At 41.1% G+C, this 144,179-nt stretch overlaps 1 protein-coding gene across 1 annotated transcript; it reads left to right on the top strand.

The window, feature by feature from the left end:
• The first annotated feature begins 80,671 nt into the window (after window positions 1-80,671).
• Window positions 80,672-142,355, top strand: TRPC6 (transient receptor potential cation channel subfamily C member 6). Its single transcript, XM_077805629.1, has 11 exons — window positions 80,672-81,373; window positions 89,023-89,208; window positions 92,786-92,950; window positions 105,789-106,017; window positions 113,518-113,751; window positions 115,128-115,392; window positions 117,090-117,285; window positions 119,750-119,953; window positions 135,015-135,098; window positions 137,304-137,379; window positions 141,371-142,355. Exons 1-11 carry the CDS (start codon window positions 80,687-80,689, stop codon window positions 141,520-141,522), a joined length of 2,478 nt encoding a protein of 825 aa, XP_077661755.1. The 5' UTR covers window positions 80,672-80,686; the 3' UTR covers window positions 141,523-142,355.
• Window positions 142,356-144,179: the final 1,824 nt, after the last annotated feature.

Genomic DNA, 144,179 nt, shown 5'->3' with positions numbered 1-144,179 from the left:
TCAGGCGGCTCCCGGAAGTAGCAGCATGTCCTTTCCTCTGGCTCCTGCCACATGGAGATATGGCCAGGCTCTGCCCAAGGGGAGCTGCAGGGGCAGCGTGTGGAGCCTCCTGGGTGCCTAGAAGCCAGGGGGGGACATGCTGCTGCTTCCAGGAGCAGCGCAGAGCCATAACTTAGCCCCACAGTGCCGCCAACTGGACTTTTAACAGCCAGGTCAGTGGTGCTGACGAGAGCTGCCTGGGTCCCTTTTCGACTGGGCATTCCAGTCAAAAACCAGATGCCTGGCAATCCTACACATATAATATGCAAACTGGCACAGAAATGTTCCAACAGAAAAATAACAGTCATTAGAAACAGTTTGCTTCCTCGTATGTGGTATATTGTGGCGAAGGCCTCAATTCAGCAAAGCACTTAGGCACATGCATAACTTAAAGCACATGATTACATCCCATTGAAATCAATAAGATTTAATTGCATGCCTAAGTACTTTTCTAAATAGGAATGTGTTTAACTTTAAGCATATACTTACATGTTTTGCATTTGTTATGGTCTTTTCACCCTCTTTTCTTTGTATGAAGTTGACTGGAGGGAGGGTCTATAAAACCATGTGACTTAGGCATGGGTAACGTACTTCATCAAAACAAAATGTACTAGTCAGTGGTTTATAATATTTTAATATATATTTTCTGTATGTGCGTGTTGGTGTCTTCCTGTCTTTATGCACTTTAAACAATATATGAGAACTCTTAAACACTGTCCTACGAGAGAACTATTATTAGTCCAGATTGTGCCTCTTAGATCCACACTAAAAGGAGGCCTCTGTATGCAAGTCCCCTCTGCACATACAGGAGCTCAGTTGCCTCCATGGCATTGTCTCCTGCCCCTGTTCATGCACATGCTTCCTTTCCAGACACCAGGGAGGCCAATTGTGCCAGAGTCCATATCTAAGAGGATGTGGAAACTGGACAGGCCAGATGGATAGAGGGATGGGTCTGAGGCTATATGATCCTTTTCATGGAGTGCTCTCCATGAATCCTTGGGCATGTGTGGCCAGGGGTCTACCTGTTGCTAGGAAGATGGGGGCGGGGGGGAGTTTGCTGAGGCCTAGAGCCAATGTAGAGATGAAGGGCTTACATATAGATGTCAACCAGGGGATGCTGTAGGGTGATCCCCACAAAGGATGCATGTATGGAGGACAGGTTATTTAGGAGTGGAAGATCTGGGATATCCTGTATTTTCATTTAATGCCTGTATTCCAGCCTCCCCTAGGTCTTACATGTGACAATAGCAGATAAAATCCTTTTTAGACAGCTCTGTGATTTTTAAGTTGACAGTGTCCCTTTAACCCTTATTTCTCATAGAAATATATTCTGCCTTTAGTTTACCTAAACTGTTTTCTTGTGCAAAATTTAGTTATAGCTTTAAGTGAAACTTTACTACTGTCTTAGAAGTTTGTTATTTTGCCAGTTAGCATTCAGTCAATCCTTGAGGTTGTTTTTTAAATAATTTCTGTAGGTAATGCAGGTGGCAACATCCAATCTGCTCCATCTATTAATGATACTAGTACATAATAAACAGTGTGATGCTATATGGAATTTGGGGTACACTTTAGGATATTACGAATTATGCAATATTATAAAATTGCAGTGAGTTATGCCAGATATGCCAAAAAAAAAAAGGAGTACTTGTGGCACCTTAGAGACTAACCAATTTATTTGAGCATGAGCTTTCGTGAGCTACAGCTCACTTCATCAGATGCATACCGTGGAAACTGCAGCAGACTTTATATATACACAGAGAATATGAAACAATACCTCCTCCCACCCCACTGTCCTGCTGGTAATAGCTTATCTAAAGTAATTTTCAGGTTAGGCCATTTCCAGCACAAATCCAGGTTTTCTCACCCTCCACCCCCCACACAAATTCACTCTCCTGCTGGTGATAGCCCATCCAAAGTGGCTATCACCAGCAGGAGAGTGAATTTGTGTGGGGGGTGGAGGGTGAGAAAACCTGGATTTGTGCTGGAAATGGCCTAACCTGAAGATTACTTTAGATAAGCTATTACCAGCAGGACAGTGGGGTGGGAGGAGGTATTGTTTCATATTCTCTGTGTATATATAAAGTCTGCTGCAGTTTCCACGGTATGCATCTGATGAAGTGAGCTGTAGCTCACGAAAGCTCATGCTCAAATAAATTGGTTAGTCTCTAAGGTGCCACAAGTACTCCTTTTCTTTTTGCGAATACAGACTAACACGGCTGTTACTCTGAAGCCAGATATGCCGTGTAAGATATCTTAAAAAATGTTATAATTTGCCAGGTATGATGATCTCAGTTATGTGTTTGTATCACCTTTGTATCATAAGTTATATGTATGGTATGTCTGTAGTTCCAAACTTCTGTTGTGCATCTGGGTGACACACTCAGACAGATTGGCATTAGAACCGCCTAATCAAATGACATCAGCTATACAATTGACCCATTGAGAGAAGGCAAGAGATACACCTTATGACTCAGCAAGGCATGCAGGACAGAACTCTGTACCTATGAACATAACTCTAAGGCTTCCAGGCCTTGTTCTGGGCAGCTTGAGTTTGGAACAAAGGAAATCAAGCTGCATGGCAAAAGACTATAAAAGACAGCTGCATCTTCTCCATTTTGTCTTCAGTCCCACTTCTTACCTTTATTCCTGCTTCTTATCTTTGGAGTAACCTTTCTACAAATATAATGAGGAGTCTGGTGGCACCTTCAGAGTCCTGATGCATCTGAAGAAGTCTTTTTTTTTACCCACGAAAGCTTATGCCCAAATAATCTGTTAGTCTTTAAAGTGCACCGGACTCCTCATTGTTTTTGTGGATACAGACTAACACGGCTACCCTTCTGATACTTTCTACAAATGAAGCTCTGACCAAAGGACTGAATGACCCATCCAACCTGTGGATGTGTTCCAGAGAGACTTTCAAGCCAGCAAACCCACCAATATTGCTGGATTTTGGTGGATTTTGAAGTCTTTGCACGTATGTGACTGTTTTACCATTTAACATCTATCTTCTTGTTCTTTCTTTTTTCTTTGTAATAAACCTTTAGTTTTAGATACTAAAGGATTGGCTGGCAGCGTGGTATTTTGGGTAAGATCCAAATCTATACTGCCAGATATATAAATTCCACAGTTGCTGTATTTGATACTACTGAATAATAAATATATGAATTCTTCATTTTGGGGGTATTATGGCCTTATTCAACTAACCTTGATTCTAGACTGAGATTTTATCAACTGCATTAAAGTTCTATAAAGCATTTTTTTTCAGCTTTGCAACCTAAAAAATGGCTGCACTTATCTGCATTATATAGACCTCCTAATATTTCACCATACTTCAGCAGTAACCACAGAACTCACAGTTTGCTGTTGGCACTGAGTATCTCATGCTGCTGGATTGAAGAGTTTAGAATCATAGAATCCTAGAAGATCATCTAATCCAGTCCCCATCTAATCCTGCACTCCTGGCAGGACTAAGTATTATCTAGAAAATGCCATAATTCAAGAAAAAATAAGTTAATGCAGGAGTTTGTATTAAATTTATGACTTGGTCATCAAACAAGTAGCATAAAAAATCCATGGTTGTCTTTGGAGCAAACCAGTAGTATTTTAAACTACTGATCAATTCATTATAGGAGTGAAATGCCCAAGAGAAAGAACCTTGCTGTGTAAATTCTTTTAAGAATTTTAAAGATATCTTTTAGAATGGTAATAGGCATTTTACGCTGCTGTTTTATAGACAAAAAGGCATATCCAATAATAGATTTATCATCAGAGGACAATATGAAGAATCAGTCTTAACCTGCACATTCCAGAAACAGCATCTCATAGTTTCACTGGGATTACAGTCTTCAAAGGATCAGAAATAAAAGTAACACATGTCATGAAAAACAAAAATCAGAAATTAATCATATTTATACATTAGTTGTAAGAAATATAAGTTGCACTTACATTGTCACACCCCTTTGCTGCATAAAGTCAATGATGCTTTAAATAACAAAGATATGAGCACAAGAACACAGTTTAATTTATGTGGTGGGGAACGACCCTCATTGCATTGTTGAGAGTGGAAATTAGCCCTCCAAACTTTGTGAGGGAATGTGACCTTTGGTTAAAGTGATGAACAGGGATTTGGGAAACCTGGCTTTGTCATGAGTTTCCTATATTAGTCTGGGCACCATATCTTACTATATGCATGAACAGCACACAACCCAGTGGGGACTCTAGGCATATGGTAATACAAACAATAATGACAAAGATCATACTGTAATGCCCCAAACCTGAATCTGCCATCTAATACAAATAGTTTGGGCAATTATTAATAGGAATTTTCCCCCCACTTAGCTCTTTTTGCTGTTAGACCCTGTGTTTCATGAGTGTTCTATTTACAATGAATACTAAAATAAATGATGCATGTATGGTTCAGCTTTATGATGTTTGTAAAAGATTTACCTCCATTTTCCTCCAAATCAGAGAGCTGGAAGTAAAGTAGTGCTGGGGGGGAGGGGGGGTCCTAGCATGACTTTCTAACATAGCAATGTATTATTAACTCTGTTGGATTTGTCTTCAGTTTTGATACATTTACTAATCTTCACTGACCATATATTAACCTGTTGTCAGAAAATGGTTTCCCCTCCTATAACAGTAAAAATAAGTACAAATGATCATTATTGATTGTATGGACAGAAGAGACCAGTTGGGTCTCCCATTGTGGGCCCCTGCATTTTCAGAAGTACTGCCGACATTATTCCCATTAGCTTTTCTTTAACCAGCTCTTGAATATTTGTGCTGATTGTGCCTGAGTCACTTCTCCTCTTAATCTATTCTTTCACTGCCCAGTTGCAAGAACTTTTGCATGATGTTTTGCCTAAACTTTTCTTCCCCCAGTTTCTGGCTATTGCTGCGTCCTTTTCTACCCTCTTCAAAGGTTGTGAATTATTGCTGCCTTTCATTTATGCTTTTACATTGAATGTATTTAAGGACTGTAATCATGTGTCTCCCCTGAATCTTCTGTTTTCTAGATTAACATAAATGTACTTCTCCTGGTCACTATGCCTCTCTTATCCTCTGATCCATGCATCACTTTTGTAGCCCTCTTTTGTATTTTTTCTAGGTTTTCAATAAACATCTTAAATATATGGGCATGAACTTCATGCAATATTGCACCTGCTGTTCCATCCGAGTAATGTACAGAAGCACTTTTACCTTTACAATTTTACATCTGATCCCCCATATATGCATCTAAACAGCATTGTCCTTGCACAGAACTACATCACACTTTGAGCCCATATTTAATTTGTAATCTATCATCCCTAGTATCTTTCTCAGATTCTTTCCTTCGAGATAGCTGTCACTCACTTTGTGCCTGCACACCCTAGTGATAAAACTTTATGAGACAAATTTGCAGCTCTCGCCTCCACTTTTCCACTCAGAGAAATATCTGAACGAGTACCTGTGCTGCCTAGATGTCATTGTGATGAGGGATTTAGGAATACCTAGTCAGCTGAATAGAAAATTGCTTGAATAATTATGTGAGTGCTGATACTAATGTGTACACTTGTGCAACACAGAACTGTAAGAAGATAGTTGGACCTTACCTTAATGATAAGGGTTCACAACACCTAATGTTTTAAAGACAGAGGTTTCTATGAAATAGAATGTGCTAGAATAATAATTCTTTCAAGATGCTGGTGGCTTTCTTTTGTTTAACTAGGAAGCTACAGACATATCACCTCAGAAAGGGCTGGTTTTGACTCACACCAGGGCTGGTTTTGCCTGGGTGTGTGCGGAGAGGTCCTGAATGGCAGCTCAGATGCTCTTCATTACCATGGATCGAGGATCAGAAGCAATAACTGAGAAGCCCTTTAGAAAATCTGGCCATTTAATTTAGGTGCCTAAATGGGAGCTGTTGATGCTGAAAATCTGTCCTGAAACATACCTGAGGTGGGTAAAATCCTATAGCAGTTGGTAAGGAAGTTCGGCTGATGATTTCAACACCAGACCTGTTTTCTTGCATCCTGAAATTTGTGTTTTACTTCCGTGAAGACTAAACTGAAGTTTGCTTTTGCTATCTAACATCTCTGTTCTTGAGTCTACTTACTGCAAATCAATGAGGCAAAGGTGCAATACCCTGTGCTTATCTCACACCATTTCTGTTCCAGCTATAAATCCATTGTGTGTTTCTATAATTGAAGACACTTTTTCCAGAGATTTAAATCTCACCTTCTTTATTATATCCTTGGATAATTTAAGTAGATATCAGATTAATTGGACAATCATTTCCTGATCCTTACTTAAGGGGAAGTACCACAGTAAGTCAGAAACCTTTTGTGACTTCTATGTTTTCTTGTAGAAATGACTAATTTTGTGTGTTAGTGTTTAATACGTATCTGGGTTGCATGCGAAATCACAAACCAGTACTTTACTTTCACCCAATTACCTTTAATACCTTTCACCTTTAATACAGATTGTATAGTTGTCCCTGAAGCCACTATAAATTTTCAGGAACAGTTCCCCCAGGACAAAGAAATAGCAAATATACTCAATATAACTGAGACAGAGGACAGTGTTGATAGGTGTAATATGAAGGGGATTCTGTGGTAATAGATTAGGGCAGACCCTCAGCTTGTGTATATTGTCATAGCAGCATGGAAGTCAATGGACTTGTTATGGCATTAAGTGGGAAGAATAAAAATCTGTGGTTGGATTAGCCATAAACAGCATTTAAAATGAAGTTTCATTTTCTTATTTTTCATAGTTTCTGGGGTAGAAACATAACACACTTTCCATGGAAGTAAATGTATATACACACACACACATTTTTTGGTTAAAATTTTTGAGAGACTGTTTCTTCATTTACTTGCAGGCATCCATTTTGCAACATCACACTAACTGTGGGAAAATATTCTTAGTGGTCATGATAAGGCGCTCATGTTTATTTTTGTCTGATGCAAATTGATTTATGAGGAACTTTTCAAATTTGAATTAACCGTATAAAAAACATCTCAGTAACTGAGAACAAAATTAAACAAAAACTCTCTGATCCTTCAGATGGAGTAAGACAATGGGAGATTCTAGATTTTGAGCTCCCATCATGTCAACACACAGATGCCATTTTCTTTGCCCTAGATATATGGTACAATTGCAAGCTGTGAGCTCCCCATGAGGATTTTTATACCAGGAAGTTTTAGGAGGTGGTCCTACCCACACTTTTAGGGTAGCTGGGGCAGGCTTTGAGTTTGCTTTCCCCCCACACCCAAGTTCTGACTCTGGCTGAAATTTTCATCTCAGTTAGACGTGAGTGTGGTTGCTTTGGCGATCTAGATTGCGATCTCTCTGGAGCAGCAACTGTGTCTGTATGTGTTTGTTTGTTTATTTTTGAACACTGCCTGTTATTATAAGGCTCTGATCCATGTTTGGGGTCCTTAAGCATTACCTCAGTAGAAACAATAAATAAAATAATAGACTAGAGAACTATATCCTGTGCAAAACCATCTTCCCATATTTGAACTTGTTCAAAATGTAGACTCTACCGGACAGCACAGGTTAGAAGCTTGGGTAGTTCCTAAGGAAGATGGCCCCTGATCCTCAACAGCCCACAAAAGAATTTTAGGCTATTTCACTATTATCCACTTGGAGACTAATTCTGATCCTTTTATTCATGTTGTGTAGCATCCATTGAATCTAGCCCTTGGGGAAGAGCTCAGTTGTACCTCAGTCAAGATAGTAGGACTGATCAGATACCTACTCCAGTCAAGTCCCCTGATATCATCAGAAACCAGATGCCATTCAGGCTTGATGAGGTTGGCAATGTGACTTTGGAAGGGCAGGAGATGGTCATATTGGACTGAATGAACCTGATCTTAGAAGCTAAATAGTCCCAAGCCTGACTAGTACTTGGATGAGATATTTCCTGGGATACTGGATGCTGTAGGCAGCATTTCTTTTTTTTTTTCTTAAGCTTGGAAGCAGAACAGAATTTCCAATGTTCTCTACTAACCAGGTCAGTGGGAGAATCAGGATTGATATTTGGATGTGATGTATGGATATTTGTTAGCCCTTTATCATTCCCAAAATGAAGGAACAGCCACGAGTAGGATGAAAGAGAAAATCAACTACACCTGGCAGAAGTTGGCAACATCACTTAATGAACTACTGGAAGGCACTCCGATATTGCAGTAATGAGGGCCATCCAAGAATCTATATGGAATAGAATAGATTAGACCAATAAACTACCACAAGGATACAGTGGTCAGAACACCAGATACCTGTGGATGACTGTGTGGGAATGATTGGTAAACCGTAATTATTTTATGACTTCTCTACATCTTACTTTGAAGATCACTTCCATGTTTGTTCTTCTCTAATTTTGCCTATGTCATAAATTAATCAAATTCTCAAAAATAGAGCCTACAATAAATTGTGCCTGCCAAATATGCTACAGCTCACACAGACAGGTCACTGTAACTGCAAATACACATTTGTATGTGCTATTGACAGTTCACATGTGTTACACACTGTGATGCTCTATACGTCTGGGGTACACCCTACACTCCCATATTCATCTTCATAAAAAGATTGCGTGGTATCCAGTGCAAAGTTTGTCATATTGGGGATCTTTGGAAGGCTCACGATGCACTGAGCATGGTTGTTATAGTGATGTTATAGAAATTGTTACAGTAATGTTATAGGTTATAATTTAATGTACATAGTAATGAGGCTGAAAATGTATCCTTATGGCTTAAAGTAAGCTCAGGCAAAAACTCTCCAAGAACAGAGAGGCAGTTCACACCTCATCAGGGCAGGCATGGGACAAACTCAGCCCAACCTCACAGGAACAAAAGACGCTGGCCTAGGCAGCAACAAGAGAATCTGTTAGACTCTCAAGGGAGTCACCCCACCCCCCTTCATTTGGTAAGTTTGGAACTGCGATGAGGTAATGCTCACCTGGCTGTGAAGGGGGGGGTGGGGCAAAGCCAAGAGGAAGGAAAGGACATGATAAAAGGGAGAGACATTTGCCATGCTCTTCCTCTCTTTTCCACCTACATCTACAGACACTGCACCACGCGACTGAAGTGCTGATCAAAGGGGAGAGCCTGGCTGAAGAGCAACCAGCCAACCTTTGGTGAGAAGCATCTACATTTGTAAGGGCATCGAAAGTGTTAAGATCAGCTTAGAATATGTTTTGCTTTTATTTCATTTGACCAAATCTGACTTGTTATGCTTTGATTTACTTCAAAGATAAATTTTTAGTTAATAAATCTGTTTGTTTATTCTACCTGAAGCAGTGCATTTGGTTTGAAGCGTGTCAGAGATTCCCCTGGGATAACAAGTCTGGTACATATTAATTTCTTTGTTAAATTGACAAACTCATATAAGCCTGCAGCGTTCAGTGGGCATAAGTGGACACTGCAAGATGGAGGTTCCTAGGGTTGTGTTTGGGACTGGAGATATTGGCTAGTGTCATTTGATTGCAAGTAGCTGGGAGCAGCTTACATGCCAGAGGCTGTGCTTACATGCCCAGGAGTGGGGGTTCTCACAGCAGAGCAGGGTAAGGCTGGCTCCCAGAGTCAAGGATTGGAGTGATGTAGCAGATCACTGGTCCAGATAACACCAGAGGGGAACGTCACACACATATTCTGTGGGTGTTATTTAGGTGGCCATTTAAAAAAAAACAATCTCTGTAGTAGGTGTAATGCTCAAGGGAGATATTTCAATCATACGTATATATTCGTCTTTCAGGTATAGGGAGTGGGATGTCTGAATCTCCATAATTACTCCCTGTTCACATAAGAAAGCATCTGTCACACCTTTCCAGTCAGAGTTGGGTATGTCAGAAAGGATAATGTAGCATATTGAACTAAGGAGCATTAAGTTGGGGAGGCAGTGTGACATAGTGGACAGGGCACTAGGCTGGGAAACAAGACATTCTGTTCCTTAACTCTGCCATTCATGGTGGGTAAATCATGTCACTCTACCTCACTGTGCCTCTGTTTTCCCTAACTCCCTTTTGTCTGCATTCTCTATGTACACTGTAAGCTCTTCAGGACAGGGATTCTCTCACTATGTGTTTGTAAGATGTAGCACAATGGGACCCCAATCTTAGTTGGAGCCTTTAGCACTACATCAATCAAATAATAAGGTACAATATTGCATGCCTTGTTAGCACATCCAGAACCTAGAGTACCACATTTCAAAATTCATGTGGCTCACCAGGTGCAGAGTGCCCCATCACATCTACTCTTCCCATAATGCCACAAGTTATAGGAATCAATGGGGCTGCGATTCCATAACTGGATTTGGGACCAGTGAAGTCTGTGAGGGTTTTTGGGTTGTTGTTTTTTTAGCTGAATAAGTTTGAGGTTAGTTTCCCTAGACATGTAGAGCCTGGAAGATGCTCTGTCACTTGTCATCAGCTTCCTGGAATATGTTTCTCTCATTTTCCTCCTTGTATATTGCCATACTACTTCTTTCCTCTTATGCAGGTTAATTGCCAACAGGATGGTATTTTGAAAACAGATCATACTCCAGAAAAATATAGATTGAACATTTCATCTGAAAGTATTTTAAACTGCTTTCCTATTCATTTGTTTTCAATTACTTGGAAGCAGAAAAGCAGAATCCTGAATAAGCTGCATTATGAAATGCCAGCTGCAAAGATGAGCTATATTTCAATTAAATATAAGCACAACACAGAAATGATTAAAATGGCTCTTTTAATTAAATTTGACATAGTTACAGTTAATTCAAAAATATATCATTATAAAAGAAATGGGGACAAATATCGCAAGTCATTTTATTCAAGGTTATTGGAAGCCTTAAATTCCAAGTAGCAATTTTTGTTTTGCCACTTCAATTTAGGTTTAATTTTTCCCCTTGGGTAGATGGATATGTAGTGTGCTCTTGCAGGTACTGTAATGTGTACACCAGATAGTGAAATAAAACTGTGAAATGTACTGTGCCATGTAGGGCTTTTATAAATAATGGAACTTGACAGATTTATCTTTTTAAGAGAGAATAATTTGAAGGCAAAAAACATAGGTATTGCAAATGCACTGTTGCTGCTTTTTGCTTAAGAAATTTATCTAGCTTTCCTAATGTTAAGTCAACTGGTTTTATTTCCTTAATCTGAGTTTAATATTAAAGATATAGGATTGCAAATATAGTTTGTGTGTTGTTGAATGAAGTGTTAAGAGCTTTTAAATGTTTTTTTTAAAGATGGTTGTACCATTTAGCTTTAACAATTTATTCCAATTGCTATTATGGTTGAGTGAGAGAGAGAGGGAAGGAGAGAGAAAATAATAGTGAATTTAAGTGAAAACCTAAAGGCCAAATCTACTCTAACAAAAATTTTCAGAGCAGAGCACAACCAATGTGACTGTTGAACCTTGGCTTTGGGGCCTGATCAAATGCCCACTAAAATCACTGGAAAGACTCCCGTGATTTTAATAGAAGCTTGATCAGGCTCATTCAGTTAAATGCAACTCTACATGATTTGAAAATGTAAATACTGGATTGCAGAAGATGAAATTCATTTCTGTGCAGACTCACAGTCTCAAAATAAGACCACTTTGGGACTTAGGTGGTGGTTAGGTCTCGTACTGCCACTCTGAATTGGGGTGAATTTCACCCACAGTAGAAAAAACTAGGAGTACTTGTGCACCTTAGAAACTAACAAATTTATTTGGGCACACGTTTTTTAGTCTCTAAGATGCCACAAGTACTCCTCGTTTTTTTTGCTGATACAGACTAACACGGCTACCACTCTGAAACCCACAGTAGAGAGTTTCTCAGAGTACATGTGATGTATCTGATGTCTGTGCTTTGAAAACTGTTCCTTAAGAGAATTTTTGCATGTTGGAACTCCACACACAAACTACCAGTTGACTGTTGTCAGTGGTGTTAGGATTTTTTCCTCTTGATAAAACCCCAGATAAAATTGAAAAGGATTCTGAAAGGAGATGCAAAGGCAGGTCATAGCCAGAGACTGCAAATGATGACAGAAACAAGGCATGCCTGTCTAAAGTTTAATTGACCCCTGGAGATATAAAAGCTTGGTAGAGTTGCTGAAGAGTAAGGTTGTCAGAATACCTTCTTCAGCCTTCCTGGAACCCCAAATTAAACCAATTAAAACACAACGTTTATCAAAATTATTTCACATAGCATGCAGAGTGCCCATATCTATTGTCCTAATCAGAAACTAACTGCAGAAACCAAAGCAATGAGCTGCCTGCGTCACTGTCACAGATAAGATTCACACAGCCAACAGAGCCCATTAAAAGAGAAGGAAGAAATATGTAGGTTGAATTCAAGCTCTTGTGGAAGAAATGTGGAATGGCAACTTGAAGATAAGAAAAGAAATACAGAAAAGGAGTACTTGTGGCACCTTAGGGACTAACAAATTTATTTGAGCATAAACTTTCGTGAGCTAAAGTTCATTTCATCAGATGCATGCAGTGGAAAATACAGCGAGGAGATTTTATATACACAGAGAACATGAAACAATGGGTGTTACCATAAACACTGTAACGAGAGTGATCGTAAGGTGAGCTATTACCAGAATGAGAAGCAGAAGCAGAGAGGGAGTGTGTGGGGGGGAAACCTTTTGTAGTGATAATCAAGGTGGACCATTTCCAGCAGTTGACAAGAACGTGTGAGGAACACGGGCTGGTGGTGGGGGAGAATAAACATGGGGAAACAGTTTTACTTTGTGTAATGACACATCCACTCCCAGTCTTTATTCAAGCCTAAGTTAATTGTATCCAGTTTGCAAATAAATTCCAATTCAGCCGTCTCTCATTGGAGTCTGTTTTTGAAGTTTTTTGGTGGATCCTGGGAACTACAGGCCAGTCAGCCTCACCTCAGTCCCTGGAAAAATCATGGAGCAGGTCCTCAAGGAATCCATTCGGAAGCACTTAGAGGAGAGGAAAGTGATCAGGAACAGTCAGCATGGATTCACCAAGGGCAAGTCATGCCTAATCTATTTGTCTTCTATGACAAGATAACTGGCTCTGTGGATGACAGGAAAGCAGTGGATGTGTTGTTTCTTGACTTCAGCAAAGCTTTTGTCATGGTCTCCCACAGTATTCTTGCCAGCAAGTTAAAGAAGTATGGGCTGGATGAATGGGCTATAAGGTGGATAGAAAGCTGGCTAGATTGTCGGGCTCAACGGGTAGTGATCAATGGCTCCATGTCTAGTTGGCAGCCAGTATCAAGTGGAGTGCTCCAAGGGTCGGTCCTCGGGCCAGTTTTGTTCAATATCTTCATTAATGATCTGGAGGATGGCGTGGATTGCACCCTCAGCAAGTTTGCAGGTGACACTAAACTGGGAGGAGAGGTAGATACGCTGGAGGGTAGGGATAAGATACAGAGGGACCTAGACAAATTAGAGGACTGGACCAAAAGAAATCTGATGAGGTTCAACAAGGACAAGTGCAGAGTCCTGCACTTAGGACGGAAGAATCCCATGGATCACTACAGACTAGGGACCGAATGGCTAGGCAGCAGGTCTGCAGAGAAGGACCTAGAGACAAGTGGACAAGAAGCTGGATATGAGTCAACAGTGTGCCCTTGTTGCCAAGAAGGCCAATGGCATTTTGGGATGTATAAGTAGGGGCATTGCCAGCAGATCCAGGGACGTGATTGTTCCCCTCTATTCGACATTGGTGAGGCCTCATCTGGAGTACTGTGTCCAGTTTTGGGCCCCACACTACAAGAAGGATGTGGAAAAATTGGAAAGAGTCCAGCGGAGGGCAACAAAAATGATTAGGGGTCTGGAACACATGACTTATGAGGAGAGGCTGAGGGAACTGGGATTGTTTAGTCTGCGGAAGAGAAGAATAAGGGGGGATTTGATAGCTGCTTTCAACTACCTGAAAGGGGGTTCCAAAGAGGATGGCTCTAGACTGTTCTCAGTGGTAGCAGATGACAGAACAAGGAGTAATGGTCTCAAGTTGCAGTGGGGGAGATTTAGGTTGGATATTAGGAAAAACATTTTCACTAGGAGAATGGTGAAACACTGGAATGCATTACCTAGGGAGGTGGTGGAATCTCCTTCCTTAGAAGTTTTTAAGGTCAGGCTTGACAAAGCCCTGGCTTGGATGATTTAGTTGGGGATTGGTCCTGCTTTGAGCAGGGGGTTGGACTAGATGACCATCTGAGGTCCCTTTGAATGCTGATATTCTATGATTCTATGAAGAATTGTCACTTTTAGGTCTGTAATCGAGTGACCAAAGAGATTGAAGTGTTCTCCAACTGGTTTTTGAATGTTATAATTCTTGACATCTGATTTGTGTCCATTTATTCTTTTACATAGAGACTGTCCAGTTTGGACAATGTACATGGCAGAGGAGCATTGCTGGCACATGATGGCGTATATTACATTGGTAGATGTGCAGGTGAATGAGTCTCTGATAGTGTGGCTGATGTGATTAGGCCCTATGATGGTGTCCCCGAATAGATATGTGGGCACAGTTGGCAACGGGCTTTGTTGCAAGGATAGGTTCCTGGGTTAGTGGTTCTGTTGTGTGGTTGCTGGTGAGTATTTGCTTCAGGTTGGAGGGCTGTCTGTAAGCAAGGACTGGCCTGTCTCCCAAGATCTGTGAGAGTGATGGGTCGTCCTTCAGGATAGGTTGTAGATCCTTGATGATGCGTTGAAGAGGTTTTAGTTGGGGGCTGAAGGTGATGGCTAGTGGCGTTCTGTTATTTTCTTTGTTGGGCCTGTCCTGTAGTAGGTAACTTCTGGGAACTCTTCTGGCTCTGTCAATCTGTTTTTTCACTTCAGCAGGTGGTATTGTAGTTTTCAGAATGCTTGATAGAGATCTTGGAGGTGTTTGCCTCTGTCTGAGGGGTTGGAGCAAATGTGGTTGTATCGTAGAGCTTGGCTGTAGACAATGGATCTTGTGGTGTGGTCTGGATGAAATCTGGAGGCATGTAGGTAAGCATAGCAGTCAGTAGGTTTCCGATATAGGGTGGTGTTTATGTGACCATTGCTTATTAGCACCGTAGTGTCCAGGAAGTGGATCTCTTGTGTGGACTGGTCCAGGCTGAGGTTGATGGTGGGATGGAAATTGTTGAAATCATGGTGGAATTCCTCAAAGGCTTCTTTTCCATGGGTCCAAATGATGAAGATGTCATCAATATAACGTAAGTATAGTAGGGGCATTAGGGGATGAGAGCTGAGGAAGCGTTGTTCTAAGTCAGCCATAAAAATGTTGGCATACTGTGGGGCCATGCGGGTACCCATAGCAGTGCTGCTGATTTGAAGGTATACATTGTCCCCAAATGTGAAATAGTTATGGATGAGGACAAAGTCACAAAGTTGAGCCACCAAGTTTGCCGTGACATTATCAGGGATACTGTTCCTGACAGCTTTAGTCCATCTTTGTGTGGAATGTTGGTGTAGAGGGCTTCTACATCCATAGTGGCTAAGATGGTGTTTTCAGGAAGATCATCAGTGGATTGTAGTTTCCTTAGGAAGTCAGTGGTGTCTCTGTCATAAATATAAAGGGAAGGGAAAACCCCTTTTAAATCCCTCCTAGCCAGAGGAAAAATCCTCTCACCTGTAAAGGGTTAAGAAGCTAAAGGTAACCTCGCTGGCACCTGACCAAAATGACCAATGAGGAGACAAGATACTTTCAAAAGCTGGGAGGAGGGAGAAAAACAAAAGGTCTGTGTCTGTCTGTATGATGCTTTTGCTGAGGACAGAACAGGAATGGAGTCTTAGAACTTAGTAAGTATTCTAGCTAGGAATGTGTTAGATTATGATTTCTTTAAATGGCTGAGAAAATAGCTGTGCTGAATAGAATGAATATTCCTGTCTGTGTGTCTTTTTTGTAATTTAAGGTTTTGCCAGAGGGATTCTCTATGTTTTAAATCTAATTACCCTGTGAGGTATTCACCATCCTGATTTTATAGAGATGATTCTTTTTTTACTTCTATTAAAAGTCTTCTTGCAAGGAAACTGAATGCTTTTTCATTGTTCTAAGATCCAAGGGTTTGGGTCTGTGGTCACCAATGCAAATTGGTGAGGATTTTTACCAAACATTCCCCAGGAAGTGGAGTGCAAGGGTTGGGAGGATTTTGGGGGGAAAGACGTTTCCAAACTACATTTTTTATACCTGGTCGGTGTTCTAGGGGTGTGTCTGTGCGGATTTGTTCTTGTGCTTTTTCAGGGAGTTTCTTGAGCAGATGGTGTAGTTCACATCCGATGAAGTGAGCTGTAGCTCACGAAATCTTATGCTCAAATAAATTTGTTAGTCTCTTAGGTGCCACAAGTACTCCTTTTCTTGTTATGGATACAGACTAACGCGGCTGCTACTCTGAAACCTGTCAAAAGAAATACAGTTATCTAATAAGCTGAACTGCAAATAAGCAGTTTTAAATATACAAATTAAAAAGATAGAGAGATGTCACTGCGTTAGAGGACTGTGATGTAATAACTGAGGGAAATTTTCAACTGATACAGAAGAAGGATGTATGCAGTGTAGTTGTATCTGTGTCAGTCCCAGGATATTTGAGACCAAGGGTCGGTGAGGTGAAGTAATATCTTTTATTAAATCAACTTCTGTCAGTGAGAGAGACAAGTTTTCAAGCCACACACAGCTTTTCCTTAGGTCTGGGAAAGGAACTCTCAGCCTCACAGCAAAGTGCAACGTGGAACAGATTGTTTAGCATGAGTACTTAGCACATATTCTAAGGCAGTGGTTCTCAACTCTGGTCATAGAATCATAGAATATCAGGGTTGGAAGGGACCTCAGGAGGTCATCTAGTCCAACTCCCTGCTCAAAGTAGGACCGATCCCCAATTAAATCATCCCAGCCAGGGCTTTGTCAAGCCTGATCTTAAAAACGTCTAAGGAAGGAGATTCCACCACCTCCCTAGGTAACGCATTCCAGTGTTTCACCACCCTCCTAGTGAAAAAGTTTTTCCTAATATCCAACTTAAATCTCCCCCACTGCAACTTGAGACCATTACTCCTTGTTCTGTCATCTGCTACCACTGAGAACAGTCTAGAGCCATCCTCTTTGGAACCCCCTTTCAGGTAGTTGAAAGCAGCTATCAAATCCCCCCTTATTCTTCTCTTCCGTAGACTAAACATCTCCAGTTCCCTCAGCCTCTCCTCATAAGCATTTTTGTTGCCCTCCGCTGGACTCTTTCCAATTTTTCCACATCCTTCTTGTAGTGTGGGGCCCAAAATTGGACACAGTACTCCAGATGAGGCCTCACCAATGTCGAATAGAGGGGAACGATCACGTCCCTGGATCTGCTGGCAATGCCCCTACTTATACATCCCAAAATGCCATTGGCCTTCTTGGCAACAAGGGCACACTGTTGACTCATATCCAGCTTCTTGTCCACTTGTCTCTAGGTCCTTCTCTGCAGACCTGCTGCCTAGCCATTCGGTCCCTAGTCTGTAGTGGTCCATGGGATTCTTCCGTCCTAAGTGCAGGACTCTGCACTTGTCCTTGTTGAACCTCATCAGATTTCTTTTGGCCCAATCCTCTAATTTGTCTAGGTCCCTCTGTATCTTATCCCTATCCTCCAGTGTACCTACCTCTCCTCCCAGTTTAGTGTCATCTGCAAACTTGCTGAGGGTGCAATCCACGCCATCCTCCAGATCATTTATGAAAATATTGAACAAAACCGGCCCCAGGACTGACCTTTGGGGCACTCCGCTTGATACTGGCTGCCAACTAGACATGGAGCCATTGAGCACTACCCATTGAGCCCGACAATCTAACCAGCTTTCTATCCACCTTATAGTCCATTCATCCAGCCCATACTTTAACTTGCTGGCAAGAATACTGTGGGAGACTGTGTCAAAAGCTTTGCTAAAGTCAAGGAACAACACATCCACTGCTTTCCCTTCATCCACAGAGCCAGTTATCTCATCATAGAAGACAATTAGATTAGTCAGGCATGACTTGCCCTTGGTGAATCCATGCTGACTGTTCCTGATCACTTTCCTCTCCTCTAAGTGCTTCCGAATGGATTCCTTGAGGACCTGCTCCATGATTTTTCCAGGGACTGAGGTGAGGCTGACTGGCCTGTAGTTCCCAGGATCCTCTTTCTTCCCTTTTTGAAAGATGGGCACAACATTAGCCTTTTTCCAGTCGTCCGGGACCTCCCCCAATTGGCATGAGTTTTCAAAGATAACGGCCAATGGCTCTGCAATCAGATCCGCCAACTCCTTTTGCACTCTTGGATGCAACGCATCCGGCCCCATGGACTTATGCTCATCCAGCTTTTCTAAATAGTCCCGAACCACTTCTTTCTCCACAGAGGGCTGTCACCTCCTCCCCATGCTGTCCTGCCCATTGCAGTAGTCTGGGAGCTGACCTTGTTCATGAAGACAGAGGCAAAAAAAGCATTGCGTACATTAGCTTTTTCCACATCCTCTGTCACTAGGTTGCCTCCCTCACTCAGTAAGGGGCCCACACTTTCCTTGACTTTCTTCTTGTTACTAACATACCTGAAGAAACCCTTCTTGTTACTCTTAACATCTCTTGCTAGCTGCAACTCCAGGTGTGATTTGGCCTTCCTGATTTCACTCCTGCCTGCCTGAGCAATATTTTTATACTCATCCCTGGTCATTTGTCCAATCTTCCACTTCTTGTAAGCTTCTTTTTTGTATTTAAGATCAGCAAGGATTTCACTGTTAAGCCAAGCTGGTCACCTGCCATATTCACTATTCTTTCTACACATCGGGATGGTTTGTCCTTGTAACCGCAATAAGGATTCTTTAAAATACAGCCAGCTCTCCTGGACTCCTTTCCCCCTCATGTTATTCTCCCAGGAGATTTTGCCCATCAGTTCCCTGAGGGAGTCAAAGTCTGCTTTTTGAAGTCCAGGGTCTGTATTCTGCTGCTTTCCTTTCTTCCTTGTGTCAGGATCCTGAACTCGCACATCTCATGGTCACTGCCTCCCAGGTTCCCATCCACTTTTGCTTCCCCTACTAATTCTTCCTGGTTTGTGAGCAGCAGGTCAAGAAGAGCTCTGCCCCTGGTTGGTTCCTCCAGCATTTGCACCAGGAAATTGTCCCCTACATTTTCCAAAAACTTCCTGGATTGTCTGTGCACCGCTGTACTGTTCTCCCAGCAGATATCAGGGTGATTGAAGTCTCCCATAAGAACCAGGGCCTGCGATCTAGTAACTTATGCGAGTTGCTGGAAGAAAGCCTCGTCCACCTCATCCCCCTGGTCTGGTGGTCTATAGTAGACTCCCACCACGACATCACCCTTGTTGCTCACACTTCTAAACTTAATCTAGAGTTTCTGCAGTTTCATACTTGAGCTCTGAGCAGTCATACTGCTCTCTTACATACAGTGCAACTCCCCCACCTTTTCTGCCCTGCCTGTCCTTCCTGAACAGCTTATATCCATCCATGACAGTACTCCAGTGATGTGAGTTATCCCACCAAGTCTCTGTTATTCCAATCACATCATAATTCCTTGACTGTGCCAGGACTTCCAGTTCTCCCTGCTTGTTTCCCAGGCTTCATGCATTTGTGTATAGGCACTTGAGATAACCCGCTGATTGCCCCTCTTTCTCAGTATGAGGCAGGAGCCCTCCCCTCTCACACGCTCCTGCTTCCTCCTGGTGTCCCACTTCCCCACTTATCTCAGGGCTTTGGTCTCCTTCCCCCGGTGAACCTAATTTAAAGCCCTCCTCAATAGGTTAGCCAGCCTGCTTGCAAAGATGCTCTTTTCTCTCTTCGTTAGGTGGAGCCCGTCTCTGCCTACCACTCCTCCTTCTTGGAACACCATCCCATGGTCCACCGCTTGTCCCCCCTTCTCTGCAGCCCAGACTTAGGCCTGGTCTACACTAAACAGGTCGATGTAAGCCAGCTTCTGCTGATCTAATTATGTCAGTGTACCCACTACAGCCTTGTCCCGCTGATGTAAATGCTGTGAAATTGACAAGAAAGCCCAGCTCCCCATCTGAGCTGCTGCTTGGCCTCCGCTCCAAGCTGGGCTGCCACCCAGGCTCCTGACTTGGGCTGCTGCCCGGGCTCCCCACCCCCGGGAGCACAGCAGCCAACCAAACTCCAGGCACGGATCTCCCTGCCAGAGGCAAGGATCCCTGGGTGGCTTCTACCCCGTTCCCGGCTGGGGAACCGAGAGCAACTATCTCACTCCGTTCATTTTGTAGGAAGTTGAGGGCTTAATTCAGGCTTTGTGAATGCCAATGATTTTCTAGGCACCTAAAGTTGGGCATGGTGACTCTTAGCTTTGCCATGCCTAAGTTCCTTTGTGAATCTAGCCTGTAGCACCTGCCTTAGTAATTGACCAAGAGCCTGTCGTGTCAGACTCTGTTTGAATACAGAACAAAAATACCGTAGTCTTTGATCAACCTGCTCATAGTAATGATTTTCAAAAGTACAAATAGCAATTTAGGTGCCTAACTCCCATTGACTCCTACTAGGGCACCTAACTGCTGTTTGTCCCTTTGAAAATCTCCCTGGATATTCTTAAGTACCCGCCAGAAGTTGCACTGGATACAGGGCCTGCAAGTAAAATGCTGAGAGGGAGAGTGCCTGAGTGTAACCCTACAAAGGCTTCTGTGTTTCCAAAACAAATAGTAAACCCTTCAATTTGCCAGGAAACATGGCAAGCTGAATGATAAGAATTCTTTTTCCATACATTCCCAGACACAAGCTTTGTAACCAAACAAGGAAGAGGAAAGACTTTTGTGATGTTATTAATGTAGAGGGAGCATTAATTCTCCCAAGCATTAATTATTCCAGCTAAACTGAGTGTCTAATGTTACCAAAACTGTGAAATAGCCACTGCCCGCTATGCAGAAGAAGCAGAAGTCTACCTTGCTCCATTAAGCAAGGCCTATTACTATTATTACTTATCAGGTCAGGGCTCCACAGTACAAATATATACAGTAAATGACAGTCCCTGACACAAAGGATTAAACTCTACAATGTACTTTGTGTAGTAAAATGTAAATAAGTATTATAGGAGGGTGAAATAGATCAGGATAAAGCTTTTTAAAAACTAAATCTGTTGTGTAATATCAGTCATTTTGAAACATTAATGGCTTGGTACGGAAAGGGCAAAAGAAAAATATAACCAGAAGAGGCCCTGATCCAGTAAAGCATTCAAGCATGTGATTATCCAGAGAATATGAGTAATCCCATTGACTTCAATAGGACCACTCACATGCTTAAAGTCAAGCACCTGCTTAAATGATTTGCTGGATCAGGCCATCATGTGTTAACATTTTTAAAGTTTCTGGAATAAAGCAACATTTTTTGATGATTTAAACTGTTTGGTCCAAATTCTGCTCTGAGTTAGACCTATGTAAATCTGGAGGGACTCCTTTTAAATTAACTGAGTGGCTCCAGATTTACATTGAACAGGTCCTTCATTTTTCTGTATATGCTGTTTGCAACATAAAACATTAAAGATGTATATATGTTACATTTAAAATTTAAAAGATGGTTGTCAAGTGAAAGCTGGGAGGAGGGCTTCACTAAAGGACAAGTGAAACATTATCTCTACATATTGCAAGGGAGATCAGGATGAGAGAAGAATAGAAAATAAACCAGACAATAGTGACCACCAAACCCAGTATTGTTAAATGCTTGATTAAAAATATACTGTAGAATAGGAAGCAGAAAGGAAGCATGTATGATCCAGAAAGAAAACTGCAGAGTTATATCTAATCCTCAAGGTCCAGTCCTGTGAGGTGCTGAGCACCCTCAACTCCCATTGAAGACCACCTTTCCATTCTGCTCAAACTTCTTGTGTTAGCAGTTAGATTTATTTTACAGCTGTCATAGTTATTTTCTACAGGAATTGAGGAAGCTTAGCACATCAAAGGATTGGCCCCTAGTGGAAAATGTAAGGAGTGACTGAAACAAACGAAGAGCTTCAAAATGAATCAGGATACCAAAAAAAAAAAAAAAAAAAAAGAGGAAAGGAATATTTGTTAAAAATGGTAATCACTATATAGAATAAGAGAAATTCCTCACATGTTTGTTAAAGTGAATTTCTAGCACTTGTAAAATATATTCTATTGGAAAATCTCTATGGAGAAGGAGACTAGATACATTGGACACCTTCATCAGACAGCCACACCAAGGTGCCTCAAACCTGATGTAGAGAGATTCTCTGTCGAGATGAAAAGCCACCCAAACTCTGCCTATTAAATCTTCTTTCCTCTGTGGATTCTGTCAACAAGGGTACCATTTAATGCTTATTGCGATGGTAACACCTATCCATGAGGAACTGACCTGAGATTGCCAACTCTTTTCTCATAGGACACCTAACAAGGGTCCATTCATAACTCATTTCAGGGGCAGATCCACTGCGTTCCATGGAGCTATGACATTTTATACCAGATGAGGATATCCCCCTCACTTGCTACAGGCTTGAGGTGGATTTGAACTGAATTGCATTAGTACCAGTCACCTGAGCCATCCCATCCTCAATGACTAGATTTGGGCAAATTATGACACCCATTTTTTTTATTTGAACCATATTTTTAAAAAGGTGAGTTCATTTGTGTTAAGGGGTGTGGAGACAATGGTACCTTAAAGGTTTCACTGGAGCTGATTCTAGTTTTTCATTGCAGGTAAAATTCACCCCAGTGCAGAGGGACTGGCAAATATCAATCCAATTAAAATCCAGCTGAAGTGCTACTGGGTCACTTTAAACGATACGGTGAGCCTTGCACGTGGTCTCAGACTGGGGTGAATTTCATCCTCAATATATACAGGCTGAATCCAGAATCTAAGCTCTGGTCCACCACAAATGCTAGTGAAAATAGGTAACTAAATAATGAGAAACTGCCATTTAGAAAACTGAAGCAAGAAATGAAAGTGAATAAATCACATTTGATTGGCCAAATAAAAAGGCTATGGTACTGTAATAGGTGGTGATGGTTTTAAGTACCCTAAAAAGATGGTTTTCCCTCATGCATTATTGTCATGTTTTCAAAAATTATATGTACTCTTGCTAAAGCTATCACAATACTTTAATTTTAATCCTTATTTCAGGAGTTCAGAATCTACCTATAGTCTGTTTTATGTATGGCTCCAGTACAAGTCAGATAAAACACATGCCAGTAAAACTAAGCAAATTGTATCTATTAAAATCACAACCCAGTTTAGTTGTGACCATTTATTTCAGAATTATAAATTTAATCCTTCTGCTTAGTGATGTTGGCAGCATCACAGGGTATCTAGAGGTTCCTCTTAACATTACAATTTAGGTCTAGTGATCACTGAATATAAATGAGGAATCTCAATGCAGTCAGATCAGCTCCGTTTTTAAACTCTGGAGCAGGAGATCAAATGGCATCTAGGACTCTTCAAATAAGCAGCAGGTAAAAACACCTGCCCCCATCCCTCTCTGACCTTCACTTGGATTTGGAATCGCTATTCCCGACTCAGCATCTGAGATTAAAATCCAGGTAACCCCCTCAATTAAGCATATTAAGCACAGTTCTGTTTACATCTGAGTCATACAATAAGGATAATATTTTATTACCCAGGTGTCCCAAACTAAAGTGAATATTAACCCAAAACTGTCAAAACCAATCACTTTGGCAAAGAAGGTCTGTCTGCTGATCACCTACCAAAGTAGATGTCTATGCAGATATGGTCTGCTTCTGAGGAATTTCACCCCAGTTCATCAGTAAAAGGCAGGGGGAAGCTCATTCAGACCCTGCTTACAGAGGTTTAGCTCAAGCATGTATCCATACCAAAACATAACATGCAAAGTTTCTCTAAGTCTACACTTAATATGAGAAATGTGCTAGGTATGATTTTATATGGTGGATGTCAAGGTTCCTTCCCCACTCTGAACTCTAGGGTACAGATGTGGGGACCTGCATGCAAACCTCCTTATTTTTACCAGATTAGGTTAAAACTTCCCCAAGGTACAAACTATTTTCCTTTTTCCCTTGGACTTTATTGCTGCCACCACCAAGCATCTAACAAATATATAACCAGGGAAGAGTGCGCTTGGAAATGTCTTTCCCCCCAAAATCCTCTCCAAATCCTACACTCCCTTTCTTGGGGAAGGCTTGATAAAAATCCTCACCAATTTACATAGGTGAATACAGACCCAAACCCTTGGATCTTAAGAACAATGAAAAAAGCAATCAGGTTCTTAAAAGAAGAATTTTAATAGAAGTAAAGGTAAAAGAATTACCTCTGTAAAATCAGGATGGTAAATACCTTACAGGGTAATTAGATTCAAAACACAGAGAATCCCTCTAGGCAAAACCTTAAGTTACAAAAAGACACAAAAACAGGAATATGCATTCCATTCAGCACAGCTTATTTTATCAGCCATTTAAACAAACAGAATCCAACGCATATCTAGCTAGATTACTTACTAAGTTCTAAGACTCCATTCCTTTCTGTTCCTGGCAAATGCATCACACACACAGACAGAGAGAGCCTTTATTTCTCTCTCCCTCCAGCTTTTGAAAGTGTCTTGTCTCCTCATTGGTCATTTTAGTCAGGTGCCAGCGAGGTTATCCTAGTTTCTTAACCCTTTACAGGTGAAAGGGTTTTTCCTCTGGCCAGGAGGGATTTTAAAGATGTTTACCCTTCCCTTTATATTTATGACAGTGGAGCTAAGTAAATCACATCTGACGTGCTGAAATTTGTCATTTTGATCTCTTTCAAAGTCTAATAATGAAATCCTATCTCCAGTGAAGTCAATGGCAAATCTCCCATTGACTTCAGTGGAGGAAGGATTTTACTCCAAGAGTCTTTTTACATTAAAGTTCTAATACAGTATGCTAACCAAGGTAAGATAAATGTTTATTTTAATATTGATGCATCCCTTCAACCCAAATAAAATTATTTCAGGTTACTATACTGGCCAATTCAATTCCCAGTGAAGTCAATGGAAAACTAGCATTTATTCCAATAGGATCTGTATCAGGGCCTAACAGAGGTAGTGGCTTTATTTAGTTCATTCTTATGTGATACAAAATCTACCATTATGAGCAGTATGGATCCCAATTTTGTCTGACAGAATTTGTTTCATTCATACTGTAATAATGTTTTAGCCATAAGAAAATTATTACAATGAGGCCCTGGCTTCAGAATTTATTCAGACCATGATGTGGTTATTACTGGCTTTTTGCTTTGTAGCCTGCCATGAACTGAACCAGAGAGAAAGGAAGAAACAAAAGGAGCAAGCATGTACGCTTGCATGTAAAGTTCCTGCTACCAACTTTTGACCTTTGTAGCTATGGAATCTAGAACATTCTAGTGAGGCCTTACACAGAGCAAGAACCAAGTAAATGTTTGTTTTCTTTATGGGTTGGCTTTATCTGCTTCTTCTCTTTCTCTGTTAAATAAACACCATCCTGGGAAGAGATGGGCAGCACCAACTGCCATTGATTCAGCACTTCTTAGAGATTGGCCCATGATACAGATTTTACGGTAACAGGAAAATAAGTGCCAGCTGATTGCAGCATGCATGCAAAATGGGCTACAGTTGGAGTAGAAGGAAACATATGGGGCTCACTGTACCCTATCCCAGCAATCCAGGTCAGAAAAAAGGGATTTGCCTGTGGATGGTGGATGGGGATCTTAGCTGGCATATGAGACCCCGTCAGATCACCCTCAGGATGTTAGCTTATTCATTGAACGAGACAACTGGCTTACAGGCATGCATAATGTGGTTAACCTGCACCAGCTACTTTATCTATTCATAAATAGCAATTCAGTAAAAACAATGTAATAATTTGAATTTCAGAATTTTTTGCGTTTAACTGAATTTGACTAAGTGGTACCCTGCTGCATTCTGTAAAACACGAATGTCAAAATATTTGATACAATTTCTAAAGACATTCTATTATACCCTACCAATTGTTGTCTGCATTGGGCAGTCTGATTTCTGCATGGTTGACTTTTATTCACTTATAAAGGTTAAAACAAAAATAAAAAGAATAAAATTTTGGAGGGCCAGAACCCAGCTGGTTTATAAAATGATCATGTATACTATAAAAGCCTGTAGCTCTATGGATACCAGAGACTAGTCTCTCTAATTGTCTGAAGCATGCAATAGGTCTGATTCCTTTACACAAGGTACCCATTCTTCCAAGTCAGTCCTAGGTACTGGGTCAATAATTCTATGTGAGCAAACTTTTCACCATTAAAATCCATTGGAGAAAATGATTATTTCTGTTACACCAACTGATGGATATTGATTTACAGTCTTTGTAACATGTCATTGTTACATTGCTATTTGACATACATTGATTTTTTTCACCCTCTGGATTCCTTATGCAACACAAACCACTGGAGCTCTGTTTCAATCACTGAACTCTAGGATTGTTCACAACCTGAGAGGGAATACTTGACAAAAGATCTCCTTCCAGATCTCCTGAGGGGTGATAGCAGAGATATCTCTTCATTCTGGGCAACTTCAGGGAGAACTGGGAGATGCTTGTGGAAATCTGGGGTTTCTGCTCTAGTTTTTTCAGGTATATTGTAGTGTGAGAACTAAGCGTAATTAGGTTTTTAGGATGACCAGCTGGTATCCACCCAGATCTTCAAATGTTCTGGGCCCATGTTGCTTATTGAAATAAATGTGACTCAGTATCACTTTCATTAATTTTATTAAAACTATTAAACAAATAAAATCAAGAAAACATATCCCCAGAGCTAAGCTACTATTACTGATGTTAAACTAAACCAAAAATAAAGCAGTAAAACTATCAAGGTCAAATCAACAAGTTAGTCTCAATACTGGATTGTAATTAAATAATCAAGTCAGTTAAATCATCAGATTAATACAACAAATAATCAGCCCTTATAAATCCTAAGAAGGGATCTAAGGAAATAGGTCTCTGACTCTAAACCACAATAAAAGAAGCTTACCAACATTAATCAAACCTATAACTTGGAGCTGGTTAATTATTATGAGACTGAAACCATGGTATTTTTAATGCCTGAACCACAACCTCAGAACCTATTGCAAAGCTTCCTCCTTAGTTTTCAGTTCTTGGGGGTGAGTAATCCCTTTTCCCTCCGCTTCCCATACAACAGAGTGTTATAAGACAGCCTTCAACAGAATACCTTGATAAGCAGAAGTTTGAGAACTCTCATGTACCAAAACGAACCTAGGACACCTTCCCCATGTGGACTTTATGGGTGCTCATACATAGGTTCTGTGTCTGTTATGGAGTCGTGGAAGTCATGGATTTCCCTTACTTACTTACCATGACCTCTGTGACTTCTGCAGTGGCTAGTGTGGCTGACCCCAGGGCTGCCTAAGCAGCTTGCTCTGTGGCCAGCTGCTCAGGTGACCCCGGGGATAGCCACACCAGCTGCTGCTGGAGCGGCTCTGCAGCCAGCCGCTGCCCCCCAGTGGTTCCCCACCCCCTCTCCCAGTAGCACCTCCACCCCCCAATTTAGTCAGGGATATTTATAAGTCATGGACAGGTCACGGCTTCCATGAATTTTTGTTTATTGCCCATGACCTATCCATGACTTTTGCTAAAAATACCCATGACTAAATCATAGCCTTACTTATACACAAGTGCATGCACGCAACCATGTTCTTATACAGTAATAGTAGAGAATAAGAAGTCTGGAACATATTCCAGCTAATAAAAGACAAATGGGAAAATAAAGTATGCAAGATAACAGTGGGTTCATGAACTCTTCAGCTCTTGTAGTTGTGATGGGTTGGGTCACAGAAACTCCCTCAAGACTGTCACTAGATATGCTGGGATACCACTGAGAACAACCCCCCCCCTGCCAGAAAAGGCTTCCCTCCACTCCCATCTTGCTGAGCTAGACACACCAGTTGGCTCCAGCACAGACCAAGAGGTTGGGCTATGCGCCCCTGCAGTTCACAGAAACTAAGATTCACTTAGCCCAGGGGCTTCTCAGTTAACAGGGACTTTCCCAGCACCCAGTATTCAGTCTTTCTGGGAGCCCAAATCCCAAATAAATCCATTTTACTCTGTATAAAGCTTATACAGGGTAAACTTATAAATTGTCTGCCCTCTATAACACTGATAGAGAGATATGCACAGCTCTTTGCCCCCCCAGGTATTTATTACTTATTCTGGGTTAATTAATAAACAAAAGTGATTTTATTAAGTATAAAAAGTAGGAATTAAGTGGTTTCAAGTAATAGCAGACAGAACAAAGTAAGTTACCAAGCAAAATAAAACAAAAATTTGTAGTTGTTGCTACCTATCCAAGCCATATGAAAGAAGATGATGATGATTGAAAAGACCCTAACAACAGCCAGCCACTCACCATTCATCCATCAGCAAAATCAGAAATAAATGTGAACATGTTGAGCCAGATCATTCTTCTGAAATAAGACTGTTATAGTAATCTTTATACTTAGGATCTGGGCTATAAATCAAGCAGCTTGTTTTTAAAAGTTTTCATTTATATAGAGAAATATTACCTTCAAACTCTCAAATATGAAACCTATGTAAGAAATAAAAGTAATTAAAGTTTATATGAGGTTTGCATTCCCATATATGCTACTTCTCTCAGAGTAGGGCTAATGCACTTAGCCTTAGCATTAGGATGAAGTAGAGTGAAGGCATCTATATGTAGAGAACCCTCTGATGGTTCCTTGGTGGCAGTCCTAGAAGTGACTATGTACCTCTTTCCTCCTAGTTGAAGGAAGTGTTACCATGAAAGATAATTATTTATGGAGAAAGAGATCAAGATGCTACCTGACAGGGACAGTTTCTTCCTATGTGTTTGTATTGCACTGTGTGAAATAGAACTTAATCATGACTGGGGCTGTTTAGGTAAATAATAACAGGTGAGGCAAAAGTCTTCCCCATGGGAGAGATGAACAGCAGGCCTTATCCACCTATATTATTGTTAGGCACCTATCACCCTCGTACCAATGTGCCTGACACAAAGCCCATTGAAGTTAACAGGAGTCTCTCTACTGACATCACTGGACTTTGGATATTGCTCTAAATGACAGACAAGAATTTCAGTTAGCATAATCTTGCCCAAATGAGGTTCATCTCCCTTCCCTCCCACTACATTTGATGGTTGTCCATCACAAATGTAATGATAATCAGAATTTATATAATATTACAGTGAAAGAAATGGAGTGTTTAAAGTGACTGTTGCTAAGCAGAGGAGTCTCATTAGTTGTTTGCCAAGCAGCAAAACAAAGTATTTAATTGTGGGCTTTGAAACAGATGATTTATGAAAATTAGCTCATCTCTGATAGTGTTCAAGAAAAGCTCACAGAGTAACTCCACCTAGAAACAGCTGAACATACATCTGAACAGACTTTGAAATGGTTATAATTTCCCCCCAGGTAATGTTATCATTCATTCATTGGCAATCCCTCAATTCAAGGATGATTTCTACCATGGATTTACATATGGGTCCTGAGATGACTCAGGAGTCCGATCCTGGAACTGCAAATCCGCCCGCAGTAGGTACAGACATTTTGTGACAGGCCAGCTGCCTGCTGAGAGAAAGTTCTTTCTTTTTCCTTACTTCTTTCTCTCTTTTCAGCATAGAGGGCAAGGCACTTCTCTTCGAAGTGGGCCACTGCCTGATGGAGGATATGGCACCATTGGGGTTGGTTGGTGGCTTGCTCCTCCCAGCTTGTGATGTCCACATCAGTTTTCTTAAGATAGGCTTTCAGTGTGTCTTTGTAGCATATTAATTATGCCACCTACAATAGTTTTGCATTTGCAAATGAGGAACAATTTGATAATGGGCTCTTCAATCTAGCAGAGATAGGTATAACATGATTCAATGTCTGGAAGTTGAAGCTAGATAAATTCAGACTGGAAATAAGGTGTAAATTATTAACAGTGAACTAAGCTTTTTTCTTTTTTTGCCACTCCCCTATTTGGGGTAGGCAATTTTTATACGATTGTATGCCTGGCTGTCATGCAAATTGACCTCTGTAAGGTCCGCTGACATCTGATCCATTTACCAAGTCTTTGGTCTTCCCCTCAGTTGTCTTCTGCCCATGATCATTGCAAGGCTCATCCTACCAATATAACTCCCAGGTCTCTGCTCGACATATCCATTATCAGTGTAGCTTAATCTCCTTCAACTCGTCTTCAACTGGGGCAATCCACACGAGGCTCTTCACAACTTCATTTCATTTTCTACCAGAGAGTGTCCAACCACTTGCCCAGCTCAATATCCTCATTTCTGTGGTGGAGCGCATGCTGATTTCTTTTCTTGTGGCTGGCCAAGTGTCTGTTCTCTGCATTAGGATGGGTCACATGACTGTTTTATACACTCTACCTTTTAACTTTATTGGCATCCTTTTGTAACAGAAAAGTGGGGTCAACTCCCATCATTTATACCAGGCATCACTCAGGAGGGCACCATCATCAACAACTATTGTTCCTAGGCATTTCAATTCTTTCACTCTTCTAAGCTCTCAGTCTGTACCGTCCTTTATGGTAAGTCCTCCTCCTTTAGTTATAATAGCCTCAGTCTTATAGTGAAAAGAAAAGGAGTACTTGTGGCACCTTAGAGACTAACCAATTAGAGACTAAGGTGCCACAAGTACTTTTCTTTTTGCGAATACAGACTAACATGGCTGCTACTCTGAAACCAGTCTTAAAGTGAATGTTGGTAAGTCCCACCTATGCAAAACTGTGTTGCTGCTGTTCAGAGTTGGTTTGCAGAGTCTCACAATCTTCTGCACATATCACTAAGTTATCAGTGAACAGCATATTCAAGGTGGCTCCCTCTGTATATTCTCATTTATCACAGCCATGACACCTGCAAATAAAAAAGGGCTCAACACTAACCTCTGGAGCAGGCCAATGTTTACTGGAAATTCTCTGCTATAGCCCCATGGGTTTTGACTACAGTAGTCACTCCCTCATACATATCCTGGGTAAGATGGATATGTCCATCCAGCACACCTCTTTGTCGCAAATGCCACCAAACTAATTATCTTGGTACACGATTGTATGCCTTCACAGAATCACAGAATATCAGAGTTCGAAGGGACCTCAGGAGGTCATCTAGTCCAACCTCCTGCTCAAAGCAGGACCAATCCCCAATTTTTGCCCCAGATCCCTAAATGGCCCCCTCAAGGATTGAACTCACAACCTTGGGTTTAGCATGCCAATGCTCAAACCACTGAGCTATCCCTCCCCCCTGTGTCCAAGTGAGGACAATTCATGATTGAAACAATTTATCAATGGTGGTTTCTTCATCCATAGAAATTTTTAAATCAAGATTGAATGTTTTTCAGAAATATATGCTCTAGGAATTATTTTGGGGAAGTTCTATGTCCTATGTTATACAGGAGGTCAGATTAGATGATCACAATGGTTCCTTCTGGCCTTGGAATCTAAAATCTATGAATGGCACATATCTGATTGTTTGGAGATGAAGTTATGCACAGGTAATGCGTTCAGGCATGAAGGAAGCACAATACAGATTCTTGTAATTCAATTCCTGTAATAGCCATCTTGGTAAGAAGTTAACACGAGGCTTAATTTTTCCTTTTAGAATAATCTGGAAACAGGGAGAGTTCATACAGTAGTCATGGTGTTAGCCTAAGACTTAGAAGATCTGGGTTCAATTCCCTGCTCTGCTACAAACTTCCTGAGTGATGCTGGGCAAATCATTTAGTCTCTCTGTACCTCAGTTCCCCATCTGAAAAATAAGGATAACATTTCTCTATCTAACAGTATTCCTGGGGGAATTCTGCGCCAAAAAATTAAAAATTCTGCAACAAAAACTAAAAATTCTTCAAAATTTATTTGTCAAAATAACACAGTATAATCACACCAGTTTCAATTATTTTGGACATTTATTTCAAAACACCTGTCAGGAAGTATGTCTGTAACAATACAGACAACAAAAATTCAGGAAATGTTTTGTGACAAATAGATTCCTTACTAGGCATATTAATACAGAACTCTGAGTAATTCATTTAAACTACAATATAGCACCGTATTTCCCACACCCTCAGAAGCAGTGCAAAAGCTTGGGGAGTCTGGAGTAATGGAGGAGCTGAAGGAAAGGGAAGTAAATTTCTGGGAAGGAGCCTGGGTGTGAACTTTGCGGTCTGTTGGGTATGGGAGGGAAAAGTATGGAACAGGCTTTTGGGGGGTGGAGAGGGATTGTTAGGGAGCTTCTCCCATGCAGATTGTGGCTGACCCCTAGCCTCTCCCATTCAGTCAGGCACATCTGCCTCTTCCCCATGTGTTCCTGCACCCCCATGTGTCCTTGTATCCCCTGTCCACATGTGTCCCTCCACCCCAACTCAGACACCCACTCCCCCTGTCCCTATGTGTCCCTGTACCCCCTCCCCCATCACTATGTGGTCCTGTGCCTCCACTCCCATTAAGCTCCTGTCCCAGTCTGTACTCCCCCACCAGCCCTTATGAGCCCCTGTCTGATGCCCTGAGCAGCCCCATGATATCTGTCTTCCCATAGCCCCTGTCTTCTGACCTGGCTTGACAGGTGCTGTGAAGAAGGAAGGCTCTTTCTCTTCCCTAGCTGGCTGGGAGCTGCTGCTATATTCTATCACCACAGTACCCTCTGGCGGGCAAAAGGTGGAACTGCAGCAACATTTCAGCAGAAGGTTTTTTCTGCACAAAAATTAAAAAATATTCTTGGCTCATTAATTATGCACCTGAGTAGTAGTGCAGAATTCCCTCAGGAGTACCTAACAAGGGTGTTGTGAAGATAAATACATTGAAGATTTTGAGATGCTCAGAAACTTTGGTAATGAGGGCCATATACAAATCTAAAATAGTTAGATGGGACTGTTTTAATGTTCTAGGAAAATATGTCAAATAAGAAAATTTTATAGAGCTTTTTACCAGAACTGGTGCTAAAGTAAGTAATGTGCCATGATGACACTACAGAGTCTTTGGGTCTGATCCTGCACAGTGTTGATTACCTTCTGCTCTCATTGATTTCAGTGGGCTTTGAGACCACTCAGTACTTCACAGTCATCTCCATAAAGAATTCTGAACTTCTAATAGGTTCCCTCTACAAACTCCCCAAGGTTGATAGATATTTGTATCTAGTGTTTTCTATCTGGGCCTATATTTCTACCTCTTTCCTATGTCCTATTCCATTTCTACATGACACCGTTAATGAGAAGAGGATGTTAAAAAAAGATAATGGGATCCTTTATGTTTTATCTTTTCAATCAGTGATATGGTTCCTCTGTAGTATCGACTATCTGCTGTAACACAATATACAGTTTATTGAGCAACCAAAACTCCTGGTTAGCAGAAGTTCATTAACGTTCCCTGGGGTTGTACTCTTCATTGTGCTCTGGGTTATCCACACCTAAGATGCAATGAAAAGGTGCCTGCTACGTTTCCCAAAGCCAAAGGTATCAAGGAAGTTACACTCTGGATTCCTGTTGCAGAGTGAGGAGAATTCTGCAGCCCAACTTACCCAAGGCCATTTGGTTTCTAATAGTCTATACTCTGAGTTCTTTAAAGTCAGAGAACAGTAAAAAAAAAAAAAAAAAAAAAAAAAAAAAGACAAGCCACTATTGTGAACTATCTGGAAAGGAATAACAATAGTTGGAGCAGAGCTTGTTTAATGTCACCTGATCTGAAAAGCAGGTCTGCCTTGTTTTTGCTGTGCTCTGGGATTGGGGGATTGAAGGTCCAACTGATTCAGAGTCATGATTCTCTAAAATCAGGGGGAACAACAGGCTTCAAGAGGGCCCAGAGTGCAGACTTCTGAGTTGATGTATTAGCTTCCTCAGTTGTATGAAGATTTGATCATATCTCAAGACCTAATCAGGTTTGTACTGTGCTCTAAACCTGATAATTGTGACTATCTGTAAATTCCCTCTCAATATCACTTTTAGAAGACCCTTCTTAAAATTCTGAGATACTTAGATTTAGACCTTTTAAAATGGTGGTTATTTAACATTGTTCAGGATCAATCTGATTTTCATAGCGAGGTGTTAACAGGATGCATTCTACTCTGGCCTTCAGGCACCTGTTGCCTGTGAGATGAGTTGTTCATTCTGGAAGGTCACAAAATGTTATGGTTTATTTGTGTTTCTTGATATTTTAGATCGGAAGTTGGTAACCTTGGATGCTTGGTCTTTTTTGTTTGAATACATTTATTATGGAGCAGGGACCTGTTCACTTCTTGGAGTTACTTCCAATGAATTTATCATACCTAGAAGAATTCTGAAAAGATTTTTCCCTTATGCTTATAAGATTTTGTTGCACATTCTTTTGGTGATATAAATTACTTTTGTTAACAGGAATAATTGTATCAATTCTTTAATTTAATCCCCTAACATTCTGATATGTTAAAATATTGTGAGGCATTTCAGGCTTTTTTGACCAGTAAGAGGTTTTTTTTTCCTCTCATTTTTCATGATTACATAAAGTTAATCTTCCTTGCGTTAAGGAGTTGCTAGATCCCTAAGCACCTCTTCATATAACTCTTCACCTAGCTGAAGATCAGGTGATATCATGAACAGGCTGATCTGTCTCACTAACAACCACAAGGGTACATATACACTGAAATAAAAGACCCAAGGCACAATCAAGGCTGGCCTAGGTCAGCTGACTTGGACTTATGGGGCTTGGGCTGTGGAGTTGTAAAATTGCAGTGTAGATGTGCAGGCTGGAACTCAAGCTCTGGGACTCTATGAGAGAGGATGGTCCCAGAATCTGACTCCAGCCTGAGCGTGAACATCTGTGTCACAATTTTACAGCCCCACAGCCCAAGTCCATAGAGCCCAAGTCAGCTGACACAGGCCAGCAATAGGTGTTTAGTTGCAGTGTAGACATAACCTGTGTGTTTTTCAGGGGTTATCAAAGTCTCTCCATCCAAAATGGCAGTGTTCTCCCATACTGCCTAGACTGTGCCACTTCCCCAGTGGCTGGTAGGGGAACTGCAGCTCAGGAACTCTCTGATCAACAGCCAAGGCCTGCAATGTGACACCTTGATGCCATTTCCCTGAGCCTTTTCCTACTCCACCTCTCACAGGTTTTCACTCCACTACTCTTCCGGATAAACCCTTCCTTCAGGGCCTGAATCCCCAGTTTGGGTTACTCAGGAATATCTGAGGTCACATTCTGACTAGAGCTGGTCAGAAAATGTTCATCACTTATAAAGTTTGCGGATGATACCAAGCTGGGAGGGGTTGCAAGTGCTTTGGAGGTTAGGATTAAAATTCAGAATGATCTGGACAAACTGCAGAAATGGTCTGAAGTAAATAGGATGATAGGATAAATGGTCTGAAGTAAATAGGATGATAGGATAAATAAGACAAATGCAAAGTACTCTATTTAGGAAGAAACAATCAGTTTCACAAATACAAAATGGAAAATGACTGCCAAGGAAGAAGTACTGCAGAAAGGGATCTGGGGGTCTTAGTGGACCACAAGCTAAATATGAGTCAACAGTGTAATGCTGTTGCAAAAAAAGCGAAAATCATTCTGTGATGTATTAGCAGGAGTATTGTAAGCAAGACATGAGAAGTAATTCTTCTGCTCTACTCTGCACTCATCAGGCCTCAATTGGAGTATTGTGTCCAGTACTCAACTGGAGTATTGTGTCTGAACACCTCATTTCAGGAAATATGTGGAGAAATTGGCAAAAGTCCAGAGAAGAGCAACAAAAATTATTAAACATCTAGAAAACATGACCTATGATGCAAGATTGAAAAGAATGGGTTTGTTTAGTCTGGAAAAGAGAAGACTGAGGGGGACATGATAACAGTTTTCAAGTACATAAAAGGTTGTTACAAGGAGGAGGGAGAAAAAATGTTTTTCTTAACCTCTGAGGATAGGACAAGAAGCAGTGGGGCTTAAATTGCAGGAAGGGAGTTTTAGGTTGAACATTAGGAAAAACTTTGTAACTGTCAGGGTGGTTAAGTACTGGAATAAATTGCCTAGGGAGGTTGTGGAATCTCCATCACTGGAGATTTTTAAGAGCAGGTTAGACAAACACCTAATAGGAATGGTCTAGATAATACTTAGTCCTGCCATGAGTGCAAGGGACTGGACTAGATGACCTCTGAAGGTCCCTTCCAGTGCTATGAGTCTATGATTACCTTTTTTTGGTGAAAAATGCTGCTTTTGTCAAAATCAGAACATTTAGCGAAATGTATCGATTTGACAAAAATTCCTGGATGACAAAATATTTCAAAATGAACAAAAATTTGTTTCAGAAAATTTTGAAATTTCATTTCAGAATTTCACATTTCCAAATCGAAGAAATTTCCAAATCGAAGAATCTTTTTTGGAATTCCATTTTTGGGGAATTTTCAAAAATATTTGGTTTTGTTCTGATTCAGATTGAAAATAAATGAGGAAATGTCAAATTAATTAAAAATAGTCTGCTCTAAATAATTACATTATTTTGAAATGGTGCCATTTTATTCTGATTTTTGCTACTGTCACACTGCCATTATTATTGTAGCTCTACCCAGCAACACTTTCAACAGAGATATATTATACAGGGAAGGTTATGCCCAGGAACATTGAAACATTAGACCAGCGAGCGTTATGATTGAGAGTGTTGGGAAAAGAATGCAACATACTAAACCTAGTTCCTCTCAGTTACACTAGTGTAACCCCATTAACTTTCTTGGGAGAAAATAGTTTGATCCACTATATAAAGAGACTTGGTTTATTGCTTACATTGGATAAGAGAGAAAACTATTAAAAAAAAATAAAAATCCAGTATGTGCTTTGAATCTGATTTTCAGAGGTGCTTAGGACCCACAGTTCTACTGGAAGTCAATGGGAGATGCAGACGCTGAGCAGCTTTGAAAACCAGGCCTTTTACATGTCATGTTTGTAAGTAATTAACATTACTGCAGCGTTTCCAGTACTAATCACAGAGATATGTGTTTATCAGGCAAAGATAAAATCGTATGAATTTTCATGGTGACCACTATTCACACATTTTCTCATGTCTTCTATTGCCTTTATTTCTTTATTTAGTCCTTTCCTTGAATTCACTCTCAGAGTGATTTTTATTTTGCTTTTTATTTGCTCGTTTAATTTTTCTCTAAAAGGGCACTCACTCTGTTTCTGCAACCAGACTTTTACCAGCACATCTTTCATTTAAAAATGTGTTTGTCTGGTTTTCTCCCACACAGTATCTCTTTCCTCCCACGCCAGGAATCTTTGTATGTTTTCTTTTTTAAACAAATCACAGTCGGAAAAAGCTAATAGAGCCAAGAAAAGAGATCAAAGTTCATCTGTAGCATCATAACTTAAGGCTCGTTAATGCCAAGAAACTCACATCTTAAAGGGGAACACGAAAAACCTTTCAATATGCATATATAATTAGACCTTTTACAAGTCATCCACCATGAAGTTAAAGCAAGTGAAAAGTCAACCTTCTTAGTGGGTTGAGCCACCTTGAGCATAACACAGTTGATCCATATTATTACTTATATATAGTCATGTCCACAGTTATGCAAGGTGCTTTCCAAAAAAAAAAGAAGGTACAGTCCTTGCCTTGAGGAGCTCACAGTCTTGACAGATGAATAGATGGCAAAAGAAAAAGGGTACAACATATGTGAAATGTTATAAAGCAGATGATTGCCTGTGGTAGCATGTGGTTACCTCTCAAACTTTCCAGTATAAGCCATCTACTGGTATTTTTTTTCCAAAGCATGACAGCAGATAGGAAGTCTACAGGAGGGATTTGACTGTGGAGAGGGTAGAACCATAACTAATGCTGGCTTCTGATTAACTTTCAGTTGAAATTTAATAAAGCCCTGAGTGGCCTGAGACCTGGTTCTCCCCCACATTCCACTGCCATAGTAGCTGGGTTTGTAAATTTTTTGGTAGAGCCCCATAGGTCAGGGGGTGAACTCCCTTCCCCCCAGTAGGCATGAGGTGACAGAGGGGCATCTGGGCCAAATTTGAATGGCATTGTGACCCCGCATGCTAGGTCACACAGCAGTCAAATTTGGCCCAGCTGTCCTTCCATCATGTGCACCAGTTCGTAATGCAAATCAAATTTGCAGCAGCTGGGCAGGTAACCTAGGCGCCCTCCTTGGCAATATTTGTGTTGTGCCCCTGGCTCAAAAATAGGTAGGTCTGGGCCTGCTTTCCAGAACATTAATGGGGCTAAGGCCCCACGTATCCATATAACCCAGTGCTTATGTACCCTGCCACAGCTGAGATCATTTGGGGCATTTGTGTTGTCCTTAGTATTAAACTCTTGGCTATTTGCAGCCTGGAATTCTCAGTTCCTTCCCAACTGCTCCATTTAGTCTCTCAGAGCCCAGGCTTGGTGGTCTTCAGGCCAACTTGGTGTATCTTTATAGCAAGGTATACCCTGATTACTGACTGTATCATGGTGGCTGATGAAGAGGGCTAATGTTTAAAGGCTGTTTATACACTTTGCTTGGAGTGAACAGAACAAATACAGGCCCAGATTGGGCTGCTGGAGAATTGCACTAATGCCAGATGAGCTAGTCAGTTTAATGGGTTGCTAGGCCAACTTGTTGTTATCTGTCTAATCTCTTTATCTATGGTCTTTATCACTGTTGTATTTAGTACTGCTCACAACACCAGAACAAAAAGGCAATTTTCTCTCTGTTCATCTATATTATTTTGAATTTAAGCACATGCAGTTTATTCTCATCTATGGCCTGGAATGTTGCCCTGGTACAAGTTAAGGTGTGAATTTAAACCAGTATAGTTAAGCCAGTGCAAAAAGCTATGTAGACACTTATTTTGGTACAAGGGTAGTTTATTTCAGCATAAGTCTTTTAGGAACAGGTGTAACTAGGACAAAATAAGCAACTCCTTTACAGAAATAAGACTGTCAACAAAGCATTTTGCACTGATTTACCTATATTGGTTTAAATTCATGCTTTAACTTTTGCATGTGCAACTTTCTTGGGTAGACAAGGCCTGTGTTTCTTATCCATAAGAGAGTTTCTTCACTTTGAACTTTGTTCTTAGGAGGCTTGTTCCACGTATTTATGCAACATAAGTGAACATGCAGAACTTCAGACCAGTACTAAGAGCCACACCCCTCGTGGGGGTGGTTTTTTTAGAGTGCTGGGAGAGCTCTATTCCAGCACTCTGCTGCGACTACGCAAGCCACGTGGCCAGTGTAGACTAGCCCTAAACTTGTGCTCAAGAGGCAATGAAAGCCATTTTGACTTGCTTTCTCAGACGTAAGTGCACTCTGTGTGCTCTCCTTCAAGCCAGCCAGAAGAAAACTATTGATTCTGGGCTTGTGTAGGTGAACAAGTAGTGTGCAGCAAGCTGGGGTGTCTCAGAGGATGTTTCTGAGTCTCCATGCCTCCTTGGACTGTGCAGTTTATCTTATGTACATATATGGCCTCCATTACTGTAGTGTCTGAGCACCTCAGAATCTTTAATGTATTTAACCTCACAACATCCGTGTCAGGTAGGGCAGTGTTGTTATCCTCATTTCACAGATGAGTAGCTGAAGCATAGAGAGAAACTACAGAACTTGCCCAAAGTCACACAGGAAGTCTATGGCAGAGCAGGGAATTGAACCCAGGTCTCTTGAGTTCCAGGCATGCTAAATATTTGGATCATGCTTCTTTTCTTACTTTGGGCTGTGCCTAAAGTCACATCTAGCCCCAAATAAGTATTACATTATTATTAGAGCTGGTTGGAAAAAATCTGGTGATTTTTCTGTTGGAATCAAATTGTTTCCAGGAGACCATTTGATTTCAGTGAAGTTCCAATGGAACCCAGGCCAGGTTCTATCAAAAAGCTGCCTGGTTTCCTGCCAGCTCACCCACCCAGCTCTTTGGCAGGCCAGCTGGTGTGCTACCAAGTAGTCAGGAGCCTGAAAGCCCTGGGAGTCATGACTCCCAGGTTCATGGTGCCTCAACAACCTAGGCTCACGCAACTTCCAGGCTCTCCTGCTTTTGGGCAGCCCACCAGGTGGATTGCCCCAGAGCTAGAGCACCATTCCCTTTCATGGGGAATTTTGAAAATGTAGGGTTTTGTTCTGATTTGGAACTAAACCAGATTTTGACATTAGAAAAGCCTCCATGAAACATTATTGCCTTTCTTTGTCCAGCTCTCATTATTATATTTTTTCTCCAGATAAGGATCTTTTCACCAAAATAGACCAAAAATGCCATTTGAATTATTCTGGAAGATAAAGTGAACACATTCTTAATCCCTGGAGACAGATATTTGAATGTGTTGCACTAATAAACTAATGTGTTGCTAAAAAAGGACAAAGCTTGAGAGACATAGTAGCGGTCGTCTCTGTTCCCCCTGCTGTTCTGTTATCTTAGTGATCGCGATTTGTCCTGATGTAGGGGTGCTTAGATTCAAGGATTAAGTTCTGAAAGGAGGAGACTGAAATATTTTAATCTAATAGGTTATCTGCTACCTCAAAATCCTGGAATTTCCCAATAGATAGTGTAGGAGAATCCCTGAAAAAGAACAATTTGATTATTGATAGCCAACTTAAATTCAAGGGCAGGAGCTCATGCTTAGTTAATTTCCTGAAGTTCTTTTAAGATACTGTATAACTGTCATGTCAGATACGGAAAATTCATTGGATGTAGTACACTTCAATTTTCTGACATGATTCCACATCAGAGATTAACTGCTGTAGTATAGTATCACTGAACAAAAGAAGAAATAGGATACTGGACCGAAAACTGGCTGAAGCCCAGGAAACAAAGTATAGCCATAGATGGAACTTTTCATAATGAAAAAGAGCTAAGAATGGAGTAACCCAGCAGCCTGTTAATGTCAGAATGGGGATTTCATTAGGCCCAGTGTATTACTTGTCTTCTCTCAGCCTCAGAAGTAAAGGGTAATTACTGCAGCAGTCAGAGGACTGGGAGGAGATTCAGACAATCTGTTATCCCCCAAAGCCTCTTGGGTTTATCTGCAGTGCACTGTAAGCTACAGGTTAGTGGGACTCAAGTCAACTGACGCATGTTAGAGAACCCTGGGCTTGAGCATCTACACTGTTTTTTTAACCCTACGTTAAGACTTTTCTAACCCGTGCTCGAACCTGGGGTTCTCGTGTCTACAAGTGCACACAAGTCAAAGCGCATGCAAGTCAAAGTAACCAAATCCCAGAGTCCCTAGCATGCCCCTGAAATGTGGCCACTGTAGCCCTAGGACAGTGGTGCAATGGTAGAAAAGTTTGAACAGCCGCTAATACTCCCTGCCAAGCAGTCATTTTGGTCTGTGTGGTCCCAGCTACCGGTGCCAGCAACAGGGAGGTGGCACCTTTTGATGAACTTCTCTTGCTTGCACTTTCACTCCTGTGTCAGGAAACTGGGAGAGCATCTGTGAGATGCTGGTGGACATTTTGGCAACATTTTCTTGGCAGTGGGCAGTGGGCTGTTCCTTTGTGGGGAGGGGGAATCAAACAGCCCTTCCAAGCAGAGACCAAGAATTTGCTGTTGATCCTAATCCACAGTCTGCTCTGGGACTGGCTTCATTAAAATAGTCACTTCATGATCCTCATTGGGAACCTGCTGCTGGCTCCCATCAGTCCCCATGCTGGATTCAGGGCACCATTCCGGCTGACCAGGTCACCATGAAGCATGGTTGGCTCTGTGCTGGGAGCAGTGCCCAGAACCCGATCAAAGTAATCACACAATGCACATGTTGTTGGCGAATTGCCCAAGATGTGATTCTTGTCCCTGGTCTTCCAGTACTTGCTCTTCAGCCTCTTAATATGCTCCCTGTACCAATCACCTGTCTGGAAAATCTGCAGTGCTGCCATCTTGTTAGCTATCTGCTGGTATGTGTGGTCATTTCTGGTGCTTTTGCTGAAGTCCACAGTTTTACTGGCCTTGCACCAGAGATTCACCAAAATTTGGCTGTGCTCCTGTGACCATGATGCAGCTCACTTTGCAAAAGGCTTGATTGATTCATTCTCCATTGCAAATCCAAGAGGCTCTCGATAGTGTGCTTTGACCTCAGTGATCAGAAGAGAGTGGGCTAACGCTGACCTGAGCTGCTGCCGTTCACCAAAGGGTGGGGAGTGGCTCCCATTTTCAGCAGAGTGGATTGGAGATTGTTGGTATACAGAAGACTAAGGAAATTGTCCTATGGAATTGTGGGATACTTCTGGCAGACTACTGGGACACGAGTCAATCAGGGCTTCATCTACAATGCAAAGCAGTAGGGCTTGAACTCTGGGTCCTGACTTGTGCTCAGACCCTTCCACCCCGTGGGGCTGAGCTCTGGGTTAGTGCAATTGTAGTGTAGATGCAAGGGGAGTTAGGCTTTAGCCCATGATCAAGCATGGGCTTATGTTGCAGTGTAGATATACCCATACGGACATACCCTCAAAAGAGCAGAGGTTGGAACGGTCAGCAAGCTTCCTGCTGAACATCCAGGCAGCAGGGGACAACTGGCCAGTTATAAAGTGGTCAGACCACAAGATCTTGATCCCTAGAAGATAACTAAAAGGTCAGGGAGGGTAAATCAGGACATTTGAGTAGACAGTGCATGTAGGGGAAGGAAGGGGCAATCATCTGGCCTACCCCAGTCCAAAGTTTGTGCAAATTTCCCACAATTTTATTCTTATAATAAAACTCCAAAGCATGTGGATTTTACATACTGCAGTATGTTGGTACATTATTTTACTGTTGGGCTTGGCAGGATTCTGTTTTAATCAGTAAATGACAGCAAACATCAATTTCAGCGGACTCACAGAAATCAATGGGAAAAAAAGTATACATCAGTAACATTCGGCATGCCTGCAGGGATCAGGGATCACTGGCCTGCACCTGTGCTCCCTGCACTGCCTCAAGAGACTTGACAGCAGCTGCAGAAGGTTTCTGCATGGCCAGTAAGCTGGTGATGCTCAGGTGTGGCGGAAGGCTGCTGTCCTGGCCTGGTGGAGCAGAGACTCCCGTCCAGGACTGCAAGGAGGAGACATGCCTGGCTTTGGAGGATGCCACCCCATTTCTGAATTGCTCCATCTCCAGGCAGGAGCCATTCATCAGCAGAGTGACCTCTGAGGGACTCATCCTCATTGCAGCCCTGGCTGGGGGTCTCTGCTCTGCCCTGCCAGGACCCCAGCCTTCCCCGCGCCTTGTGCCTGCAGGGATCTAGTGTCACCAGCCCAATGGCTATGCAGGGAGCCCTCTGCAGCTCTGCTGTCAAGTCTCTGCTTACTCATTCACCAGCCAGGAGGGTGGCAGCTGTCCCCTGGCGGGAACTGTTCAGCAGCTGCATGACCTCCCCACTGCTGTGGCTCATCTTCCTCCTTACAGTCCTGGTCAGGGGATCTCTGCTCTGTCTGGCCAGGATGACTGCAACCTCCTCAACATGTTGTGCCCTGGGGTCTTGGGCCTCTCTGCCGCACAGGGAGCCCCCTGCTGCCCCACTCTCGGCACTGCCCTAACCTTAACCCCAACCCTGCTCTCCCCAGCCCCAACTGTAAAAATACAAATAGAAGAAAGTCTTAAAATAAAAATCATTGAGATTAGAAAAAATAAAAATCAAATTCTGACCAGCCTAGTTATTATTTATTAATAGCTTTAAAACTCTGACAGTGTAAAGTGTGTGGTGAATTGGAACTGGTCTGTAACACTTTCAACAGTTTGCAAGCCCTCTAGTAGGCCGCACTGTCTTCCAACAGTGGGGGAATTAATAGGGAACTATGGGGGGCATTGCCTCCTCAGTGGTCTCTAGGTATATGTGTGGCACCTTTTCAAGCACATTATGCAATTGACAAAAGGAGGTGAGCATCGTGAATTTTCATGAGGCTGAAGAGTGAGCCCACCCTGCACTCACCCAGCAGGAGTGGCTCCTGTCCTGCAGGGCTGGACCCACTCTCCATTCCAAGTGTTGTGTCTTGGAGCACGGGGTCGTGTGGTGCTGTGACCCTGTGCACCATGTCGCAACGCCACTATCAAATTTGGCCTTACTGCCTTTCCGCCATGACAGAGGGGCAGACCTGATGGTGCTGTGACCCCTGTGTACCAGGTTGCAATGACTGGAGTGGGAAGCCAGGTCTAACTCCATGGGACAGGAGCTGCTGCTGCCAGGTGAGTATGGAGTGGCTTGCTCTCCAGTCTCTGCTTCCTTCTCGGGGGGCCTCCCCTCCTCACTAGGATTGCAGAGTTGGAGGGAAGGGTGCTGCTGCAGAGAGGAGGAGGAGCGGCGATGGAGGAGAATGAATGGACTTGTTGAATAGGGAGGCACCGCTAATGACCATTGCCCCCTGTTTGCAAAATCTGCTGCTGGCCACAGCAGCAGCATATGTATGTAGCTTGGCCTTGCATGCTGTATGTTATTTATAAAACTGGTTATTTGGACCTCCCTGTGACCGTCTGGTTGCTTTCTGTTGCGTCTGTTCTCTAAAGAGCAAAAGAGATGACACAATGCCTGCTCCCCGCATTGTTCCACAGAGCTAGGCAGCAGAGAGCCTACTTCAGAGTCTAGCTTGCAGCCATGGAGAGTGTAGAATAAGAAGTGAAGGCTAGTATGTTGGGCAGCCTGGAGAACAGCGCAGCAGCTGAGGTCTGGGTAGCCAGAAAGAATGACCCTCAGAAGCTGCTACTAGCTATTGCCTTCCCAATTACGTGTGAGGGGAAGGAGGGCTTCAGCTGGGCCACTTGGACAATACCAGAAGAGGTGAGGCTCAGGGTGTAGAATCACCTGGAGAGCACAGTAAAAAGCATTCCTCAGAAATAATACTCTGAAAATAATCATCAGTTCATCTTTCGTCAGTGAGTATTTTCCAGCTGTGGCTCATAGTTCTGTGTGTGTTTGTGAGGAGGCCCTGGGGCTGATGGAAATAGGGTAACCAGACAGCAAGTGTGAAAAATTGGGACGGGGGTGAGGGGTAATAGGAGTCTATATAAGACAAAGCCCCAAATATCGGGACTGTCCCTATAAAATCAGGACACCTGGTCACCCTAGATGGAAATGGCAGTGAGAGAGTAAATTAATGTTGCCACAGAATTTAGCAGTAGTTGCTGCAGAATTCAGGAAAATGCTGCCCTTTAGTGGATGTGGAATTTGGTTCCATTGTCCCCCAGAGAACATTGGACTCTGCCTGTGCTTCTAGGTAGTTAATAAATAATGGCCTATCTCCCTAGCCTCTGATTTACTGAACCAGGTTGTTTATATCTTTAAAATAGTAGTGTTTAATTTCATATGTCAATTTTTATTAGACATAGGCCTGAATCAAAACCCTGTATCTGAACCCTCCAGAACTGCAGGGATCAAAATCTAGAACAACATTTTGTAACTCAGACCAGTGTCTAATCTCGACACTTAGCTGCATTAGCCTCTTTGGTGTGTTTTCTTTCTTACAGATAAAGTGATTTCATAACCATAGGTCCGTTAATTATACATATATGTTATTGTGGTATTAATTAGATTCCATGCTTCTATGAGAAGAAACCAGAAACTGAATGACTATGACTTTATTTGGAAAAGTGAACCAAATGTATTTCCTTCTCCAGTATATAGTCTGTCTGCATTGCTGTCCTGTCACCTGAGTAATGTGATCTTCATTATCAAAAGCCAGGTTTATGTTACAAATAAAGACAAAAACTTACACAGAAATGAATTTTTATTAGTTTACACTATTATGGCTTGTGCACTTCATGCCTCTTATTCAAAAATACAATAGGAGAACTATCTTTGACGTTCATTCCGGGCGCAGATGCCCAACTGTACCAGAATCCTGTTCTTCACAGATGAAGAGAGAAGGGGCAAAGGTTATTTTAAGTCCACTGATGCACTCTCCTCTTGCTGGTTTGGCCTGCCACTGTAAATTAGGTAATCTCAGGCCCCTCAGACCCATGCTGTCCCAGTATGTCCCCTACAATGGGGGTAGGTTGGGGAAGGGTCAGGAGAGGTGTCTTAGAGCCTGCTATGCTGACCCTAGAGCAATGGGTGAGTCTATCAGTGTGGGGGAATCCTCTGCCACCCATTTAGGGCTCAGTTACTGAACCTTTGTGCCACCAGAGTACAGATGGACCAGAAAGTGGGCTGGTATCTGTCCTCTGTTACATCTAGGATTCTTGATGGCCCTTGGATTCAGACACCTAATTATCCAGTTCATTGCATGCCATACAAGGGAATTAAAAAGTGTAAGTTACACCACTTCATATAAAAGTTGGCCATCATACTCCAAACCATAGGCCCTCTTGTGTTTGCTGCCCTGAAGAATGAACAGTAAGCAGCGTAACTTATCATCAGCTCTCACTCCATACACTGTTTAAAATTGTGTGGGTGTGGTCAGAATGAAAGAGGGCATGACTAAAGGAAGCAGCACATTATGAGAGTGTAACTTCAGGGTGCAAGACAGTTTTAAATACACTGCCGTCCCTCTGCCTCAACCTGTTCTCTGTAGAAGTGAGACACAGGGAAGGGGGAGGGATGTGGGGATGGCATGAAGAGGAACATGGCGGAAGGAGTGATGGCCTACTGAAAGGTGTATGGACCCTCACTCCACAGCCAGCCAATGACCATGACAGGACACCATGGTGGCAGTGCCTGCAATCAGCATGCTGAACATTACGCAGCAAGAGGGATGGCCAGAGCAACTGTATCATCCTACTGAGGACACAGTGAGAAGAAGCAGAAAGAGGGTAAATGCTTGTAATAAAGGCACAATTTGACTAGGCTCCTGGGTAGATAAGAGATATGAGAGGGATTTGGGTTGCTAGGGTCAGACATTTGTAACTTCTGCCATACCTGAGATATACAGATGTTCTCAGTTTTGACCACATTGTCAAATGTATAGTTTTTCAGCCCTTGAAGGGCAACCAGGCCCCTCAAATTGCTGTCTTCTCTGGGGATCTTATTAATGATTTGTATTACAGGAACATCTAGAGGCTGCAACCAAGATCAGGGCACAGTACAAACATACAGTGAGAGACAGCCCCTGTTTATGCTGTCCCTCATAAACTAAATAGACCAGTGAGAGCAGAAAGAGGCACAGAGTGGTGACGTGACTTGCTCAAGGTCACAGAGAAAGTCAGTGGCACAATCAAGGTCCTAGGCTCATGCCCTGTCACCCTGTCTGCGATGTGTCTGTTGCAAGGCTGAGCCCTTTAAGAGACTCCTGTGTTTTTTTTGTTTTTTTTTTTACATTTTTGTTATGAAAACACGTGTCTCTTGCTTTTATTGTTTGTTTTTAAATTGCTCTATAGTTTACTGTGCTGGGAAGGGTAAGAGCTGTATGTGTGTGCACGTGCGTGCTCAGCCTGCACTGAAGACGAGTTTGGGGTCAATGGAAGTAATCTGTGATTCTCATTTGCAAGGCGGGAGGGTTGCTTATTTCTACCCCTGCACTAAGGGAATGGCCTGTCGGTTGGGATTGGTGCTGTCTAGGGGCAGGCTTTGGGAGGCATGGGTAACGTGTGGGAATGAGAGGCCTGCAGGGTCAGTAGGCAATTTCTAGGGGGCAGGATTGTTTTATGGGAGGAAATGGAAAGGCGTGTGTGTGAGAGAGAGAGAGAGCTCACAGTTTCATAGATGCATAGATTCTAAGGCCAGAAGGGATCATTCTGGTCATCTAGTCTAGACCTTCTGTGTGACACAGGCCATAGAATTTCCCAAAATAATTCCTAGAGAATAGTTTTTAGAAAATTATCCAATCTTGATTTAAAAATTGTCAGTAATGAAGAGTCCACCATGACCCTTGGTAAATTGTTCCAATGGTTTAATTAATCTCACTGTTAATAATTTATGCCTTATTTCCAGTCTGAATTTTTCTAGCTTCAAGTTCCAGCCATTGTATCATATTATATTTTTCTCTGCTAGACTGAAGAGTCCATTATTAAATATTTGTTCCCCATTATAGACTGTAATTAAGTCAACCCTTAACCTTCTTTTTGTTAAGCTAAATAAATTGAGCTCCTTGAGTCTATCACTATAAAGCATGTTTTCTAATCCTTTAATCATTCAATCTTCTCTGAACCCTCTCCAATTTATCAACATCCTTTTTTAATTGTGGGCACCAGAACTGGACACAATATTCCAGCAGCAATTGCAGCAGTGCCAAATACAGAGGTAAAATAACCTCCCTACTCCTACTCAAGATTCCCCTATTTATGCATCCCAGGATCATATTAGCCCTTTTGGCCACAGCATCACATTGGGAGATCATGTTCAGCTGATTATCAACCACAACCCCCAAATCTTTTTCAGAGTCACTGCTTCCCACGATACAGTGCCACATTCTGTAACTATGGCCTACATTCTTTGTTCCTAGATGTCTATATATACCTTTAGCCATGTTAAAACACACATTATTTGCTTGTACCCAGTTTATCAAGCAATCCAGGTCACTCTGAATTAGTTACCTATCCTCTTCATTATTTACCACTCCCCCAATTTTTGTGTTATCTACACACTTTATCAGTGATGATTTTATTTTTTCTTCCATGTCATTCATAAAAATGTTAAATATCGTAGAGCCAAGAATCAGTCTCGGCAGGAAACAGACCTACTTAATGATGACTCCCTGTTTAGAGTTACATTTTGAGGCCTGTCATCTAGCCAATTTTTAATCCACTTCATCTGTGCCATGTTAATTTTATATTGTTACAGTTTTTTAATCAAAATGTTGTGAAAGTCAAATGCCATACTGAAGTCTATTACGTCAACACTATTACCTTTATCAACCAAATTTGTAATCTCATTTAAAAAATGTCCTTAGTTTGACAGGGTCTATTTTTCATAAACCCTTGTTGATTTGCATTAATTCCATTACTTTCTTTTAGTTATTTATTGATAGAGTCCTGTATCAGCCACTCTATTTTCTTGCCCAGAATTGATGTCAGATTGTGGTGGGTGGAAGGAGACCAAGCAGGAAAAGACTATGTGTTGGAGAAATGCCTGGCTCAAGACATTTAATATTGGTCCTATTGGTTTCACCTTATGGGTTTTTTTGTTTTGTTTTGTTACTAATAAAGTTACCACCATCCATTGTTTAAATGAGGATGATGCCCCTAGTTTTTCATGTATAACCAAGATTTGGTTGGATGAAATTGCAGGGCCTGCTTGACCAAATCCAATTATTTTATCTATTTTATCTATCTTACTTTATCTAATCTACCTAGTATGGTAGGTGTTTAGACACCATTATGATCAGCATGATATAAATATCCAGGTTGATAGCATTTTTAAATCGTTGCCTTTATTAGAGTAAAGATAAGTTTACAATGAACATTTTAAATTACTTTTCAGGCAAATACAGAGTTCTAGTGTGTACTTAAAGAGTCTCTCTCTATATATTAAACTTCTATTGACAACAGTTGTTATTGTTTATTATTTGTGTCACGGTTATGCTTAGGGTCCCCACTTATGAACAGGAGTCCCATTGTGCTAGACATTGTACAAACCCGTGACACAGAGATTGTCCCTACTCCAAGGAGTTTTACAATCTAAGTACGAGATAAGAGACAACAGGTAGATACAACAAACAGATGGGAGAGCACAAGGAAACAGTGAGACAATGTTGTTTGGTATGATATGCAGTGGTTTTAGTGCACTATCCATTGTCAGCTTCTTTGTAGGCATTTTATTACGGACATCCCACTAAACCTTCTTACTACGGAGAGAAGCTGGCAAAGACTGCTGCTTCCTATAGATTACAGGGCTATATCGAAATCCTTTTTGTTACTTGTGAATTGTAGAGATATCAATTTTATCCCTTTTGAAGCTGAAAAAGCCACATTTGCCCCTCCATCCCCCTGGGCTCAGCTATCTATGTTGAGAGATGCAGCACAGAATTTGACTCATGATTCTGTTTTGACAACATACCTTTAATAAACCAGTAGTCTCCAGAGATAGAGTATCAAGTCCAAGTTGTTTGTATATAATAGAAGTTTATTTTGTTTTAACAGGAATTAATTTTAGTACAAGAACCCAGATTTTATTTTAAGTGCTTATTTTTCTAACCAGTGGCAGGACATACTAGGGGAAATAGCATACTACTCTGAAGATAGAAGGAAGATTTTTTTGAGCTATTTTTAAGCTTCTCGATCATTTTATTTGAAATGTGTGATAAGATAATAAGGGCCATCTTGTCTGTGTTTGCAGATTTATGAGTAATTTAATAATGCTCTATTGATACCAACATGTTTGTAATATACAACCAGGCCTGTATGTGCTATGCTCATAACATGTCTTGTAATTAGTATGATTGGACAAGACTTTAGATTCATTGTAATGAAATAGGTGCCTTTAAAATTAACCTAACATGATTTTAATGTAAACCTCACCATACACAAATAAAAATGACTTAGAAAGTGGCATTAAGAAAAGTCTTGGGGATTTCAGTGTTGGGTTTGACATGAGCAAGATGGGCACTGCTGCATCAGTCCATGCCTAATGAGTAGATGAATCACAATTTATCACCTTAGATTAAACTGTCAGAGCTATGCGTCAGACCTTACATTTTCTGTTCTCTGGCTGTAGTAGTCTAGTGATCAGTCAGGTACTGAAGCTGGGCAATTGCCTTTGTGTTAAAAATTAGTTTTAAATATTAATAACTTGTGCATGGATGTAGCAGTGTGGACCCTATTTGCATGTTTTTACAGTACAGGAAAAGACAATTCTGCAGAGATGTGAAGAAATAATGGAGTCTAGCTCTTCAGATGTTGAATAGACAACTGTGGGTAAGATTCTTCTGGCATACATAACAACATCCATACAACAGCCCAGATTTTCAATAATGAGAGCCTAAACTTAGTCTCCTAAATCTGCATCTAAGCACCTAAATGAGTAGCCTGACTTTCAAAAGTATTAAGCAGTCAGCAGCTCCTACTGTGGTCACTGGGATTGAATCATGTGCTTAAGAGCTTTGCTGAATTAGGGCTCAAGTTGCAAAAAAGATGCAGTCTTAATATGTCTCTAAATCACTCTGGCTCAAAGAATAAGTAAATATACAAAGAAAAACTCTTCCCTTCTGCCTGCCTGTCTATTCTAACTTACAGCAGATTAAACAGGATGGATAAGTATCTACTTTTTTTGTGTGCAGGTGTTGAGTGCCCTAGGCTATGGCCTGGTACAGCCATTCTTGTCTCCTTTTGCTCATTGGCAAGAATCACAATCCTTTTTTTCCACTTAAAAACTTAAATCAAGCAGATTTTCCTAAACTTTATGGTACTTTTCTTTTGATCAGTTTCTTCTTTGCAGGATCCTGTAACGACTCACTTGCATGTTTTGGCTATTATCACTTTTCATACAGTCATGGAGTGATGTTGACTTGTCTGAAAGATTTCTGTAAATATCTACAGCTAGTTTGGGTCTGAGAGTCACAGGAGCAGTGCTAGACCCACTTATGTTTTAGTGTCAATTTCTCCTTTACATATAATGGGCCAAATCCCTGAAGTATCACTTTACAACAAGTTAAAAATTACTTAGACAAGTTAGATGTCTTCAAGTCACCAGAGGCTGATGAAATACACCCTAGAATACTTAAGGAACTGACTGAGTAGATATGTGAACCATTACCAATTATCTTTGAAAAGTCTTGGAAGAAGGGTAAGATTCCAGAGGACTGGCAAAGGGCAAATATAGTTCCAATCCATAAAAAGGGGAATAAGGACAACACAGGGAATTACAGACCAGTCAGCTTAACTTCAATACCCAGAAAGATAGTGGATCAAATAATTAAGCAATCAATTTGCCGATACCTAGAAGATAATAAGTGATAAGTAATAGTCAGCATGGATTTGTCAAGAACAAATTGCATCAGAACAACCTGATAGCTTTCTTTGACAGGTTAGCAAGCCTTGTGGATAGGGGGGAAGCAGCAGATTGTCTTGCATGACCTTATCATAAACAAAGTAGGGAAATACAACCTAAATGGAGCTGCTATAAGGTGGGTGCATAACTGGTTGGAAAACTGTTCCCAGAGAGAAAAGGAGTACTTGTGGCACCTTAGAGACTAACCAATTTATTTGAGCATGAGCTTTCGTGAGCTACAGCTCACTTCATCGGATGCATACTGTGGAGTGAGCTGTAGCTCACGAAAGCTCATGTTCAAATAAATTGGTTAGTCTCTAAGGTGCCACAAGTACTCCTTTTCTTTTTGCGAATACAGACTAACACGGCTGTTACTCTGAAACCTGTTCCCAGAGAGTAGTTATCAGTGGTTCACAGACAAGCTGGAAGGGCATATCAATTGAGGTCCTGCAGGGATCAGTTCTGGGTCTGGTTCTATTCAGTATCTTCATCAATGATTTAGATAATGGCACAGGGAGTACACTTATAATGTTTGCTGACAATACAAAGCTGGGAGGGGTTGCAAGTGCTTTGGAGGATAGGATTAACATTCAAAACGATCTGGACAAACTGGAGAAATGGTCTGAAGTAAATAGGATGAAATTCAATAAGGACAAATACAAAGTACTTCACTTAGGAAGGAACAATCAGTATCACACATACAAAATGGGAAATGACTGCCTAAGAAGGAGTACAGAAGAAAGGGATATGTGGGTTACAGTGGATCACAAGCTAAATATGAGTCAACACTGTTGCAAAAAAAGAAAATATCATTCTGGGATGTATTAGTAGGAGAGTTGTAACCAAGGCATGAGAAGTAGTTCTTGCGCTCTACTCCACACTGATTAGGCCTCAACTGGAGTATTGTGTCCAGTTCTGGGCTCCACATTACCGGAAAGATGTGGACAAATTGGAGAAAGTTCAGAGAAGAGCAACACAAATTATTAAACATCTAGAAAACATGACCTATGATGCAAGATTGAAAAAAATGGGTTTGTTTAGTCTGCAGAAGAGAAGACTGAGAGGGGACATGATAACAGTTTTCAAGTACATAAAAGGTTGTTACAAGGAGGAGGGAGAAAAATTGTTTTTCTTAACCCTGAGGATAGGACAAGAAGCAATGGGTTTAAATTGCAGCAAGGGTGGTTTAGGCTGGACATTAGGAAAAACTTCCTACCTATCAGGGTGGATAGCACTGGAATAAATTGCCTAGGGAGGTTGTGGAATCTCCATCATCATGGGAGATTTTTAAGAGCAGGTTAGAGAAACACCTGTCAGGGATGGTCTAGATAATACTTAGTCCTACCATGAGTGCAAGGGACTAGACTAGATGACCCCCTGGGTCCCTTCCAGTTCTATGATTATATGATTAACAAGAAGTAAAAGATAATAAGATAGCGAAGAAGCTGCTTTTCTATTAAAATTAAACTAGACAACAAGAAAAGAGAGGAATATGGACCCTGTGCCATATTCCGTTCTTAGCTACATAAGTCTACATCAAAATTAAACCCGTTGGTTTCAAGGGACCTACTCTGGATTTGTACCATTGTGACTGAGATCACAATCTGGCCCAATATTTATTAACCTATCTAATTGTCTGTATAATTTAAAATTTATTTTTCAAATATTTTAAAGTGCAGTTAGTGCTCTTGAAAGAGTCCAGATTAAGAGCACTGGCCAAAGAAGCCTTCTCTATACTTACAGTATATGTACAGCACAGGAGTAGCAGGACAAGCTTCCTCTGACCTGCATGCAGTTACTGTACCCTCCTAGTTGGAAGCCAGTTTATGCCAAATAAAATCTGAATACCTGTCCCCAGAAAGCCAGTTTGAAAGCACTACTTCACATACATCATTGTGCAGTACTTTCCGGCACTACTAACCTTGGCCAGATTAGAGTCTGTAAATAAAGTGAAAGGTTCTATAGCCCATTATTAATCTCCCAAAATACACATTCATTCTAAGAGCTAGATGATCATTCTTAGAGTCAGTAGTGTACTATGAGGCAAGTCAGGAGCTGTAGCATCTGATGGGTGGTGATGGGAGATATTGTGCCTAGGTAGGGCAGGAGCTCTGCAGTTGTGCACTTACTACATCTGGGTAGAAGGTATGCTGCAAGCCTCCCGTCAGTCCTGACCACTTGGTACTAGCTCAGGTGCACTGAGTGCTATGGTTTCACCTGGAGCCCAAACATGCCAGCTTTGTGGTTTGCAGTATTGTTTTCAGCACTCACACACACATACTCTATCTTTGCATTCAGGAAACACAGGCTTTATGATTCTTTACTGTGTGAGTGTACTTAGCCCTGGTCTACACTAGGACTTTAGGTCGAATTTAGCAGCGTTAAATCGATGTAAACCTGCACCCGTCCACACGATGAAGCCCTTTATTTCGACTTAAAGGGCTCTTAAAATCAATTTCCTTACTCCACCCCTGACAAGTGGATTAGCGCTTAAATCGGCCTTGCCGGGTCGAATTTGGGGTACTGTGGACACAATTCGACGGTATTGGCCTCAGGGAGCTATCCCAGAGTGCTCCATTGTGACTGCTCTGGACAGCACTCTCAACTCAGATGCACTGGCCAGGTAGACAGGAAAAGAACTGTGAACTTTTGAATCTCATTTCCTGTTTGGCCAGCGTGGCAAGCTGCAGGTGACCATGCAGAGCTCATCAGCAGAGTTGACCATGATGGAGTCCCAGAATTGCAAAAGAGCTCCAGCCTGGACTGAACCGGAGGTACGGGATCTGATCGCTGTATGGGGAGAGGAATCCGTGTTATCAGAACTCCTTTCCAGTTTTTGAAATGCCAAAACCTTTGTCAAAATCTCCCAGGGCATGAAGGACAGAGGCCATAACAGGGACCCAAAGCAGTGCCGCGTGAAACTTAAGGAGCTGAGGCAAGCCTACCAGAAAACCAGAGAGGCGAACGGCCATTCCGGGTCAGAGCCCCAAACATGCCGCTTCTATGATGAGCTGTATGCCATTTTAGGGGGTTCAGCCACCACTACCCCAGCCGTGTTGTTTGACTCCTTCAGTGGAGATGGAGGTAACATGGAAGCAGGTTTTGGGGGCGAAGAAGATGATGCGGAGGAGGAGGTTGTAGATAGCTCACAGCAAGCAAGCGGAGAAACTGATTTTCCCAACAGCCAGGAACTGTTTCTCACCCTGGACCTGGAGACAGTACCCCACGAACCGACCCAAGGCTGCCTCCTGGACCCGGCAGGCGGAGAAGTGACCTCCAGTAAGTGTACCTTTTAAAATACTATACATGGTTTAAAAGCAAGCATGTGAAAGGATTAATTTGCCCTGGCATTTGCGGCTCTCCTGGATGTACTCCCAAAGCCTTTGCAAAAGGTTTCTGGGGAGGGCAGCCTTATTGCATCCTCCATGGTAGGACACTTTACCACTCCAGGCCAGTAACACATACTGGGAATCATTGTACAACAACAACATTCCCAACATAACTCAGGAATCATTGTACAACAAAGCATTGCAGTGTATGTTTGCTGGCGTTCAAACAACATCCGTTCTTTATCTCTCTGTGTTATCTTCAGGAGAGTGAGATATCATTCATGGTCACCTGGTTGAAATAGGGTGCTTTTCTTCAGGGGACACTCAGAGGAGCCCATTCCTGCTGGGCTGTTTCCTATGGCTGAACAGAAATGTTCCCCGCTGTTAGCCATGGGGAGGGGAGAGGATTGAGGCGGGAGCCACGCGGTGGGGGGAGGCAAAATGCGACCTTGTAACGAAAGCATATGTGCTATGTATGTAATGTTAACAGCAAGGTTTACCCTGAAAGAGTGTAGCCACTGTTTTATAAAATGTGTCTTTTTAAATACCGCTGTCCCTTTTTTTTTCTCCACCAGCTGCATGTGTTTCAATGATCACAGGATCTTCTCCTTCCCAGAGGCTAGTGAAGATTAGAAAGAAAAAAAAATGCATTCGTGATGAAATGTTCTCTGAGCTCATGCTGTCCTCCCACACTGACAGAGCACAGACGAATGCGTGGAGGCAAATAATGTCAGAGTGCAGGAAAGCACAAAATGCCTGGGAGGAGAGGTGGCGGGCTGAAGAGAGTAAGTGGCGGGCTGAAGACAGGGCTGAAGCTCAAATGTGGCAGCAGCGTGATGAGAGGAGGCAGGATTCAATGCTGAGGCTGCTGGAGGACCAAACCAGTATGCTCCAGTGTATGGTTGAGCTGCAGCAAAGGCAGCTGGAGCACAGACTGCCACTACAGCCCCTGTGTAACCAACTGCCCTCCTCCCCAAGTTCCATAGCCTCCACACCCAGACGCCCAAGAACGCGGTGGGGGGGCCTCCGGCCAACCAGCCACTCCACCACAGAGGATTGCCCCAAAAACAGAAGGCTGGCATTCAATAAATTTTAAAGTTGTAAACTTTTAAAGTGCTGTGTGGCATTTTCCTTCCCTCCTCCACCGCCCCTCCTGGGCTACCTTGGTAGTCATCCCCCTATTTGTGTGATGAATGAATAAAGAATGCATGAATGTGAAGCAACAATGACTTTATTGCCTCTGCAAGCGGTGATTGAAGGGAGGAGGGGAGGGTGGTTAGCTTACAGGGAAGTAGAGTGAACTAAGGGGCAGGGGGTTTCATCAAGGAGAAACAAACAGAACTTTCACACCATAGCCTGGCCAGTCATGAAACTGGTTTTCAAAGCTTCTCTGATGCGTACCGCGCCCTCCTGTGCTCTTCTAACCGCCCTGGTGTCGGGCTGCGTGTAACCAGCAGCCAGGCGATTTGCCTCAACCTCCCACCCCGCCATAAACGTCTCCCCCCTTACTCTCACAGATATTGTGGAGTGCACAGCAAGCAGTAATAACAGTGGGAATATTGTTTTCGCTGAGGTCTAAGCGAGTCAGTAAACTGCACCAGCGCGCCTTTAAACGTCCAAATGCACATTCTACCACCATTCTGCACTTGCTCAGCCTGTAGTTGAACAGCTCCTGACTACTGTCCAGGCTGCCTGTGTACGGCTTCATGAGCCATGGCATTAAGGGGTAGGCTGGGTCCCCAAGGATAACTATAGGCATTTCAACATCCCCAACGGTTATTTTCTGGTCTGGGAATAAAGTCCCTTCCTGCAGCTTTTGAAACAGACCAGAGTTCCTGAAGATGCGAGCGTCATGTACCTTTCCCGGCCATCCCACGTTGATGTTGGTGAAATGTCCCTTGTGATCCACCAGAGCTTGCAGCACTATTGAAAAGTACCCCTTGTGGTTTATGTACTCGCCGGCTTGGTGCTCCAGTGCCAAGATAGGGATATGGGTTCCGTCTATGGCCCCGCCACAGTTAGGGAATCCCATTGCAGCAAAGCCATCCACTATGACCTGCACTAGAGTCATAGAGTCCCAGAGTCACTACCCTTGATATCAGCAGATCTTTGATTGCATGGGCTACTTGCATCACAGCAGCCCCCACAGTAGATTTGCCCACTCCAAATTGATTCCCAACTGACCGGTAGCTGTCTGGCGTTGCAAGCTTCCACAGGGCTATCGCCACTCGCTTCTCAACTGTGAGGGCTGCTCTCATCTCGGTATTCATGCGCTTCAGGGCAGGGGAAAGCAAGTCACAAAGTTCCATGGAAGTGCCCTTACGCATGCGAAAGTTTCGCAACCACTGGGAATCGTCCCAGACCTGTAACACTATGCAGTCCCACCAGTCTGTGCTTGTTTCCCGAGCCCAGAATTGGCGTTCCACAGCATGAACCTGCCCCATTAGCACCATGATGCATGCATTGCCAGGGCCCATGCTTTCAGAGAAATCTGTGTCCACGTACTGATCACTCACGTGACCGTGCTGATGTCGCCTCCTCGCCCGCTATCGCTCTGCTAGGTTCTGGTGCTGCATATACTGCTGGATAATGCGTGTGGTGTTTAATGTGCTCCTAATTCCCAAAGTGAGCTGAGCGGCCTCCATGCTTGCCTTGGTATGGCGTCCGCACAGAAAAAAGGTGCAGAACGATTGTCTGCCGTTGCTCTGACGGAGGGAGGGGCGACTGATGACATGGCTTACAGGGTTGGCTTCAGGGAGCTAAAATCAACAAAGGCGGTGGGTTTACATCAAGGAGTATTTCAGGCAGGACTTCACGGAGGGTTCCAATAAAAGTTATTGTTCTTATTGGAACAAGGAGGTTAGTCTGGCCTCTGATTGATACATGGCTAGATTTACCTCGCTGCACCTTCTCTGTGAGTGACTGCAGTGTGACCTAGAGGAATGAGTCCCCTAGACGGGGGAGGGGGGAATCAAATGAGTACAAAACAAATCTGGTCTATTTCTTGTTTTGATACACTCCATCTATCTCTTACATCTTTGGCTGGCAGCAGACGGTGCAGAAGGACTGCATGCCATCCATATCTCATGGCTGCTTGGCAGAAGATGGTACAATAGGACTGCTAGCCATCCTCATCTCTTGCCTGCCCGGCAGAAGATGATGCAATAGGACTGCTAGCAATCCGTATCGCCTGCCTGCTCACCATAAGATGGTTCAATAGGATTGACTACAGGACTAAAGAGAATGACTTGATCAAGTCACTCCAAATTTAGTCCCTGTGCACATGTCTGCCCAGGCGCTCCCGGCTGACGTGGCCAGGAGCACCTCGGACATGACGATGACAGCTACCAGTCCTATTGCACTGTCTGCTGCCACAAGGCAATGGGTTGCTGCTACTGTGTAGCAATGCAGTACCGCGTCTGTCAGCACCCAGGAGACATATGGTGACAGTGAGCTGAGCAGGCTCCATGCTTGCCGTGGTATGGCGTCTGCACAGATAACTCAGGAAAAAAGGCGCGAAACGATTCTCTGCCCTTGCTTTCATGGAGGGAGGGAGGGAGGGAAGGGGGGCCTGACGATATGTACCCAGAACCACTCGCGACAATGTTTTAGCCCCATCAGGCATTGGGATCTCAACCCAGAATTCCAATGGGCAGCGGAGACTGCGGAAACTGTGGGATAGCTACCCACAGTGCAATGCTCTGGAAGTCGACTCTAGCCTCGGTACTGTGGAAGCACTCCGCCGAGTTAATGCACTTAGAGCATTTTCTGTGGGGACACACACACTCGAATATATAAAACCGATTTCTAAAAAACCGACTTCTATAAATTTGACCTAATTTCGTAGTGTAGACATACCCTAAGTGAATGGGCTCTCCCTACCTCAAGCATACTCATAAAGATGGCATCATAATTTGGCCCTCTGTGTTTATATATTTTTCACATACTTAAAAGCTGGCTGACATATCCTTCTCAGATTATAAATATTTGAAGGCAGGTCAAACATCAGGCCTAACTGACTTTACCAGAGCTCCTTTAGTACAATATACAATTTAGATAAAAGTTTAGACCATAACAAATCATATCAGATGAAGTTATACGGGGAATTTTGGATCCAACTCTGAGATTGTTATTAGCTGAGAGACTTTGCTAAAAAGCTCCTGAGGCTGACACATGTAAAGGGGGATGCACAGGATCATTTCACACTCCAAATAGTGTTTGGTGCCAGATGTGCATTGCCTCTGCATTGGGAATAACAGATTCCCTAAAGAAGGAGGACGACTTGGCCCAAATGGGGTGCTTTTAGCACAGCACATTACTAAATTGGATTCTTCCATCCTGACAACAGCTGAAATAAAGGTTGACTCAGGCAAAAAAGTTATCCCAGACTTTCAGTGGAAACATTAATCCCCAGAAGATTCCTCGGATGTGGAGCCACCAGGGAAATAGCTAGAGATGTGCATTTTAACATAAATCTGGTTGCTAATGGTCCAAATGCAAACATTATCACTCAAGAATATTATATGGATTTGGCACGCCCAGACCCGGGAGTATTTTAGTTCCATAACAAGTGTAGCTGCATAACCAGGCTACTGCATACTAAACTGAAATGGTAATATCGTAACGTTAAATAAGTACATTGCCATACATTAGTTCTGCTTTCACCAAAAGCATAATGAGTTCACTCGAATGGATATCATATATTAATCACTCTTTTTTAAAGTAAAATTATTGTATGGCATGCATGGTGGCAACACAACTTTTCTAGCTAACCATATCTGGCTAGTATTTGTATCTTCTAATATCTTCTTTCACATAATCCTTGGCTCACGCGTCTTTGGCAATGTCTATACTTGTGCCAGTGTGTAGAGTACAGACGTTGCACACCAGCTAGCGTGGGTATCAATCGTGTCGATGTGAGACATGGTTTAGGTGAGTAGAGTAGAGTGTCTTACATACCTGACAACCCCCCACTCCCCCGAACTCTTTATACACCCAAGCAGTATCTCCATCATTTACACTGCTATTTTTAGCAGTATATCTTACAGCCTTCTCACTTCCAGAGCCTTTCCTTGCTGCAGTGAAAGGCTCCAGCTGAAGGGAGTTGCCAGAGCCTTTCCACACTGCCTTCCTGCTCCCATAGCCTTTCACTGTGATGTGTAGCTACATACCACAGTGGCAAGTGTAGAGGCAGCCTGCCTTTCACTGTGGTGCTTAGCTACACGTTTAATACCTGTACTCTACATGCCAGAGTAAGTGTAGCGATAGCCTTTGAATCTGTTCAAGGTTGCAGCTACTCTCGCTGCCTCATGCACTTTTCTCAAACTTATTTTTGCTCTGTCTGGGCTCAGTCCTTCAAGGTCCTCTGAAGTGTTGAGCACCCATCACTCATCCTAACTTTGGTGGGAATTGAGGATGCTCAGGACTTCAGTGGAGTGTTTGGAACCTTGCCCAACCCTATCCTATAAAAGTATCTTTCTTCTAAACTTTGTGTGTGTGTATGTACGCGCACACATGCCAGCATGTGTGTATGTGCGCTCATGCCTGGACCTTTTTTTACTTTACATTCTCCCTGCTTTTTGTTGAATCTTTCCCCCTCTTAAATAGCGTTATGACCTCCACCTTCACCATATTCCTCAGAATTCTATATGCTTCAGTCAGGTAATCCCTTAAACCTTGATTAGGCAAGGTAGTTAAGCATGTGCCGTCTTTAAACATGTGAGTAGCCCCATTGAAGACAATAGTACTATACATGTACTCAGATAATCTGCTGATTCTGGACACTAATCTCCTCTTTTCTAAAGGACTCCAATGGAAAACCCCAAATCTACTTTCCTAATCTCTCCCTCCAAGTCAAAACATTGGAGACTGTGTAATTCAAGCTGTGCTCTCCTGTACCATTTCTGATTCTTTAAACTCTCTCCTGTAATAAAGGCATCCAAAATCATGCATAATATTCCAGTTATGATCTTGCCAACTCTTTGTAATAAGCCATTATGATTGTTCTAGTTTGTGTTCACAAAAAATGAATCAATAATAAATTTCAAGGCTCATCTGGTCACTTGCATAAGGAGGTGGTTGACGGTAGGAGGGTTCTTTTGAACTGATGTTACATCAGTTAGTTATGTGTAATTTTGTGGGGTTTATATATCTTTTTACATTTACATTTAGAAGCTGTGATGGGCACATTTTGCAATATGGAATGAAAAAGCTTGTTCCAGCATTTACTATAGTGCAGAAATAATACTGTGCATACAGCTTGACTTCTTCAGAGCCCTGTACCAACATGAACAAATCTGTGGACACATTCTATTTAGTCTAATGTACTCACTAAACTAGTTTATATGCACTGTTTTCAGAAGCACTTTGTTTAAAGACAATTCTGACAAGTGTTTCATGAGTGGGAAATAACTTGCCCATAGATTTTTGGTGGCCTGGTTATTCTTACTTTCCATAACCAGCAGCTTTTGGGCTCTCCAAACACTCTAGCAATGTGAAAGAACACTGATCCGCAGCCTGGGAGAATTAGAACTTAGTTCCTGTTTGGCAGTGAATTTGCACACCATCACACCACTGAGTCAGCCTGAGGTCTAATATTGTTAGGTATCAATTAATGAGATTCAATGGGTCATGAATTTTTTGATAAGAAAGAACATTGTAATTATTGGTACTGTAAATTTAATAGTGCTTCTATTTTCGTTCCCCAGTCTTCACTGTAAGTAAAACAAATGCAAGTTAATCTAAGACCAAAGGCTTGCCACAGACATAGTCTTTCTGGCAGAGGCTATGACATGGGTGGATCTGTTTTGTTTGCTGATCAAGGATAATGTATAGATGCTTTGTTTTCAGTGTGTTGCATTATGGCCAGATCCTGTGACTCAGACTCTCACGTGGACTTCTGGCTGCTTAAAAACTGTAAAATAAGGCCCTAGATAATGTTGAGGTAAACATTTCCTACCAAGTGAATATTTATTACAGGTACTAAGTAGAAATAATCACTGTTTATTTTGTTCTGCTTCAAGTACCAGATTTAATTACAAAACCAGTTCACACTATAATTTCTGTAAATTATGGCAAATTGGTAAAATAGGGAATTTATTTCATACAGAGTAAGTATATGGGGGAGGGGAAAATCCACTGAAGTCCCCGAACCTCACCACAGCAGTATGTGCTGCCAATATTTTAATGAGGGATTCTCTCAAAACTGTTTAATCTCAGTCTGTGATAAACTCTGTCATCCAGAGGAAAAGCTAGCACAGATAGAATCTATATTTTTGATTTCCCATTTAAGGAAATCCCTTTAACCGAGGAAGGAGGAAGCACCACTGAGCAAACAAACTTATTTTAAGTGCCCATTGTTGGAAATGTTTATTCTTTGTTCTCGTAAATCATACTGAGTACATTGGTGGCATAGCAGTGAATTGATGTAACTTCAAGTAGGAAAGTGAAATGAAGAGCTTTTTGATCAACTGCAGGTTTTTTTTTTTTACTGGTGGACTTAAACTTAACCTTATCTCTGGGGCAGGGACCATGGCACTGATCCGAAATCCACTGAAGTCAATAGGATCCTTTCCCTTGTCTTCACTGGACTTTGGATCAGGCCCCATATTTGTTCAGCCCCTAGCACAATGGTGTCCAATCCTGATTCAGTGTACTAATAAATAATAATAATTTCTGTTCACCCACCAAGTAGAGAGCCATCAATCCTGCAAAAGGAAGTGGTGCATGTCAATATGAAAATATAGCCTGCGAAAGCACCAGGAATAGATAATGTACCAGCACAATTGTTAAAAGCGATTGGTGATTGCGGTATTGATCTCATATGGAAAATTTGCAGTGATGTATGGATGACTAGAAATTGGCCAGATGGTTGGACAAAGGGAATAGTTCTGCCCTCACCAAAGAAGGGAGACGTAAGAGAGAATAGTAACATTCATATTATCTTCCTGATATAGCACATGAGCAAAGTTCTGCTCCACGTAATATAGGATCACATGAAGCGAATGATAGAAGCAGAACTACCAGTACAACAAGCTGGTTTCAGAGAAAGATGAGGCACATGTGATCAAATCGCAATCATCTGTCACATCATTGAAAAATGCAGGGAATATAATCACCAACTGATTATGTGTTTCACTGACTATTCAAAAGCCTTCCATATTGTCTGTCGTGACCATCCTTGGAGTATATTGGCTGACATAAGGACTCCAAAGCATCTCACTGAACTCATTGAAAGTCTCTATCATCAACAATAGACCATCGTGTGAACAGCAACAGGTGACAGTGAGTGGTTTTGCACTGGGCAGGGTGTGAGACATGGAAGCATTCTGTACCCAAACCTTTTAACATGTATGTATAATTTATTATGAGACAAGCCCTAGAAGATTCTAAGTGGATGGAGTTGAGATTTCTGTTGGATTGGATTTCCTCTTTACCAGCCTGAGATACTCTGATGACATGACACTCTGCTACAACCACTGATGCAATGCAACGGATGTTGGAGTCTGTTAAAACAGTTTATGACTGTCCCTCAATGAGGTGAAAACAAAATGGATGCACATTGACATGATTAACACAATCAAGATGCAAATGGATATCACAATTAACAGTCAAGTTGTAGGTTAGGCAGTAGATGAATTCAGTTATCCGGTATCATATATATCCAACCAAGGAGGCTGTTCAGTAAATTTGAAAGAAGAGTAGGAATGGCTCACTCAGCCATGGCCTTCCTTACAAAGGTTTGGAAAAAATGTGGCATCTCGATATGTATGGAGGTTCAACTGGTGAAATTGTAGGAAATTAATACTCCTGACAAGAAGAAAATTAAAGACTTTGAAATGTGGTGTTGGTGAAGACTCTTGGGTATCACCTGTACTGCACAGAAAATTAATACTTATATTAGAAATATTGTTGGAAAGAAACAGACCCTGCTGTCGGAACTCAACAGGTGCAAACTTATGTCTCTTAGTCACATCAGGCATAGAGATGAAAATAACGTTGAGAAAGATATTATGGAAGGAATGGTGGCAGGCCATCATAGCAGGGGCTGACCAGTGATCAGATGGATAAATGGCATGCGACAGGTCAATTGAAGGTCAGCTGTTGAGTGCTCAAAGCTAGCAATGGCTCTAGAAAGCATCCAAAAATTCTGCTACGATGTCACCAATATTCAGATATGAAAAAATGGATTTTACTTACTTAATTACCAAGTACAAATTGTAAGAATAAGTAAATGTAATGGTTGTGGGAATGATATAATTTAAAAACATTTAAATTTATATGTAGTTTAATTACAATCTTTGGTCCCAACAAGTTTCTAGTGCCCCTGTTGATTTCATTAAGAATGGTTGCCCTTACAACAATGCATAGAATACAACTTTGTTATGTGTATCTTCTTCCATAAAACTGTGTCAAAACATTTAATTCAGCGTCACATTCTCTGATGGCGTAAATGGGCACAGATCTGAGAGGTTTGATGGGAGTTTCATTTACACCAAAAGAGAACAATAACATAAAAGAAGGATAGGCAAGGGATGTAATTAAGGTGAGATTTGGGAAGGGCCATCATGAACCTCACCAGTTTCCACTCCAAGTGTAATGCACATTTCTTTGACCTTGCTTTGGCTAATATAAAGAGTTATATTTATGTAAAAACAAAAACCTACCCAAACACTGCACTGCATACACTTCTCTCTCTGGGAAGAGGATGAGACAATAAACAACACATGAACAGATGTTAGTCATGTTGCTTAATGTTCTACCAGAAGGCCCTCAGATACTATGGTGATGAGCATGGTATAAAAACCTATATTGAATAGAGGAGGCAGAGATACAGACAGCCATTCCAGATGGCAGACAGTGCAGAGTGGAGAGTACTCACACTATCAGTAGCAACTGGGTGTGGAAGGACAGAGAGTATGCCAGTGAGAGAGAAGTGGAGGGAGCGAGGAGAGGGAGTAGAGAGAAGCTAGTTCATGACATTGGTTGGGACAAAACAATGAAGAGTTTCAAAAACAAGGACAATTTTGAACTGGAGTGTGAAGTGATTGTTGAGCTAATGCATTTTCTGAAGAGTTTGTATTAGCTAGAAGGCAGTGAACACAACCCGGAGTTTAAGGAGCTCACAATAGTCAAAATGAGAGGAGAGGAAGGGGTAGGCAAGGATTTCAGCAGAGGATTTCAGAGACTGATGGCAGTGGGAGATGCAGGCATGTGCTTGTTTTAATGATTATCTTGCCAAACCTTTCCTTTGCTAAAAGTAAGAAATGGATTAAGATCCATACATAACAGATGCTGGTCACATCGCTCAGGGCTTCACTCTGCTGTCATTGAAGTCAATTCTAAAACTCTGATTGTGTAAATGGTCACAGCTCTGTTGGCTTCACTGGAGCAGGGTCAGTCCCATAATGTGCTATTGGAAGGGGTTCATATACCACAGTGTGTTTAAGAACCTGACCAAAATATAATAGAACTTTTACTTTAATTTCATTAAATCATATTACAGAGGTTAAATTTGTGTTACTCTGGGTTAGTCCATGTTATAGCTTACTATAGCTAACACATTTTAATTGAAAGTAGTATGATTATTTTATGAACGCTAAAAAGAAATACATTTAATCTGGATATTAAACCTTTTGTTAACTTTTGTCACAATGCTTATATTTGATTCAAAACCATTTATTAAAGGGAAGCAGAGCAACATATATTCTTCGGTTGTGTAAAATAGAGTACACAATTTGTTCCTCCTAGCAACTAAATTGCATTGTTGACATTTCAAATGGGGATGGATGATTTCATTTCTTTTTACTCCAGCATGTTTCACTGTGTGGAATCAGAGCTGCACTATTTCTCCAACAGTGAAAAAAGTAGGAAACTAAGGTCGGTGAAATAAATTGTTGGTTATTTCATCTGAAAGAAATCAAAAGGATGCAGGGCACAGCTGGGGCTGCTTGTAACTATAATATACACTGAGAAGTGTATTTATTTGGCATTTTGTAGTGGAATCATTTTTCAAGTGGCTTGTATAGAAACATTTATTCTGCTGTAAAATATAATGCAAAACGATTAAATGCAGCCAGAGCAATATTATGTTTAGATGTAAATTCATTGAAAGTATGTCAGATTAGTTAGCAAAAAACCATTTAGGATAACTGAATTATTTTCTACAAAAAACAGATATTTAAAACAATTTTTTGTATTCAAAATTGCCATGGAAAATGTCCTCTTTCCTCTATGACCCTTCAGGAAATATGTTATTTTTAACAAAAAGCATTTCCTAATCTTACTACTTTTTTAAACAGTCATCCCATTTAATGCTTTTAACTTGTGCTTGCATATCTGAACTATACTCAAGGAAGGAGAAACAGGAAGGAGAGAAAATAGGTTGGAAGAAAGAATATAATTTCATAAACAAAATCTGTTTTTTTCTCATCAAAATTTTCATCACAGCCCCAGTCTCGTCAACTTTTACCTGTTTTTTTAATTATACATTTTTTTCATGGTTTTGAAATGCTGTAGCAAAAAGAAAGGGGACAGGGAAGATTAGCTTTACATCAATCCAGCAATCCAGTGCAGACAAATTTATTCCTCTAAATGTCTCTTAAAATGTGGTTGTAATTAATCATTTAATGATTTTGCATATCATTACACTTGTAAATAGACTTACAAATAGTACAGTATAGTCATTTTTCATATTTTCATATATATGTTTATACATTTATTTTCTCTCCCTGGATTGACATGAAGATTTATTACTACACTTTAGAGGCAGCTGAAGTTGCATCAATCTCAAACTCTAAAATCACAGATCACATCCAAGTAAGTTCATGAGACACGTGTACAAGATGTATAATACACCATTAGGATTACATTACAACTCTAACTCCATTAATTATAAAAAGTTTGATTTTCTCTGAGCATTAAAAAGTATTTAGATTCAAGGACACTGGATCCTCCTAAAGTGTGCAAAGTGGCAATATTTACAAATAAAGGAAGAGAAGACATTTTTCACTTGCTCCCTGAACAAAAAGAAAAGGAGTACTTGTGGCACCTTAGAGACTAACCAATTTATCTGAGCATGAGCTTTCGTGAGCTACAGCTCACTCACGAAAGCTCTTGCTCAAATAAATTGGTTAGTCCCCGAACAAAGCACCACTAAATTAATTTTGGACAAGAATATTCACAGGGACATGGGTACAGTTGGTTGAAAATATTCTTTCAAAATGTGTCTGTTCCATCTATGACCTTCCTTTGGCAGTAGAACTGTAGGGCTTAAGCCACGGAGGACTGACCAAAACCTTTCATAACAGGACTAATTTCACCCTTGGCTCTTTATTTAATTCTTCATATGAACCATGAAAAAAATTAATCTGTCTCACTAGCAATGATAAATATAATTTTTTTCAATGGTCAGTAAAGATTTAGTTTAGGAGAAAAAAACCTTAGTAAGGAACTTGATGAAGAGGTGAAGATGCAATTGTTTATTCTGGAGCCATAAAAGGCGATTGGTTTGGATATTATGTAGAAAAATAAGTAGGCAAAGGATGACAGAAACATCTTCACTTTCACAGCAGGCACATCTTTTAAAAGATGTCTTTAATTGCACAAAGTAAATATCACTGTTGATCATGTGTTTGGGAACCTGAAAAGACACACAGTATCAGGTACATCTTTTCATCCAGACAACATTTTCAAATCTTCTCTATTTAATTATTTTAAATTTGTACAATCACACACTTCAGTAAAATAGTGCATGCAGGCCTACATAATAAAATGTTTTACAGTGCAGGGCTACTGCACATATATTTTCTGTCTGTGGTAAAGCAAGGGCACCTATTCTAGGCTCCAGAGTCCTCAGCCATCGCCTCTCTTGGCCAGAGACCTGCATTTCTCTCCCTTCTAACCAGGGTATTTACAAGCTGAAAACTTTCCTGACTATACTGTGACCTCCCCAGCAAAAGACAGACTGCTAGGAAGGCCGGCTTTGCTTCTTTCCTCAGAGACGGTACACAATGTTACACAATGTAATTGCCACAGTTAAGTTGCCACACAGCACTTTCTAAGCAAGCACATTTATTCTTAAGGTGAAAGCATTACAGAGAAAACATTAAAAACAATAAAAGAACCTATGCATATGCTAATAAACTTAACAGAGATAATCCCACAACTCCAGCAAGAGTTCTGGTTGGTGCTTATTCCTTCAAACCCCCAATATAGGGGTTTTTCCTGTGGTCACCAGTTCATAACAGCTTTTATTCAGAACTAGCTCTCAAATCTTATGGAACATCTGTGGGCCAAAGACCTTCCAACCCCTTCCAAAGATTCAAGTCCCCTTGGACCAGAGGTCCTGTCCATTTGCTGGATCAGAAAGAAGACCCTGATTCAGTTTTAACTCAATCTATTTAACTACAGTTAATTTAAACTGTAGCTCCTTGGAGAATCCAGTTTGAACTAGTAAATACAAACCTCTCTCCAGCTGGTAATAGCTCTCTGGAGGTGTTACAACCTGAGTGAATTTACCAAACCACCTGCCACTATTCTTAATTCCTGGAGGGCTGTGGTCCCCGTCCCCCATAGAAATTAATACAATCCCTCAGTAGTACATACACATTTGCATTTTTAATACAATAAACTCTTAAAATATTTAAACTTAATTCAATAAGTTTTAACTTCATTCAATAAGTATCGGGGGTAGCCGTGTTAGTCTGTAACCACAAAAACAACAAGGAGTCTGGTGGCACCTTAAAGACTAACAGTTTTATTTGGGAATAAGCTTTCGTGGGTAAAACACCACTTCTTCATATGCAACACCACTGAAGAAGTGGTGTTTTACCCATGAAAGTTTATGCCCCAATAAATCTGTTAGTCTTTAAGGTGCCACCAGACTTCTTGTTGTTTTAATTCAATAAGGGTTGTCTAGGATATTACAGGGTATTTTCATATCTATCACAGTTCTGTCAATAATAATGACTAAGGGATAACTGGCTGTCATAAATATAAAGGGAAGGGTAAACCCCTTTTAAATCCCTCCTGGCCAGGGGAAAGCTCCTCTCACCTGTAAAGGGTTAAGAAGCTAAAGGTAACCTCGCTGGCACCTGACCAAAATGACCAATGAGGAGACAAGATACTTTCAAAAGCTGGGAGGAGGGAGAGAAACAAAGGGTCTGTGTCTGTCTGTATGCTGGTCTTTGCTGGGGATAGACCAGGAATGGAGTCTTAGAACTTTTAGTAAGTAATCTAGCTAGGTATGTGTTAGATTATGATTTCTTTAAATGGCTGAGAAAAGAATTGTGCTGAATAGAATAACTATTTCTGTCTGTGTATCTTTTTTGTAACTTAAGGTTTTGCCTAGAGGGGTTCTCTATGTTTTTGAATCTAATTACCCTGTAAGATATCTACCATCCTGATTTTACAGGGGGGATTTCTTTATTTCTATTTACTTCTATTTTTTATTAAAAGTCTTCTTGTAAAAAACTGAATGCTTTTTCATTGTTCTCAGATCCAAGGGTTTGGGTCTGTGGTCACCTATGCAAATTGGTGAGGCTTTTTATCCAACATTTCCCAGGAAAAGGGGGGTGCAAGTGTTGGGAGGATTATTCATTGTTCTTAAGATCCAAGGGTCTGGGTCTGTAGTCACCTAGGCAAATTGGTGAGGCTTTTTACCAAACCTTGTCCAGGAAGTGGGGTGCAAGGTTTTGGGAAGTATTTTGGGGGGAAGGACGCGTCCAAACAGCTCTTCCCCAGTAACCAGTATTAGTTTGGTGGTGGTAGCGGCCAGTCCAAGGACAACGGGTGGAATATTTTGTACCTTGGGGAAGTTTTGACCTAAGCTGGTAAAGATAAGCTTAGGAGGTTTTTCATGCAGGTCCCCACATCTGTATCCTAGAGTTCAGAGTGGGGGAGGAACCTTGACACTGGCTTAAGAACATAAGATTGGCCATACTAAGTCAGACCAAAGGTCCATCCAGCCCAGTATCCTGTCTACCAACAGTGGCCAATGCCAGGTGCACCAGAGGGAGTGAACCTAACAGGTAATGATCAAGTGATCTCTCTCCTGCCATCCATCTCCATCCTCTGACAAACAGAGGCTAGGGACACTATTCCTTGCCCATCCTGGCTAATAGCCATTAATGGACTTAACCTCCATGAATTTATCCAGTTCTCTTTTAAACCCTGTTATAGTCCTGGCCTTCACAATCTCCTCAGGCAAGGAGTTCCACAGGTTGATTGTGTGCTGAGTGAAGAACAACTTCCTTTTGTTTGTTTTAAACCTGGTACCCATTAATTTCATTTGGTGGCCCCTAGTTCATATATTATGGGAACAAGTAAATAACTTTTCCTTATTCACTTTCTCCACACCACTCATGATTTTATACACCTCTATCATATCCCCCCTCAGTCTCCTCTTTTCCAAGGTGAAAAGTCCTAGCCTCTTTAATCTTTCCTCATATGGGACCTGTTCCAAACCCCTAATCGTTTTAGTTGCCCTTTTCTGAACCTTTTCTAATGCCAATATATCTTTTTTGAGATGAGGGGTCCACATCTGTACTCAGTATTTGGGCCTACCATGGATTTATATAAGGGCAATAAGATATTCTGCGTCTTATTCTCTATCCCTTTTTTAATGATTCCTAACATCCCATTTGCTTTTTTGACTGCCGCTGCACACTGCGTGGATGTCTTCAGAGAACTGTCCATGATGACTCCAAGATCTTTCTCCTGATTAGCTGTAGCTAAATTAGCCCCCATCATATCGTATGTGTAGTTGGGGTTATTTTTTCCAATGTGCATTACTTTACATTATCCACATAAAATTTCATTTGCCATTTTGTTGCCCAATCACTTAGTTTTGTGAGTTCTTCACAGTCTGCTTTGGTCTTAAATATCTTGAGCAGTTTAGTATCTTCTGAAAACTTTGCCACCTCACTGTTTACCCCTTTCTCCAGATCATTTACGAATAAGTTGAATAGGATTGGTCCTAGGATTGACCCTTCGGGAACACCACTAGTTACCCCTCTCCATTCTGAAAATTTACCATTTATTCCTACCTGTTGTTCCCTGTGTTTTAACCAGTTCTCAATCCACGAAAGGATCTTCCCTTTTATCCCATGACAACTTAATTTATGTAAGAGCCTTTGGTGAGGGACTTTGTCAAAGGCTTTCTGGAAATCTAAGTACACTCTGTCCATTGGATTCCCCTTGTCCACATCTTTGTTGACCCCCTCAAAGAACTCTAATAGATTAGTAAGACATGATCTCTCTATTGAGAAAACATGTTGACTTTTGCGCAACAATTTATGTTCTTCTATGTGTCTGACAATTTTATTCTTTACTATTGTTTCAACTAATTTGCCCGGTACTGATGTCAGACTTACCAGTCTGTAATTGCTCTTCTTAAATATTGGCGTTTACATTAGCTATCTTCCAGTCATTGGGTACAGTAGCTGATTTAAAGGACAGGTTACAAACCATAGTTAATAGTTCCAAAATTTCACGTTTGAGTTCTTTCAGAACTCTTGGGTGAATGCCATCTGGTCCCAGTGACTTGTTACTGTTAAGTTTCTCAATTAATTCCAAAACCTCCTCGGGTGACACTTCAATCTGTGACAATTCCTCAGATTTGTCACCTACAAAAGATGGCTCAGGTTTGGGAATCTCCCTAACATCCTCAGCCAGGACGACTGAAGCAAAGAATTCATTTAGTTTCTCTGCAATGACTTATCATCTTTAAGTGCTCCTTTTGTATCTCAATCCTCCAGGGGCCCCACTGGTTGTTTAGCAGGCTTCCTGCTTCTGATGTACTTAAAAAACATTTTGAGTTTTTGGCTAGCTGTTCTTCAAACTCCTTTTTGGCTTTTCTTGTTACATTTTTACATTTAATTTGGCAGTGTTTATGCTCCTTTCTGACTTCCACTTTTTAAAAGATGCCTTTTTATCCCTCACTGATTCTTTTACATGGTGGCTCTTTTCTAGTTCTTTTACTGTATTTTTTAATTTGGGGCATACATTTAAGTTGATCCTCTATTATGGTGTCTTTGAAAAGTGTCCATGCAGCTTGCAGGGATTTCACTCTAGTCACTGTACCTTTTAATTTCTGTTTAACTAACCTCCTCATTTTTGCATAGTTCCCCTTTCTGAAATTAAATGCCACAGTGTTGGGCTGTTGAGGTGTTCTTCCCAGCACAAGAATATTAAATGTTATTATATTATGGTCACTATTTCCAAGCGGTCCTGTTATAGTTACCTGTTGGACCAGATCCTGTGCTCCACTCAGGACTAGATCAAGAGTTGCCTCTCCCCTTGTGGGTTCCTGTACGAGCTGCTCCAAGAAGCAGGCATTTAAAGTATTGAGAAATGTTGTGTCTGCATTTTATCCTGAGGTGACAAGTACCCAGTCAATATGGGGAGAATTGAAATCCCCCACTATTATTGAGCTTTTGAGTTTTTGATTTTGATACCCTCTCTAATCGCCCTTAGCATTTCATCGTATCTATCATTGTCCTGGTCAGGTGGTCGATAATAGATCCCTACTGTTATATTGTTATGAGAGCATGGAATTACTATCCATAGAGATTCTGGAACATGTGGATTCATTTAAGATTTTTATTTCGTTTGATTCTACATTTTCTTTCACATATCATGCCACTCCCCCCTTTCCTCCCCCCGCACGACCTGTTCTGTCCTTCCAATATATTTTGTACCCCAGAATGATTGTGTCCCATTGATTGTCCTCACAATCAATTACCTTGGTGGTAATACTGCTAAAAAGGATCAGTGGGATGTAGCAGATCACAAATTGAATATGAGTCAACAATATGATGCCATTGCGAAAAAGGCTACAGTGGAGTCGCATCTTATGGGGGGGTTAGATTCTAAAGTCAGCGCGTAAGGCGAAAATCGCGTATAGTCAAAATTACCCTTGAAAATCCATTAAATTGCCCATAAAGTACAGTATACTTTACCTGGTTTTATGTATACAACCCTGTACAGTAATATGTATAAATGTATAATGTATGCAGAATGTAAAGTATATAATAAAGAATACATATGCAAAATATAATTTTACAGTACTGTATTTGTAATTACATAAAGGAGAGAGAGAGAGAGAGAGATTGGCCCTGTACACACTCCGATGATTAGTCTTCCTCTTCCCCTGACAACACTATTGGGGGGTCATCAGGGCTTGATGTCGATCCAGGAGACGGAGGTGACGGAGAGCAAGTTAGATGAAGTGGTTGGCTCTGGTTCAGCTTGAGAAGTTGATTGCGCAGGCTCATCTGCTGCTGGTTGTTTTACCTTGAAAAACATTGTGATCAGCAACTATTGCTGTTGTCTCTTGAGTTGCTCAAACATTTCTTGATATGGTCTCAAATCATCCATAATACGTGTGATTTTGAGGCTTCGTTCCATAGAGGGATCGTATTCAGAAATTAAATCATTCCAGTGTTTCGCTGCTTGGAACACTTCAGCAAATTTATGAAGATTCCAACTTGCTGGTTCTTCCTGTTCATCGTCGTCGTCTTCATCTTCTGTAGACGATTTTATCAGTTCCTCTAATTCTTCGTTAGTCAGTGTTTCTCTATGGCTCTCAATCAATTCTTCAATTTCTTCCTCAAGGATGTCGACAAAGCCATCGCTACCCACTTGCCTGGCCACCTGAACAATGTGTTTCACTTCTTTGTCAATGGTCGGGAAACCCTTAAAATCATTCACACATTCTTTCCATAGGATTCACCAACATGCATTGACTGTTTCGGGCTTGATTGCATCCATTGCCTGTTTAATATAAGTGATACAATCGGCAATGTTGAAGGACTTCCAGCACTCCATCACATAAAGATTGGAGTCAGCATCCATAGCGCTACGTATCCGTGAGAATGTAAGCCTCATGTACGTGGCCTTGAAACAGCAAATCACACCTTGGTTGAGAGGTTGGCTGATGGAGGTGACATTGGGGGGGGGAGAAAGATGACTTCAACATCGTTATGCGCAAACCGGAGGGCCGCAGGGTGGCTACGAGCATTGTCTACTATCAGCAACTCCTTAAAGTCAAGTCCTTTCTCTTCAAGGTACCGCTTGACCTCCGGAATGAAACACTTGTGGAACCAATCCAGAAATAATGCTGCAGACCCAAGCTTTTTTATCTGATTGCCAGAACAGAGGCAGGAGATTTTTGTTCTTGCCTTTAAGGGCACAGGAATTTGCAGTCCTGTAGAGCAAGTCTGGCTTTATTAAATGCCCAGCCCCATTGCTACAAAACAACACAGTTACACGGTCTTTAGATGTTTTGTCTTTCTGATTTAGAAATGTAAGTGCGGTTGGGCTTTTTTTTCCAGAAGAGCCCAGTCTCGTCAGCATTAAAAACTTGTTGCGGAAGATAGCCCTTTCCTTCTATGATTTTCTTTAATTGTTCGGGGTAGGCTTTTGCTGCCTCTTCATTGGCAGATGAAGCTTCACCAGTAGTCTACACGTTTTTGAGGTTGAAGCGGTTCCTAAAACTGTTAAGCCAACCTTGGCTGGCTTTGAATTCCTTCTCATCAGAAGGCTGTCCCTCTTCAGCAGGAGGTTTGAACAGTGTGTAGAGGCTAAGAGCCTTTTCTGGCAACGTGTTGCCATCGATAGGCACACGTTTATGGTTCATGTCTTCCAGCCATAAGTTTAATGCCATTTTAGTCTTCACTAAAGTCTTATCACGCACCTGGCTCATCACCTTAGCAGTTATTGGAGTACTTGATGCCACAGCTTGATGAATTTCTCTTTCTCAAATCTTGATGGCACGGATACAAGATTCATTGCGGTTGCGTCCATATTTACTCTCCACGTTGGAGACCAACATGCTGTCTCTCAATAAGTCCAACACAGCCAGTTTTTCCTACAGCGTTGGAACAGATTGCTGTTTCTTCGGTTGAGCACCAGATGAAGTAGTTGGCTTGTGTTTAGGGGCCATGTTGTATGAAAAATACATATCTTTAAACACTAGAATCACACTCAGCGTGGCAAGATGCTCTCGCTATGAGAGGCACGTGGGAACTGAGACCGGCTGAGGGAACAGCAGATTCACGTCTCCCATCTCACGCTCACTCCAGGGTATATGCTCATTGAGTGGAATGGTGGGCGGAATCACCCACGCTATTTATCTTGTTGTTTTTCTTTTTTTTTTGCCGAGTGCGTATTGTTGAATTCGCATAAGTTAACTGCACGCATGATGCGACTCAACTGTATTATGATTCTGGGGTGTTTAAACATAAGTTTTGTATGTAAGTGTAATGGGGTGGCTGCCCCACTCCTGCAGAAAAGGGGTAAAAGCAGCCCTGGAGAGGGCTGTGGCTGGGAACAGCTAGGCTGATTGGGGAAAGCAGCCACAGCTGGGGCCACACCGCAATCAGGCCACAGCTGGCCCTTATAAGAGGGCTATGGGCCAGAAACTGGAGAAGTCTCACTCTAGCCCTGGAGTGGGAAGGGCTAGCTGCCTGAGAGCGAAGTACCTTAAGCGGAGCAGTACTGGGGAAGGGCAAAGGGAGCTGGGGAGCTCCAGCCTGGTAAAACCCCAGGATGCAGGCCTTGGTAAAGGCCCAGAAAGGTACTGGCGCTGCAGCAGGGCAACCTGGGAATAGGCAAAGGCAGCAGGTCCTATCCCCTTGCCAATGATGAGTGGCCATTACACTGCAGTTTGCCCCAGTGAGCGGGGCTAGGTGATGACTGGCAGTAGCCACTGAGGCACGGGGGGTTTAGAGGGTTGGGGGGTCCCCTGGGAGGGGAGACCCAGAGCGTGGGGGTACAGCTGGGGCAGAACCCTGAGGTAAAGGGGCATAGGGGTCCAGGAGGGACATGGGAGCCAGTGGCAGGCAAGACACCGGCCTGCAGAGGGTGCTCTGGGCTGGAAAGAGCTAATTCTCGAGACAACCAGCGGGAGGCACCGCACAAGTGAAGTGTTGTCTCGCTACAGTAAGACCCAGACTGTGATTGTCCCTCTCCAGTTGGCATTGTTGAGGCCTCAGCAGGAGTGTTGTGCCCAGTTCTGGGTGCCAGACTTTAAGAAATATATTGAAAAATTGGAGAGTCCAGAGGAAAGCAACAAAAGTGATAAAAGCTTTAGAAAACCTGACTCATGATGAAAGGGTAACAAAACTGGACATGTTTAGCCTTGAGAAAAGAAGACAGGGGAGGAACATGATAAATCTTCAAATATGTTACGGTCTGTTATAAAGAAGATGGTGATATTTTGTTCTCCAGGTCCACTGAAGGTAGGACAAGAAGTAATCTGCAGTAAGGGATATTTAAGTTAGAAACTAGAAGCAATGTTCTAACTGTAAGGATAGTTAAGTATTGGAATAAGCTTCTAAGGGAGGCTGTGGAATCCTCATCATTGGAGGTTTTTAACAGCAGGTTGGACAAACACCTGTCAGGGATGGTGTAGGTTTACTTGGTCCAGTCTCTGCATTGGGGGCTAAACTTGATGATCTCTTGAGGTCCTTTCCCGCCTTACATGTCTATAATTCTATGACTTTACAAGAATAAAATATTACTTAATCAATTATGTGTTCATAAACTCACAGTTTCAGAGAATACATTTGCAAATGAAATTGAAACTCGATGACTGGAATTTTCCTGCTCCTTAGTCTTACTATCTCCTTCATCTAAATCTGAGTAATCCTAACTACTGTCTTGCCCTACCCCTGTCATTGCCCATTTAACCAAATTATTAACAATGATTTTATTATTGGCAGAGCTGGTAGTGCCATCTGTAGTTAAAGTTTGCCCAAACTTTCCATGATAAGAACCTGTTTTCATTTACTTTTACATTTGCCAAAGTTTAACTGTTTGAGCTGAAATCTTCTATGCCAGGTGTCTGCCTCAGGCTGAATTGTTTGTTTGTTTTTTTTGAAAATTTAAGCTAAATGGGATCAGCCATTTTTGAGAATTAGTTTAAGGAAAAATGGGTTAGTTTTTAGATGTTTAAAAATATTCTTACAACCAAATCGCTAATGTTTCCATCCTTTGGAGTAGGGACTTGACATTTTGCAGTGGAATGCCCTGGAGTCAAGCATGTGCCTTTTGCTGTTACCTTGAAAATTTGCTCAAATTTTGCCAAGGTATAAATCTCTGAAAAATCTCAGTTTGCACATGCTCAGTAGAGTTATGTTAGAGTGTGGCAGCTAAATTCTTCAAATATTCCACCTGAGTTTCCACACACACTCCTTCCCTGGAGTTGCAGGGGCTGAGCCATTAGCAGTGGTGGCTGTATTGCTGGGGACAGGAACTGCAAGCAGGGAGACTGTCTCTTGTGCTCTCAGTGCTCTTGCTGCTAGGGGATGGGCAGTGTGGAGGTGGAAGAATGCAGCAAGGTGGGGAATGGGGCTGGAGGGAAAGGGAGAATAGGAGCCAAGGGGCAGATAGAGCCAAAGCCCTCCTCAGCTGTCCTCTTTTACATCTCTTTGCTCTTCCTTATCTTTAGCCTATCTTTCTCCCACTCCGGCTCTTTCTTTCCAGCCTTACAAGTATGCTTTTGTGTTCCTTATCCTGAAAAAAAAATCTTTTCAACTACCAAAGTATCTGCCTCCTCCCCTTTTGTCTCTTAAAATTCTGAAATTTGCCGTCAATTCCCTCTGTCTAGATTTTCTCCTTTCCAACCATCTCTTTGGCATTCTCTGCTCCTGTTGCTTCCAAGGTCACTAAAATACACCAAGCAAATCTAAGGCATACCTTCGAGTTTCATCTTACACCTTGCTCTCCTGGCTTCTTTTACCTTTTTCATCATTTTAAGTGGTTCCTTTCTCTGTTGTACCTTGGTATCTGAATCCTCTCAACCTTTGCCCCTTGTCTCTCTGTTCTCTCTCAAGGCAATCTCATCCATTCTTATGGTTTCAGTTACCACTCATATCTGCATCATTCACAGTTCTACCTCTCTACTCTTGACCCCTCACCCCTTTTGCTCAGGCTTGCACACCTGACCTACAGTTGTTTCTCAGAGGTCTCCTTCGATGTGCTGCTGCACATAGCATTTCTAAAATTAAACCTTTCATCTCTCTCCTTGCTCCATTTCAACATTCTCTACTGCAGTTGCCAACCCCACACAGTCCTTCGTTCCCTTAGGCTCACAGTCTCAGGTGCTACAGAAGTCAAATGTTATTTTTGTTTTTCTTATTATTATTCTTATTTCCATTGCTTCCTCTCTTCCTTCTCCACCAATATGTATGTTCTTGCCAAATACTGTAACTTCTTCCTGATGCTATGATTTCTCAAACTTCTGTCTTTTCCTCGGTGAGAATTTTTTTCCCTTGAAAAAAACCAACAAAAACAATAAATTGTTTTCACTGATTTTTTTCTTTGATTCTGTGTGTGTGTGTTGGGGGGGGATTGTTGAAGAAATGAAAAAAATGGCATCAAACCCACAACATTTTCATTGTCAAGTTGGGTGGGGGGAGAATTTGAAAACCTGAAAAAATTTAGTTAAAAATGGATGATTCTCACAAAAGTTTCCATTTAGATAAAAAAGCCATTTTCTGTCAAACAAATTTTCAACTCGCAATTGAGGTTAACCTTTTATTTAACACTAAGATGAGTAACTCTGTTTTCTCCATTGTGCCTGAATCTATTGTCCATGTTGCCCACATAGAGCCATGGGGAATTCTAACTCTCTTTTTCCCTTGTTTGAGCACATATTCATAGCCCTAAATGTCATCAATAATCTTATAATCGGACCCCTTTCTTTGTATTTTTTGGGTAATGGCCAGTGTCGTGGTCTCTAGTCATAACATATTATTAGCTACAAGTACATTACACCACTCTGCAGCTATGTTTTGGAAAACTGTTCTATCTATAGACTGGGGACATGGGCATGTTGGAAGAAAAACAATGCTGGAAGAAATTTCTTCTTCTGGACACGATTGGTCGATAGAGAAGCTTTATAGGAACCATAGCTATATAAATGGTCTGAGTCTTTTCCCTCCGCTTTTGTGATGATGTTTTAATTTCTAGTTTAAGAGGTGAGATTTATATTTGCCATGTCTTGTTTAACATCTGAGTTTATGTTCATGAGTAAGCAATATCTCAAGAATACTGTATATATTGCTTTGTTGCAATCTGCAGTATTTTATGAAAATGTGTAAGAAAGGAATAAAATATATTTTTTTAAAAGCCAGTAGAGTGCCATCAAGCTACAACTGGGGAAAAAAAGAAAAGAAAAAAGCACAAAATTGTAGTGGATGTTGGATACTAGCGATGTAATTCTAGAAGGCCAAATCAATTTGAAAATGATTTTCTGCAGGGGGTTAAAAGCTTAGTTTTTCCAGATTACCTATTATTCTCTTTTCTTGTTAATGAAAATTGGATATATTTTGTACCAAGAAATCACTGCAAAAATAGAGTTGTTCTCAACAAGTGCAGTATAGCCAACCCCAAGTTTTCAAAATGTTTCACTTCACGTTTCAGCAGTCAAGACAAGAGAGAGTGCCAAGCAGTGGACTAAGGTTTTAACAGTGGGAATAGAAGAAAAGGTACAGATTTTAGAGCAGTTAAAAAGGAAAAGGTGACAAGATTTCATGGCAGACATCAAGACTGCGAGCCAGAATAATTGAGAGGATGGTGAAGGAAGGAATTGGCAAGGTTTAATGGAGCAGGAGATTACATGTTCAGTTTCTACCAGGTTCAGGTGGAATTGGCAACTGGACATTCCAGACTAGATGTCAGAGAAACAGCTGCAGATAATAAAAATAATAATAAATACTGAGCTCTTATTTAGTGTTTTGAATCAGTAGAACTCAAAGCAAGAGTGAATGGAGGGGAAGAAATCAGAGCAAAGAGATTAGGGAATTATTCATGTAGTAGTAACTGAAGGAATGAGAGCAGATGAAGTCAATCAGCACTGAATTGAAGCAATATACTATACACATATTAACATGGGGCCTTTGCGCCCTAGCCCTGTTTAGGGTGTTAATCTCAAGCATTTCCACATACACAAGTTGTCAGTTGTGCTGACAAGGGTCCACCATCACTCCTCATGTGCTTCCTCTGGCTTCTGAATCACCACTCCTAGTCTACAGGTGGGCTGCAATCCATTTAACCAGGGATGTGAAGTCTCAGGGTGTGCAAATTATTTTGATTTTACCTACTTTGCCTGGACCAGCCATTCATACATGAGACAAATGTGGGACAAGGAATGATGAGTCTCAGTCCTGTAAAATGTTAGATGTTTGCCTGTTATCTGTAGAATTAAAACAAATAATGGAAAGTACTGGAAAGAAAGACCATGGTTCCCAAGTTGGAGTAATTACACTGTCTTTATAGTAGTTACTCCAGATTTACACTGGTGTAACTGAGAGCAAAATTTGGTTCAGTTTCTCTTTCTAAATTCAGATGTGATAACTGTGGGTGAGGTAGGGAAGCAGAGAGTAATAACGGTATCCATTCCAGACTTGTATGGCTATAATGATTAAACAGTACAACAAAGTAAGCTTTATGGTCTCACTTCTGCATTAAAAAGTGCACAGCGGATAACTGATGGGGAATTTTTTTTTAGTATTAAGATTTGTGTCCTCCCAAAGTGTAGGTTAAAAATGCACATCTTTTTGCATATGAAAGCATTAATAATATCTCTCTTTCCATTCAGTCGAGGTACTGAGAATAGGCTAGCACTTCGACGACAGACAATACTCCGGGAGAAGGGCAGAAGGGTGGCCAGTCGAGGACCAGCGTACATGTTTAATGATCATTCCACAAGCCTTTCTCTTGATGAGGAGCGTTTTTTGGATGCAGCAGAATATGGGAATATTCCCGTGATTCGTAAAATGCTGGAAGAATGTACCTCACTAAATGTGAACTGTGTGGACTACATGGGGCAGAATGCTTTGCAGCTCGCAGTTGCCAATGAGCATCTGGAGATTACAGAACTTTTACTGAAGAAGGAGAACCTCTCCCGGGTTGGGGATGCCTTGCTCTTGGCTATTAGTAAAGGTTATATTCGGATAGTGGAAGCCATCCTAAATCATCCTGCATTTGCTGAAGGCAAGAGACTTGCATTAAGTCCCAGCCAATCAGAATTCCAGCATGATGACTTTTATGCATATGATGAGGATGGAACCAGGTTCTCCCATGATGTTACCCCAATCATTCTGGCTGCTCACTGCCATGAATACGAAATTGTCCACACCCTTCTGAGAAAAGGTGCTCGCATTGAAAGGCCACATGACTATTTCTGCAAATGCAGTGAGTGCAATCAGAAGCAAAAACATGACTCTTTCAGCCATTCTAGGTCCAGAATCAATGCTTACAAAGGTCTGGCGAGTCCTGCTTACCTCTCCTTGTCCAGTGAAGACCCGGTAATGACTGCCTTAGAACTTAGCAATGAGCTGGCTGTGCTTGCAAACATTGAAAAAGAATTCAAGGTAAGTGTATGGTCAACAGATTCTGATTTGTACAGAATTAGAGAAGTCAGTTAAATGTGCTCCCCGCTGTCCCACTCCTTCTGGGGTAATATCTAGGAGAAACAATGTGGAATGCTAATGGTAAGGACGGATGATGCAGAGCATCAGAAATTGATGTGTCACTCACACTCTCTTTGGCAGTTGCCAGGTATTGAAGGAACATGGAGATTTTGGTATCTTCTCACCCGTAGAAGTGGTCATTCTGGGACAGGGCCATAATCACACACTGGCAGGGCAAAGTGAGGTAACTTGTACCTGTTTTGTGGACTGAGGTCTTCAATCCCCAGGAATCTGCTTATTGCCCTATGTGGGCTACCAATATTGTAATTCATAGCATGGGGAATGGGGTGATAGCACTGAGCTGCTACTCCCCTTCTTGCACAGGTGGGCGGGGACTGGGCAAACAAAGGAGGGGAATGGGCACATTTACCCCCACTAGGCTCTGGCCCACTGAGCCTGTGCAGGTGGGAAAACAAGCTGTTCCAGGGTTAGGAAGATGGTCGGCTGAGGCTGAGCATCCAGACAGTGTAGTGCAGCACTGTGGTATTGGCTGGCTTAAACAAAAAGTTACCTTACTTTATCCTCAAACCTAGGGGTGAGGTGGGTAGGGTCCTCTCCTGACTCCCACCAGGGTCACTGTTCCCTGGTCTGGAACCCTCCTACGGTCACTCCTGGTTCTCTGTAGCTGGCACTGGGTTGATCTCTCTCTGCTGGAGGCTGGTCTCCATGGTGCTGGATTGGCCTGGCCCAGGCAGCTAGATTTCACAGCTGTGCAAGAACTCCCTTTGGGGGCAGTGGGAGTTTGGCAGGGACTCCCTGAGCTGAGCTGCCTGGCTTCCTGCTTCCAAACCAAAAATGACACTAAGCTATCTGTGTGTTTGAGTCAAGCTGTCCCCTCATTGGGCCTCAGCAGCAGTTTCTACTTCCTTTTGTCCCATCCTGACTCCAAGCATGCTGGGAAATGAGGTCAGAGGGCTCTGATAGCCATCATATTTGTAGTTGTTCTGGTAGGGCCCCCTTAGAGACTCAGTCTGGAGCTCCAGGAGCCAGCAAACTCCAAATGTTGGGGTGGAGGGGAGAGAGGGGAGAGGGATTACATCTACATTATGTTAATTACTCCTGATTTATGCTGATAAATGAATCTCCTGAGCACCAGTTGGGATATAAGAGAGTTCGGTCTCTCTGGGCAAAAGGAAACTAGAGGCTGGGACAGAGGAGGTTCTGCAGGGAAACCTTAGGAATAGCGTAGCTGTTTGAGTTTATATGTTTTGTTGTTGTTTGAGTTAACAGTAAGGTCAAAGCCTGGGAAGTGGGTATGTGTTGATAACACATGCTAGAACTAATTCTGGTCCCAATGAAGTCAGTGAATCTCACTGTCTTCAGTGGGACCAGGATTTCACTCAGGCCATGTTTACACTACACAATTAAGTCAACCTAAGTGAGGTCAACTTAGCGCCATCACAGTAATTACTGTGGTTTTTCATGTCCACACTATCCTCCTTCTGTTGGTGGTGTGTGTCCTCTCCAGGAGCACTTGCACCATCTTAAGAGGGGCAGTGTTGGGGGCTGAGATCCCACGGAGCTCCCAACTGGGACCCAACTGCTGCCTGAACTTTCAGCTCCCTGCAGGAAGGAGCTCCATGCAGAGTGGTGATCTGAGAGCCCGAGTGGCAGCTGAGAGCTCTGCGGAGAGCCCAGAGTCCAGGCTCTCAATTCTGGGCAGCAAGGCTCCATCTCTCAGCACTGCTGGGGCTCACAGCTGGAACACCTCCCTCCATCCCCCAATTTCAAAACAGGGACCCTACCAGCAGAGAAACCACACGTGCAGTTTCAGGGCTCCAGCTGTCAATCACGCTGATAGCCAACAGGCGATGCAAGTGTCTATAGAGCAATTAGTTCAGGCTTAGTTTGAGTAGTTCTGAACTTTACAAAATCTGCTGCAAGGCATTTAAACCAGCTCTCTAGCACCTGGCTAGATATGCAACATTCCATGGGTTGGTGCTGTATAAAATCTTTTAACTTTACTGGGCTGGAGTCAACCTTTCCTTTCTTCTAAATTGTTTGCTCTACCACCAAACTATTACCTTCACAATGTTCATAGGGCTATGGATGATATCTGACAAGCATTGTCAGAAATAAGTGTACCCTGCAGTCAGGGATATCTGTGAATCAGTGGTGTTATGAAATGAACAAGATTCCTCTTTAATACCAAAGTCCTATCCAGCCAAAATAGGCAGAGTAGGATTCTGTTTTATACTTGGATGAGGTAGGAGTGGAATATTTTAAACAAATGTGGGTGTGTTACCATTTGTCACAAATAGTTAATTGCTACAGAGTGTGAAGTTTGTCTCTCACGCATCCCTAACTCACTCATTATTACACGAAGAAAACAATCACAGAGTATCAACCTTAAATCTGAATTTCTATCTTTCCTTCTTATATGACCTCCACTAGTGTAGTTACTCAGCATCTCACAACCTTTAGTGCATTTATCCTCTCACCATTCCTCAGAGGTAGGGAAATACTATTATCTCTCTCTTGCAGATGGGGAACTGTAGCACAGAGACGTTAAGTCAAACCAATTACTCAACAAGGTCAAGTTCTTTTTTGTCCACATTTTTAGAGAGATTTGTTACTTGGCTGAGTCCTTGAATGCCAGATATAACCCTAGATCAATTTACAAGGCCTAGTTATAAAAGGGCATGCAGGTATAATCTTAGATATTGCAGCATAAGCAGTTGTATTCCAATATTGAAAAGTTCATCTTAGAGTTGAAGGGTGAACACGGATTTTAGCCATCCTTCCTGACACTTCCAGGCAAGTGAAAAACACATCAATTTCAACCATACTCCTCATGGAACAAACAAATTTAAAAAGAGATATTAGTCTCAAAACAAGTTCTATCTGGAGTGCTACGATTTAGGTTTTTAATTAATATGTATATATTTCCTTCTTGAGAGACATAAAATGGGTGAATCTGCTTTCCACATCCATATTAATATACAACTCATCATGAAATTGTAAATTTTAGTGCTTGGCTTCTGGTATCTTGTTTGTGGAGAAACCACATTAATTTTCATTGCCACTTTATGACGTATTCAAGATGCCTAGACTTAGATGACATTATTTAAAAATGTGTGTGGCTCTTTTATTTTTGAACAAATATCTGATTGAAATTAAGTGTGAAACATGAATGCAGTCATTTGGCTAATCTATCCAAGTAACAAACTGATGCTATGGTGTTGCAAAGGAATACGAAGCACTGGGCCCATGGGCTAATGAAGAACAAGCATGTTGGTGTGTGTTCTCAGAGATTATCATGGGAATACAGAGAGCCCTGAATTTACCACAGAGAAAGTTAATCACCTGCCTTCCAGGGTGCTCCCAGATGGCAGCTACTAGAGTAGGAAGGATTCTAAGGGGAAGAAGTGAATAGGGGAAAAGTTGAAAGTGGGAACAACAGGAACACTTATAATGGGGAAACGGGAATAAGTCATGGTAATACATTTTACTTTCTCTGGGTATTTTTAACACAGTAAAAAGTCATGGAGTGTTATTTTATCTGGAGACAGTCCCAAGTTTATTTAATCCTTTTATGACTTAAATGTGATTAGAAAAATCATTAAAGACATCAAAGTTTATGGATGGAGGTTCTGAGTAAACATCTCAAAAGCACAAGGCCTCTACCAGGGTAGGCTGGTCTGGGAAGTGCCTGAGTGCACAGTTTAAACTTTAACTTCATCAGAGCACATCGGGATAGTGTGACAGGGGAGAAGGAAGAAAACACAGAATTAGCCTTCTGGGATGAGGAGAGTTCAAACTCATTGACAGGGATTGGACAGTTATTGGAACCCTACCACCGGAATGATGAGAGTGGAGACCCCAGGAACAGTTCAGAGGCCTGGGAGAACCTGAGACCTTGGGTGATCAGTGGGCAGGGGTTGCCAGTGGGCCCTGTCACAAAGGAAAGGGGGTGAGAGTGCGGCAAATATCCCACCATATTGCTCTTGGTGTGAATACCTGTGGGGTGAGACAGGATTAGGGGGGTGATCCTGGCCCACCAATGTAATTTTTGTGGGTGGAGAATGGTTGGACCCCATAAAGGGCTCCTGGAGAACCACCCTGGGGGTGAAGAGGACTCAAGAGAGCAGCACCTCTAATAAAATAATGAGAACCTGTGGAAGAAGAAACTTCTCCACCAGATAAAGGGGGAAGGTGTGTGACAGAGTGCTGAGAACCAGGAGCTGAACCAACACTGTAAATCCAGTTAGTTCCCCTGGAGAGGGCCTGAGGAGGGCAAAGGAACTAATTCGCCCATTAACAGCAAGAGTAGAAAAGGAGCACAGGAAGAAAGTGCAGGATAATGAGAGAGAGAGAGAGACGTGGGTCAGCAGCATCAGGGTAAATGGAGATCTCTGCATGGAGAGATTTCTTCTCTCTGGCAAAAGGGGATGATGAGTGTATGACACTGTACATAGAATTGTTGCATGGGATTGTAAGAGAGTAGTGGTGGATTGAACACAACATACACAGTGGTGGTTACAAACCGGAGGTGTCAGAGCCATTTGTGCAGGAAGACAAGAGCCGAGAGCAGCTCCCTATCACAGATAGATTATGACTTTAGGCACAACCCTGAGCCAGGTGTGGAAGATAAGCTGTGGAGTAGCCCCAGAAAGCACTGCATCCCACAGGCACCCCTGTGAGTCATGTTTGTCTCCCTACTTCCCTTTCTTTGGTGGGAGGTGGTAATGCTGTTAATCTTTGTAGCGTTATCTATAGTTATGGGTTACTTTAACCAGTTACCCACCTGAAGGTGAGGGTTGACACCTACTTTAATCTATGAGAGTTTAGCCCCCAAGATTGACAACAGTAGTGAGGTTATCAATGGAAGTGGGCTGGGGGTCTGTGATGCACAACAGAGACTACATAGTTCTCTTTCTATAATAATTACTTTTATTAGCCAACCAAACAATACACACACTGCAATCTGGTAAAGGAGAGACCAATACAGAATGCATAATATTTCCATTACTCAGAACAGGCCTTGCAGAAAAATCCAAAGTGTTAGTCCTCGTCCTCATCACCAGTGGTTGGATCCTGGTATCTCCCCTCTGCACCTGGGCACCCCGGCCAGGAAACAGCTTTTTGAATGTGTTGAGCTGACAATCCACAGGCTTCATACATATTTGTGAAGGTTTTTCCTTTTCCTTATTTGACCTTCCAGACTCCACTACTTTTGGGGAACCCCATTTTTCATAGGCTAATTTGATAATTCCCCTTACACTCAATACCAATTTTGCCACCGTATCACCATAGTAACAGGCAGTTGGTTACCTTAAGGAAGTCTCTAACGTTTCACCCCAGTGGTCATCTTGTGGTGTCTGTCTATGCATAGGCATTATTATCCAAACTCAGCAGTTATTTTCAAAACATCAGCATATCACAAACAGACAAGTTCAGCAGGTTTATTAATAATTTATTTTTGCTAATTTATTCTAAATCCTACAGCTTAATTTGGCTAAGCTAAATATCTACAGGCCTGAGGCCTGTAGGCCCTGTGTTACAACACTAATTAATACTTATATTTCACCTCTGTATCCTGATACCTTTTATCCTTGGCTTCACCTTCAAGTTATATAAATTGGAAATTGCAAAAACAGGAACAGTATTCCAAAATTCTACCCTGACCCTACCACTGGCTCACTGTGAGAGCAACTTAACTTCCATTCTTCAAGTGGGTCACACTTAAGGGATGGATGGCTATATTTTGGAAAGCATTGACTGAGGAAAGGACTAAGTAGCCTAGGTGGATAACCAACTGAACGTTAGCTCACAGTTTGATGTGGTGGCTAAGAAAGCAAATGATATCCTTGGGTGTGTACGCAGGGGGATATTGAGTAGCAATAGGGAGCTGTTGGCACAACCTCAGGGGTTCTCCTGGGGAAGGCAGATCAGCACTGCACGTTGCTAATGCTGTTGCAAGCATCACAAAGCATTTTGGGGAGGGTCAAAGGTGTGAGTGAAGAGTAAAAGATTCTTTTGCAGGCTGCAAGAGGCCAAACGGGGAAGGAGAAAGAGAGCAGAGAATGGGTTAACTCAACACAGCAGCTAGCAAGCTCAGTCCAATAATAAGATTCTGGCACTAGCCAAGACTTGGCTGACAGCCAAGAGAGACGGGGGCGTGAATGTGCTCAAGCAGCCGTGAGACAGAAAAACCCAACTGCATAGACCTGCAAGGCAGCGAAGCCAGCAAAGAAGAAAACAAGGTCTAAGAATGCAGAGATTGAAAACACCGGTGAGACGGCAAGAGAGGGAGCCGAGCCTTGCATCCCTGGAGCCGGGGTGTTTTGAGAAAACTGAAGACACAATGGAAAGCTGGTTTGGATTGGCACAGAGGGCACCAGGAGCAGAGGTCCCTGAACGAAGCACCCCCCACAAGGAGCCCTGGACTTAAAACCCTCCTGAGAGCTGGAGCAACTTGAAGATCACAGCAGGCCCAGACAACCTGTGTGCACAGGACAGAACTCCCGTCCACGCTTCCCCCCTTCTTCTTATGTTACACCCAGGCCTGGCAAGCCTCGGGTAATGCGTGTGTGAGTATGAAAGTGCGTTAGGGCTTGGGGCACTAATGCTTTCTTCCTTCCTCTGAGTGACATGGGAAGCACCCCTCACTCTCCGCTGTTATTTTATTATTTTATTAATAAAGCTTTAAAATTTAGACACTTGGTGTGTTACGTCATCTCCTCCCTTAATGAACCTGTGGCCTCAGACTGATCACCTGATGCTTCAGGCAGATTGGTAACAGCTTTCTATCACACTGTTACCACCACTGCATATAGCATTAATGCAACCATTACTGTACTGTTCAAGTTCGGGTGCTGTACTTTTAAAAGGATGTTGAAAATTGAAAAAGGTTCAGAGAAGATCTACAACAATGATTCAAGGTCTAAAAAACTGCCTTACGGTGAGAGACAAAGGAAACACAATCTTATTTAGATTTTCTCAGAGAAGGTTGAGAGGTTACTTGCTCATAGTTTGTAATTACCTCCATGGGAAGAAGATTTTTGATAGTAGAGAGCTCGTTAATCTAGCAGACAAAGGCATAACAAGATGCAATGGCTTGAAACTGAGGCAAGACCACTTCAGACTAGAAATTAGGAAGCGCTGTTTTACAGTGAGAGTAGTTAACCACTTTGTGAAATTATATGGCTTGTGTTCTGCAGGAAGTCTGCCTAGGTAGTCATAATGGCCCTCGCCTGCTGGCCTTATAATCCATGCATTGATGGGCTGAATTCTCCATGGTTAAACTAGTGCAAACTGACTGATTTAAATGGGAGAATTTGGCTCTATATATTTTTGGTTTCACATCACAAAAATGGGGAAAATAATATCTATTTCAGAGGGTCTTAATTTACAATGTTCATAAAGAACTTTGAGAACTACAAATAAAAGGAGTATATACATGCCCAGTGCTCTTTTTCTCATTCCTCTCCTGTGGCTAGTTGGTGAATAGTGTCTCAGAAAGTCAACTCGTAGCATTGAAGGAGTAAAATGGTTTCTCATGAGTTATGTGTGAACAGCTATTAATTTTCTTTTTTCCCCCTCTCCAGAATGATTACAAAAAATTGTCTGTGCAATGCAAAGATTTTGTAGTTGGACTCCTCGATTTGTGCAGAAATACTGAAGAAGTGGAAGCTATTTTGAATGGAGATGTGGAGATGAGCCATAATAGTGGAGAACATGGTCGTCCCAGCCTTAGCCGCTTAAAACTTGCCATTAAGTATGAAGTCAAAAAAGTAAGCCCTTGTATTAATAAAATAGTTGTTTAAATGAGTGGCAGTCTTATTAACATATGGTTCTTGAACTAGCTGTGTACATTATTTGCAGGTTTTGCATTTATTTATTTAACCAATGAGAGATAATTAATCCATCTTCTAAAACAAAATCATTGGATATAGTTAATTAAAATGTACAATGTAGTATATTGGCCCTATAATAATAAATACATATTTATGTCAAACTTTAATGCCGTATTCACAGAGAATTTGCCTCCTGAGAAAGCCAATTTTTATTTGCTCTAGAAAATTTGAAAGATGTATGCAAATCTAGGTAGCTTACAAAATACCAGAATTAATCAGCATAGATGATCTGGGGATCAGTCTGGAAGCCATGCATAGGCTCCAGCTTGGTTAGAGCCATGGCCACCAGTCTCCTCAATGACCCAAGCTGGAATGAATATATCATCTCCGTGCTATGGCCCCTTCATCAACTCCTGGTTCACTTCTGTTGCCAGTTTAAGGCCTTGGTCTGGATCTTGAATGCACTCAGTAAGTCAGGACCCAACTACATTAGTAGATGCTTCTCCACCTTTACTCTTTTGGATAACTATGCTTCTCCTGGACAGTGAAGCTCATAATGTCCAGGACGAAGTGTGTGTGAACCAGAGATAACATTTTTTTATTCAAGGGGATTTACCTGTTAAATTAACTTCCAAAGGAGATTAGACTAATGCAGAATCTGACCATTTTTAGAGCAAGCTGCAAGACCTATGATAAAGCTTTCCCACCATGACAAAAAGAATTACAGCTACACAGTGAAAAACAAATAAAACTCACCAACATCCAATAACCAGGAAAGGTAGAAGAGATGGAATTCTATGAAATCCAGTAGGGACCCACAGTACTCATCCAGTTTACCTGGGCAGAAATAGAGCCCTTTTATGCAGATCTAATTGATCTGTTTCTTTTGGAAAATTCTAAAATAGTTAGGTGTGTATATGTTGTGCCTGGATGGAGTTTGAACTGTTATTGAACAATGTCTCCTACATATTAAACGTTGAAGGGTTTTATTTCATCATTAGTCATTTACTCTCTCTACTTATCCCTACTATTTTTCTTTAGCAGACATTAGTTCTGATTTAGCCACTTTAATTTGGAAAATGTCCATTGTAAAACTCTGAGTTCTTGAGTAAATATTACAGGTTTGGGTTTATAGTTTATTACAGACCAGATAAAGAAAATCCCATCCATTTATACCTCAGTTTCCAGTATACCTTTTACAATGTCACAGAGCTTGGATGGAAAAGAGGGCTGTGTTTTACACTTCCTCATTTTACAGAATTTGTCTACCTGACCTAGAATGATTTGTCATAGAATGATGAAGAACAGTTAGTGACTGCCTGCACCAGTAACTGCTGTTCCTCGTTTTCAATAAAAGAACTGATATTTTTCATGTGAACATTTTGTGTATTCCTTGTTTCATGACTGAAAATTGTACATTGTCATCTACAGTACAGGACACAAAGGCAACAACTTTTAGGGCATCAGAAATGAGAGCATCAGGAATATAAATGTCAGCAGACTGTGTAGCTATTCCCAGTACAATGAACTGGGAACAGGTATATTTATATTTTTTAAAAGAGAAAGACACACACACCCCACTCCACTCCACATGCTTCTCCATCTGGGGAGAGCACAAGCAACACATGACAGATGTGTAGTCACCTTGTTTAATGCACTACAAGGAAGTGCTCAGATATCTCGGTGATGAGCATTGTATACAAACCTGAATAGAATAGATCCAGTTAGTTCCTGTGCATTATGCTCAGATTGAGGCTGATTCTTTGCTACTGAATACTATCTAAATGCCATAGTAATATCTTTAAAATAATGGTAAATGACAACCATTAATAATTAGTATTTATCATGTGTACTGCTCGATTTATGATGACTTTAATGCCTTTCATGGTCCAGATTTTCTAGAGCTAGATGGAGAATCTGTACCCATTTGAAATGCAAATGTTGAAATATCACGTATGCAATTTGTAAAATTAAAGTTAGATAAGTGTTTGGAAATTCATGTTGTGCTATACTATGTAATCCATATGCTCATACTACAGTTTAGAACATCCAGGGGAAAAAGGTGTGTCCATGTAAGTATATTATTTAAGAACAGAGGGTGACTTCTGCATGCCTAGGAGAAGTACACTGACTTTACATCTCTTTTATACTCTCCTCCAGGAGTGTTGTATGTGAGCCAGGAGGTAATTGTCCTATTCTGTACTCAGCTCCAGCTGACACCTCACCAGCGCTATCCAGTTTGGGGCACCACACTAAGAAAGATATGGACAAGTTATAGTGAGTGTAGAGGAGAGCAACAAAAATGCTAAAATGTTTAGAAACCATGACCTATGAGGAATGGTTAAAAAGACTGGGTATAAAGAGGTTGGTGATCAGTTGTTATCCATGTCCATTGAAGGTAGGACAAGAGGTAATGGGCTTCATCTACAGTGAGGGAGATTTAGGTTAGATATTAGGAAAAACTTCCTGACTATAAGGGCAGCTAAGTACTGGAATAGGCTCTAATAGAAGTTGTGGAATCCCTGTCATTGGAGATTTGTAAAAACAGCTTTTTAAGAACAGACAAACGTCATTTAGGGATGGTCTTGGTATATTTGGTCCAGCCTTAGTCCATGGGGATGGACTAGATGACCTCTCAAGTTCCCTTCCAGCCCTAGGTTGCTCTGATTCTGCATGATTCTCTTTTAATTGTATCTTGATGACAAATTTTCCTAGCATAAAGTCTTTTGTAAAAAATTGCAGTATCATAATCATTGGCACAAAGGAATTAACCATAGAAATTGTGTTTTTTTTTTTCTTAACCAGAATTATTTTGAGGGATGCAGGGATCTCACATTCCTAAAATTATTCACATTGGAACCTCTTGGCGTAGAAAGACTCCATAGTGCCCCCAGTGCCAGGCCAGATCCTGATGCTACTGAAGTCAATGGCAACATTTCCACAGGCTGTAATGGGACCAGGATTTAGATTGCTGTTTTAAAATTCATTAAACTCATCAATACTCTCACTTTGCAATAAAATAGCATTTAAACTGTGAATAGAGCAACTTGATTCAGTGTCTCATTTCTTATTTTTTTCCCATTTCACATCACTATATTGCAATGAAATAATATAACATACATAACAATAAAACATACATTTGAGATGAAGTTAAAGGCATAAGCAAAGGCATTCTATTGAAACTTGAACAGGTGAAATGAAATTTCCCCTAGTTTGAAGAATGAGTTGGTTTTTTAAAAAGTTTTAACTAGCCACACAGATTCCAGTGTGATGTTAGGACCAGTTTAGCCAAAATTCCTGCCATGAATAGCAGTGTGCCTGCATTCTAGGGAGATTATGCTTATCAAAGAGAGCAGATTGCCATTTTATACTACTGTACACTCTGATAGTGCTCTGAATGTTAACTGAGTTGTTGTTATTCCTACATTCTACATCAATTTCAGATGGCTAATATTTTATTTAGTGGTATTCTGACAATAATGTTCCTTTTTTGTGTTCCTTTTCTTTGTCATAGTTTGTAGCACATCCAAACTGCCAGCAACAACTTCTGTCAATCTGGTATGAAAATCTCTCAGGTTTACGTCAGCAGACCATGGCAGTGAAGTTTCTAGTTGTTCTTGCAGTTGCAGTAGGGCTGCCATTCCTGTCAGTGGTTTACTGGATTGCTCCATGCAGCAAGGTTAGTCTGTACAGTCTTGTAAGTGCATCTGCATGCAAGTTTCTAATTTGGCAAAGATAAAACATATATATAAATTACTGCTGCACTAAGCAAAGCTTCAGTGGCGTGTTATTTAATGCCAGATTGTAATGGAATAGCTGCAGGATTACATACTCAGACATTCACAATAAAAACTAGTAAATTCATCATGTGGAATGTAATGAATACTAAATGAAAAAAATGATCAGGGAGGGAAGGAAGTATTGCCTTGTAGAAACATTAATATAGAAACAATGAATCAAAGTACTCTTCATTTTGTTGCCGTGCTGTTAAATAAATATATTGTTGCTAGATTATTTAACAAAAACTAATTAATACATTATGGGGCTTGAGGGAAGAACATTATAAAAAATTAAATACTTGTTTAGTGAGAAATTGCCCATCAGAGTATTCAGACAGTGATAGTAAGCACTGCAATTAGCAGGTTTTCTTCCTTCTCCCTTGTGTTATCCAGGTTACCAGCTATCTACAAATGGGAATATGTTTATTATTCATAGAAGAATATGTGGCCCTGATTCTGAGAAATACTGAGTGCCCTCAGATAGAAGGGTGAACTAAGATGATGCTGTGGATAGATGCCGTTCAAATAAAATAAAGATAGGAAGCAAATCATAACTGCATGTCAGAATAACCTAACCCTCTTAAATTCACATCAAGCTAATACTACCATCATTAGAACCCATCTTTAACTAAAATTCAGAATTAAAACCACTTAGCTAGCTACCCATTTTATGATTTCACACAGGATAAAATGTCACCTTTGTTTATATTTACTGCCCACAAATCATCAATACAAATTATCCAAATATCTGCCCAACACAGATGTGCATATTCTGAAATTAATGATCTTCATGTGTTCCATTAATGTAGTGTGGTGTAAATCCACTGAAGGGAATTAAACTATTCTGGGTACACTGGTGTAACTGAACTGAATTTAGTGTGATAATTTTTGAATGGAATTGAGCGTTGTATAAGAAAGCTATGCACAATGGATGAAATCCTGGCCCCACTGGCATCAATGGGGTCAGGATTTCACCCTACAGTGTAGGCCTTCTCCACGGCTTTGACATGAAAAGATCCCTGGGATGAGCTGACGAAAGGCCTTAGAAAATTCAAACCACTTTTTAACACCAACACAATAAATTCTGTTGTTACCAAGAAAGCTGTGCTTAAATGACCATCTGATTGCATCTCTCACTGCTACAACCTGCAGGCTTGTCAAGATAATGTTAAGGCTCATTTCATTTCATGATTTTTTTCAAAGTAGCCACATGCTACAGGTCTTTTCTGCATGCATTTACAAAACACTGTTTACTTTGATTTGGCCTTTAGAGCTGAATGTCAGTTTGGATGATCCATGTTGCAGAATCTATTTCCAAAATAGATATGCCCAAACTCTCCCATCCCCTAGAATTTTGCTTTTGTTTAGAATATCTATTTTAGCTGGTCACTGATTCAAAGTTTCCACCCTGGGGTATTTTAGTTCTCCTGCTGTCATAAGAGGTAAAGGGGACACCTTAAAGTTAAAATTATACATTGTAAATAAACAAATTTATTATGATTAACAACTTAGATTTTTAAAAGTATATCCAGTTTCCTTAACTTGTTGTTTATTGATTTATTTATTTGCTTTTCTCTCAGGACAATAAACATCAATTTAGATAGTTCCATTTTTGTTTATGTTCCCAACGGTTTTTATAACTCTTTTTTCTTTAAACATGCCGTCAGATTCATACTGCTTCAGAGTTTGTGTTTCAAACATTGCAGGGAAGTGTGTATTTGTTGTTTTGGTTTTTGTTGTTGTTAAAAGGCCTTCTTTTTATTGGATTGTAAAATCATTTTGATTGGTCTTTGGTTTTAGAAAATCTGTTTCTGCATAGCTTTTTTTCTCCAGTTTCAGTTGACAGAATCCATTTAAAATTTAAACTCCTGTTCTGTTTTACAACTGTCTTCCCTCCTCTTCATAGATCTGTTTAATGATTTTGTTACATTTTATACTGTGAATGGGCAAGTTGGCCCACACTTTTCTAACTGTTACAGTTGTTGCTCTGCTTCATTTTTATTTTAGAGACATGCCTCCTAGTTTTTAATAGTTAAAATAAAAATTACCTCCTTCAAGACCAAATTGGAGTTTTCCTCTCCTAGCACGGGGTTTACCCTTGAAAAGTAAAGGTACCAGAGCAGTTCCAGGGGACTGAGAGACAGAATACTGTTCTTCTGACAAACCAATCTATGGATGGGTGGGTGAAATTTTGTAACACTTTTGTCCTCAACTATCTATGAAGTGGCCTCTAAGGCATCATCTTTTCTGGCTTTTACCTCATGGGTCACTTTGGTTTATAGATGTCCCACAACAGCTGAAGTGAGAGGGAAAATGACCACAGCACATAGGTATTTTTGAAATTCCTATGCCCTGGCTGTGAGAGAGGCAAAGGAATCGTTATTCAATCCATTGATCTATTTTGTGGGGCAGACAGTTTAGTTAATCTGAGTCACCTCCACTCAGTTGCTGAATTGAGTATCTCCTAATGTGAGGAAATTTTTTGATGTTGCTAATAAAATTGAGTGAATTTGGTCAGAATTGCCCAACTCCCTGGAAGTAAAGCAGATATTTGAGGGGGAAACATCACATTTTATTTGCTTGACTTTCAGCCAATGTCCCTTTCTGAAGTGTAGAAAGTGCTGGGAATACTTCAGCCATCAATTTGTGCTTGAGACTGATGTTGTTGGCTAGTGAAGGCCAGTGGAGAAGTACTGTTGCCTTGTATCATTTTTAGTTGAGAATATAAAAAATGTTCAAGTGAGACAGCCTTCAGTATCTGCTCATATCTGAGGCTGTGTCATAAATATAAAGGGAAGGGTAATCACCTTTTTGTATAAAGTGCTATAAAATCTCTCCTGGCCAGAGGCAAAACCCTTTCACCTGTAAAGGGTTAAGAAGCTAAGATAACCTCGCTGCCACCATGTCAAGGTCCCTTCCCCACTTTGAACTCTAGGGTACAGATGTGGGGACCTGCATGAAAGACCCCCTAAGCTTATTCTTACCAGCTTAGGTTAAAAACTTCCCCAAGGTACAAACTTTGTTTTGTCCTTGAACCATATGCTACCACCACCAAGCGTTTTAAACAAAGAACAGGGAAAGAGCCCACTTGGAGACGTCTTCCCCCAAAATATCCCCCCAAGCCCTACAGCCCCTTTCCTGGGGAAGGCTTGGTAAGAATCCTCACCAATTTGTACAAGTGAACACAGACCCAAACCCTTGGATCTTAAGAACAATGAAAAATCAATCAGGTTCTTAAAAGAAGAATTTTAATTAAAGAAAAGGTAAAAGAATCACCTCTGTAAAATCAGGATGGTAAATACCTTACAGGGTAATCAGATTCAAAACAGAGAGAATCCCTCTAGGCAAAATCTTAAGTTACAAAAAGACACAAAAACAGAAATATACATTCCATCCAGTACAGATTATTTTATCAGCCATTAAACAGGGATTTTATAGCATTGAATACAGAAAGGTGGTTACCCTTTCCTTTATATTTATGACAGGACTGATCCCTGCGGGACCCGGCTCGTTATGCTCTTCCAGCATGACTGTGAACCATTGATAACTACTCTCTGGGAATGATTTTCCAACCAGTTGTGCACCCACCTTATAGTAGCTCCATTTAGGTTGTATTTCCCTAGTTTGTTTAAGAGAAGATCATGTGAGACAGTATCAAAAGTCTTACTAAAGTCAAGATATTCCACATCTACCTCTTCCCCACCTATCCACAAGGTTTGTTACCCTGTCAAAGAAAGCTATCAATTGGTTTGACATGATTTGTTCATGACACATCCATGATGACTATTATTTATCACCTCATTATCTTCTGGGTGTTTGCAAATGGATTTCTTAATTATTTCCTCCATTATTTTTCTGGGTACAGAAGTTAAGATTACTGGTCTGTAATTCCCCGGTTTGTCCTTATTTCCCTTTTTATAGATGGACACTGTATTTGCCCTTTTCCAGTCTTCTGGAATGTCTCCTGTCTTCCATGACTTTTATGGATCTGGGTATCCCATCATTTTCACATGCACTTCCTTTGCAACATGGAAAGCTCATGTTGCAAAGGAGGACTCTATATATCTCTCATACCACTGCTTTGGAAAGTATACTCTTCCCCCAGGTACTGAGAATGTTTCCTCTGTAGAACTCTCAGCCCATGGTGACCTGGCAGTGAGGATTTTGGCTTCATATTCAGATCCCCCATTATGTTGCCACTAACTCACTGGGCTGGCTCAATTACTTAGTCTTAAAAAGCCAGATTCTGCCCTTAGTTACATCTGTGCAACTCTAATGAAGACACTAGAGTTGCTCGGATGTAATCGAGGACAGAATTTGACCCATACAAAATGTCATGAAATAATACTGTCCTATAGGATCAAATTCTGCTCTCAGTTACGCTGATGTCAATGGAGTGAATGAATTTACGTAATGAGAAAAAATATTTTAGTAAGTATGGTCTAAGGATTGAACTATGTGACTGTGTATAGAAATGGCAAGAAGATTGATGCTGTAAGAATTGGCCTTGTCGATTCTGTAGAAAATGTATTCGCCCTCTTGGTCATTACTGAATCAATGTCTCCAGATATTGTTAAGGGGCACAGTACATTGGAAGGTGCTGCCCTCTGGATAACACTTAATTCCTGATCATTTATGGCCATTACTATCCCATGGCTCTTGTTTTGTTTGGGTTGAAATGTAAATGTCAGTATATTTGCTAAACTCCAGTATAGGTAATTACATGTTTCCTACCTAAAATTCCTTCTGTAGTTTCAATGGGATATACCTGATTCTTGTTATAAACTCTATTTCAGTTTGCTGTGATTTAAACTACCTTTGCTGGTACCTTGACTATAGTTTTAAGCAGTGACTGTTTCAGCACAGAGGTGGGCTGCATTCAGTAGCACAGAGGTGAGGTGATTCCTATAACTACATATGCACTTTGTAAAGTGGGCTAAAATGGATTCTTCTGGGTGAACAGTGCTATATAAAAGTAGTGCTGTATCATCATCATTACCTCGTAGCAAACCTCATTTCCTACTCTGTCCCCAAATCTACTCTAGCGACACCATCAGAGGACCCAACCACATCACCCACACTATCAGAGGCTCATTCACCTGCACATCCACCAATGTGATATATGCCATCATGTGCCAGCAATGCCCCTCTGCCATGTACATTGGCCAAACTGTACAGTCCCTACGTAAAAGAATAAATGGGCACAAATTGGACATAAGAAATGGTAACATACAAAAGCCAGTAGGAGAACACTTCAATCTTCCTGGACATTCTATAACAGATTTAAAAGTAGCTATACTTGAACAAAAAAGCTTCAGAAACAGACTTCAAAGAGAAACAGCAGAACTAAAATTCATTTTCAGATTTAACACCATTAATTTGAGCCTGAATAGGACCTGGGAGTGGCTGGCTCATTACAAAAGCAGCTTTGCCTCTCCTGGAATTGACACCTCCTCATCTATTATTGGGAGTGGACTACATACACCCTGATTGAATTGGCCCTGTCAACACTGGTTCTCCACTTGTGAGGTAACTCCCTTCTCTTCATATAGTATAATATAATAATGTATACACTATACTAATGCCTGCATCTGTAATTTTTACTCCATGCATCTGAAGAAGTGGTTTTTTACTCACAAAAACTTATGCCCAAATAAATCTGTTAGTCTTTAAGGTGCCACCGGACTCCTTGTTGTTTTTGTGGATACAGACTAACACGGCTACCCCCTGATACTTGATTATCATTACCTGTGGCTGAGAGACATTGGAAATGAAAAGGAAGTAAGAACTGGAGTTATATACAGATCAATAATTTGGGCCATATTTATCCAATATAAACATCTATAGAAAATTGTAGTAAAGAAATTATATTTGCTTATGATATAGAACTGGCAGATGCACTTAAATGTAGTGAAATGTAAGAATACATATTTTAACAGGCAGAGAACTAGGCATATAACTTGTGTCATAGAAAGGAAAAATCAGTTGCACGCATACAAAATGGGAAATGACTGCTTAGGGAGGAGTATTGTGGAAAGGGATCTGGGGATCATAGTGGATCACAAACTAAATATGGGTTAACAGTATCAGGGGATAGCCACTCCTTGTTGTTTTTATGAGTTAACAGTGTAACGCTATTGCAAAAAAGCAATCATCATTCTGGGATGTATCAGCAGGAGTGTTGTAAGCAAGACAGGAGAAGTAATTCTGCCACTCCACTGTGCGTTGGTAAGGCCTCAGCTGGAGTATTGTGTCCAGTTCTGGGTGTCATATTTCAGGAAAGATGAGGACAAATTGAAAAAAGTTCTAGAAAACATGACCTGTGAGGAAAGAATGAAAAAAAAATGGGTTTGTTTGGTTTGGTGAAGAGAAGACTGAGAGGGGGACATAACAGTTTTCAAGTACATAAAAGTTTGGGTCTTGCCCATATGCTTAGAGTTTGACTGATCTCCATATTTGGGGTCAGGAAGGAATTTTCCTCTGGGTCAGATTGGAAGAGCCCCTGGGGAGCTTTTCACCTTCCTCTGCAGCAGTGTAAATGGTGAATTCTCTGTAACTTGAAGTCTTTCAACCATGGTTTGAGGACTTCAGTAACTCAGCCAGAGGTTAGGGGTCTATTACAGGAGTGGGTGTGTGAGGGTCTGTGGCCTGCAATGTGCAGGAGCTCAGACTAGATGATCACGATGGTCCATTCTGACCATAAGTCTATGAATCTATGCTGTTACAAGGAGCAGCATTCTCCTTAACCACTGAGGATAGGACAAGAAGCAATGGACTTAAATTGCAGCAAGGGAGGTTTAGATTGGACATTAGGAAAAAATTTCCTGTCAGGGTAGTTAGGCACTGAAACAAATGCCTAGGGAGGTTGTGGAATCTCCATCACTGGAGGTTTTTAAGAACAGGTTAGTCAGACTCCTGTCAGGAATGGTCTAGTTATTACATAGTGCTGCCTTGGGTGCCGGGAACTGTACTAGATGGCCTCTTGAGGTCCCTTCCAGTTCTACATTTATATTATATTATTATCAGAGCCAGCAACCGATGCCTATTTCACTAGTCTCTCGGATGTATACTCATTGCAACGATGATAAGGATAAAACAAAGCAAAAAGATCCTGTCCTCATAATGGCTCATGCTACCAAACACAACAGGAGAAAGATCCATATTTATGGGTGAAGAAACTTTAAAACTTTTAGCACAAATTCTAGAAGGTATACATATAAATATCCCAAACCAAAGGAAATCACTATCATCATCATGCATTTTTGTTACAATAGCACCCTCAAGTCCTAAACAAATCAAAAGGCGTTGCCCCTACCCCATAGAGCTTACAGGCTAGCTCTAATTGCTATTCTGTCCTGACATCATTTATAAGGATCAGTATTCCCAAACTTCCAGCATAAGGCCGGTGGGAACATCCATAGCTCTCAGGGGTTTTGGTAATCCAGTAAAATCAGATCATCTGAGGACAAGAAATACAGGCAGAGTAGGCACATTGAGCAAAAATATCTCCAGAACCAAAGTGAATTTTGCATGTTCTCCATTTTGAATGGAGAAAATAACACTGGAACCAGTAATATATTTAAAAGCAGAATGAACTTTTGAAGTGCCCATCATTAAGTAACTTTCTTTTTACTAAAGATGCCATAAAGTCAATAGATCACAACTTATTTATTGACTTACATTTGTACTAAGTACATAAAAGAGCACCTAACCAAAGCCTTTGACAAACTCTTGAAAATACAATTAATCCATTAACAGATTGGCATTTACTCACGGATGGCTCTACCCCAGAAACAGTGTGAACATAAACATATAACAAATTCAGCATTGGAATCTCCAACCTGCCTTATCCCTCAGATCCCTACAGCCAAGTGTGCTCTGAAGGTAGGGACTTGAACCCATATCTCCTAACTCCCAGGTTAATGCCCTAACCAATGGACCGTCCTTCCCCTCCTATACCAAAAAGCTCCTTCTTAGCTGCCTCCACTGACTGCAGCTGTGGGACTATGTCACAGGGAGAGATATCGCCTCTGAGATAGGTAGGTGCCAGAGGGTTTTATGGGAAAAAATAAGTACCTTAAAAATCAACCTGGAAACCAATAAACAGCCAATGGAGATCGGAGAGCACTAGTTTAATATACTCACAAAATGACACACCACTTAAAAGCAAGTGCCAAAACCTGCACCGGCTGCATTCTGTGGATGGATTTCAATTGTAGCCTCATGCAGAGTACGTCACTGTAATTTCAAGGTGAGAAAGGGATGAATGACAGTTACAAGGACCACAGCTGAAATAAATGGGCATAGCCTCCAGGTCATCTGGAACTGAAGGAAAGCTGACCTAGTCATAACAGCAACTGGCTCCTCTGTGAGCAGCTGGGTGTCTAACCGGACCCTCCTATTGGGAATCCAGTCCACAAATGCAGGACACATGCCCTCCTGTCACATCTTCCAATCGCGTCCCTCAGCCAACCTCCAACTTGAGGTGATTGAGTCTCAGCCAGTTTACCCTCATCCATGGCCCAATCTCACCTAGACACCGAGAAATGTAAATTACCACTCCAGCTGGATCAGTGGAGATGGAGGTATAAAGTTGTCCGTCATCTCTATACTGAAGACACCAGAGCTTATATCTTCTCACTAACCCTCTTACCAGCTTCCAGTACACATAAATCACCTTCAGACTGGAATAGCGGCCTGTCCTAAATATAAAGGGAAGGGTAACCACCTTTCTTTATACAGTGCTATAAAATCCCTCCTGGCCAGAGGCAAAACTCTTTCACCTGTAAAGGGTTAAGAAGCTAAGATAACCTTGCTGGCACCTGACCCAAAATGACCAATGAGGGGACAAGATACTTTCAAATTTGGAGCCGAGGGGTGCGGGGGGGACACAAAGGGTTTGTCGGTCTGTGTGATGATTTTGCCGGGAACAGATCAGGAATGCAGCCTTACAACTCCTGTTAAGTTAGTAGGTAATCTAGCTAGAATATGCATTAGATTTTCTTTTGTTTAATGGCTAGTAAAATAAGCTGTGCTGAATGGAATGTATATTTCTGTTTTTGTGTCTTTTTGTAACTTAAGGTTTTGTCTAGAGGGATTCTCTCTGTTTTGGATCTGATTACCCTGTAAGGTATTTACCACCCTGATTTTTACAGAGGTGATTCTTTTACCTTTTCTTTAATTGAAATTCTTCTTTTAAGAACCTGGTTGATTTTTCATTGTTCTTAAGATCCAAGGGTTTGGGTCTGTGTTCACCTGTATAAATTGGTGAGGATTCTTATCAAGCCTTCCCCAGGAAAGGGGCTGTAGGACTTGGGGGGATATTTTGGGGGAAGATGTCTCCAAGTGGGCTCTTTCCCTGTTCTTTGTTTAACACGCTTGGTGGTGGCAGCATACGGTTCAAGGACAAGACAAAGTTTGTACCTTGGGGAAGTTTTTAACCTAAGCTGGTAAGAATAAGCTTAGGGGGTCTTTCATGCAGGTCCCCACATCTGTACCCCAGAGTTCAGAGTGGGGAAGGAACCTTGACAGGTCCTGAGTCCGGTTCTGTTCAATATCTTCATCACTGATTTAGATAATGTCATAGAGAGTACACTTATAAAGTTTGTGGATGATACCAAGCTGGAAGGGGTTGCAAGTGCTTTTGGAAGATAGGATTAATATTCAAAATGATCTGGACAAAGTGGAGAAATGGTCTGAAGTAAATAGGATGAAATTCAGTAAGGACAAATGCAAAGTACTCCACTTAGGAATGAAAAATCAGTTGCACACATACAAAATGGGAAATGACTGCCTGGGAAGGAGCACTGCGGAAAGGGATCTGGGGGTCATAGCGGATCACAAGCTAAATATGAGCGAACAGTGTAACACTGTTGCAAAAAAAGAAAACATCATTCTGGGACGTATTAGCAGGAGTATTGTAAGCAAGACACAAGAAGTAATTCTTCCGCTCTACTCCGCGCTGATTAGGCCTCAACTGGAGTTTTATGTCCAATTCTGGGTGCCACATTTCAGGAAAGATGTCCACAAATTAGAGAAAGTCCAGAGAATAGCAACAAAAATGATTAAAGGTCTAGAAAACATGACCGATGAGGGAAGATTGAAAAAAATTGGGTTTTTTTAGTCTGGAGAAGAGAAGACTGAGAGGGGACATGATAACAGTTTTCAAGTACATAAAAGGTTGTTACAAGGGAGGAGGGAGAAAAATTGTTGTTCTTAACTTCAGCGGATAGGAGAAGAAGCAATGGGCTTAAATTGCAGCAAGGGCAGTTTAGGTTGGACATTAGAAAAAACTTCCTAACTGTCAGAGTGGTTAAGCACTGGAATAAATTGCCTAGGGAGGTTATGGAATCTCCCTCACTGGGGGTTTTTAAGAGCAGGCTGGGCAAACACCTGTCAGGAATGTCTGGATAATACTTAGTCCTGCCTTGAATGCAGAGGATTGGACTAGATGACCTCTTGAGATCCCTTCCAGTTCTATGATTCTATAAGAGAAGCTTGGAGGGATCACACTAAAAAGCATGTCCACTACCTTTTTGCCAGCAACTTTTTTGTTCCTTCCTCACCATTGGAAAGTGTAATTTCCCTTTTCTATATCTGTGTCATCTACCAAGATTTATGGTCCAATCTTATGTGATGCTGCATGCCCTCAACTCCTATTAAATTCAGTGCATATTCCGTGCAGTAAGCTCTAATTTCAAGCCCTATCTTTCTGTTTCCCCATTCTGTCCCTAATTAATGTTTTCTGCCCTGCATCTTCTCTACAGGTAGAGTCAAAGTCACAGAACTTCTATTCCTAGACCAGCTCTAGTCACTTCCCAAATGTAGGTGTCAAAAATAACTCCCAGACTGTCTGTAGCCTATTTTATTTCCAGTGAGTTTTTAATTACATCTAGTAAAGATTTTTTCTGTTTTTTGGTGAGTGGGGGGCTTTGTCAATCTTTTAGGTTTTTTTTCATTTCTTGATCAGCTATTCTGGCATTAACCTGATTTCCTTCAATATTTCTGCTTCTTCCCTGGGTATGTCTCTTTCTGGCATCTGTCTCCCAGTCCCATCCTCATTTGTGAACACAGGCAGATAATGCATGTAAAAGGACACTGTCAAGGTATTTTGTTTATCATTCTCAAAATCTGTTTTACTCACTGTTGTTCATAACCCCCTGAGGGGAAGTTTGAAAATAAAACCTGTAGGAAGTATCCTTTTACTTCACACTGCACACACAATAAACTGATGCTCTAGGGCAAGGGTTCTCAAACTGGGGGTCAGGACCCCTCAGGGGGTCACAAGGTTCTTACATGGAGGGTCACGAGCTGTCAGTCTCCACCCCAAACCCCACTTTGCCTCCAGCATTTATAATGGTGTTAAATATACATAAAGTGTTTTTAATTCATAAGGAGGGGTCACACTCAGAGGCTTTCTATGTGAAAGGGGTCACCAGTACAAAAGTTTGAGAAGTACTGTTCTAGGGCACCTCATGAGGCTGAGGAAATTGATTATTTTTAGGAAAAAGACAAAGTAATTTTATGGAGGTTTGGAAATACATAATGAATTGCATGGATTTGCAAAAGGATATATAGAAGAGTAGAGAGGTCAAATTTGGGGCCTACTAACCTTGACAGTGTTCCTTTAATAATATTATTTTTATACATGACTGTCTTTTTCAGTAAGTTATCTGTGTTTTATCGACTCTACTACTGTATCCTTCACTGACCTCTTATTCCTTGTTTATTTAAACTTCACTTTGATGTTGGCTGAAGTCTGACCTTTAAATAATAATTTGAAATAACTACTTATAGTAAGTAATGCTTGCGGCCTCTCCTTACCTTTTTCAGTGGCCACCAATACTAACTATTTCAGCCAATGACCCCTTGAGGCTTGCTTTGAATTCTTCACCTATTTTGGCAAATACAGTGGCTGTCATGACCCTAAATAACAGATAGGCATTTTGTGCCCAGCATGCAACTGGATTAATTCCTTAGGACTGATGAGAGGAATGGAAGAATTTACCAATCCCTTTAAAATAGATATTTTAATAGCCTAGACGGGTGTGGGCTTACATGAATTTTCAGTTTTGTTTAGTGTCACGCTAAATCAATCTAAATGTCTGTTCAAGGTTTAGTCATGTCTGTTGGTGGGTGTTTAAGGAAATTTCCATTAAGAGAATCAAGAAAGAATGTAAGAAGCTACAGAAGTGTAAACACAACCTTTTGGGGCCTATTTAAATGTTAAAAACCAAAAGGCAAAGCATGTCAGAAAAACTGCTTTTGCTATCCTGAACCTGCCCCCTAAGTTGGATACTACATCAAACCTAAACCTGGTGTGCCCATCTGTATTGTGATGATATTTCATTGTCTCTACTTAACAAACTATACAATATTTCTTCCATTTCCTTTGCTGCTTCTTAAGGATCTCAAGGATGAAAATTAAAAGAAACTTTCCAGTAACAATCAATATTTCTCTTGATGAGCAATGATAATAGGTGCAAAGACGCGCAAGGAAGAATTATAGTAATATTTTTAAACATTGCTATATAGATAAAGAAGAATACTGACATTTAATAGCAAAATTGTTCCTCTTGTTTCTAAAGATAGCCAATAAATAGACATTTTTACAAGGTAAATTTCATTATGACATCACAGTGTGTATATATTTTCATTGTCTTTATTTACTGCGCTTTTGACATAAATGTACTTTTAAAAAGTTGATAGAATTTGTTTGTGTTTTGTTTTTTGTTGCAGCTGGGGAGGATAATGCGTGGACCGTTTATGAAGTTTGTAGCACATGCAGCCTCTTTCACCATTTTTCTTGGTCTGCTAGTCATGAACGCATCTGACAGATTTGAAGGCACCAAACTCCTACCTAATGAAACTAAAACAGATAATGAAAAACAGAATGGAAACATCCTGTTCAGAATGAAAACATCCTGCTTCTCATGGATGGAGATGCTCATTATCTCTTGGGTAATAGGTAAAGATTAATTTTCAATTCGAATTCTGTCTTGCAGTGATGGCAATGGGGCTGAATTCCAGTTACACACACTGCTACCAGTCTTACATGGAAAAAGTACAAAACACAAGGGGAACACATCTGCATCTTTCATTTTCTTTGCAGTCAGTCTCTATAGGGTACGCATTATTAATTCAATATTCCATTCCCATGGCATGAGTTTACCATATTAAGGACTTCTGCCTCTGTATTGAGTAGTATCTTCTTCTGCAAATAATCCCATTGAAATGAATAGGACTTCTTGTGAAATAAGGTACTGCTCAGCCTAAGAGGAGTAGAAATCTATCCTCCTAAGTATTATGGGGCAAATTCTGCCACTGTCACATATGTTGAAAAGTACCTTGAGTTGACCCATTGAGTACAATGGAGTAAAGTACTACTCAGTCTGAGTAAGGATGCCAGGACTTATCCTTAGCAAAGTCAGTCATAACAGAAAACCCAAATCAAGCTATATAGAACCCATGATCCTGCAGTTTTTACTTAAGCAAACTCCTACTGAAATCAATGGAAGTTGGAGTTTTGCCTAAGAAAGACTATATTGAATTCATATACTGCCCTGTGTTTGCATGGGGAATTCCCTACTGATCAGGCCCTCTCAGAGGTCCAGAGAGGTCCGAGCCACTTCCAGCTTTTGAGGCTCCTAGCCATAATAAAAATAAAAAATGACAACACATACAAACAAAATAAGGCACCAAAAAAAGAGTGGGGCATAATTTGAATTTTTTTTTATTTAACAAATGCTTTTCTAGCCTTTTTCTGTGCAAACGCACTAATTATTGAGGGACAATGTAGCTTTTGTGCAGTGTAACAGTTGATATTAAGCATGGCCAGCCTATTCAAATGCTCTTATCCCAGAGTTGAACGGTGATAGTTCTTCACCAGCTTCAACATGTTGAAGGTGCGTTCACCTGAAGCCACTGATGCAGGCAAACTGACAAAAATATGCAATGCAATTGTGATATTAGGAAACACCCCAGAGAGTCCAAATTCAAGTATTTCTTGAAGCAATTCCTTTGGCTTGCAATCCAATTTAAAGTTCATGGAATATATTTGTCTGAGGAAGATGACCTCGTCACTGAGTTCTTTTGAGTTTTCTTTGTTGTACTGTTGCTGAAATTGTTCAGGTGCAGAAAGTAGATCTTCATTAGTCAGTCTGTTAAACTGCCAAAGAAACCCCAAAAGGGTATAAATTAGTCGCAGTGACTCAAATCGACATGTAAGACCTGACTGAATAGAATCAGTGATGACAGGGAAGACATTGACCCTATAATGCTGCTTGGCATCAGATTCAGTAGGTAAGTTGCGACTGGTGGAGAACTCAGATGAAATGCCAATAGTCTGTGCTACTAATTTGGACTCAGTCAGGATCGCATCCCATTGTTCATGAATTGGTTGAATGTCATTGATAAGACTTTCAATGTTATCACTCTCAACATCAAGTGTGGCATTGTGTCCTTCAATTACCAGATTAGTTTGGTGGTTCATTGTATGTAGTTTCATCCACAAAGATGACATCAGAATGCATTCAAATTTGGACATGTGCTTCTGAATAGACTGAAGTTCAGTTCGAGCCTGTGCAGTGAGATTGAGAGATTCAAGCTCATTTAAAGTCTTTCTCACTGAATTCAACTACGCAACTGATTGAACACCATCAATCCACATAGACCATCTAGTTTTGGACATCCCATGCAGTGAAACAGGAAGATATTGCTTCAGAATTTCCCATCTTTGTGGACTGCTACTGAAGAGATTGTACATTTGCTGAACAAACCCAAAGTAAGTAATTGCCTCCTGGCATGATTCAGCACAGTCAACACCTACAAGGTTAAGTGTGTGGTTTCCACAGCTGGAGAAAATACAGTTTGAATTATGCTCAGGCAGAACTGCTTGTACACTTTGTACTTCCCAAACATATTAGATCCATTGTCATAGGCTTGACCAATGCAGATTTGAAAATCTAACTTTAAACCTTCTAGAATTGCTAGTACTCAAGCAGCAATTTCTTTTCCAGTTTTTCTCGTGAAATTATCAAACAAAATAAACCTTTCTTCAACTGAAAATTTTGAGCTGTCTACAATCATAACATATCGAATAACCATAGTAGTTTGTTCCTTGTCAGAACAATCTGGAGTGGCATCAACAATGATTGAAAAATACTTGGCATTTCTAATCTCATCAAGAATTGTTGTTTGTACGAATGACCCACATAGCTCAATAAACTTATTTTGTATGCATGTGGAGAGATAATGGACTTGCATGCGCTTTTGACTCCCTTTTGATTCTCGAACATGCTCTGATAAAAGTAGATCATATTTGCTGAGGAGCTCAACTATGCCTAGAAAGTTTCTATTTGCATGATCACCAATACGTTGACTGGAACCGAAGAAAGCCAATCCTCCCTTAGAAAGAAAAAGGATGACATTCAGGATGTGCTCAAGCAGTTTTTTTCCAGTTATTAGTTTCTGTAGAGAAAATTCAGTCAAGAGTAAATTCTCAACTGAACTTTCAGCTGATGCTGCCCTGCTGGCTGATTTCCATGCAACATAGTTTTCTTTGTGTGAAGTTGAACTCTCATGTGATGGTATTCGGTTTTTCAACTTCCTCCAACCTCTGTTGATGCTCCATCCTGATTGATCAGAGAGAACTGATGCATTTGCAGCACTTTTATTCAAAATGAAGCAGGGTGCATAGTACAAAGATTGTTTTTCCGTACTCCAGCATAACCAGTCTCTTGCGCAGGTCTCACCATTTGAAAGAGTTTTTGTCAGTAGACAAGTAGGGAAAGCATGATTATCAGCATCTTGTGGAATGTTACTTGGAATTTCAAACCAACGAATTTGAAGAAAAGATTGCATTTGGGCAGCATTGCTCTTGTCAATGATTCCAGTATCAGTCACAGTCAAACCTGTAGTACTCATGAATTACTCTTGCTGCGTAAGATTTACAACTTCCTGTTGCTGTTGAGTTTTTTGATCTTACACAGGATCTTCCGCTGCATCTGTTACTGTTGGCACATCTTCTTGACTACTGTCCTCGTGTTCAGGTATTGGCATTGAAATATCATCTGTTGCAGTTGCAGAGTTTTCATTATCTGTAGCATTGTTTGTTGGGTAAGGTGTGTTTCCCAGTGGTCTGAGAAATTAAGTTATTGGCTTTGAGCTCTTAGCTGCTGCTTCATTCAGTTCACTTAGCCTAGACCAATCCACACAAGCAGTCCATTTCCTGGACACTACTGTGCTAATAAGCGATGGTCACATAAACACCACCCTATACCGGAAACCTACTGACCGCTATGCCTACTTACATACCTCCAGCTTTCACCCAGACCACACCACACGATCCATCGTCTACAGCCAAGCTCTACGATACAACCGCATTTGCTCCAACCCCTCAGATAGAGACAAACACCTACAAGATCTCTATCAAGCATTCTTACAACTACAATACCCACCTGCTGAAGTGAAGAAACAAATTGAGAGAGCCAGAAGAGTACGCAGAAGTCACCTACTACAGGACAGGCCCAACAAAGATAATAACATAATGCCACTAACCATCACCTTCAGCCCCCAACTATAACCTCTCCAAAGCATCATCAAGGATCTACAACCTATCCTGAAAGATGATCCCGCATGCTCACAGATCTTGGGAGACAGGCCAGTCCTTGCTTACAGACAGCCCCCCAGCCTGAAGCAAATACTCACCAGCAACCACACACCACACAACAAAAACACTAACCCAGGAACCTATCCTTGCAACAAAACCAGATGACAACTCTGTCCACATATTTATTCAAGTGACACCATCATAGGACCTAATCACATTAGCCATGCCAGCAGGGCCTCGTTCACCTGCACATCTACCAATGTGATATATGCCATCATGTGCCAGCAATGCCCCTCTGCCATGTACATTGGCCAAACCAGACAGTCTCTATGCAAAAGAATAAATTGACACAAATCTGACATCAGGAATCTTAACATTCAAAAACCGGTAGGTGAACACTTCAACCTCTCTGGCCACTCAGGAAAAGATTTAAGGGTGGCAATTTTGCAACAGAAAAGCTTCAAAAACAGACTCCAAGGAGAAACTGCTGAGCTTGAATTAATATGCAAACTAGATACAATTAACTTGAGTTTGAATAGAGACTGGGAGTGGCTGGGTCATTACACATATTGAATCTATTTCCTTAAGTTAAGTATCCTCACACCTTCTTGTCAACTGCCTAAATGGGCCATCTTGATTATCACTACAAAAGTTTTTACTCCTGCTGATAATAGCTCATCTTAACTAATTAGCCTCTCACAGTTTGTATGGTAACTTCCAACTTATCTGTATGTGTGTATATATCTTCTTACTATATGTTCCGTTCTATGCATCCGATGAAGTGGGCTGTAGCCACGAAAGCTTATGCTCTAATAAATTGTTAGTCTCTAAGGTGCCACAAGTACTCCTGTTCTTTTTTCAGTTGTTTTCACTGTCTCCTGCTTGCACCACTTTCAAATCTCCTCTTCATAGTGGTCTATCTGGTCAACATGTAGTCTATCCACACTTGAAATATTCTGTTGTAAATAAGTAGCTTATCTACACTTGAAATCTCGTACTGTAAACATGTACACAAATGCTGAATAGTATACAAATGCTGAAAAGATTTAAAATGAAGAAATACTAATTAAGACCACAAAATGAGACAGTCAGGTTATTATCCTTGACGTCTGATTTGTGTCCATTTATTCTTTTACATAGAGACTGTCCTGTTTGGCCAATGTACATGGAAGAGGGGCATTGCTGGCACATGATGGCATATATCACATATATCAGATGTCAAGAATTGTAACATTCAAAAACCAGTCAGAGAACACTTCAATCTCTCTGGTCACTTGATTACAGACCTAAAAGTCGCAATATTACAACAACAAAAAAACCTTCAAAAACAGACTCCAATGAGAAACTGCTGAATTGGAATTAATTTGCAAACTGGACACCATTAAATTAGGCTTGAATAAAGACTGGGAGTGGATGTGTCATTACACAAAGTAAAACTATTTCCCAATGTTTATTTTTCCCCCCTACTGTTCCTCACACATTCTTGTCAACTGCTGGAAATGGCCCACCTTGATTATCACTACAAAAAGGTTTTTGATGTTGGAGGTTTTTTTTCTTTTTTTTTCTGCTGGTAATAGCTCACCTTACCTGATCGCTCTCATTACAGTCTGTATGGTTGTTTCATGTTCTCTGTGTATATAAAATCCCCCTATTGTATTTTCCACTGTATGCATCCGATGAAGTGAGCAGTAGCTCACGAAAGCTTATGCTCAAATAAATTTGTTAGTCTCTAAGGTGCCACAAGTAATCCTTTTCTTTTTGCGGATACAGACCAACATGGCTGCTACTCTGAAACATACCATATATTGTCATTTCTATAGACCTAAAAAGCACTAATAATCTCCTTACTTTATAATATTTAACCAAATAAATGAATATAGTAGTATAGCCTGTAAATTATTTAGCACTTATATTTCATGTAGTAATAAATGAATAAATAAATTATTCAGTCTAAGAACTTTAATTGTATTAATTAAACCTATATATTGTAATCTGATTTAGGAGCAAAACTGTGTGAAATGATTGTATAATACTTCATTGTGGTGCCTAAAATATAATACAAGTAACTGTTTATCAAAAATGAGTTACTGCCATGATCTTATATGGATGTCACATATATTGTATTTTAAACAGTTACTCTGGGTGAGGTTTTAATTGACACTAACTGAAAAATAAGGAAAACGTTCTACACAAAATTTCATATAATTTGATAGATATAATATATCATTGGTAAAATGATTGTAGCTTGTGTTATCAACTCTCTCCAGAAACCTAGAAGGCTATTTCATAGCTATAACAAAGGGTATTTTCTTCTTACCTTTAAAATGATACAGTAATGAAAAAGAATGCAGTATACTGATAGATTGCATGCTATGGTACCTTAATATTATTTTATGGCTTTTGGGTAAATGAACAAATACAAACTTTCCCTTATTTTATTTCGGAAATATTAAGCCTGCTCCTTACTCATATGACTAGTCATTACTTATGCAGGCAGTCTCATGGAAGACAAGAGGTGTCCAATAGGCGGTTAATGAGAACACAGCTTCTATTCCTGGTTCTGCAACTGGCCTGCTGTTGAACCTTGGACAAAGCACTTCATTGCTCTGTGCCTCTGTTTTCTCCCTCTGTAAAATGGGGATAATGATACTATCCTTTGTACACTACTTTGGGATATACAGACAAAAATCAGTATGTAAGAATAATATTATTACATGCATGAGAAGGGGCTACTCACATTAATAAGAATTTGTTGAATTGAGCCCATATAACAACACAAATCACTTTAAGGAACACTGGATCAGGCCCATTCTGCTATTAGATCCTCACACACTAATGTGTAAAGTGGATTTGAGTGTCGCATCTGAAACACACAGTGGTTTTCCCATGACATGTTTTTATTAATAAATTTTTAATTTACCTTTCAAACAGCTAGAAAAAAGAGATTTTGCTGACATATCCTCACAGCCCTTGATAAAGATATAAAAGGCAGCATATCTTTCATTTTACTTTATCCAAGGAAAAACAGCTTCCTTCAATTACTTTTCAGATGGTCGAGCAGAGGGAATTGATAAAATGTCACATTAGCTTCATGTGCTACTGTGCTGATCTACTGTAGGTCATCTGGTATTTATAATGACCAGCAAATGTCTGTAATGCTGATGTTGCTTCTCACAGGAAGTTTATTGTTCGTACTGAGAAGAATAATGAGAAGCCAACACTAATTAGAATTTAGCATAATTGTGATCATCTTGTCTGATCTCCTGCATAACACACAACACAGTCCGTAGAACTTACCGAAATTATACTTGTCAACCATTTTTGTATGGGTTAGTGTTTTAAAGCAGCTTTGATTTACTCACATGAGAGAAAATCCATAAAGCAAGCACAAGGCCCATGCATTTCTTAAGTCCCACGTAAGCCCTCAAACTAGGTGGGGCTTATGTGTGATTTAAATGAAGCACAGGCTTTGTGCTTGTTCTCTGTACAGAGGTGAATTTCACCTGTGAGGAGTCCCATTATCAACTGAAGTCAGTGAAATACTGTGAGTAATGTAAACAGTCTTTTGTCCCTTACACTGAGGTAAATTCATAGGAAGTCAGTGGAGATACACCAATATAAAACTGTCATGAGAAAAGAATTAGCCCTCCTGTTGGAATGGGAGAGACAATTAATTTTCCTTCATTCTCTGTTGAAGAGTATGATTTGCACATCAAAAAGGAATTCAGAATCTATAAGCAGAAATGCTTTCCAGTTTGACTGCTTCCAAGATCACATCCTATTCATAATATAATATTAAAGAGGATTAATATGAAGTTAAAAATTAATGAAGTATATTCTCTCTTCTCTCTTACGCAGGCATGATATGGGCTGAATGTAAAGAAATTTGGTCTCAAGGGCCCAAGGAATATCTGTTTGAGTTATGGAATATGCTTGATTTTGGTATGTTAGCCATTTTTGCAGCATCATTCATTGCAAGATTTATGGCATTTTGGCATGCTTCCAGAGCCCAGGTCATTTTTGATGCAATTACTAATGTGAAGAACTTTACAACTGCAACATTGGATTCCAACATAAGTTACTACACATTGGGTGAGTTGAATTCACAGAATTCAGACTTAAATATAGGACAAAGAAGAATTGTTTCTATGTTAATACATTTCTAATTCTTTATGTAGTCTCTCAATCAGATTGGATTAATTTTTCACCCAACTTTATTTTTTACTCTCTTCATTACATTCGGTGTTATGTTTGTTTATACCAGTATCTCGAACACACTTCTGCTGATACATAGCAGGTTGCCTGGCTTCATTACCCAGGATGTATAAAAGCAGTATGATGAATATATGTGCTATAGAGCACTACAAATACATTTTTGAAGTATGAACATGGATTAAAAATTCCATCTGTGGGAAATTATTAAAAACAGCTAGTTAAACATGAATTCAATTATAAATTACAGCAAACTATTGCCTTTATAAACAGGGACCAGTGTCTAAGTTGCACTGGATTTCTAAGGTTGCCAAGCAAAATTCTTCTCTCTAGTCCATGCTATAGAACTGTATTAGTGGAGCTTCAATTGACATTAGTATTATAGAGGCACCGGTTGTGATTTCATAGTTAAGGTTGCATTCCATTTTGCACTTAAAGTAGGGGTCCAACCTCTTGGTTTTAGAATGCAAAATGCAATGAAATCCCCAGGGGGAGCTCAGCAATTTGCTGAACAGATATGTAATTACAAGAAATGAACTACATCTAAAAAAGGTCCTGTTCACAAGCAAATGTACATAATCTAAATGAGTCCATTCCATGTCTAAGCTCACACAGTGAGTCATTCATTTATTTGTTGTGGTGCGTAAATGTTAGCTCTCCACTGAGTTTCTGGGACAGGAACATCATTTTCTGTGTTATATATAATGATGTTTTGAAATGTTGTTGTTCAGGGGCATTAGATGTTGGGGCAACTAGCCCATTTCTGTGTTAGACTTGAGAAAGCATGTTTCTTTCTCTAGCCTTGGTTGATGGAAGGATCTTCATGCAAGGAGTTTGCTGAGCACATTAAAAATTCATTGCTGTGGACTCAGTTTGGGCACTCACATTGGCAGGTAGGGGCCCATGCTACCAAGGAGCTGAGTCGTGAGAGCGATCAGTGATTTCACTCAAAGGAAGCACTATATGTGTGTATTTTAGGTGCATAATCAGGTGCCCTCATTTCGGCACCCAAGTCTGAAAATTGGCCTCTCTCTTTGTAAGTGGCTGCATTGCATTTCATTTTCAAAATACGGTAAAAGAAAAACTAAAGAGCAAGCCAGCACCCGAGCTGCATACCTCTATTGATTTCAGTGCCAGGTTACACTAGCAAAGGATCTGGGCCACTCTTTCTTTTCTAACCAAAAGAGCATAATCCCATGAATAGCCTAAAGTATACTTCAGCCCAGTTACAAGAAACTCTCATCTTTTATTTCTAGCGAGAATAAACTGGGATCCATCTGATCCACAAATCATATCTGAAGGCCTGTACGCAATTGCGGTTGTTTTAAGTTTCTCCAGAATAGCCTACATTCTCCCAGCCAATGAAAGCTTTGGACCTCTACAGATATCACTTGGCAGAACTGTGAAAGACATCTTCAAGTTCATGGTAATATTTATCATGGTGTTTGTGGCCTTCATGATAGGAATGTTTAATCTCTATTCCTACTACCGTGGGGCCAAACAAAATGAAGCATTCACAACGTAAGTATTACTCCTGTTTAAATGTTAACAATTGCACATCATTTTGTAGAAGGAGAGCTACTTGAACTGAATGCATTAATGTACTAAGTGTCATAATGTGTGGTATAAGATTCCCATCTTTTATTAAATCTCTTGCTCTTGTAGTGAGTGGTAACTTTCTCTGTAGTCCTGGTGCCACTAAGATATAATTGAAATCAAGGATAAGATTTTTATCCCAGTTACACTGGGGCATATCTGGAGTGACTCCATTGAACATAAATTGGACTTAGATTGTATGCTTTCTGGGGCAAGGGCCATCTCTTTGTTACAAAGGGCACCTAGAACAATGATCCAAGCCTGATCCGTGATAGGGGATGGTAGATGCTACCACAATATAAATAATGATCAATACTCGGCTGAATAAAATAGACAGGGTTCAGCACAAGATGTGGCATGTTTACATCAGGTTTAAACCTGATCCCAAGAGAGCTGTGCTGGGAATGGTGCTGGTGTAAGTTAAGGTAGAGGCTACCTTTGCCATGCTAATGGTAGTTGCTATTTTTTCTACAGTTACCCTCCTACCCTTCTGCCTATAAGTCACTCTCATTTTGCAGACCCAATGAATGCCAAATCAGTGCAAGTTGTGCTGCTTTGTCATTGATACCAATTTACATACATGTTACTTATGTCACCACTGGTTTGGCCCAGAGGCTTCTCCATGAGGTGCAGCTGCTTAAACTAACATTAGAAATTTGGGCCAACACATCACATGTGCCCCAGTAGGCTGCATATGCCAGCTGTGCACCAGTTTCATTTTTTTCAAAGGAAATTTCAGCACAGAAGAGAACCATTACCCACAGCGGAGGAAGATGTAGGAACATAGCAATTGCCAGATTGGATCAGATTCAAGTTCCATTCAATCCAGTATTCTGTCCCCAGTAGTGGTCAAAACCAGCTGCTTCAGAGGGAGGTGTAAGAACTGCTCTGTAGGTAGATGTGGGATAATCTGATCCTGCCCTCCCCTCCCCAAGAGGTCTGATCCTGATGTTTAATAGTTAGAGATTTGCTTAAACCCTGAAATGTGAGGTTTAATATCCCTTCCAAAATGTTTGTTATTTAATTATAACTCTGGATATTCTTGATCTCCATATAAAACATCAATTCCATTTTTAAACTTAAATTCTTGGCCACAAAAACTTCCTGTGTCAGTGAGTTTCACAGTTTAATCAAATGTGTGTGAAAACTTATTTCTTTTTATCAGTTTTTAATTTCATTGACAGTCCCCATGTTCTTGTATTAGGAGATAGGAAAATGGAAGTTCCCAGTCTACCTTCTCTGCACCATTCATTATTTTATATACTTTTATCATGTCCCTTTGTATTAAACTCCCTTCTAAGGTAGATCCAGTGAACGAATGTCTCTCCTCCTGTGCACTGCAACCCCTGGTTCTTTGCTCTCCTCCTCTCTCCTGCCTGCTGCTAAATTAGTTGGCTTTATCGTTTATGCCTTAAAATTTAAACTTTGTTATTACGAAGCAGTTTCTAATGGGAGTGCTTATTACATTAAGTGTATGATGGATAATATCAATAAGATCAGACTTCTACAGTTTCATTCAGGAGACGTGTATATGGTAGGTAAAGAGCTGTGACTTGTTTATGAAAACAGTTTTTATAAATCTTTTTCAGGAGGATATGACCATGTTCTGTTTTTCCTTTCAGAGTTGAAGAAAGCTTTAAGACATTGTTCTGGGCTATATTCGGACTTTCAGAAGTGAAATCAGTTGTCATTAATTATAAACACAAATTTATTGAGAATATTGGTTATGTCCTTTATGGAGTCTATAATGTTACTATGGTCATTGTTTTATTGAACATGCTAATTGCAATGATCAACAGCTCTTTCCAGGAGATTGAGGTAAAACTTTATTTTATAATTATATGTGACTGGTTATAGCTCCTTGAGGTTTAGTGTATAAGAAAATGCACATTATGACAAACTCTTATTTTCTACATATAAATATCTTTTTGTTCCAGAGAAACAACCTGGAGTTATTTTTGGCTTAGATAAACACCATACATTCCTTCCAAATTGTTGGTGGTGAAACTGAAAGTAGCTGAAAGCGATGTAACTCCAATGCTTGGAGCAGTAAGAACTAGACTGGACAACGTACTAAAAAAATACTATAGAACAGTGCTAGAGAGCAATGCATTAGCTGATCTTGCAAGTCTTTTCCATCTCTAATTTGAAATTATTATTTGAGTGGTGCCCCTATTTTTTCTGTTAGAATAGAATCCTTATTCATATGCATCCAACCTATAGACAAATCCAATACATCATTTTAATTTGTCAGCAACTCTGCTTTTTTCCCTACTGAACAGAATCTTCAATGTAATAAGCTGGTAAAAATCCACACAAACTTTTGGGTGTTGTGGGAAATAAATGGCCAGATCATCTTATAAATCTTTAAGAATAACTTCTCACAATAAAGTGACTCGCACTCTTTCTTTGTCCCAATTAATATTTTAATTAAAGTGGAACAACTTCATTTGGAGAGATTGAGAGAGTCCAACATCAGAGCATCCCATAGTCCAGTAGCTAGGACACTCAGCTGAGAATTGGGGACCCCTTTTCCAATCTTTTGCCCCATCAGTCACAGAGGGGAATTGAATCAGGGTCTTCACACCCTGAGTGAGTACCCTAATGCGGGACTAAAAGTTACAAAGGAGGTAGACCTTCTCCATCCTGGCCATTTAGTGTGGAGTTAGGTGTGCTCTGATCAGGCCCCATAGGCCAGATAGACTTTCTCTGCCTATCTTCTCCTGGTTTGTGAATCACACTGAGGCTTCAGCATTAGAGGGCACCCAGGTGCCTAGAGTGCAGCTGCAGTATGCATGCCCAGAGGCAGAAACTTAGCCACATAGGGAACATTTACAATGAAAATTTAGTAAGTAATTACTGGCTCTTGCCGGTACGCCGTACCGGACCATACCAGCTTACTTTCACCTCTGGAAATATCTCTCTTTCCTTACGGGTCATATTGAAAGCGCTTGGGAGGGCCTTATGACATTCTACAGTCTCCAGCCATGCCACAAACCAAACATCAAGAATAAAACAAAAGGAAAGGATAAAGAAAATGGAGCAATTTAATTTTATCCAAAAAGTGCAGGTAGTGAGATCTTTAAACCATATCTAGTCTTAAAAATTGACCTGTGTATAAAATGATGAAGGAAGGGGCAGAGATGTATGCCTTAAAATAACTTAGCCCAGTGCCAGAGTCTTTGTGTATGATCACTGGCAATGCTCATCTGCTGCACTCAAGAGGAGAATAATATCAAATCCTTGAGTCCTTGCACAAGCAAAACACTTTGAATTCAGCGGTGTTTCTGCTGGTGTGAGTACTAAGTGGAACTGTAGGGTTTGACTTACATTATTGTTATCTAATTATGTTTTGTGTTTTACTGTTACTCTTTTACGCTAACAGTGTATGCCACCCAGAAGTGAACAAAAAAGTCTATTTCACAACTGACTTTCCTATAGTGTTTCTTATATTTAGAATATGTCACCAGTAAGAATTGACACTATACTGTGGTAAATGTTTAATTTTTAATGGCACCCAGTGTGTAACACACTTTATTCAGTGATCCCATCGCATTTTACAGATATTCACTTAGTCTTAAACCACATGCCTGCAAAATATAGTTAAGGGATACAGAGCAGCCACTTCACTGACCACTGAAATGCGCTTATCTCTGGGACAGAACTCAGCAGCTGTTTATAGGGAAAAAAGTAAGAAAGGATGCTGCATCCAACTGAAACTGCAAACAAAATTTAGACAGAATGTACCATAATGGAAGCAAATTGGAAATTAAGCAGGAAAATGTGGTTAATCTTAGAAAAAGTGCCATAGAATACTCCTACAAATGGTCAGTTTAATGTCTCATGCTCTATTTTAAGCATGTGCTTAAAGCCATCCCTATTCAATGAAGCACTTATGCATGTGTTTAAAAATCAACATCAAGCTTAAAGGTAAGCATATGCTTATGTGCTTTGCTGGCTTGAGGCCTTTCCTTTTCTCCAGTCTAATTTTGAAAAGTGTCAATGGATAGACACTTTTTACAGACTAATTGCACTCACTATGAAGGAGCTGATAGTCAAACTACATTTACCTTTTCCTAGGTCCATCCCTTTGCTTTTCTCAGATTAACAAACAATTTGCATAATTAATGTTTCATTTCTTCATATGTAAAAATAGTAATTGGATCTGCTTGGTATTCATGTCATCCATTCTTGTTCAAAACACAAATGCCATTGGCTAGGGTAATTTTAATAATGAAGACACTGTTAGCATTGTTTTGATAGTCATATTTCTGTCTTACAGGATGATGCTGATGTGGAATGGAAGTTTGCTAGGGCTAAACTCTGGTTTTCCTACTTTGAAGAGGGGAGAACTCTTCCTGTACCCTTCAACCTAGTGCCAACTCCAAAATCTTTGCTTTATCTCTTACTCAGAATAAAAAAATGGATCTCTAAAGGGTACCTATGTCATAAGAATGGTTTTCAGGAAGATGCAGAGATGAATAAGGTAACTTTCCAATGCACTATACCATATACAAATTTTAAGTGTTAATAATATTTTTACCCTTTCTCTGCTGTCGACTTGAGTAGGAGCAGTGGGTGCCTAGCATCTTTAAAAACAGACCACCTTGGGTCCAATCTTACAGCACTGAAATCAATGAGAGTTTTGCTACTGGCTTCAGGAGGAGCAGTATCAAGCTCTTCTTTAGATGCCTTAATATGGATCTGTTCTACGTCTAGGCACTAAGGGCTAGATCCACAAAGGAATTTAAGTGCCTAACTATTGCTTTAGACACCTAAGTCCAACATTTAGGTCCTCAGCTGCAGCTTAACCCTGTAGGTGTCTAAAATCCCTAAGCACCTACACATCCACTGATAAAGTCTCTTAAATGCATACATTTCTAGTAGTGGGCATGCACAAAGCCAACTAAATCTTGCTTGTTACAGTGTGCACACCTAAGCCCTAGTATTTGAAATACTTAAATAGTCATTGGGCCAGAGTGAGAGTGTGAGAATTCCTCTATAGCTTGGTGGTTAGGGGATTCACCTAGGAAGTGGGAGACTGAGGGTCCAGTCTCTGATCCAGTGACTGTTTATCTACTTCGTACGAAGTTGAACAGCTTGATTGAGGGACCCTTATCATAGACTACCCCATAGCCTAGAGATCAGGGTACTCACCCGCGAGGTAGAAGACATGGGTTCAAGTTCCTTCTTCCCATGAGGCAGAGGAGAGATTTTAACCTGGTTCTCCCACATCCTGGATGAGTGTTCTGACCACTAAGGGATAAGAGTAGGCTCCTTCTCCTCCATTTTTTGTGAGAAAGGGCTGTGAATCCTGAGCAGACATAGGCACTTCTCCCTGACTCAGACTAAGGCACCCAAGTCCCTTTTGAGTGGCAGAGTTTAGACCACACCCATCTCCTCAACATTTCTTACTGGCTAGCTTAGTCAGCTCCCGACTCAATGCTGGCTTCTGTGTGTCCCTTTTTCAGGCACCTTACTCTCCCCACGCATTGTATAGGGAGCCTGGCTGCCTGACTCTGGGCTGTAGATTCTGCTGGGTGGCAGGGCCTCTCAAATTATGCCTTGCTACACTGTGGTTCTCATTCTAGGATTATACCTCTTCCCCTATTGTTTTATGTGGCGTGTTTTTATCTGAAAAGTCTTCTGTTCTCTGATGCATTTAGACAATAGATTTCAGATGATAGGACACTATAATGCAGCAGAGCTGGCCTGCTGCTTTATCTAATAGGATTACTCAGTATGTTAATTCTTTACCTTGCCAGTATCTCAGTGTAAGCTAAACGCTCATTGCTTTATGGAAACAAATGATATAACACACTATGTTAGGCTGTATTGGAAGTGTGAAGATTGGTGTTATGACATTATTGCAACTCAAGGGGAATGTGGGGAGGGTGGCTAGAACAGCTTCCCAAACCAAATGACCAGAAAGCAGATTATCAGTACTGCCTAATGAGTAGGAAAGTGAGTTAACTGTGACATTTTAAAGGAAAAATCACAAGGTAGTCATCGTGGCAGAAGCAAATGTTATAGAAGTTTGTTTTTTTAAAGTTTACCATTGTTACACCCACCAGTGGAATTGGCAGTCTTGTGACAGGGTTAATAACTTTTGTAGGCTTGACCAAGTTCACAGTGACTGGGACTAGGAAATAAGGTTTGTGTGTCAGCATGTTATTAGACAAATGACAAGCAATTTTCCTGGAACAAATTTCAACCAGTTTGCCCTGCTGTGAGCAGACAGTAGAGGACAGCACTTCAATAGCAAAAAGAAGAGCCCATCAGAGGTGTGGGGGCAGAGAGAGCTGTTCCACCTGGGGAAAAGCTTTGCTTTTGTCTCTGCTCTGTGATTTCGCTTGACCCCCTTTCATATATCATTATGCATTGTATCTCTTCTCCTACCTGTGTAATCTCTCCTCCTCCCTCCATGTGCATTCTACTCCCCTGCTTTTTTGTCTCCTTTCTCCTCGACCGTCCTATTAAAAGATAAGATTTTCCATTAAACAGTAATGAGGAACAACTGGTCATAATCCTAGGACAAAAGGAAAGGAACTGCAGGAGCGGCATTGGGCTATGTTGTGACCTGCTTCTCAACAAATACACAATAGGTTCAAAAATGATCATGGATCGTGTCATAAATATAAAAGGAAGGGTAAACACCTTTAAAATCCCTCCTGGCCAGAGGAAAAACTCTTTCCCCTGTAAAGGGTTAAGAAGCTAGGATAACCTCGCTGGCACCTGACCAAAATGACCAATGAGGAGACAAGATACTTTCAAAGCTGGCAGGGGTGGTGGGGGGAGAAACAAAGGTTCTCTCTGTCTGTGTGATGCTTTTGCTGGGAACAGAAAAGGAATGGAGTCTTAGAACGTAATAAGTAATCTAGCTAGATATGCACTAGATTCTGTTTTGTTTAAATGGCTGATAAAATAAGCTGTGCTGAATGGAATGTATATTCCTGTTTTTGTGTCTTTTTGTAACTTAAGGTTTTGCCTAGAGGGATTCTCTATGTTTTGAATCTGATTGCCCTGTAAGGTATTTACCATCCTGATTTTACAGAGGTGATTCTTTTACTGTTTCTTCAACTAAAATTCTTTTAAGAACCTAATTGCCTTTTCATTGTTCTTAAGATCCAAGGGTTTGGGTCTGTGTTCACCTACGGAAATTGGTGAGGATTTTTATCAAGTCTTCTCCAGGAAAGGGGGTGTAGGGTTTGGGGAGTATTTTGGTGGGAAAGACGTTTCCAAGCGGGCTCTTTCCCTGTTATATATTTGTTGGATGCTTGGTGGTGGCAGCAATGAAGTCCAAGGGCAAAAGGTAAAATAGTTTGTACCTTGGGGAAGTTTTAACCTAAGCTGGTAAAAATAAGCTTAGGGGGTTTTCATGCAAGTCCCCACATCTGTACCCTAGAGTTCAGAGTGGGGAAGGAACCTTGACAGATCCCATAAGCAATATTGCCACTGAAATCAACTTGTCACAGTTAAAATCAGTTAAGAGGCATTCTGTGCATCTCTGGTAACTATCATCACTCAGATTTCATGTCATGTTACTTGTTGAAATTAAACTAAATGCATATATAATACCCACGCTAAGATGCTGAATTTTGCTTATGCATGGTTTCTAATGACCTTGGCATTTGCAAACCTCTTGTCAAGTTGCTAGATGCAAACTGATTTTACAGCTTCCTTCAGTGAGAAGGGTGTCACTGAAATGCACTGACTTGCAGGAGGTATATGTGCTACTCAAAATGGGCTGATGGCAAGAAACAAAAAAAAAAACAAAAGATTTTTGTTTTCAACTTCAGGTACAATTTTCAAGAGCATGTAAGGGACCTGGAAGCACCAATCCCAATTACCTTCAATGACTTTTAAGTCACTTCTTCCATATCTCATCCTTGCTCCCTATCTGTATTGGCCAAGGAAACTGAGTTTGGACCTTAAACTAGAACCATGATCAAACAGGTGTTTCTGGAAAGATACTATCATCATATCCTTGGACATTGTGGACAGGGCCCTAGAAACCCAGTCCTGTTTGCGTAGCTTAAAATAGCATCTTTGACAGACAGCCATGTGGAATGTAACCCGTGTTTGGAAGGTTTTTTCCAGCTTTGACCTAGCTGTTAAATTTAAAATATTAATAATGTTTTCCACTAGCTGAAGAGTGATTCTAGAATATCAAATGCTAAATAAGTGTACTTTCTCTCCTGTTAAGACAGCTATAAACATTTGATTCTCAATAAAAAAAATAAATAAAACCTCTTCCACTGAAAAGCCATAAACCTCTGAGCTCATATCCCCTGGCTATTTAGGGTTTCCACCACAGAGTCTGAAACTCCTAGCCAATCACAGTTTTGCTTTTGGAGATACCTGTGGTTTGGAGTTGGCCCTGTCTGCATCCATCACATGGCACCCCTCCGTACTTCTTAAAAAAACAACCTTTGTTTCCAAAGGCATTGTTTAGAACGACCACTACTGGTATATTATTTATCACTTTCCCTTTGTAGCCTTTATAATACATCATCTCCTCCCCCATCTAGACCAGGTGTGGATCACAGAATCATAGAATATTCCGGGTTGGAAGGGACCTCAGGAGGCCATCTAGTCCAACCCCCTGCTCAAAGCAGGACCTAATCCCCAACTAAATAATCCCAGCCAGGGATTTGTCAAGCCTGACCGTAAATATGGTATGATAATGATTCATTATCGTTGTTTTCATTTCATCCTCAGAATGGCATCCACAGTCTTCATGTCAATAAGCTTTGTAATTTGGAATAAGACCATGGGAAAGGTCCTGATCTTGCAAACTGTTAACCAGTTGAGCTGTCCATACTCACAGGAGTAGTTTCAGTGGGCTGACTGAACTGTGTAAGGGTGTGCAGGATCAGACACAAAACTCCATATGTTTTCTGCAAATAGATCCTTTCTGCTCTTGCTACAGAAGGAGTAGCAGCACTATGGCAGTAAAAAGGAAGGCCACATAGAGAGAATGTGGAAATTCTGTAGTGCCAACCCTCCTTATCTTGCATAAGATGGAGACAAAGCCAGACCTTTGGTGTTTATAAGGGAAGTCACAAAGTAGCACACCACAAACAAGTTTTTTGAGACCCACCTAACATTTCAAAATAAAGGCATGACACATGTTCTCTTCCAGCTTCCTTTCCGCTGAGTCAGTGACTCAGGAAATGGTGCCCCTAAAGGCTGTAATCCAGGGCCACAGTTCAATGCAATACATTCCCCACATTTCCCCTAATTTTTGGTGGCACTTGACTGGAGCAGCGTGACCCTTGCATTTCCTGGAGAGAGAAGAAGATCACCTTCTCCTCCGAATACTGCCAAAGGGTCTCCCTGTCTGCAGCCTGCCTCAACCTTTTGGTCCAGGGCTCCTGTGGCTTTCTTCCCTTTATGGCGACCTTTCAGGCTGGATCTGGGGTGACATTTTACAAGTGAGCTGTAGCTCACGAAAGCTTATGCTCAAATAAATTGGTTAGTCTCTAAGGTGCCACAAGTACTCCTTTTCTTTTTGCAAATACAGACTAACACGGCTGTTACTCTGAAACCTGTCATTTTACACATGAAGAACCAAAAAATAGAGAGAAGTGGATTTTTTAAAAAATTGCATCCATCCCTTTTAATTTTAGAATCAAATTTCTTTATGAAGCATAAAGTGTAGCTCCTCCACAAACTGGGTTTGAAGGCCATGAAATCTGTTCATTTTTCCAGACCAAGAGAATGATGACAGCATGTGTCCTGAGTGAGCTGTCATCTTTGAATATGGCCTTTCAGAAAAGAAATAAGGAATAACTAATAAATGTATACTTAATAGAAAATAAATTAAAATGTTGTATCATATTAGCATGTTTTTGCTGACTCTAACAATGCAAAATATCATTTTGTAATTTTTTTCTTCTACTATTATAGATTCTACTATTATATACAATGCTGTATAATGAAAAGTGCCCTCTGATTCTGATGTCCAAACTGAGCAACTGGTCATGCTTTTGAGATGTGCTGCAATTCCAAACTCCAGTTGAAGTGCATAGGAATTGCTGATGCTCAGCACCTCTGAAAATCAGGTTCAAGTTGTCCCAAGTTGGACGACAAGACACTGGCACTCAAAGTCAGCAGGCTCTTTGGAAAATGTGACTATATGACACTAATGAAGTGCAATACAACACTACTACCACAATAGGAAAGGTTTACTTAAAAAAGGTCTTAACTGATTTTGAAATGATACAAAACAATAATATATAACAATATGGACACGCAGCACTAAGGGTATGTCTATACAGCAAAGAAAAACCCACGGCTGGCCCATGCCAGCTGACTTGGGCTTGCCGTGCTCTTTCATTGCTATGTAGACTTCCGGGCTCAGGCTGGAGCCCGGGTTCTAGGACCCAGCAAGGTAGGAGGGTCCCAGAGCTCAGGCTCCAGCCTGTCCCTGAAGTCCACACAGCAATGAAACAGCCCCTGAGTCGGCTAACATGGGACTGCAGCAGGTTTTTCTTTCTTATGTAGCTAAACTATGATATTAAACTGCTCAAGATAGTTAAGACCAAAGCAGACTGTGAAGAACTTCAAAAAGATCTCACAAAACTAAGTGATTGGGCAATAAAATGGCAAATGAAATTTTATGTGGATAAATGGACATTGGAAAAAATAACCCCAACTATACGTACAATATGATAGGGGCTAATTTACCTACAACTAATCAGGAGAAAGATCTTTGAGTCATCATGGATAGTTCTCTGAAGATGTCCATGCAGTGTGCAGCGGCAGTCAAAAAAGCAAACAGGATGTTAGGAATCATTAAAAAAGGGATAGAGAATAAGACAGAGACTATCTTATTGCCCTTTTATAAATCCATGGTACGCCCACATCTTGAGTATTGTATACAGATGTGGTCCCCTCATCTCAAAAAAGATATACTGGCATTAGAAAAGGTTCAGAAAAGAGCAACTAAAATGATTAGGGGTTTGGAACGGGTCCCATATGAGGAGAGATTAAAGAGGCTAGGACTTTTCAACTTGGAAAAGAGGAGACTAAGGGGGGATATGATAGAGGTCTATAAAATCATGAGTGGTGTGGAGAAAGTGAATAAGGAAAAGTTATTTACTTGTTCCCATAATATAAGAACTAGGGGCCACCAAATGAAATTAATGGGTACCAGGTTTAAAACAAACAAAAGGAAGTTGTTCTTCACTCAGCACACAATCAACCTGTGGGACTCCTTGCCTGAGGAGGTTGTGAAGGCTAGGACTACAACAGGGTTTAAAAGAGAACTGGATAAATTCATGGAGGTTAATTCCATTAATGGTTATTAGCCAGGATGGGTAAGGAATGGTGTCCCTAGCCTCTGTTTGTCAGAGGCTGGAGATGGATGGCAGAAGAGAGATCACTTGATTGTTACCTGTTAGTTTCACTCCCTCTGGGGCACCTGGCATTGGCCACTGTCGGTAGACGGGATTCTGGGTAGACCTTTGGTCTGACCCAGTATGGCCATTCTTATGTTCTTACGTTATACCCTAAGTAACCAAAGTTCTGGACCACTCCACCTCTTCTTTTACGCAACACTTCCATAGCGATCACCTGTCACTTATGCAGCTGTTTATCATTAGATAAGAGAGACACTGTATGGCTTACAATGCCACATAAATGTGTATGGCTAAAAGTTGTAGGCCCTGATTCAGCAAAACACTCAAGCATATTTTTAAAGTTAAGGACATCTCTAAATTCTTTTGCTGAACTGAGGTGTAGTCATTTTGTCAGACGTGATAGGAATCCTTTGTACTTTTTCTAAATACTTATGTTCTGGCTGTGATTATACAGTCGATAAATCTTAGTGATTAGGTTTGTCATTTCTCTAGCAAACTTAATTTACTCTCTGAGTAATTTTCAGGAGAGAAAATTCTGCAGCCACGAAGCTCAAAAAGAGAGCTTCCAAATCTGTTATGAGAGTGAAATGCAGTTTGTGACAGGGTCAGGCCGGATGGCTACAGGAGAGTAATAGAAGGCAGATATATTAGCCCCAGGTTAAGTAGGTCCCTTTTCCCTGGGTAAGGTAACAGGGAAGGTTCCAGAACAATCAGGAACCTTCTGGAGACAATTAAGACAGACAGGCTGATTAAAACACCTGCAGCCAATCAAGAAGCTGCTAGAATCAATTAAGGCAGGCTAATCAGGGCACCTGGGTTTAAAAAGGAGCTCACTTCAGTTTGTGGTGTGGGTGTAAGGAGCTGGGAGCAAGATGAGCTAGGAGCTGACAGTGAGAACACATATTGTTGGAGGACTGAGGACAAGCATTATCAGACACCAGGAGGAAGGTCCTATGGTGAGGATAAAGAAGGTGTTGGGAGGAGGCCATGGGGAAGTAGCCCAGAGAGTTGTAGCTGTTCCAGGAGGCACTCTAGACAGCTGCATTCCACAGGGCCCTGGGCTAGAACCCAGAGTAGAGGGCGGGCCCGGGTTCCCCCCAAACCTCCCAACTCCTGATCAGACACAGGAGGAGTTGACCTGGACTGTGGGTTCACAAAAACGGCCAAACTGAGGGCTGCCATGAAGCTCCAAGGCGAGCGAATCTGCCAATAACCGCAAAACCCACCAAGGTAGAGGAAGAACTTTGTCACAAGTTGTAATCCTGGCGTTCTCTACCACCAAGTGGTCTTACACAGTTATGCAATAAATTATATATCCCATCTCTATTGCTGTTACAGGTTGATTTAACAAAGTTACACACTTTTATATATCACTTGATTTACCTGCCTAAATTAAATACATTTCATGTTTTCTGTGTTCTTTGGGCTCAGTTAAAAAGTCTGTCACATATTGTATCAATTTTTACATCTGTTGACAAAGGGGAAGATGTAGTAAAGTGTTAATAATAAGATAAAGGTAGTGAAGTATACCATTCATTTCTACTCTTCTTAATCAGGTGTTATGAACATTGTACAGGACATAGGCACCAACGCTGTGGGTGATCTGGGGCTGAAGCACCTACTTAAAAAAACTAGGGGGTGCTCAGCACCTGCAGAGCCAGATTAATCTTTTGTGGGTCCTGGCATGCAGACTCTGGCCCCGCCCCCTGCTCCACCCATACAGCACCCCGAGGCCCCACCCCTGCTCTGCCCCCAAGGCCCTGCCCCCACTCATCCTCTTCCCCCGGAGGCCATGCCCGCTGCTTGCCTGGGGTGGAGGGGGCAGAGAGAAGCACGCACCAGCAAAAACAAAATTCAGTACCTGTGGCACAGGAGTCTACAATGAAGTCCTTATGGCAAAAAATGGCAACCCATGCACAGTGGAGCCATTAAAATGCAATGATTGTCAAACAAAATGATTTTGTTTCAACAAGTACCTAAGCTTGCTTATGCTGAAGTCAGTCTCCAATCCCTTTTTGACTTCAGTGGGAACAGAATTGTACTTCTATCTTGTTCATGTTTCAAAATTGGGTACAGGAAGCAATTTTCAGAAACAGGTTCTAATACAGCTTCAGAGATACTGCGTAGTTGAATATGACTTCATTTTCTAATTTAGAATTGTCTTTAAAAGCCCTTCAAGTATTACCATAATAATACATTATGACAGTTTAAAATTATAAACAATGACAAGAGATACCAACAAAAAACAATCAATATCTTGTTGTAGCTCAAAAAAATTTTATTTAATTTCCCAACTAAATAGACCTTCAAGGGCTATTACAAAGAGATGCAGATACATAATATGAATCATATAAAACCTGTGAGTAGAAAGAAGTAGACCCAATTTCCCTGCTCTGGTCTACTTATTTGCTTCTTTCTTCATTATCATGAGTAGAACTGGGTAGGAAAATTTTCTTTCCCATCCTGTGACTTTTCAAGATTTTGAAAAATTTTCCCATTACATATTGGGACAAACCTGAGGCCTTTCAAATTATTTGCAAAACATGAGGGAAGGGAGTGCACTCAATTTAGAATTGAGTTATGCCATTGGTTATGCCACTCAGCAGGGACCTAGATACCAGTCCCTGCTCCAATGAATATTTAATTATTTATACAAAGTGGAACAGCTCCACCACCATACGTTGAGAAAGAGAGAACCCTACCTGAGAATAGCCAATGGCCTGGTAGTTAGGGCAGTCATGTACAACATAGGAAGGCCCAAGTTCAAGTTACTACACTATCTGATTTTTCTCAGTGATTTTGAATAGAAATTCCATCCTGAACCGAAGTAACCTTCCCAATGAAAGTTTGATCAAAACCAATACGTACCCAGGAGCTGTTTTGGTTCTGCTGAAAAGTCATTTAATGAATAACTTCCCAATCAGCCAAAATTATGAGTTGTTGTTCACTTGTCACCAACATTAGTACAAGGAAGAGTGGTATTGAACTATGACATTCACCATGATGGGTACTTCACACTCATAAAAACTAAGAACAAAAAACAGTTTTTTCATCATCCTGTTCAGCCAGCCAGCTCATTTTCAAGGGCTTTGTCTAGGCCAGGATCTTACCACTTCACTGGAAAAATTATTGCATAAACTAAATGAGATTACCGTTTGAACTTTTCCCTCGTGTTCACCCTAAACTTCTAGCACAGTGTTATCCAATTATGTCTACTATTTCTTCTTTAAACGATAATAACTTTGAATTTATAACAATGCTTCCTTCTTTTAGGCCTCCAACAGATATTCGTGTTATATCACCCAATAGTCATATTTTAACAAGATCATGAAATGGCTTACACAAAAAATGTTGCTGGTATAATGCACCTATTTAAAAGAAACTATCTACACACAAGTAAAGTTAGACTAAGAAATATTTTGATGCATAAAGACATACAGGAAAATCTGCTTTATTTACTCCAGGGTAAATCCAGGGTAACTCCATTATTTTAGTTGCATTATTTTGGATTTACATTGGACGTGAAAGTAAAGTTTGTTTTTGATTTTTAGAAAACAAGCCACATTAGAAAATCTCAGACAAAAGGCTAACTTCCAGTTAGGAAGTTCTGAAGGGAGTGGGGAAAATTGAGCATTTTAAGTGTTGTCCTCATTACAGATTAAGGGTTTGGTTCTGATCTCACTTGCATAAGTTTTATACCTGTATAACGCTGACTTCTCAGGTTTTACTCCTGATTTACAGTCTTATAAGTGAAATCAGAATCTAGCCCTAATAAAGCCCTCTGCTCAGACTTCATAGTCTAAGGGACCAATCTTATTTAATCTTTTTATTACTGACCTCGGCACAAAAAGTGGGAGTGTGCTAATAAAGTTTGCGGATGATACAAAGCTGGGAGGTATTGCCAATTTAGAGAAGGACAGGGATATCCTACAGGAGGATCTGGATGACCTTGTAAACTGGAGTAATAGTAATAGCATAAAATTTAATAGTGAGATGTGTAAGGTCATGCATTTAGGGATTAATAACAAGAATTTTAGTTATAAGCTGGGGACGCATCAATTAGAAGTAACGGAGAAGGAGAAGGACCTTGGAGTATTGGTTGATCATAGGATAACTATGAGCTGCCAATGTGATATGGCCGTGAAAAAAGCTAATGCGGTCTTGGGATGCATCAGGAGAGGTATTTCCAGTAGGGATAAGGAGGTTTAAGTACCGTTATACAAGACACTGGTGAGACCTCACCAGGAATACTGTGTGCAGTTCTGGTCTCCCATGTTTAAGAAGGATGAATTCAAACTGGAACAGGTACAGAGAAGGGCTACTAGGATGATCCGAGGAATGGAAAACTTGTCTTATGAAAGGAGACTCAAGGAGCTTGGCTTGTTTAGCCTAACTAAAAGAAGGTTGAGGGGAGATATGATTGCTCTCTATAAATATATCAGAGGGATAAATACCATAGAGGGAGAGGAATTATTTAAGCTCAGTACCAATGTGGACACAAGAACAAATGGATATAAACTGGCCACCAGGAAATTTAGACTAGAAATTAGACGAAGGTTTCTAACCATCAGAGGAGTGAAGTTTTGGAACAGCCTTCCAGGGGAAGCAGTAGGGGCAAAAGATCTATCTGGCTTTAAGATTAAACTCAATAAGTTTATGGAGGAGATGGTATGATGGGATAACATGGTTTTGGTAATTAAATATTCATGGTAAATAGGCCCAATGGCCTGTGATGGGATATTAGATGGGGTGGGATCTGAGTTACCCAGGAAATAATTTTCTGTATTATCTGGCTGATGAATCTTGCCCATATGCTCAGAGTTTAGCTGATTGCCGTATTTGGGGTCGGGAAGGAATTTTCCTCCAGGGCACATTGGAAGAGGCCTTGGAGGTTTTTCGCCTTCCTCTGTAGCATGGGGCATGGGTCACTTGCTGGAGGATTCTCTGCTCCTTGAAGTCTTTAAAGCACGATTTGAGGACTTCAGTAGCTCAGACATAGGTGAGAGGTTTTTTGCAGGAGTGGTGGGTGAAATTCTGTGGCCTGTGTTGTGCAGGAGGTCAGACTAGATGACCATAATGATCCCTTCTGACCTAAATATCTATGAGTCTATGAATCTAATATCAGACACAAGCTGAAAACTTACTACACACTAGTCCTTAGTTCCTCTTGCAATTTAGGCATAGCTTATTTCCTGTTATATCCCAATGTACTTTCTATCAGGTTTCAAGGCTTTCCAATTCATTTATAGCTAAGCATTCAACTGATTAAAGCACAAGAATGCCTGGTACCAAAATCCCCACTAAAAATACAACATGTACCCACAGTTCAATACACAATAGCATCTGAGATACTGTGGCTGTGTCCCTATATTTTGAAGAGGAAATATTTTTTGTATGTCAGGTACAACTGTAAAAGATTTTGACTTTGTAATGCCGATCTCTTTAGGTCCTCATCCAGGTCAATCATCATTTATATTTCAGATTCCTTATTTCTTGCATTACTGTTCAGAGAGCTGGTTGATTTGTCTCAATCAATAGTAATACATGAATTGTTTTCTTCTGACAGTTCCTAAATCATCCTTATTACAATCTAATCATTCAGCTACACTATTGAATTAATCATTTCATAACAATATTGTGTTTTGGTCTTTCTCAAAGACATTAACCAATAATGCATCCTAAATAACTGCAGCCCTGGATTATCTGCCAGTAATTTGTTCTCCAGTTTTGAATAATGTCCATTCACTCCAGTGTTTAACAAAAATGCTGTTCAGAAATATACTGTGAAATCAGAACCTCCATGGGCTTCTGACTTGCATTGCTTAATCATCTTACACTAAGACATTAATGAAAGTGAGGGGAGCAACAAGCCAAGGGAACCAAATTCTTCACTGTCTTACACCTTTACACTTTACATCCTCACTGTAACCTTTACACCTGTACAAAGTGGCTGCAAAACACAAACTAATGGTATATGAGGCCTGACATCAGTGGAGTTACACAAATATAAAACTGCAGTATTTAAGAGGAGAATCAGGCTCTTGAACTCCATTACATACCTAACCTGCATGAGGGTGTAAAGTTTCCCAGAACTTAAGAGAATCTATTCCATTCTGCAATTCTCTTTGGTGTTCCTTTTTGTTGAGGTTGGGTGTCTTTTTGGGGCTTTGCTAGTTTGGTTTGTTACCTACTCTTTGGTACCTTGGTTCAGGAAAGCACTTTGATCACATCCACTAAGGGACTTTGGTGCCTAAATTCCAGGTTTAGGTATTACTATGGTCCACCAAACCCCTGCTTATCTGCTGTCTAGCCCTGTAGGCAGCTAAACTCACCTGGTGCCTAAATTTCTGATGTAAAAGTCTATCTCACACCTAAGCCCAAATATGATCCTCAAACCAGGTAGACATAGGTGTTGTCCTGCCTATCTTGCCTGCGGGTCCCAATCTGGCAGATGTGCACTGAGAATGCTTAACTCCATACAAAACAGCCAGGCTCCTTTATAACCTTTAGCCCAGTGGTCAGTGTACTCTCCTGGGATGAGGAAGACCCTAGTTCAATTTCCCTCCTCCCGCATCTGATGAGGAGACAGGATTTGAACAGGGTTTGCTTACCTCCCAGTTGAGTGCCCTCATCACTGGACTACAGAGTCATTCTCACTCTTTTATGGACTGAATTAATTTCAATTATTTTAATACAAAGTGCCTAAAAATGGGATCCACAAAAGCCAGCACACCTGGCAGCTCCCTGTCTAAACTAGCCAATAGCAGATGCTGATGCAACGGGTGTGTCCTTCAAGAAGAGAGATTGAGAGAGCCCCTCATCAAAATATCCCAGAGTCCAGTGGTTAAGACATAGTGGGGACTTAAACCGGGATCTCCCACATACTGGGTGAGTACCCTAACCACTGGATTAAAGGTTATAAGGGAGGTCCTCCTCCTCTTCTCCCACCCTCCCCAGGAATTTTGTGTACGGTTAGCCAGGTGTGTAAGGAGAGAGACTCCAAGTTGTGGTTCCCAAGCAGAGATAGACATCTAACTCCGTGAGAAGGCTGAGGCTTAGGACACACACATTTCATCAGCATCTGCTATTGACTAGCGTAGACAGGGAGCTGTCAGGTGCGCTGGCTTTTGTGGATCCCATTCTCAGGCACATCTCTCTCCCCCTGCATTGTATAGGGAGCCTGGGCTCCGAACTCAGCCGTTGTGGATTCCAGTTTTCAAGGTGCCTAAAAGTTTAGCATTATGATGCTGAGGGTCACAAGGTTTGGCCAATGTACATGGCAGAGGGGCATTGCTGGCACATCATGGCATATATCACATTATTGCTGGCCATCAAGTGCCAGCAATGCCCCTCTGCCATGTACATTGGCCAAACCAGACAGTCTCTTTGTAAAAGAATAAATGGACACAAATCAGACATCAGGAGTGGTAACATACAAAGGCCAGTAGGAGGACACTTCAATCTCCTTGGACATTCAATAACAGATTTAAAAGTAGCCATTCTGCAATAAAAAAACTTCAAAAACAGACTTCAAAGAGAAACTGCAGAGCTACAATTCATTCTCAAACTTAACACCATTAATTTGGGCTTGAATAGGGACTGGGAGTGGATGGCTCACTACAAAAGCAATTATCCCTCTCTTGGTATTGACACCTCCTCATCAATTATTAGGAGTAGACCACATCCACCTGGCTGAATTGGCCAGCTTGTCAGCACTGGTTCTCCACTTGTGAGGTAACTCCCTTCTCTTCATGTGCCAGTATATTTATGCCTGTATCTGTAATTTTCACTCCATACATCTGAAGAAGAGGGGTTTTATACCCACAAAAGCTTATACCAAAATACATCTGTTAGTCTTTAAGGTACTACCAGATTCCTCGTTGTTTTTACATTCAGTTGAAGCATATACTTAAGTGCTTTTCTAAATAAAGTAATTTTCCTGAAGTGGGGACTGGAAGAGTTAAAGTGAACTAGTGTGGTGAAATGCTGTCTCCATTGAACATAACGGGAGTGTTGTCATTGACATCAATAGAGCCAGGATTTCACTCCTGAAATTTAACCCTTACCCCTACCATTACATCTAAAAGTTAATGTTCTGCTGCAGAATTCTTGTACAAAAGAAAGTATAACTAAATAACCCTTACATTTATTGCTGATACTGATCAAATGTTTTTTTTTCAGCTTGGGCAAAGTAAGCAATCAAGTATAAGAAGCACAGATGATCTCCATTTAAATAGCTTAAGTAATCCTCCACGACAATACCAGGTAAAAGGCAATTTAATACAACTTGCATTGAAAAAGGATTAAGACTCGTCAGATTAAAGATTTAAAGACAAATTCTGATATTAGTAATAGTGTGAATCCGAAGTAAATCTACTGGATGTAAATCTAGAATAATTGCATTGGCTGTATGATTATGGTAGAATGCTTCCTAAATGCTACATTTCTGAGTGGAATACTGTAAAAGGCCAACATGAAGAACAATTTTAGTCAAAGGGAAAGACTCAGTTACACAGTGCACATCAGGAGCAACTCTTCTTTTTGGAAAAAAATCCAGGTCAAAAGCTAATGCAAATTACCTTTCTGTATTATATTTCCTCTTTCTTGTCCCTCAAGAATTACAAATCACTGTAAGCTTGGTTCCTGCAGTTCCATATTATTATGGTACATTCTATGTATTCTTTGCTATGCATGGGGCCCCAGTCTGCCTTTGAGAGTGCACAGCGGGGAGGAAGCATGTAAGGAGTGTTAGCCAGAAGCTCCAGAAATCACTGCAGCTCCTGCACTTGGAGAAGCATAGAGACAGCTCCCTTCAGATAGTGCAACAAAGGGGTGAGAAAGGGACAAGAAGAACTGGCTGGCCATGTGAGCAGAGGTCTGTCTACACTGCACACTTCTTGTGGCAACATTTAGAATACATACCTGCACCCCCCTCCCCCAACACAGGTATAAATAGCAGTGTACTTGGTGAGGCCTGCCTTAGGTGAGTAAAGACATTTCTGAAAGATGTGGGTATATATGCAAGTATGCTCTCTACTCACGCAAGCTGTGCCTCCCTGTCTACACTGCTATTTTAGAAGTGTAGTGTCCCGCTGCTTCCTGCTGAGGGAGTCTTTTCCTGTACAGGGGAAAGGCTCCAGCAATGGGGAAAGGGTATGGCAGTGGGGAGGCAGCAGGGAAAGGATTGGGCACGTCCCTGCTATGGGACCTTTCCATGAGGTGTGGAAAGGCTCCAGTAGTGGGGAAAGGCTCCTGCAGGGAGGAAAGGCTCAGCCTTTCTCAGCTGCCTTCCCCCTGCCAGAGCCTTTCACTGACATGTGTAGCTCTACATAGCTACACACCAGTCCACTCAGAGTGGACGCAGCTTGCTTTTCACTGTAGCATGTAGCTACACGTTCCACTACACGATGACACCAGTGGTGTGTGGCGTAGACATAGCCGAGGCATAGCTGCATCCCACAAAAGGGTATAGTAGTAAGTATGGAGATCGACTACTCAGGATCTCTTTCATCTCTGAGACAGGAAGCCTGCTGCTGCTCCCCTTGGAGCAGTGTGGCATCACCCCTGACTGTAGGTTGTATCTAATGATACAATCAAGCCCAGAATGCCTTGGCTTTTGGCATGGCCAATCAAGTTATGATGGGCTGATAGCTATTATGATTAAGACGTTACTTCAAAAGCATTAGCCTGGGTGGCTTTGTATTTGGAATTTTTTTGGATTATTAAAATATACCATAGTGTCATCCACATTGCAAATGTGATTATGTAATGATGCCGCTGAGCCAATCATCTGTGGGGATTGAATCTGGGCTTCTGGATTTAAAACATGAGCCCCTACTTCCTGAGCTAAACACCAGGTGTGTTTAGAATTGAAGCAACAGCAGACTCATAAACCAGTATACACAGTCTAGCTACTAGAGGAAGACAAAAGTCATATTGGATTAGCATGGGACACAGTTACAGCACATTAAATGTTAGAACCAAGTGCTTCAGGGAATTTTCTCAGTCTTGAGTATGGAAGCATATATAATTTAGTGTAATGTAAAATTATATGGAAACAATATATTTATTGCAAAGTTATTTAGTAATTAGCACTGATTAAAGGTCAGATCCTCAGCTGGTGTAAATCAGCCCCATAGAGTCTGTTTTTTCTGCATCATTTTTTAATTGCAAATAAAATTTAATAATTAGTAAGATGTGTCCACTTTTGTCATCTTGCATATATACATATACTGGAAAGTTAATTTTCAGATCAATAGTCTAGATGAAAGCAGAGACTGTCATGTTTCTTTTATGCATGAGAGGCCTTTAATCCTGGTAAATGCCATGGATTGGAGGAGTTAAATGCAACGCTAGATATACAACAACAAAATGTTGACTGAGCACATGCCTTGAAATTTCAGAATCAATGCAAGCAAGTTCAGCTTTGAAAATTCTAACTCTTTTCTCTTTCCTCTTTCCTCGCCCTAGAAGATAATGAAGCGTCTCATTAAAAGATACGTACTGAAAGCTCAGATAAACAAGGAGAATGATGAAGTCAATGAAGGTGAGTGTAGCATATTGCTCACAGTTTCAAAGTTAATCATGGAATCAAAAGAAGCAACTCAAAAAAGACTATATTAACTTGTTGGAAGAACATTTCCCAAACTTTTTGGGACAATCACATTTCAAAGTTCTTGGATACATGGCAAAACAAAAATATATCAGAACCAATAGTAAATTATTACCTAATAAAAAGTATAATGTTAATGTGAGAGACTGATGTTAAGAAAAAGACATGTTTCTTGGATCTCTGCTTCCCACACCAGAGATTGGCTTCCTGGCTATAACATAAACAAGGTAATAGGTGGGGTAATATCTTTTATTGGACCAAATTCTGTTCGTAAAAGGGACAAACTTGTGACCTTCTCAGAGCTCTTCCTCATGTCTAGAGAAGGTAACCAGAATCTGTAAGCTTACTACAAGGTGGGACAGATTAAGTATAAGGGGTTCACATATGTTGTAGGAGACTACTTAAAATGAAGTGGGCAATTAAAGGTTAGAAGGCAGGAGGATGAGTTACAAATTGTTGTAATGAGCCATAAAACTAGTGTCTCTGTTACATCCATGGATTTTGGTGTCCAGGAGAGATATGAATTTAAGTTTCTAGGCTTGTCTTTTGAAGGTGTTGTTTAAGTTTCCTTTGAGATGAGGACTGAGAAGTCAGCTATTGAGTGATTGTTTTGTGAACAGTGTTCAACCATGGGTGACAGGGTATTTTTGTCATTTATCATTTTTTTCTGTGTTAGTTCATTTGAGAGCATAGTGATTGCCTTGTTTTACTCACATAGTTGTTTTGGGGGCATTTGGTGTACTGAATGAGCTAAATTATGCGTTGGGATGGGCATGTGTAGGGCCCATGGATCTTGAAAGTTGTGTTGTGGGCATTATTGATCATCATAGCAGTGGTTATATGTCCACAGGTTTTGTATCTGTTGTTCTAGCAGGATCTGGTGCCATTTTGAGTTGTATATCCCGGTATGTGGGGAGTTTGCTTCTGATGATGACCTTGGCAAAGTTGGGGGATTGTTTGAAGGCCAGAAGAGAGAGTTCATGAAAGATTTCTTTCAAGGGTGGGTCCCAGTAAAGTATGGGTTGTAATTATTTTATGATACCCCATTTGTGTCTAGTGTGGGGTTACAAGTCGGGGTGACAACTTCGGGTGTCTAGTCAGTGTTTTGGGGGACAGTTGTATTAAAGCAGGTTGTTCCGGGTTATTTGGGTGGCCAGTTCCACGATGCAATCTGCTTCTCTGGTGGAGTGTCCTTATGTAGTGAAGGTAGTTTTAAATGTGTTTAGGTGTTAACCAAACTTTCTCTTCTGAGGAAATTCTGTGGTATCTAAATGCCTGACTGTACATAACAGATTTTTTGGTGTGTCTGTAGTGATTGCTGGATCTTGGGGTAAGTGTGTTGCACTATGGGGTTTTGTACATAGTCATTTGTAGGGTTCCATTGTGGAAGCTGATTGTGATGTCTAGGATGTTAATTGTGGCATGGGAATGTTCAAGAGTGTTTGATGGATGGATGGTGAAGTTGTGGTGGAAATCTATAAGGTAGTTTAGGTCACCTGTCCAGAAGATGAAAATATTATCAATATATCTCAGGTATATCATTGGTTTTGTGGTGCATTTTTCCAGAAGTTCTTCCTCAAGGTGGTCCACAAAGAGGCTGGCATATTGGGGTGTCATCCTAGTGCCTAGCCCAGTTTTAAAAAGTATTTGTTGTTAAATGTAAAGCTGTCATGGGTGATGATGACATGGATGGTTTGGTGATGGGTTTGGGGTGGATTTTTGAGCATTGTTCATTATCTTGTAGATAGTTGAGGCAGGCAGCAATGGCATCGTGGTGAGGGATATTACTGTATAGGGAGGTGACATCCATGGTAGCAAGGATGGTGTTCTGGGGGAGGTGGTTAATGCTGTGGCGTTTCAGGAGCGAGTCGGTAGTATCTTGGAGGAAATTGGCCCACTGTGTGATGAGTGGTTTGAGGATGGTTTCTATGAGCCCTGATATTGCTTCAGTAAGAGTGCTGTTGCCTACACTGGGAATGATGACGGCTATAACATGTCAAGTGTGTTGCCACTTCTACTAGTAGCTACACATTCCCCATATCTAGGAATTGTTAAACATTCTCATGGAGCACCATCATTTTAATTCAGAGATTGTCTTGTGACCACTTCCCCTTGCATTCTTCATGGTGTGGGTCAAGTGTACGCTTGTGGCAATGACAGCAAAAAGTGAAAAAAGTAATACTGGGAAAGGGTTTAACAGAGTTTAGCTTCTTTTAATGTGATTTAATGTATCCGACCAGTTCTCTACATACACTAGCAAGTGTGTTCTGCAGACCCCCACAGAGAAGTGCTGCCCTCCCTCTCTCACCCTTCACCATAGATATGCACTGGCTCTGCCTTTCTGTGTGGAATATTGCCCCTGCCAATTGCATATCTGGATTATTTGCTCACTAAACCCTGCTCTGTTTCCTTTTCTTTCTGACTCTATCTTCTTCCTTTCAGACAGGCAGCTGGGGAGTCAAAGCAGAGCTGTGCCTCTGTACTAAAGTGCTTTCCCTGTGGTTCAGCAGGCGATGCAGATTAAGGCTATGGCTACATTACATTCTAAATCGGCATAAATTATGTCACTCAAGGGTGTGAATAACCCCCCTATCCCCCCCCACCCCCCGAGCAACATAGCTTATGTCGATTTACATGTCGACGTGGACAGCACTCTGTTGACAGGTGAGCTTCTCCTGCTGACACAGCTACTGCCACTAGCAGGGGCTGGAGCAGGTAAGCTGAGGGGAGAGCTCTCTCCCTTCAGCTTAGAGCGGCGACACAAGAGAGTTTACACGAGCGCAACTGCACTGGTTCAGCTGTGCTGCTGTAAGCTCTCTCATGTATCCATAGCCATAGCAAAGTGCAGAAGCTCGGCAGTATTCCAGCTCTTCGCGAGCCTGTGCCTGTTTGCCAGTATTAGCTTGTCACCAGTCCAGGTGAATCCCAGAGAGGAGGTGGAAAAGGCTGGTTATCACTGTGTCTTTTGGAGACCGACATTGAGACCCCTGCAGGCTTGTTACCCAGAGTTTCTAAACTATTGACATATGAATAGAATTCCAGTGTATTATTTTAGTTCTGAACCAGGCTTCTCATTCTTCAGGCAGAAAACATCTATCTTCTAATAAATGGTGTTAATTTTCTTATTCACCGGCCTGGTTCGAACCTGCTCTTAAACAAGCCTGTTTTCTGAGAAGATGACACTGGTAGATTATTGACGAACATGCCTTTGTGGGATTTGTTTCAGTACCATTAAATCAGGCATATTACATCAACAGTTGTTGCATTACTTGATGTGTCTCCTTTAAGAAAAATATTTATTCCAAATTGAGTTAAAATCTGAAGACTGGCAATAGTACAGCTCTTCCCAAGGAATTGCCTCTGAAGAGAGAAAAACTCCATAGGCTTTCCTCGTGGAGGTGTCTCCAGTCATTCTGTGGGTTTGCTGCTGTACTGCCCAGAAATTGAGCAGAATCGAGTGACCCTGAGGGAGGAAATGGGCTTCAGATGCCTCTGTGATCCCTGAGACCAGAGCTGGCTCTGGCATTCCTAGCACCAATCCACCATGCTCCTTGGTCACTGCTACCTTCAGAGCCCTCATTTAAGAGTGATTCCTCTACATGGAGGGCAGGATTCATATACATGGACCAGATTGATTCTTTGGGGTTATGATGTGCCCCCTACAACTCCCTTACTCCTCATCCCAGACACCCTTACTCCCAGTCACATCTCCTCATGTGGATCCTGACCCCAGAGAGAGCCCCCTCTAAAGACTCAGGAAGAGGCACAGGGCCATAGAGGCAGCTATACTATACACCTACCTTTCTGGTTGGGCAGAGGAAATCCATGCACGGGATGGTCTGGCATTAAGTTACATTTATCATAACTACCTTGGTTACACTCTCTTTTTCTTTTGCTTCATAACTTTTAATCTTCTCTCTCCTAGGGGAACTGAAGGAAATTAAACAGGACATCTCAAGTCTCCGTTATGAACTTCTTGAGGAAAAATCGCAGAACACAGAAGACCTGGCAGAACTCATTAGAAAACTTGGGGAGAAACTTTTGATTGAGCCCCGAAAGGAAGAAAGGAGGAGTTAACCTAAGCATTTAAACACTGAACCAAAAATTCAACAATCCACTTCAAGCCATATTTATCCTCTCTTAATTTTTCTAGCTAAGTTCACAGTTTTAAAACAGATCAAGAAATAAAATTATTCCAGTTCTTTAATGAAAAATTGCAGATGGTTAACCCCTTACATATGTGATTGACAAAACAAGTCATTTGAGAAAAGATATTTATTTATTTTACCCCCCTCCAGAGAAAAATTAATCTTAGATTACTCAATGTGTAATTTCGTTCTTCCAAATGTATCAGCTAAGGCTTGACTAGACCATCCATTAATGATTAAAACTGTTGGCTCTGTAAATCTAAACTCCTCATATCTTAACCTCTTATTATATTTTCAGTAGCTTCCTTTCCTAAATATGCATAAGTATAATTGAACAAAATGGAAGGGAGGAAGGCATATAAGGCCTGGTCTTAAAACATCCCAAATCAAAATCCATTTATTTTTCAAAATAAGATGTTCCCAGGTGGGGGAGAGGGGGAAGGCTCAATTTGCAAATAAAATGCAAAACGATGGAAGTAATTTATTTTGAATATGTTTCCTTGTGGAGATTTGTCGTGACATCATGTGAGCTGCCTCCTTACCACTCATTCCACTATGTTTTTCAACAAACCAATACTGAGCTATCCTTCCAGGAAGCTGCATTCCAATGGGAGTTACTGCATTGAGAAAAGTTTCAGAGTAGCAGCCGTGTTAGTCTGTATTCGCAAAAAGAAAAGGAGTACTAGTGGCACCTTAGAGACTAACCAATTTATTTGAACATAAGCTTTCATGAGCTACAGCTCACTTCATTGGATGCATTCAGTGGAAAATACAGTGAGGAGATTTATATACACACAGAACATGAAAAAATGGGTGTTATCATACACACTGTAAGAAAAGTGATCACTTAAGATGAGCTATTACCAGCAGGAGAGCGGGGGGGGGGGGAGGGAGGGTGAGAAGAAAACCTTTTGTAGTGATAATCAAGGTGGGCCATTTCCAGCAGTTAACGGGAACATCTGAGGAACAGTGGGGGTTGGGGGTGGGGAAATAAACATGGGGAAATAGTTTTACTTTGTGTAATGACACATCCACTCCCAGTCTCTATTAAGCCTAAATTAATTGTATCCAGTTTGCAAATTAATTCCAATTCAGCAGTCTCTCCTTGGAGTCTGTTTTTGAAGTCTTTTTGTTGTAATATTGCGACCTTTAGGTCTGTAATCGAGTGACCGGAGAGATTGAAGTGTTCTCCGACTGGTTTATGAATATTATAATTCTTGACATCTGATTTGTGTCCATTTATTCTTTTACGTAGAGACTGTCCAGTTTGACCAATGTACATGGCCGAGGGGCATTGCTGGCACATGATGGCATATATCACACTGATAGATGTGCAGGTGAATGAGCCTGTGATAGTGTGACTGATGTGATTAGGCCCTATGATGGTGTCCCCTGAATAGATATGTGGACACAGTTGGCAACGGGCTTTGTTGCAAGGATAGGTTCCTGGGTTAGTAGTTCTGTTGTGTGGTGTGTGGTTGCTGGTGACTATTTGCTTCAGGTTGGGGGGCTGTCTGTAAGCAGGGACTGGCCTGTCTCCCAAGATCTGTGAGCATGCGGGATCATCCTTCAGGATAGGTTGTAGATCCTTGATGATGCTTTGGAGAGGTTTTAGTTGGGGGCTGAAGGTGATGGTTAGTGGCATTATGTTATTATCTTTGTTGGGCCTGTCCTGTAGTAGGTGACTTCTGGCTCTCTCAATTTGTTTCTTCACTTCAGCAGGTGGGTATTGTAGTTTTCAGAATCCTTGATAGAGATCTTGTAGGTGTTTGTCTCTATCTGAGGGGTTGGAGCAAATGTGGTTGTATCGTAGAGCTTGGCTGTAGACGATGGATCGTGTGGTGTGGTCTGGGTGAAAGCTGGAGGTATGTAGGTAGGAATAGCGGTCAGTAGGTTTCCAGTATAGGGTGGTGTTTATGTGACCATCGCTTATTAGCACCGTAGTGTCCAGGAAGCGGATCTCTTGTGTGGACTGGTCCAGGCTGAGGTTGATGGTGGGATGGAAATTGTTGAAATCATGGTGGAATTCCGCAAGGGCTTCTTTTCCATGGGTCCAGATGATGAAGATATCATCAATATAGCGCAAGTAGAGTAGGGGCGTTAGGGGACAAGAGCTGAGGAAGCGTTGTTCTAAATCAGCCATAAAAATGTTGGCATACTGTGGGGCCATGCAGGTACCCATAGCAGTGCTGCTGATTTGAAGGTATACATTGTCCCCAAATGTGAAATAGTTATGGGTGAGGACAAAGTCACAAAGTTCAGCCACCAGGTTTGCCATGACATTATCGGGGATACTGTTCCTGACGGCTTGTAGTCCACCTGTGTGTGGAATGTTGGTGTAGAGGGCTTCTACATCCATAGTGGCCAGGATGGTATTTTCAGGAAGATCACCGATGGATTGTAGTTTCCTCAGGAAGTCAGTGGTGTCTCGAAGATAGCTGGAAGTGCTGGTAGCGTTGGGCCTGAGAAGGGAGTTTACATAGCCAGACAATCCTGCTGTCAGGGTGCCAATGCCTGAGATGATGGGGCATCCAGGATTTCCAGGTTTATGGATCTTGGGTAGCAGATGGAATGCCCCAGGTCGGG

Source organism: Eretmochelys imbricata, chromosome 1 (genome assembly GCF_965152235.1).
Source record: "Eretmochelys imbricata isolate rEreImb1 chromosome 1, rEreImb1.hap1, whole genome shotgun sequence".
Taxonomy (NCBI): Eukaryota; Metazoa; Chordata; order Testudines; family Cheloniidae; genus Eretmochelys; species Eretmochelys imbricata.
This window is presented reverse-complemented; position numbering and strand designations above follow the sequence as displayed.

Bases quoted from the DNA above. Each gene is read 5' to 3' on its own strand.
- TRPC6 (XM_077805629.1), top strand. From the start codon at position 80,687: ATGTTTAATGATCATTCCACAAGCCTTTCTCTTGATGAGGAGCGTTTT. The intron at 81,374-89,022 runs GTAAGTGTATGG...CCCCCTCTCCAG, and splicing joins ACATTGAAAAAGAATTCAAG to AATGATTACAAAAAATTGTC. The intron at 106,018-113,517 runs GTAAAGATTAAT...TCTCTTACGCAG, and splicing joins CATTATCTCTTGGGTAATAG to GCATGATATGGGCTGAATGT.